The sequence below is a fragment of the Lycium ferocissimum genome, chromosome 7, assembly GCF_029784015.1.
Source record: "Lycium ferocissimum isolate CSIRO_LF1 chromosome 7, AGI_CSIRO_Lferr_CH_V1, whole genome shotgun sequence".
In the NCBI taxonomy this organism is placed as follows: domain Eukaryota; kingdom Viridiplantae; phylum Streptophyta; class Magnoliopsida; order Solanales; family Solanaceae; genus Lycium; species Lycium ferocissimum.
Window position 1 is genome coordinate 21,755,122 of NC_081348.1, and position 144,179 is coordinate 21,899,300.

The 144,179-nt window shown below is 36.3% G+C and overlaps 9 protein-coding genes, 1 long non-coding RNA gene and 3 pseudogenes across 11 annotated transcripts; 10 read left to right on the plus strand and 3 right to left on the minus strand.

The window, feature by feature from the left end:
• Nucleotides 1-203: 203 nt before the first annotated feature.
• Nucleotides 204-5,523, minus strand: LOC132063780 (uncharacterized). The gene is made up of 4 exons (XM_059456493.1): nt 5,110-5,523; nt 4,111-4,425; nt 1,891-2,467; nt 204-527 (listed from the first exon to the last, which is right to left on the minus strand). The coding sequence occupies exons 1-4, from the start codon at nt 5,457-5,459 to the stop codon at nt 381-383; spliced, it is 1,389 nt and encodes a 462-aa protein (XP_059312476.1). The 5' UTR covers nt 5,460-5,523; the 3' UTR covers nt 204-380.
• Nucleotides 5,524-23,026: 17,503 nt separating this feature from the next.
• LOC132062022 (non-specific lipid-transfer protein A-like) lies at nt 23,027-23,392 on the plus strand. The gene has a single exon (XM_059454679.1). It carries the CDS (start codon nt 23,027-23,029, stop codon nt 23,390-23,392), a length of 366 nt encoding a protein of 121 aa, XP_059310662.1.
• Nucleotides 23,393-26,499: 3,107 nt separating this feature from the next.
• On the plus strand, nt 26,500-26,853 carry LOC132062023 (non-specific lipid-transfer protein-like). The gene has a single exon (XM_059454680.1). The coding sequence runs from the start codon at nt 26,500-26,502 to the stop codon at nt 26,851-26,853; it is 354 nt and encodes a 117-aa protein (XP_059310663.1).
• Nucleotides 26,854-28,826: 1,973 nt separating this feature from the next.
• On the plus strand, nt 28,827-29,551 carry LOC132063782 (non-specific lipid-transfer protein-like). The gene is made up of 2 exons (XM_059456495.1): nt 28,827-29,226; nt 29,325-29,551. The coding sequence occupies exons 1-2, from the start codon at nt 28,859-28,861 to the stop codon at nt 29,338-29,340; spliced, it is 384 nt and encodes a 127-aa protein (XP_059312478.1). The 5' UTR covers nt 28,827-28,858; the 3' UTR covers nt 29,341-29,551.
• A 2,382-nt stretch (nt 29,552-31,933) lies between these two features.
• Nucleotides 31,934-36,460, plus strand: LOC132063781 (cyclic nucleotide-gated ion channel 1-like; annotated as a pseudogene).
• Nucleotides 36,461-55,182: 18,722 nt separating this feature from the next.
• LOC132063783 (cyclic nucleotide-gated ion channel 1-like) lies at nt 55,183-114,029 on the plus strand (annotated as a pseudogene).
• Nucleotides 55,583-77,044, plus strand: LOC132063785 (cyclic nucleotide-gated ion channel 1-like; annotated as a pseudogene).
• LOC132063786 (uncharacterized) lies at nt 56,667-72,938 on the minus strand. Its single transcript, XR_009416446.1, has 3 exons — nt 72,093-72,938; nt 71,886-72,009; nt 56,667-56,870 (listed from the first exon to the last, which is right to left on the minus strand). It is a non-coding gene; the product is annotated as an uncharacterized LOC132063786 (long non-coding RNA).
• On the plus strand, nt 93,248-97,677 carry LOC132063784 (cyclic nucleotide-gated ion channel 1-like). The gene is made up of 8 exons (XM_059456496.1): nt 93,248-93,765; nt 93,855-94,067; nt 94,360-94,652; nt 94,747-94,858; nt 95,161-95,397; nt 95,475-95,869; nt 95,949-97,189; nt 97,522-97,677. Exons 1-7 carry the CDS (start codon nt 93,286-93,288, stop codon nt 96,241-96,243), a joined length of 2,025 nt encoding a protein of 674 aa, XP_059312479.1. The 5' UTR covers nt 93,248-93,285; the 3' UTR covers nt 96,244-97,189; nt 97,522-97,677.
• Nucleotides 96,849-97,531, plus strand: LOC132062024 (non-specific lipid-transfer protein-like). Its single transcript, XM_059454681.1, has 2 exons — nt 96,849-97,189; nt 97,522-97,531. Exons 1-2 carry the CDS (start codon nt 96,849-96,851, stop codon nt 97,529-97,531), a joined length of 351 nt encoding a protein of 116 aa, XP_059310664.1.
• A 254-nt stretch (nt 114,030-114,283) lies between the features above and the next one.
• Nucleotides 114,284-118,034, plus strand: LOC132062025 (non-specific lipid-transfer protein AP10-like). The gene is made up of 3 exons (XM_059454682.1): nt 114,284-114,624; nt 117,311-117,389; nt 117,993-118,034. Exons 1-3 carry the CDS (start codon nt 114,284-114,286, stop codon nt 118,032-118,034), a joined length of 462 nt encoding a protein of 153 aa, XP_059310665.1.
• Nucleotides 118,035-125,072: 7,038 nt separating this feature from the next.
• On the plus strand, nt 125,073-134,702 carry LOC132063787 (long chain acyl-CoA synthetase 4-like). Its single transcript, XM_059456497.1, has 19 exons — nt 125,073-125,329; nt 127,711-127,774; nt 128,159-128,248; nt 128,565-128,621; nt 128,953-129,001; nt 129,659-129,735; nt 129,892-129,931; nt 130,017-130,111; nt 130,763-130,930; nt 131,157-131,267; nt 131,345-131,432; nt 131,685-131,751; nt 132,442-132,517; nt 132,644-132,761; nt 133,252-133,497; nt 133,586-133,725; nt 133,882-134,064; nt 134,195-134,314; nt 134,472-134,702. The coding sequence occupies exons 1-19, from the start codon at nt 125,175-125,177 to the stop codon at nt 134,505-134,507; spliced, it is 1,980 nt and encodes a 659-aa protein (XP_059312480.1). The 5' UTR covers nt 125,073-125,174; the 3' UTR covers nt 134,508-134,702.
• LOC132063788 (cyclic nucleotide-gated ion channel 1-like) lies at nt 134,672-138,164 on the minus strand. 2 transcript variants are annotated; one of them, XM_059456498.1, is made up of 7 exons: nt 137,210-137,405; nt 136,773-137,065; nt 136,566-136,677; nt 136,016-136,252; nt 135,541-135,935; nt 135,149-135,455; nt 134,672-134,783 (listed from the first exon to the last, which is right to left on the minus strand). In XM_059456498.1, the coding sequence occupies exons 1-6, from the start codon at nt 137,393-137,395 to the stop codon at nt 135,158-135,160; spliced, it is 1,521 nt and encodes a 506-aa protein (XP_059312481.1). In that variant the 5' UTR covers nt 137,396-137,405; the 3' UTR covers nt 134,672-134,783; nt 135,149-135,157. The 2 variants fall into 2 exon arrangements, with proteins under 2 accessions (XP_059312481.1, XP_059312482.1); XM_059456499.1 differs by lacking the exon at nt 134,672-134,783 and adding an exon at nt 137,512-138,164 and having other exon boundaries at nt 134,949-135,455; nt 137,210-137,422.
• Between the last annotated feature and the right edge of the window lie 6,015 nt (nt 138,165-144,179).

A 144,179-nucleotide genomic window follows, 5' to 3' on the forward strand; every position in this document is an offset into this window, starting at 1 on the left:
TTTGTATACTAAATGGAAAAGAAACTCTTCTAAAAATGGGCAAACTGAATATAACTAAAGGATGTCAACAGGAAACTGTAAGCTCTCAATATTCTTGATATGGTTTTTAGTTTTAATTCGTTTCAAAACCATTACTGGGTAGATTCTGGTTTAGGAAAAACGAAGCATGCATTGACATCGACTTCACAAATATCGAAACCAAATCAACATTAGTCACCTTTCATTACTCTGAAAAGTGAATTACTGTTGTTCGTCCTTGGAAATTGTTGGAACCCAGGGAAATACATGCATATCTACACGGTAAGTCAATAGAGAATAAACTGACACTGAAACATCTGGGGATACAATTACAAGCAGCTACAAAACAAACGAGCACAAAATTACTTCTTAGCAAGCAACTTCTTTGGAAGCATCTCTAAAGGCGTGGTTTTGAGTAAGAAAAGCCTGGCTGCACGTTCTTGCAGAGTGCCTCCACACTTCAACCCACGCGCTTGAAGTTCTGACTTTAACCTCTCCATACCGAGGACCTATAAAAAATCAAATCAAAGTATATTTAGTTAGGAAGTACTGGCTACAAACACTATTCCATTTACCAATGAACAGTAACACAAGCTTAGTGGTGAAGAGGAAACCGTAGAGACCAGACAATAATACCAAGTTACCATGACAAAATTACAGTATATCGCCCCAATTTAAAATAGCAACTAAGTATATACCAAATGCATTCATGTCAAACTTCCATACTGTTATCTGAGACAAAGAGTAAAGACTTAGAGCAGACGAACCAAGCAATGTACTAAAAGCCAGAGTTACCAATAGAAGGGAAGACCAATAAACAAAAGACCCACAACCTTATTCCCCTTAAAACACAAACTTACTTGCAGTAAACATTCGACTGTGTGGAAAAGAAAAGCAAAGTACCAGAAAGTTAATTGTAGCACTTTGTTGATGCATTTAGTTAAAACTAAAGTTGTTAGAAAAGGGCTTAAAAACTTTCACCCAAGAAAGATTTCCTCCAAAGTCAGGCAAATCCAAGGGAAAAAGAGCAAGCTCTGCCTCTCATTTAAACTCCCATTTCCTTTCAAATAAAGGATACTAGAGAATGACTTCCTTCTCTTTATTTTTATTTTACTGCAGTTTTCTGAAAAATCATTTTCCAGCAACTTTTTTAACATCCGGTTGAAGCCATAAGGAATTTTATACTAGTCACAGAAGCGATATCAATGATTCAACATTAAAGACAAAAATTAAAGAGAAGCAGAGCCGATGGCTTATCGGCTCTGCAAAGTAACAGCAGAAAATCATAAATCACACTCAGATGCCAGTTAAAAGTTGATAACAAAAAGTATGGACCATCTATATAGGTGTTAGACCCTCCCAAGGATTTCATTCTCAACGGTTTCAGTTTGCCTGCAGTGCAGCCTGCAGGATATAGAAAGGTTGGGACTTAAAACTACTTATTACGTCACTAACCCAAACTTGAGCCAAAATAATAAAATTTACTAACTGCTATTGATCTCATAGGGGAGGCCAGTGGAAACAAGTAACAATCACCCACATTGCGCGGACATTAGCGACTTTTGAGCTATCCAAAACAGAAACGGGGATAAAAAGAGTTGGTCATCCCATAGGAAATCCGCCAAAAAGAAAATACTCAGCCAAACAGAAAAGTTGAAGTACTGTAATGTTCAATTTGATTAACAACCAGCAAGTTTGAGAACAAATTGTTGCAGCAAGAAGAAAAAGCTTTAAAGGCTAGCTGGAAACCAGTATGTTATGACAGATGAACAACACGGATGTACTAAGCAATGGAATCAAATCATGTACAGAGCAATGGAGTCAAATCAACTATACTATTTCAGAACAATATCAGAGAATATGCATACATACCTCCAGTTCCGACGCTGAACTAAATTCCTCAAAATTAAAAGGCTTTTCCAAGTCTGAATCCTCTGAGACTGCATCTTCCTGAGGAACTGGTGTAGGGCTTAAATTATCACTGGGTTCTGCAACATTGCTTTCTTTCACACCAGAGCTAGATTCCACAACAATTGGCTCGGTACCAGAGGCTTCCTTTTCTGTTTGAATACTTTCGGTCGCAGATGCAATATCAGTGGCAAAAGTAGAGGCAACACCACTCTGCCCAATTATTTCTTGACTGTCTGGAGTGAGGGAGGACAGACTTTCACCTTCTTGCTGAACTGCATTTACATTGACATCTTTAGCAGACTCAAGATTCTTAAGAAGAGTATCCTTTTCTTCCTCAGAACCGCTCTCGGATGCACCACCATCGACTTTTCTGCCAGTCACAGAATCCAAACTTCCCTCTGCTTCTCCATTGGAGTCTGAATTGTCCCCGTTATCTATGACAATGGATTTGTCATTCTCTTCCTCTTCTTCATCACTGTCATCATCATCTAGGTCCTCGCTATCGCTATCACTCTCGCCCATTATCCTCTTACCCTTCCTACCAAAAATCACAAGCCTTTTTTCAAATTGGATACATGGGAAAATTATGCATATAGAATATGTAAAAATGTGTACAAACAGTGGAGACCCGTCAAAGAAAAACATGATTTTCTACACCTTGCATTCAATCATCTAATGTTTCCCGTTAAAATTTACAAGATTCTCTATCAGGCAGGTAACATGTACAATTATGAGGAGTTTTTATAGAGAAGGTATTATGAGTGTTATATATATATATATATATATATATATATATATATATAACAAATGTATATAATATTAATGACGGCGGTATACAGGCAAGCTTGCATGCACCTCGACTATTCCACCAGGTACCCGCTACCTTCCACCAGTGCCCACCTATGTTGCTCGGTGTCGAGTGTCGGATACGGGTACGGATCTAGAGGTCGGATTCGGCATAATCTAAATTTTAAGATTCGGGGGTACGGATCCAGGTGCGGATACGGGTGCGGGGATTTGGCTAAAATAATTCAAAATTATAAGAAAAATAACTAAATCTATGCCTAGAAATAAAAAACAAAAATAATTTTTTATAGTTATGTTTCATTTATAATTAAATTTTAATTTTTAATTAACTTGAAACTCTTCTAGATACAATAAGTGTCCACTCTTCAAGAGCTCTCCGTTTCTTTCAATTTAGCCTCAAATTTTTTCTCAGATTGGTCCATGGATTTGGTCAAAGTATCCAATGTCGTTTGACCAGATCCGACATGAATCCGGTGTCGGTGTCGGTGTCGGTGTCATGTCGGACACGGGTACGGCAGCAAAAGTGAAGGGTCCGAGCAACATAGGTGCCCACCAAGGCTTAGGCAGATTTGAATCTGAGACCTCATGGCTCTCCTACCACTTCATTGATCATTAGGTCTCACCTTTGAATTGTTTAATATATGATTAGACAGAACAGTGGTTACTCACCACTTTGCACTTTTTTAAAACAAATTGAAATAGTCACATATTAGGTCGAGGGGAAATTAGAGATAGAAAATTCAAAAACCCATTCTAGCTAATGATTCCTATGATCCAACTACAGGAGAACCAGTATCCTTTATCCAAATAAATATATAAATAATACTCCTATAAAAGAGAGAAACAGGAAAACCAGAAAGGGAGGGATTTCCCTCCTTTCACCTGACTACTTGGTCTTAAAAAATTGGATAATGGATTATTGCCCCCTGATTGCCCAACATCAGAGCAAACATCTTATATGTTCCACTTGCTAGCGAGATTCTATGGTTGCCCAAGGTGTTCTTGAGGCAATACAACTTTGTAAAAAGGAGAGAAACTTACTAGACAAAAGAGTAATGCCTATCCAAACTACTTGATCTAGGAAAATTCAAAGCACGGGCTCATGCACTCACATTCAAATTAAACTGCAATCTATTTCACCCGCTGACAAAAATATGGATGATATTCAAATGTTCAACCCAGGATAATGGCTTTCCAAAGCAAAACTCAATTCAACAGCTAACCTAAACCCCAAACTAGTTGGGTCGCCCACGAATCCTCAATAACCATTCCTCATTTCAAAACTAATTATCGAGTCTTTTAAGACAAATTAGTTTGTTCTTAAACAAACTGGGGGAAAAAAAATGCGAAAAGTAAAAATGTTACAGGCCTTACCATATCTTGAGCTTTTTGGAATCTGATTCATTGAGCTCAACACCCTTCCTTTTAGATGACACAAATCCCTTAAGTGATTCCCTAACTGACCTCTCCACTTCCTCCATACACTTAGCTGAATCCTCCCTATACTTCTGCACATACTTATCCGTATTATCTCCTTTAACACCCTTACCCTTTTTCGCGGCTTCCTTAGCATTCTTCTTAAGAAACTCCTCCGCCATCTTCTCCAATTTCCTCTCTTCTGCTTCAGCTCTCCACTCTTCCAGCTTCTTCTCTGCATTCACATGCCTTAGCCTTCTACCACTCATATCCCTGTACGTAGAGGAGTCAAATGAGCGGGTTGGGTTAAAATTAGGCATGTCAAAATGAGTTGAGTTAATAAATAAGCAGGTCATTGACCCGGCCAAAAATTACTTGGGCTGAAACGGGTTTAAAACAGGGTCATAACCCAACACACTCAATTCTAATTATGTTTTAAACTCTTAGTTTTTTTTTCTTATAATTTGTTTGAGTACCTAATTAAAAAAAATTCCTTATATTACGACTATATAACATACTCCCTATGTCCCTATTTATGTGGTACAATTGTAATTTCGAGATTGAAACTTCTAAACTTTGACCGTGAATTTGGATATAGAAGCTTTAAGTTTTCCGAAAATAAAATTAATATATTTGGAAACTACTTAAAAAGTAGTATAAATCACAATAATTAACAGCTTAAAATATTTAAAAGGCATATAAAGAAATTCCGGTCAAAGAAAAACTTGAAAATTCCAACTATGCCACATAAATTGGGACCGAGGGCGTATCAAATAAAAGAATGTTTTTTGAAAAATATATAGACAAAGTTTCTCATCGATCAATCTGGGCTGCATAACAGCCCAATTTTCAAATGACCTAAATTAAGCGGGTCAAAATGAGCTGAGTTAATAAGATAAGCGGGTCGCCCAAACCTAAACGGGTCATGATCTATTGAGCTGATTTTGCCACCCTTACCTGCACGCGTCGAAATTATTCGTCTTTTTCTGGCCCGCTTTCGTCGCCGCTCCTCTCAGCAATGACCCGAAACCTCCTTTACCACCTCTCAACCGGAGCAACAAATGCACCACCACCGGAAAATTACCCGACCCGTTTGAGAGATTTAGGGTTTGGTTGTCATGAAGAGGGTAGAATGAATTGGAAGGGAGTAGAAGCTGAAGGTGAGATGGAATTGAAGTTAGGGTTTGGATTTTGTGCTTTAGGGTTTGGGTTGAGATGGATTGGGTAGTGAAATTTAGGGCTTTGTGGTTACCGTTAAGGAGTTTAATGAGGACTTGATGAATTACTGATCCTTCTTTCATCTCCATTGCTGGTTGATTGATTTGTTAGTTTCGATGGTGTGTTTTCAACCGATCGGAGATTGGGATTTGGCAGAAATTTGGGTTTGTGGTTGAGGTTTGATGCCACATAATATTTATTTTATTAAAATATTAATGCCAATGTAGGATTGGGGTCAACTTTAACTCAGTAGAGGATATATTCTGGAAATCCTAAATATAACGACAGTGATATATTTGAACCCCAAGATAACGAAGCGCATATTCGACCCTTTTCGATAGTTCAGTGGGTATATTTGGCCCTTTTCCGTAAAGGAAAAACAATGGATAACTTTGCCGGCTCAAGCTCGTTTTTAGGCGATTTTTTTTTTGTTTTGGTTGTTTAATTCATGAAAAAGAAAATTTCCATTTTTACGTGGTTTAAATTAAAGTTCCCTATTGTAGTGGAGGAATCCAATTAACTATGAAAAATAAAATTTCCATTTTTACGTCGGTTTTTTAACAAATGATAAAGAATCCAATTACAATAGGCACTCAAAATTATGTCGTATTCCAATTAAGTACTTTCTAACTGAAATTTATTGACAAATTTAAAGGGCTGCCTATGTATTAAGCCAAATTAACGTTTGAAGTTACAAACTTCATGGTCCGGTTTGACTCAGTTTTTGGTTAAAACAAATCCAAACCAATTAAGTCGGTTTTTTTAAATATTGAAACCAAACCAAACCATTATAGCATAAATTCTATCGGTTTCGATTTCGTTGATTTTATCTGCTTTTTATGATTATGGTTTTAAGGACGTATTTTATAATGCAATGAAATTGATACAAGTAAGGTACACAAGGATAAAGCAAGTGAGCTAATCACACAAAAGCAAGAAGAAGAAGAAGTAGTCATTCACTACCCGAGGCCTGTGTAGAAATCGAATGAATTTTGTAACAAGATCAAGATTTACTAACTTGTTCTTTAATAACATGAGAACTGCTGCTTCTTGTAAATCAAAATTTGCATCTTATTTAGTGCTATGCAAAATCAGCAGAAAAGAAAAGAAACCGGAGCGCATCAGCCGAACAAGAGCACCACTAGAAAACAAACGGTCTAATTAATGAATTCAAAATCAAAAGTAAATCTTGCAAAGCTCACACAAATTGACCAAAATTTACTTTCTCATTATTTGAATTAGTATCGATTTCTCAACATATATGTCGACACCCAATTTTGTCCCTCCTTTTTTTTCAATTTATTTCCTTGGCTTTTAAATTTATTAACAAGCTAAATACTTTGTTTTACTACTATTTTTATTACTATTAACTCGTTACTTTCATTACTTTATCACAAATTTTAAATAGTTCGTCATCATTTCATTTTCTACATATTAATTACTAATCCCATGATGCATATTACACAAGTTATATATCACCTAGGAGCCAACTAATTATACAATATGCCAAATAAATGGCCCAGCCCGCGTTTTCTTTTTAATGTCATCAGACCAGCCCAACAACTCAAACCATCTGCCCATAATCCCACTACCCGACCCGATTAACCCATTTGAACAAATCAGCATTACCCCTAAACCTAATTCATTTTCTCTTTCACGCCTCCCTCTTTCTCTTCTCTCATCTCTCTCGTCTCCCTCTCTCATCCCGTTTTCAGAAAAACGACAGACCTTCATCAGCCTTGGCAGACCTCACCCATGCCATTTTCGTGCAACGCTGCTCTCTTCTTCTGATTTAAGTGAAAAACCAAACCTTTTCTCTCCAATTCAGATCGTGCCTTTCCATTTCCATGAAATCTTTTGCTTTTCAGAAAGTCACGGAAAAGGATCACAAACAAACAATTTTGTCCAAACTCAAACGGCTATTCACTCGAAATCGTTGACTCAACTTTGAATCGATTTCAAATTCCCGCCTAACAAAACCCTAGCCATTTTTCTACCCCTATAAATACATCTCTAAGTGCTCAGCCGAAGGGGAATTTTCGCGAAAAACGGATAGTCTCACTTTAAAAAAAAACATCCAACATATTACTCTATTTTCGCTTCTCGATTTGAAACTTTAGTTACTTTAATCGGGTTCGGGTTCGTTCGTATTCGAGCATAGATCCAAGACTCCCATAATTCGAACCACCGCACCCACAAGAGGTAATACTCGACCTCGTTCTTTCTTCTTTCGCCGACATCGCATTATGTAATGGGAAAATCATGTATTTAGATCTTGATGTGTTTGCATATCGTGCGTCGAATTCCGAGGGTATATCAATTCGCCTTTGTTTCGTTAAGTTTGTTTATAAGATTATCTATACGGTATAGGAATATCTAAGTCAGAAGAATTATGCTTATAAAATGCTCACATATAAATAGTCTATTCCATCTCTCGGCCGATAATATTCACCGTCGCTTAGAAACAATGTGTTAGATCAAAACCGATTTTTCTTCTCCTCGCTATAGAATATGTACTTAGTGAGTTAGAAAATGATGCGTTAAATTAATCAAATCTTATCCGCTCAAATTTGCTGGAAATTCACCTGTTTAGGAACTATGTATGTGATATGCCCCAAACATGATTTAGAAGTTAGAGACCACATCCGAAGTGTTCGAGCAGTTTCTTATGCAATTAGCGTATGAATACATTATTTTGGTGTTTAAGTACCGATAAAAAATCATGATCTCAAGTTGCATAAACCTTGCTTTAAATCCCCGACGTTATTTTACCCTCCTCGGTTTTAGTTTGCATTTTATGAATGATAAAGCATTGCTCGCAGTTGACGTTGAGTATGTAACGAGAGAATACAACCGGCCCTTTTCTTACTCCTAATTAAATCCTCGCCTATATGTTAAGGCTAAATGGTTCGTACATATACGAATATCACTTACGTTGTTTATTCAAATCAATATTGATAACAAGTTATATTAGGAGCCATGACATAGGATCGCGCGTGTTTGACTTTAAATTCACGTTTTAGTTTAGCTAGGTTAGTCTCAATTAACTCGTTTTTTTGAGGTGATTAATGCATTGTTAGCTTATCAATCATGTGGAGATTCGTATACGCATTTCGTTTGATACTGGAAGATCGCGTATGCTTAAATATTTCTTTAGAAAGCTTCGAGTATGAATGTTAAAGTGGAAATTTCGACCGTCCGGGCAACCCTCTATTGTTGACATTGGTCAGATAGGATTGTCACTTGCATAGCCTTTTGCCTTTTGTTTCTACCGTTGTAATCGCTTAATCAAGATTCTTGTCGCATTTTAATTACCATTTCAGCATAATAACGTGCATATTTTTGAAAGGTCTAGTCGGTCTACTGCGAACTCGTGGCTCCTTGTTGTTTGCTATGAAATATTGCTACTTTGATAAAACAAATGCTACACTTCGAGGGGGAATCAAACCGCTCGTTGGTTTTGTTCTATAAAAAGAATAGATACTACGTTCACCTATCTTGGATCATATTCTTGATTGGAGTCTAATGTGTTAAAGGATCACACTGGAAGTTTCTTCCTCTAATCACTAAAAGCTGAATGTTAATTCACGGGCAGTATGTTTAGTCCTTTTCCATGTGTTAAATTATATTGGTAGGAGATTTTCACTGTTAAAATTATGTATTAGATTATGTGTTAAATGCAATATCTATACTTTTCGTGTATATATCCAGTATATACATAGTACGTATATGAATTATTAATCTGTCCTTCTTTTGAGTTTACTTTATGTATGTTTAGTTTTATTCTTTGATCATATACTAATCCTTTTCCTTCGTTTTTGTGCATGACCATCTCGCACACGAGTCTGAGGGATTCGTCATTTTCCGCATTCGGTGTTGGGCCAAAGCCCATCGAAATCTTTCTCTCGAGTTAGTCCGCCCCGTACCAAAAATAAACAAAAATCCGGGGCTAAGCCCAATAAGGCAGCAAAAAGAACACGTATAAATTGATACCGGGCCGAAGCCCCCGCCCGTAAACGGATCACAACTGGGTCCTAAAACGGGCCAAGCCCATTTACATTATATCTACCCCCCCCCCCCCCCCCCACTTTTATTTTCGTGTGTATTAATATTGTATGACTAACATTTTGTTTGCTAATTTAGGTAAACCTCGTTGACATTAAGGGTTTTTTAGTTTAGCTATGGGTAGTTAATTCCACTAATTATACTATTTCTATTTATATTCTAAACTATTTATAATATCTATAACATTTATTTGAGTAATTGATTTTCAAATAGTATGCCTACATATTTGGGCTAAAAGAATCATGATCCACTCTTACTATCTTAGAAGTTTAGAAATGTCACTAATACGCAAGTATTGAAAATAAGTCTAGACTTTTTCTACATCGCAATAATCATACAATACAATTTTTATCTAAAGTTCGCGTTTGTTAAATCTCCTCTACAAGTATTATTTTAAACAACACTATTATACTTTCATCTAAAGCCCTAACGTCATTTATGAGTCATATTTTTAATAGCATTGGAAGTACTCTTTTATACAAATTATTATTTTCTACAAGTCCTATTTTAAACAAAGATTCTTACATATCTATTTACAACTTTAATCATACTTACAAAGCTACGTTCTTTTACAATACTATATTTACACTTAGCCTAATCCTAAGTCTGGTCGGATTAACCATTATTAATGGAATTTAGAGGATGCCTAATACCTTCCCTCTAGGTTAGTTGAACCCTTACTCAGATCTTTTAGTTTCGTAGATTTTAAATCAACTTTAGATAATTACTTTAATTAACCTTAGGTGCCCTAATTCACCATAAATAATTAGGTGGCGACTCCTTAACTTTAAATAACCCCGGAATTACCGGGATGTTGTAAACTATTTTGACCTTGTTAAAATAGGTATGATACTAAGCGACTACTGGGATCTACTTAGGTTCTAACCATAACAGACTTAGTTTTAGTTAGGCTTTGTGTGCTTATTTTAATTTTTATTATTATTGACTGTTTTTGTTTTACGTGCTATTAACTGTTTGTTTGATATAAACTGTTTAAATGTTACTGTTTTTATAAACTGTCATTCCGTATCATTTTCCTCCACTGCTGGAAAATTCACACACTTAAAACGGTTTCGCGGTTCGCGGCCGTGCACTACTAGAACACCTTTTAGTCGGAATGATCTTGTGGATTTAGTCGATCGGCGTGCGATCGATGTACACGCGATTTTTCACCCCAAGTTGTCCACTGGGGTACCTTGTGTCATAGGAAGCCAACTCTTAGTCGGCCCTAAGATAAGCCAAACCAACACCCGTTATTAGGGGCATACATTTCATGACCTAGGAGGTTTAATACTTGGTGTATTAAACACATTAGATGACTTTACCCGAACGTCCAAGTGGGTCCACGACCCCAAGTGACACCAAATCATACTTTATGTGCACGTTTTAAGGGTAACTGTGCCTAAATATTGACCGTTTACTTTAATTAATTAAATTTTAGGAGGGAGGGAACAACTAACATTTCTATGGCAGGTATGGACTTGCATTGGAGTACAACAAATGACGAAGGACACCACAAACTGGAGCTAGAAATTAGACATAGGAAATTGTGTTTACTTTATTTAGAATAGGGAACATTTTATGTACTCGTTCGATATGTAATAATATTACATTACTTTTGTACTTTATTTTGGGAAATAGAATTGGTTTAATTAATCAAAAGCAATGGGATGACATATTATGGCACACTTTACCCTTCAAACAACGTTAGGCCTACCTCTGGCACAAAGAGGTCACATGCATATTAGGACGCGTCATTGTCCGTTATACTTGCTTGACAACTTGTTTGATTTTATTTGATGAATTATTTGCTACGCTGACTTACTTCGACATTACGTGATCATGACTTTACCTAGATAGTTAATGAGACTAACATCATTTGCACTTTATATCTTTTTATGTTTATTCCCTAAAGAGAGTTGATTCGTGTTAACACTCGAGCCGGCCGACCATCCTTACCGCACAAGGTCAAAAAAAACGTACCGCACCTCGACGTACTCCGGGGTCACGCAAGGAAAGAAATTATCATGACCGATCCGGTACCCGCATCCGTGTCAACTAGTTTGGAAAACGTTGTGATCTCTAACGATCCCCCCGAGACTTCGAACATGTAAATACTTGGCGCAACACGACGAACATATCGCCCGTTCGACTCAAGAGATCGAGGACCTACGTAGCGAACTAAATCTCCAAGTTGGGTGGACCCGATCAATCATCCGTCACACTCCAAAGTCCCCCTCCCGAACCTAGAACCTGCCGCACCAACCACCCCGTTTCTCCATCACTTGAATCTCTGGGCCCCCGAACACTTTCCTCCCTAAAAATAATGCATCCACCAACAACAACTTTCCTCCACCAAATCCATCATTTGTCTATACCCTTCTACAAAGTCAACCAACCACCCACATTACCTGTACTCCTCCACAAAATCAACCACCTACCTACAATACCTACGCTACTCCTAATCCACCACCCGTCAACCCACCAAATCAATCACAAGTTCACACTCCTTATATTCCGTTACCTACCAACACTAATCCACCACCTACAACTACTCCTCAAAACCTACCAAATCAACTACCTACAAACACCGCTACAAAACACCACCACCACCAAAACACTCCTACCGTCCAAACTTATCCAACCCAAAGATATACAAGGAGAGCATCTTTGTCACTCCTAACGCACAATACGTTCCCTGTGATATGCAATGAAAACACAAGCATATACTAACTCAAAGCCCGGTCGGGTTCCGGCCACCAAGTAGATCAATACGAGGAAACGGAGAAAGAGGCGAAAGCGAGGGCGGACGATATATGGTAAAAAAAGAGATCCGCATGCCTCAAAGAAATAACGAGAAACCTTCAAGTTGCGTGGGGAACTAAGAGTGTAGTATCACGAGGATCCGTGTGTTCACCGACGTCGATTTGCCCGTAGGCTACAAACCGTTCGAAATTCGATACTTTCAATTGAACCCGCGACCCTCATACACACTTAAGGGCTTATTGTGACAAATTGGTTGGAGTAGGTAGAGACTAGAACGTAAGGATGAACTATTCATCAGAGCTTATCCGGCGAGGCCCTTAATTGGTATACACAACAGACGTCCGTAAATGGCGTGGTTGAGTGACATGGCCCAAGACTTTACGGACCGATTCGTTCAACATCGATATCACGCCGGATAGTCTACATGACCAAGCTAACCAAGAAGTCAACTGAGTCGTTCCGCGAGTATGCACTGCGTTGGAGGTCAGAAGCAGCCAGGGTTCAACCTCCGATGAACGACTGCCACCTTCATTGAATGCCAGACCGACATATTTTATAAGAAAATGATAGGTATGATGGGACAAAAATTCACGAAGTTGTTCGAATGGGTGAAGCCCTGGAAGAAGATGAATCAACCGGGAAAAATTCAGATCTTACGCTTTTGCAAGTTCGTAAACAAAGCTATTCGTGCCGTTCTATCAAATACGAAAAAAGAAAAAAGATCGCTCGGGCGATAATCACGAATGTACAAGGACATAAGCCAAGCCAAACCACTACATACTTTAACCATCCACAACCGCCTTTCTACCCTTACCATTACGTTGAACCTTACCAAACTCTACTATCTCCTTACCCTGTCTACAATACCCAAACAAATTACTACCAACCCCGAGCACCTCCACATCAAAACCCACGTCCATATCAACCTGTTTAAGCTCCCACTTACCAAAATCGACCATATACCGCACCCAAAGTCCGTCCAAACACCGACATCAAAATACTCCGTAATTACGCTGCAGGCTTCGTCGAACCCGTGGCTCAATTGTTGAAAGATGAAAGCAGCAGGTGATACAACCGATTGAAGGGAAAATTCTCGATCCCATTCCAAGATGGTTTGATGGTTCTAAACGTTACGCATATCATTCCGGCGTTGTCGGGACATGACACCGAAGATTGCTACGGCTCAAAATAAAATCGAAGCCTTGATTAAAGAAGGAGCAATCCTACTTACCGGAGCTCTCGCCCAACGTGGAAAACAACCCTCTATCGGCTCACGAAAATGCCAACGTGAACATGATCAGCATTTCGAGAAAGACGGAGACGTGAAAGCCATCATGCCATCAACCTTTATCGCTCCCGGGAACAATCCAAAGACAAGCACCAACGAAGATTGCTACGCGCTACTCACAACACCGAGACACCGACCATTAAGGGTGTCGAAAGTGAGAGACTTTCAAGAATTGGACTTGTACTCCGTCCCCCGGTTCGCCGTGAGTCTTGGTATCGAACGGCAGTGAACTTTTCGAGATAGCACAATTTTAAAATTGAGGCTTAAATTGTGCCCTAAAACTTTTGTTGTTTCGCCTCATCTTTTGGAAGCTAAAATTGCACAATCTATGAACGCATTTCGATTTTCTCTAACTCGTCTATTTATTACTTTCTACTTTATTTATCAAATCTCGCCAATCGATTTATCGATTGGACGTAAAACGAACGAATGAACCAAGTACACCTCGAGGAAATACGAAGAAATTAGAAGACAAGATTTCATTTGGAAGAAAGTAAATAGCCAATAGGTGATGACATAAGCCTGAAAGCTAGCAATTCAAGAAGAAATCAAAATACGACATTAGGTTAGACAACCTGGTTTGCAACCTTTCCTTTAACACAGTACGAACTACGTTCCGACCTCGATTCTTGCGGGATACGTAGCACCCCCACATAGGGTTCAAGCCGCATTATAACAGAAAAATCCAAAAATCCTTATACAAGGACGCTAGCTCGATTCCCTCACGGGATTCGTAGACTATCAACATATGTGTCAAACATATTTAGGTAGAAAGCCAACAAACCTTTAGCCGTTTATATAACAAAACTACGCCGACCGATTCCCTCGCGGGATACGTAGGCAATCCACATCGGTTCGGTCCTTTATTAGAAAATTTCAAACCATTCCCACGAACTACGTTTTGACCTGATTCCTTTGGCGGGATACGTAGGCAACCTATATAAGGTTCGGTCACACCACAACATAAGTTTAGTACATCCTTCTGAGCCAAAACTGGGGCATATTTTGAAAGATTAGACAAGAACAGAGTTAGACATCGACAAGATTAAGACTACCTGACAGGAATTATTATAGATAAATGACCTTTCAATTATTTCAGAAGTGTCACAATCTGAAGTCATGTAAATATTTTACAACTTACATACATATATTTACATATATATCTTTCCTTACATACGTCCATTTGCATGTATATATTTTACAACTTATATACATATAGTTACATTTCTTTATACATATACTTACATACCTACCTTTCAAATGAAATATTTTCTTTCAATTGTTGCACTACTGTTCGTCTACCGAGGTTTGAACGGAGATCACAAGATCCAAACAAACAAGACGAATGGAGCGCCAACAACGTCAAGCTTTCGAGTCAACACGAATCAACTTCCCCCTCCCAAACTAAGAATTTTTATTTGAGTGCAGGAATCAAAAATCGCGGGACCAACAGTCAAGTCTATCGATCACGGCTAAAAGCATCGCTTGGCCATTACGGCCTCACCTTAAAGCCAAACGGCTTTATTTCCAACTTTATCTTTAATTTTATTTTATCACAATAACTATATGATTTTATTGACAAGTATACCTGTCTTTGTAGGTTGTCGAGACTGAAGGCGAATTAAATCAGGATTACATCGAAGATCATCAACATCAGTAGCCGAACAACGACACTATTATTTTCCCCTCTCTACTTTATCATTTACCAATTTTAATAACTTTATCCTGATCTTTACAGGAGTCTACATTCCTATCGTCTACTTTACCAACTTTATGACTCTATCCTGAACTTTACAGGAATCCATATTCTTATCATCTACTTTACCAACTTTACGACTTTACCCCGAACTTTACGGTGAATCTATATTCTTTACCTACTTTAACCACTTTACCCGACTTTCATTTAGAATTTTCATCAAATCTCCGAAAACAACCGGAACGCATTCACTTTACTTAACAACTTTACCTACTTTATTTTGTGACTTTACTTTTTAGAATTTACATTCACATCATTTACTTTACCTACTTTACCCCGGACTTTACGGGAATTTACATTCACATCATTTACTTTACCTACTTTACCTACTTTACCCCGGACTTTACAGGAATCAATATTCACATCATTTACTTTACCTGCTTTAACCCGAACTTTACGGGAATTTTCAATGAGTCTCCGAAGACAACTGGAGATGTCGCATGGCTATACAGCCTCATCTGCATAAGCCAAATGGCTACATTTTTACTTTACTCTCTACTTTATTACTTTACTTTATCATCCACTTTACCTACTTTGACAACTTTGCCTTAAAAAATTCCACAGATATTCAAGTCTCGGAAGGCAGCCGGAGACCTTATTACTATCATTCTCCGAATACAACCGGAGATATCCTCGGCATACACATCACACAAATCCCTGAAGACAACCAGAGACAACATTTGGCCACACTGCCTCATTATAAGCCATATGACTTCATCCTTGTTCTCACACTCATATTCATTATCATTTTACATTTTCAACTTTATCCCGTACTTTATTACTAATTTTAACATGAATTTCGTTTTGACGAAAAGTACAATCTACAGAGACACAAGACAACGTGAAACTTTATCTTACGCGTTGAACTGGGCAAATTTGTCAAGAGGAATATCAAACTCACAAGCAAGGGTCACGGATCTACTCTCGAACTCTACTCCGCCTGCGTCCACAAACACGTGACACGTAGGTTAGCCGGTGACATTATGCCAACGTTTGATCCACAGCTCCTATATAAATTTTGAAAAATCGATTTTGTATCATAGTTTTTAAAAATATATTTCATGCTTTTTTAAAGAACATGTTCCATAAGTTTTAAAAATTATAAAAAAAAAACCCAATTTCGTGGTGGGCATAAGGGTGGTAGTATTAGAGGGGGAGGTGTGGTGGAAGAAGATAGAGAGGGAAGGGGTAAAATTGGGTTTGTAAGTGAGGTGGCATGCCACATAATATTTATTTTATTAAAATATTAATGCCACGTAGGATTGGGGTCAACTTTAACTGTGGAGGGATATATTTGTACCCGAAATATAATGATAGGGATATATTTGAACCCCAAGTATAACGAAGGGTATATTTGACCCTTTTTCGATAGTTCAGGGGTATATTTGGCCCTTTTCCGTAAAGGAAAAACAATGGATAACTTTAAGCCGGGTCGGTTCTCGTTTTTAGGCGATTTTTTTTTTGTTTTGGTTGTTTAACTATGAAAAAGAAAATTTCCATTTTTACGTGGTTTAAATTAAAGTTCCCTATTGTAGTGGAGGAATCCAATTAACTATGAAAAAGAAAATTTCCATTTTTACGTCGGTTTTTGAACAAATGATAAAGAATCCAATTACAATAGGCACTCAAAATTATGTCGTATTCCAATTAAGTACTTTCTAACCGAAATTTACTTGACAAATTTAAAGGGTCGCCTATGTATTAAGCCAAATTAGCGTTTTCTCTTACATCTCTTCATGGTCCTCTTGACTCGGTTTTTGGTTAAAACAAATCCAAACCAATTAAGTCGGTTTTTTTAAATATTGAAACCAAACCAAACCATTATAGCATAAATTCTATCGGTTTCGATTTCGTTGATTTTATCGGTTTTTATGAATTTTGTGGGTTTTAAGGACGTATTTTATAATGCAATGAAATTGATACAAGTAAGGTACATAAGGATAAAGCAAGTGAAGCTAATTCGACACAAAAAGAAGAAGAAGAAGAAGTAGTCATTCACTATCTGGAGGCTCAGGTAGAAACTGAATGAATTTTGTAACAAGATCAAGATTTACTAACTTGTTCTTTAATAACATCTCGTCGGCTTTGCTCAGAATCAAAATTTGCATCTTATTTAGTGCTATGCAAAATCGTCTCACTTTAAAAGAAAAGAAACCGGAGCGCATCAGCCGAACAAGAGCACCACTAGAAAACAAATGGTCTAATTAATGAATCTCAAAATCAAAAGTAAATCTTGCAGTTCACACAAATTGACCAAAATTTACTTTCTCATTATTTGAATTAGTATTGGATTTCTCAACATATATGTTGACACCCAATTTTGTCCCTCCTTTTTTTCAATTTATTTCCTTGGACTTTTAAATTTATTAACAAGCTAAATACTTTGTTTTCACTACTATTTTTATTACTATTAACCTCGTTACTTTCATTACTTTATCACAAATTTTAAATAGTTCGTCATCATTTCATTTTCTACATATTAATTACTAATCCCATGATGCATATTACACAAGTTATGTATCACCTAGAGCCAACTAATTACACAATATGCCAAATAAATGGCCTGGCCTCGCGTTTTTTTTTTTTAATGTCATCGAAAGCTCAACAACTCAAACCGTTTAGGAACCCCATAATCCCACTACCCGACCCGACCAGCCCATTTGAACAAATCAGCATTACCCCTAAACCTAATTCATTTTCTCTTTCACGCCTCCCTCTTTCTCTTCTCTCATCTCTCTCATCTCCCTCTCTCATCCCTTTTAAAACGACGGACCTTGTTATTTACCCTCGCGACCCTCACCCATGCCATTTTCGTGCAACACTGCTCTCTTCTTCTGATTTAAGTGAAAAACCAAACCTTTTCTCTCCAATTCAGATCGTGCCTTTCCATTTCCATGAAATCTTTTGCTTTTCGGAAAGTCACGGAAAAGGGTCACAAACAAACAATTTTGTCCAAACTCAAACGGCTGTTCACTCGAAATCGTTGACTCAACTTTGAATCGATTTCAAATTCCCTTATCAACAAAACCCTAGCCATTTTTCTACCCCTATAAAGACATCTCTAAGTGCTCGGTAAAGGGGATTTTCGCGAAAAAAACGTATAGTCTCACTTTAAAAAAAAACATCCAACATATTACTCTATTTTCGCTTCTCGATTTGAAACTTTAGTTACTTTAATCGGGTTCGGGTTCGTTCGTGTTCGAGCATAGATCCAAGACTCCCACACCAGTTCACTGCACCCACAAGAGGTAATACTCGACCTCGTTCTTTCTTCTTTTCAGTCGACATCGCATTATGTAATGGGAAAATCATGTATTTAGATCTTGATGTGTTTGCATATTGTGCGTTGGAATTCTGAGGGTATACTTAATTCAGTTTTGTTTCTGTTAAGTTTGTTTATAAGATTATCTATATGGTATAGGAATATCTAAGTTGTAAGAATTATGCTTATAAAATGCTCACATATAAATAGTCTATTCCATCTCTCGGGCTGATAATATTCACTGTCGCTTAGAAACAATGTGTTAGATCAAAACTGATTTTCTTCTCTGCTATAGAATATGTACTTAGTGAGTTAGAAAATGATGCGTTAAATTAATCAAATCTCATCCGCTCAAATTTGCTGGAAATTCACCTGTTTACGAACTATGTGTGTGATATGCCCCAAACATGATTTAGAAGTTAGAGACCACATCCGAAGTGTTTGAGCAGTTTCTTATGCAATTAGCGCATGAATACATTATTTTGGTGTTTAAGTACTGATAAAAAATCATGATCTCAAGTTGCATAAACCTTGCTTTAAATCCCTGATTTTATTTTACCCCTCCCTGGTTTTAGTTTGCATTTTATGAATGATAAAGAATGCTGTCGTTTGACGTTTGAGTATGTAACGAAAGAATACAGCCGGCCCTTTCTTTACTCCGGAATTAAATCCTGCCTATATGTTAAGGCTAAATGGTTCAGACATATACGAATATCACGACAGTTGTTTATTCAAATCTGAATATTGATAACAAGTTATATTAGGAGCCATGACTTAGGATTGTGCGTGTTTGACTTTAAATTCATGTTTTAGTTTAGGCTAGGTTAGTCTCACTCAACTGTTTTTTTGAGGTATGATTAATGCATTGTTAGCTTATCAATCATAGGAGATTCGTATGCATGCCGGTTTGACAGTTTGAAGATCGCGTATGCTTAAATATTTCTTTAGAAAGCTTGAGTGTGAATGTTAAAGGGAAATTTCGGCCTGGTCTGGGCAACTCCTCTATTGTTGACATTCGGTTGGGATAGGATTGTCACTTGCATAGCTTTTGCCTTGTTTCTACTGTTGTAATCTGCTTAATCTGAAGATTCTTGCTGCATTTTAATTACCATTTCAGCATAATAACTTGTGCATTTTTGAAAGGTCTAGCTGGTCTACTATGAACTGTGGCTCCTTGTTGTTTGCTATGAAATATTGCTACTTTGATAAAACAAATGCTACACTTTGAGGGGGAATCAGCTGCCTGTTGGTTTTGTTCTATAAAAAGAATAGATACTACATTCACCTATCTTGGATCATATTCTTGATTGGAGTCTAATGTGTTAAAGGATCACACTGGAAGTTTCTTCCTCTAATCACTAAAAGCTGAATGTTAATTCACCAAAGTATGTTTAGTCCTTTTCCATGTGTTAAATTATATTGGTAGAGATTTTCATCGTTAAAATTATGTATTAGATTATGTGTTAAATGCAATATCTATACTTTTCGTGTATATATCCTTATATACATAGTACGTATATGAATTATTAATCCGTCCTTCTTTTGAGTTTACTTTATGTATGTTTAGTTTTATTCTTTGATCATATACTAATCCTTTTCTTTCGTTTTTTGTGCATGACCATCTCGCACACTAGTCCGAGGGATTCGTCATTTTCCATATATTGGGTGTTGGGCCAAAGCCCAACGAAATCTTTCTCTCGAGTTAGTAAATGATGGAGAAACCAAAAATAGAAAACAAAAATCGGGCTAAGCCCAATAGGCAACAAGAAAGAACACGTATAAATTGATCGGGCCGAAGCCCGCCCGCAAACGGATCTATTTGATCCCAAATGGGCCAAGCCCATTTATATTATATCTACCCCCCCCCCCCCCAACTTTTATTTTCGTGTGTATTAATACATATTGTATGACTAACATTTTGTTTGCTAATTTAGGTAAACCTCAGTGGCATTAAGGGTTTTAGTTTAGCTATGGGTAGTTAATTCCACTAATTACAGTCATTTCTATTTATATTCTAAACTATTTATAATATCTATAACATTTATTTGAGTAATTGATTTTCAAATAGTATGCCTACATATTTTGGGCTAAAAGAATCATGATCCACTCTTACTATGTTAGAAGTTTAGAAATGTCACTAATACGCAAGTATTGAAAATAAGTCTAGACTTTTTCTACATCGCAATGATCATACAATACAATTTTTATTTAAAGTTCGCGTTTGTTGAATCTCCTCTACAAGTATTATTTTAAACAGCACTATTATACTTTCATCTAAAGCCCTAACGTCATTTATGAGTCATATTTTTAATAGCATTGGAAGTACTCTTTTATACAAATTATTATTTTCTACAAGTCCTATTTTAAACAGCATTCTTACATATCTATTTACAACTTTAATCATACTTACAAAGCTACGTTCTTTTTACAATACTATATTTACACTTAGCCTAACTAATCCTAAGTCTGGTCGGATTAACCATTATTAATGGAACTTAGAGGATGCCTAATACCTTCCCTCTAGGTTAGTTGAACTCTTACTCAGATCTTTTTGATTTCGTAGATTTTAAATCAACTTTAGATAATTACTTTAATTAACCTTAGGTGCCCTAATTCACCATAAATAATTAGGTGGCGACTCCTTAACTTTAAATAACCCCGGAATTACCGGGATGTTGTAAACTATTTTGACCCTGGTTAAAATAGGGTATGACAATATACATATTTTAAATACGTATATGTTTATCGGTTTGGTTCGGTTTTTTTTTGTTTAACACTAAACCAAACCAAATGTTATCGATTATTGAAAATTTAAAACCAAATCAAACTAAACCGAGCCGGTTTTCGATTTATTAAGTCAGTTTGACTCGATTTACCAGTTCGGATCGGTTTTTCAATCTCATTTGAACACCACTATAGGTGTGAAGTTCGGCTTGGCAGCCCCACGCGTGTAAAACTTTTCTCGACATAAAACTTCAGACTTGTATTACAAGCCAACATTACACAATTAAGAAAGACTTTATGGTTAATACTTAACCATTAAAAATTAGTTATTTTTAACAAGGAATGCTCTAACAATATTTTTTATGTGTCATGGCCTAACATCTTCCCAGTTTCTTAAATTTTATTTCCTTCGTCGTGACGTTATATGATTTTTCAAGTATTTGCGACTTTCCATCTTGGTAATAAACTTAAAGGTGGAGAAAAGAAAGTGGACTAAGGCTCCGTTTGTATTTGTTAAGAATAATAATAAGATGTTAGAATCTGAATACTAAAATGCTATTTTAAGATCTGAATATAACTAATGCGTGGTTCTTCGTGAGTTCCAATCAACTTAAGTTGCCTGTAGAGAATTAAAGGAAATATCGTATGGAACTCCAATTGGACAACAATCTGGGAAATCTCTTAAATTTATGAGAATTGAATGTTGTAACAGCCAAAAGGGGTTGAAAGAAAGGACTTTCTGGACAAAGTATAAATGTTACTCATCTACAAATGAATTGATATACGCAAGTACTAATACACTATATAGTTCATTCATAAACATTACTAGAATTAGGGGTGTACATGAACCGGGTTAGTTCGGATTTTTTAAACACCAAACCAAACCAAACCAAACCAATTGTGTCGGGTTTTAAAATTTATTGATCAAACCAAACCAATAAAATTAGGTTTTTCAATCTCGGTTTTCTCAAGTTATTCGGTTTTCGGTTTTTTGATTTTTTCCGGAATAGTCTTGATACAAAACATATAACTTTTACTTCAAATATTTTTTTAGTCCTAGTAAGATACATCTATATAATTAAGGTGTTTCTTAATAAAATAACACAAAATGTGAGAAGAGTGATGACTTTGTATTAAAATATTCAACAAAAGCTAATAAAATCAATTAAAATAAATATTTGCTAATTAACAAGCCATAACGAAAATGACCATAATCTAAAAATACTAAGTCATGCTAAATAAGTACGGCTAATAAGTATTAATTACATGACAAAGAAAAGAAACTTAAGTTATGTATTTTCACTCTCTAAATCAATTATGCAAAACTAAAGAATAGATATCCAACATTATTGTCATTCCTAGTGGTCAATTGAATTTCTTTTGTTAGCATTAGTGTTGAATTGGTTTTGGTTTGGACTTTATTTGAGTTACTAACATCCATAGGATATAAAACTTATTGACATTCAAAATTCTAAGTTCGTTTCGAAAAATATGATAATAGATAAAAAAATTACGAAAAAATTTAAGAAATATTTATAAATTACATTACAAATAAATATTTTTATCGATAAAATATTTTAAAAATAGAATACATGTAATGTCGGGTTGGTTTGGTTTGGTTCGGTTGACTTTTTTTAGTTAAAACTAAACCAAACCAATTATGGTCGGGTTTTTTTTTCCAACACCAACCCAAGATAAACCAAACCACTTGTCGGGTTTTTTCAGTTTGGCTTATCGTTTATTGGGTTGGTGCGATTTATTTAAGCATTTTGACACCCATAACTCGCATTTAGCTATGCCCCGCTTGCTTGTTCTGTTTCTTGGTTTAGCCCTGCTAATAACTCTCTCATCAGGATCTTCCTCATCAGCTGTTCCGTCCTGTACGACTGTTTACTCACAGTTAGCGCCTTGCATACTATATGTCGATCATGGTCATGATGATCTGAAAGCTGATAATCCATCTAAAGCTTGCTGTAAAGGTGTTAAGGACATACACAAGCTTGCAACCAAACAAGATCACATTGCAGTCTGCAACTGTATAAAAGCAACAGTCATTGAAGTTGTATATATCATTCCCTCTCGCATAGCTGAAGTCCCAAAGAAATGTGGCCTTCCTTATAATGTGCCTCCCATACATAAGAACTTCGACTGTAACACGTAACTACATTCTAGTTTTCTAGCCAATTTTTTGTAATTTGCAGAATGCGCCTCAGTGCTTGATCTGCTTAGCCCAACTTTCTTGTTGTTTAAATGCAGGATTCCTTGAATTGAAGGGACAGTGATCATCGAATTAAGAAGCTTGAAGCACGATAGAATTATGAAAAAACAAAACACGTTGATGTCATATGTATGAAACGATATTTTAAATGTATTAGTACGTATCTACAAACAAGATCCACTGCAAAATATCATTTATTTACAGATTGATGAATTAATGTTGATGATTATTGATTAATGTTTCGGCTTTTAATAGTTTAACTCCAGATGTCAGTGATAGGAGATTCAAGACCAAATTATAAGATGTTAAGGATCATCATATGGGTCCGGTTTAAAAATACAACATAAATCTAAGTCGAGGACAAATAAAAACTGTCATGGTAAAAGGTGTTGTTAAGGGCACTGTTCAAGGAATTAATGTTAACTTTGGTTCCTTAATTACAAACAAAATTACAAGTATGCTCTGCCAGAGCCAGGTTCCCAACTTTTCTTATGCAGAAGTACAAAATTGTCCACATTCTTAGCCTGATTGATAGACCCAAAAGTCCAAATGGAAAAGTTGAAAACTGACTCCAGATTAAGGTCAATTAGTTTTTCTTTTGATTTCCTATAATACACTAAATCAAGCACAATTTTGAAATGTGGAGAACTATCAGCATTCAATGATACATTTGTGCTAACCGACCAAGAAATTTAAGCAATAAACTCCTGTCTCACATAATATAAATTGGAGTACTATATATGTCGTTTCTCTTTGCACAAGCAGCAAATTCAGAAACCACACTCATCACCATCAATAGAGGAAAAGAATCAATGGCAAATTTATTCTATACTGTGATCATTCTCTTGCTTATTTTAGCAACACCAGCAATGGCCGAGCCTGCTTGTAAAATTGTTTCGAAAAGGCTTGTACCTTGTTGTTCGTAGATTAAAGGAAAATATCATTCGATCAAACCATCAAATAGGTGCTGCAGAGGACTGAATGATATAGCTGATATGTTGACAAGTCGCAAGGAGGGTCCTATAGCTGCTTGCATATGTATAAAGGGAGCACTTTCACATATTAGTTATGATCCCACTCGTATCACTCTTGTTTCACAACTATGTCTAACGTCTTTATCTCTGCCTGCTGTTGGTCGTAACTCTGTTTGTTCAAGGTATGTTTTGATAGGGCTGATGCAGTATGATGGCAGTAGAGAAACTAAACTATATGGATTTAAAGTTTTATATACTGACAGTGTAAAGATTGTTTTTATAACACAATAGTTTATCCTATTATAATTGGTCAGTTACCCTTTCTACCAACTTTCTAATTAATGCCTATCGCTGTAAAAAGTAAATCAAATATTTCAGCATATTTTTTGCACAATGCTTATTTGATCTGTTAAGCCTAACTTCTCGTTGTCTATATGCAGGATTTCTTTGAATTAAAGGGATAGTGATCAAAGAAGCTGCCTGAACCAATATAGGATTTTGAACAAACCATACATATCATATATATGAAATGATATTTTAAACGTATAATGTATCTGTACGCAAGGTCCATTGCAAAATTCAATTATTTGATTAATGCCTTGGCTTTTGATGGTCAGCTCCAGATATAACTGATAGTAGATTTAGCATCAAAGTATACATGTTTTTGAGGTCACATGGGGTTTAAAGATGTAACATAAATCAAAGTCGAGGAAAAAAATTGTCACGGTAAATTAGAAGTGACAATTCTAAAGTATTTGTAAGCTGGCAGTTCTTGAATGTAGTCTAAGAAACTAAGTACTTCAATTTGTTCAATGCTCGTTGAATGCTTTTCTATATCTAAACATGAAATGCAAGTTTCAATATCTTAAGCAGCTGACAGTCTCCTTTATAGTCGAATTCTACCTGAATAAGTGCTAGTATTTGACTGTAAAATATTTAGATAACGAAATCATGAAAGGAAGAAGCTTAAGATCCATGTTAACCAACTCATATGTTCTCACGAACAGATTAAATATATTCGTACTAATAAAGAAAGGAAGAGAGTAAATGGTGCTAACCACGGCTATACTACTGATCTTATTAGTCCTTTGTTGGTTGTGAGAAATGTAAGAGTAGAGATCAAAGAGGAAAAACCGGGAAGTAATTTCAGAACAGATAGCATTAATAAACCAGCTGCCCCGTTGTTTTAGCTGCAATTGTATTTCTTTTTTCTTGTTTATTCACTCTAGACTTACGGATTTACACACACGTTAATATGACAGGGACTTTTAGTTCTCAAGACACAGAAAGATTCTTCAAGAAGATTTAGAATAGTCCCGACTCCAAATAAATACACAAGATATTTGGTAAATCCCATGACTACTTTTAATCAAAATAAACGACACTACATTGATTTTGATACGATTTAAGTTCAATCCATATGTTTCTTTTATTCCAAAGGATACTAATTAAATTTTGGTTATTAGTATCTATAATACTCTTTTTCCCTAAGTTGCTCGGACTCTCCAAAATTGTTGCCACACCTGCGTCGGATCCTTCAAAAATGCACTACATTTGAAGGATCCGACACGCATCCGTTGACATTTTTGAAGAGTCCGAGAAACATAACTTTTTCCACATTAAATGACACTGGTAAAAGTAGGTAGTTTGTTGGCTATATACTGGAGTCTTAAATGCTTCTTCATCAAGAAGACCCCAGTATTAGTTTGTTGGATAAGGTTTTCTCTATTTCAATCTTTATGGACTCTTGAAGAAATAGAAAATAATAAAGTTTAGTCTTAATGATTACTAAACTTGAGTATTTTTCTACTTTTTTTTTTGAAATATAATATTGCACTTATCTTATACAAGAAATACAAAGTATAGCATATTTTAGACTAACTGAATGCACTCCCAACAAGAAGGGTATAACTGAATCACAATCTTGAAGTGTGTAGGACTTCAGCATTCATAATACTTGTGTGCTAACCGCCCAAGAAATTCAGGCAACAAGCACTTGCCTCACATAATATATAAATAATACTCTCTACTTTCTCCGTTGCACCAAATACAAAAACTATAGTAGAAAAAGAAACAATGGTGAAGCTATTCTATACTGTGATCGTTCTTTTGCTTGCTTTAGCAACAACAGCATTGGCCGAGCCTTCTTGTGACATTGTTCCGAAAAGGCTAGCACCTTGTTATTCGTACATTCAAGGGAAATATCATGCGATCAAGCCATCGGGCAGGTGCTGCAGAGGACTGACTGATATAGCTCAAATGGAGAAAAATGGCAGGAAGGACAGTATAGCTGTTTGCAAGTGTATAAAAAGAGCACTTTTGCATATTAATTATGATCCCAATCGTATCAAAGTTGCTTCACAACAATGTAATACCGAATTTGCTCTGCCTGCTGTTGGCCATAACACTACTTGTGAACTTATACTTTGACAGAGGTTGAGTAGTATGAAAGCAGCAGTGGGTAGATATATATATATATATATGTAGTATAAGGTATTTAAAAAAAAAAAAAAAATGTGAATCCTTATACTAAATGACAACCACAAATTAAAAAATAGTAGTGGTTGTAATAGAATAATTCGCTTCACAACAAGAATGATCATTTATCCAAGACAGTTTAAGGAAAATGGGAAAATCCTAGTAGATGTTTTATTTTCATACTTTTTATTGTCATGTTGAATACTTCTACACGAGTTACCTGTCAAAAAGTGCAACTACATGACTGAAGACACACATAGGAAGCATGATTGGATGTCAGGGATTCCTCTAGTTCCCAACATCATCAAACTTCCTCACACATCCAATTTCAATGAAGAAAAAGTGAATAACGCAACTGCTAGAACTCGTCCAATCTTTCTCGAAGTCAAATCACAAATTTATCATCTTAGACGACTACTTGTAGTCTCGTCTTGTACGAGTAATTAATCTGCATGAATTTGTAAACTCAGAAGTCCTAATATTTTTGCATGACTTGCCAAATCTCTTAACTTTTGCACATTTCTCTTCATCACCATATCATTTCATTAATTCTAAGTGCTACAATTAACAATAGAATGAAAGAGAATGAGTAGGCTATATGGAGTTTGGCCATTCTGTTACTAGTTACTACTTTAAATCAACCATGTCCTACAATATGTGATGAGATTATAACCATGTCCTACAATATGTGATGAGATTATACATGAATTGACACCTCGCCTTAGAATTTATAAAAGTGAAGGAAAAAAATCCAAGCCCAGATTGGTGATTGGTGTTATGGAAATGGTAAAATTACTCTAGACAAAAGGCATATGCTGCCTGCAAATGTGCAAAATAAATGTTACTTACCTCGTAGTAATAAGTATGATCATAAGCGAGTCGCTCTTAATCACAAGAAATTTTGAGTAGACATTTAGCTGCGACCTATTGACAAAACTACCAATTGCTCCAAATAAATGTCCTTCTCCTTCTTAATCACGCTAGAGTCGGACACACTTATTTCCTCTATGTATCTGGAGTTAAGTTTGTTCATATAAAAAATTAAGTTATTTCACAGCTAGTCTGCAATTTAGTACTGCTAATTAATTTCTTATTATTTCGTTCAGTTGAAAATGTCCAATTCCTGTTAGGTTTATACAAAATTTTCAAATTAATTGGAGAAATGTAAATGACTTTCCTCTTGACTGCATAACTTGTAACCTTAGTACTGATAGCACGTCAAAGAAGATCTTTTCTTCAGGGGATTCCAAAAGAAAGCAACACCGACCACAAAAATGATAAAGATACACAAAAGAGAGGTGCCAGTCTTCGTAGAAAAATAGGAGGTCATTATATTTGTAAGGTTAAGATCCACGGGCTGCCTTGTTAAAATCCAACTTCATACTCTAATATATGTCCAATCTAGACAGCATTTAATTTTCACTTTTGGTTAATTTCATACACGGCCAAGGTAATTTTGCTTAGTTCCTCCAATAGGTACATTTTTTTCAAGCCTTAATACGTGTTGGGCTAATTGACTGACTCAAATATTGTCCATTTGGACTAAATTCACACTGTTTTCTCAAAAGATATCACATCATTGAGAATATTATAACGCCTTGTAAGTATCTCTTTTCTTTTCTTATTTACTTTCAATGTGGTATTTTATTCACACACCCAATAAATACGTACCTTGTTGATGGGGAGTTTCAATCAACTTACATTTCCAGTGGGAATTAAGAGGAAATATCGTGTGAAATTCGAATTGATCAACAATAACCTATACATCTCCAGTGGGAATTAAGAGGAAATATCGTGTGAAATTCGAATTGACCAACAATAACCTAAACAATCTATAGTAGTTCATGAGAATTGCATGTTATAACAGCTAATTAATTAGGGGCTGAAAAATAGGTACTCCTATACATATATATACGTCACTCATTTCCCCAAGAATTGGACACACACACAAATAACTATGGCTCGGTTTCTTGTGTATCTTTCTTTAGCCCTACTAATAAGTACTCTCTTAAACCAATATAATGCCTTGAGTGCTCCTTCTTGCCAAACAGTTACTTCTCAGCTATCTCCATGCCTCTCATACATTCGAAAAGATGGTGCAAAAAAGGTAGGTGATGGTCCATCAGTACCTTGCTGTACAGGTGTAAATAACATCTACCAACTTGCAAAAACCAAACCAGATCGAGTTGGTATTTGCAACTGCTTAAAAACTGTACTCATTAATCTTGGAAATAATGTCATTCCCTCTCGCATTTCTGGACTCCCCCAGAAGTGTGGCGTTTCTTTTAATATGCCTCCTCTAGATAAAAACTACGACTGTAACAAGTAAGTAATTTATACATTTCAAATTTTCCAGCAGCCAATTTGGTCAATGTCAGCTTAATTAATTATTATCTAACTTGTTATTTTTATTACATGTGCAGGGTTCCTATGTATTGATGAAGGGGTAGTGATCTAGGAAGCTGCTGGAACACCGATAAAATTATAAATAAAGCTTAGAAGTTGATACCATATGTACGAAATCAGATTTTAATTAAACGTATAACGATCTTAGAGCAAGATCCATTGTAAACGTAACTTCAAATGTTAGCGCACGGTTGAATATTGATTGACGAATATTTATATGATCAATACTCTATAAATTTGATTAGTGTCTCGGCTTTTAGTAGTTTGGACCAGAGTTCATTGATACTTGATTGGAATTTAAATCAGCCGAATTATACTACTGCCAACAAATGAATTTGAGGTGGCAGGCAAGAAAAAGGTCATATTGTCAATTTTTTCTTAATCATAAATAAAATATATTAAACTAAATGCAAAGTTACAAAGTCGTAGGTGGACTAGGCAGATGCCCCTGCAAATCAAATTCGGAGAAGGGGGCATTCAGTTTGTACTCACGCATCAGGCATTCACATCAAACGAATAGATGCATGATATATATTTTCACTACATTAAATCATTTACTTATAATTAATTAATGCATATTTTCACTATATTAAATCATTTAACTATGATAAAGTTAAATTAATTTGAAATATCATGTGCGGTTAAATATTTATCATATTGTCAATTGTTAGTTCATTAGAGCGGAAAGGGAATGGGCAGTGAGAATCCAATATAATCTACCTATTGCGTGAACCCACTGATATCATTAGACTGTGAGACTTGGTGGTGCCGTAATTAGTGGAGGAGGTACCTATTAATTTGGCAGGGGGTTAAAATTGAATTTCCTTTATTAAAAAATTATATTCGCAAATAAGGTAAAAAAAAAAAAAAAAAAAAAGTTAATATCTATACATACCTACCTTGACAAGTGGTAAATGTTGCATTCTCGCACTATTGAGTTTACTTATAATTAAAACTTTAATTAATTCCACCACTAATAACGGCGATATTTAATTCTCTTATAGATTTATCGAATAAGCTAATTAGGGCTTAATGATAATTCAGAGAACGTTGTCTTTCCTTCTTTGATCTCTTTTTTCTTCCTTTTTCAACTTTTGTTTTCTATGCTTGAAAATATTTTTCGTTATTAGTTGGTGAATTAACTAAAAGTATTTGCTATTCTAGAGCGTTTTGCTGAAATGTTTTACTGCTTCTCCCGTGTTCGGCCAGCCTGGTGGGTAAGTGTTCAATTTTTTTTTTTTTTCAAGTTTTGTCTTATTGTGGTGCTGTCTTCTACTAATTCGTTTATTTAAAGAAGGGGCCCTTTAAAGAAAGAACTTTTGTAGCCCATATCTTTTCACAGGAATAATATCTTTCAAAATTCCACTCAATAAAAATAAAATATTCATCGTCCTTCTTAATCAATTTTTTAGTTAAGGTATCATCCAAAAACAAGCATAAGATGTCAACTTGAAACGGCGAATTAGGTGGAGACTAAACTTTTTATACCATCCGATTACCATCTCATTACTATCTTCTGATTAGCATACTCTTTCCGTTCCATAATAAGTAATATTTTTAGTTTTTCATTTTGTTTCAAAGTAAGTGATGTTTTACAAAATCAAAAAAATATTAATTTTGTTCTTCCAATTTTATCCTTATTTAAATAAATGTAGTTTCACATGATCAAGAAATATTAAAGATCTATTTCTTCTAGGTATTTAATTAAGAGTAAATTAGAAAAAGCACTTTTCATTTTCTAGGAGTGAGTGTTTTTTTAAGGGGTGTGCCCAAGCTAAAAACACTACTTATTAGGAAAAGGAGGGAGTATTAATATTTCCATTTACGCACGTGCAAGAGTTGTGTGAAATAATTTTTGCTTAAAGTATTACCACGTAAAGCATAGAGTATGTTGTACAAAAACAATACTCCTGTGGAATTTGGCTGTCAACATCGAATCTTTTGACCAGGTCTTCTAAAAATTAATTAATTAATCCATTTTCTTTGGAATGCATGCTGCTCCAATCATTTTTTAATTTCTTATTTTACTGTTTTTTCACTAAGCTAATGGTGTAATTAATTAGATCAGTTGAACTTGGCTACTGTGTCAACACGGAAGCTCCTTTATTCTGGAAATATAATTAGAAATTGTTTTTTCTTTTCTTTTTGACACTTCTGGTTTGTTTACTTTCTGTTTCTTCAGAAACTTCCAAGTAATGAAGGACTAATTATTAAAAGCCAAAAGGTCCTTCTAAAGGTGAATTAGAACCTCCCCCTTTAACTATTAAATGTGTAGTTAATTCAATGACTATCTTATTAGTCAAGCGCATTAACTGCAATTAGCTTTATGATTAAAGCTAGGTAAAGACGCTTGCCACAACCATGCTAGTTTTTCAAAAGAAATGTACCTAAGTCTTATTGATATCCCGTTTTGTAGATCTATAAACATTTTCCTTCTAGAAATTTGGAAAAGATTTACTCACTCTTCTTTTCCAAAAGATAATACTCCCTCCGTTTTAGTTTATGTGAACACATTTGACTGGGCACGGAGTTTAAATAAGTAGAGAAGACTTTTAAACTTGTGGTGTTAAATGAGTCAAATATATTTTGTGTGGCTATAAATCATCGCATAAAGCTAAATTGTTTCCAAATATAGAATGAGGTCATTCTTTTTGGCATGGACTAATAAGAAAATAGGTTCACATAAATTGAAACAGAGGGAGTATTTAGATAATGGAAAAAGTTGGTCTAAGGTTACCCATGAGGTATATTATATGTGGAAATTCCAGCATAAGGAAAACGTTTTCCTTTTTAGCAGCTCTTCACTGACTTGCGACTATAGTCCCACCAATTAGTCTTGTGAGTTTCTGCTGTTCCCTGCATGTAATGATCCAATGGTACTTTATTTATAGCAGCAATCTCCAGGAACCTTCTCTCGTGTCACTTCTTATATTCCCCTGAGTACACCAGCAAAGTACATTATTAGTTTTTCTTCACTCCACTTTTTCAAGGTTTGTACTTTACCTTCGTTTTACATATAGTCTTTATTGAAATTAGTATAGTACTACTAGTATATGTTTTTTGAGTTCATATGTTCATGTTGCATGATATAGCATTGTGAGGTGTTATTCTTGGATTTTGTTGAAATAAATAGCTGCATTAGCTTAAAGAATCATCTTAGAGCTAGATAATTAGTGTTATACAAATTGTTTCTTTCCTGGATAACCTGTCTTCAAAAATTTAATGGATTGTATTTATTAATTCCAAACTTAATTTCACTGTTGACCTTCAGTTCAAGTCTTCATAGCAATTTAATTTTTCTAAGTGCTTGCATTTTCTTTCAGTTGGAAGAGTGGGCTTCATGCTAGGAGAGTAGCATAGTGGAAGGAGGGAATTGATCTTGTTTGACCATTTTCCTTCTGGAATAAAGAAGCTGAGCATATCGTAGAGCAGAAGCTGAAAATGACGATTCTCAATGAAGAAAAATACGTAAGGTTAGTACGATAATCAGCATCCTCTATCCTGTATTTTGCAACCTTTAACATTGTGAACTAACACAACATGAATTGTGTTATCAGAAGTAAAACTGCATGATTTTCAAGATACCTCAGGCTGAACTACTGTCCTGAATATAACTACTGTAGAATATCTAATTACTTCTGATATTGCTGGTATTTCCTTTGGTTTGCCAACTCTAAGTTACTTTGCACAGTACCTTTTGCTATATAAGTACTATTATATGATATTAGACAGAAATATCTATGTTTCCATTTGGCAGTATTCTTAAATTTTCTGTCTAATATGACCTGTTCTACTCAGGTTTGAGGATTGCAAGTCAGAAGATAATAGGTTATTTTCAGTCAGAAAATCATCAATCAACTCATGGATGAGTACTACTAGAAGAGGAATTGAGAAGGGTTCTGATAGAATAAGTGGCTTAATCACTGCGCATCTCTTCTCTAAGTCACAGTCCAGGAAAAGTATCTGAAGGGTCATTAAGAAATAAAATTCTTGATCCTCAGGAACCATTTCTTCAGTTCTGGAACAAAACATTTGTCTTGGCTTGTGTAATTTCAGTGGCCATTGATCCATTATTTTTCTACATTCCTGTTGTTGATAACAAGAGGAAGTGCCTTGATTTGGACCGCTCACTAAAGATCCCAATTTCTCTTCTGCGATCACTCACTGATCTCTTCTATATCTATCATATTATCTTGCAATTTCGAACTGGATTTATTGCTCCTTCTTCTCGAGTATTTGGTAGGGGTGAGTTGATTGAGGACTCTTCCCTTATAGCCAAGCGATACTTGCTACCTTATTTCTTCATTGACATTCTATCTGTTCTTCCACTCCCACAGGTTTGTGTCTAACTCCACTGACATTCAGTTAAATTCAGTTTTATTTATATTAACATGTTACCCTTCCAGATGGTGCTATTTATCACTGCTCCTGCCATGAATCGCCCCATATCTCTAGAGACGAAAAAACAGTTGGTGATTGTTATTCTTGTACAATATATTCCAAGAATCTTTAGGATACACCCATTGTACAAAGAAGTAACAAGGACAACAGGCTTTTTTACAGAAACGGCATGGGCTGGAGCTGCTCTCAATTTATTCCTGTTCATGATCGCCAGTAATGTATGTTCCTTTAGATCACTCATCGTATATTAATTGTGCTATAATTTCTGAACAGAATATTTAGTCCTTTCTTACCTGTCTTCTGCAAAAATCAATCATCCTTGTGAGACAAATTATTTACTGTAGTACTTAATATCTGAATTACTTATTGATAATTATACTTGCATGTTAGATTCCAGTAAGACACTGATTCCTAGTTAAACAGGACATCAAAGTTGTTGTGTGTACATATATATATGTGTGTCTGTGTGTTATTTTTTTCTCTTCACATGTATAATGATATCCATAAGTGTCTGATCTCAGGTAATGGGAGCCTTATGGTATTTGATCACAGTGGAAAGGCTGCATAGCTGTTGGAAGGAAGCATGTAAGGATATTAAAAACTGTGTGTTAGACCACTTATGTTGTGGGAAACAAGGGAAAGGAGACTTTCAATTTCTAAGTTCTTCTTGTCCTCTCCGGAAACCAGAAGATATACAAGAGGGTGACTTTGATTTCGGGATATTTTTCGATGCTCTTCAGTCTCGAGTTGTAGGAAAAAGATGTTTCTGGTCAAAACTCAGCTATTGCTTCTGGTGGGGACTGCGAAGTTTAAGGTCTGTGGTCCTGTTTTTCGTTTTTCATCATCCTTATAAATCATTCGATAACATTGTCTCAGCCAAGCAGATCCTTCTGTCTTTTGTATCTCAGTTCTCTTGGCCAAGACCTTAAAACAAGCAACTATGTCTGGGAGATCCTCTTTGCCATCCTCATCTGCATTGTTGGGCTGATCCTGTTTTCCTTGCTTATTGGCAACATGCAGGTACACATTGATGGACCGCCTATTCTTAGTTCTTACCTTTAGAGTCTTGAATTAAGTCAATCTGTTTTAAAGTGAACATTCTTCACATTCATGGCATCGATATGCATTGAGTTTTAATGTATTCCTCTTTTAGTTTCTAGTCTATCAAGAAAGTTATGAATAAATCATTAATTTGACAATGCATTCTCATTCCCACTATGCTTCAACCCCTTCTATTTTCAAGATCGAGTTGAGTGATTTTTTTTTAATTTTTTTTTACATTGGAGAGAATTGACGTCAACTAATGTTTCATTAATTGCTGGCTACAGGAGTATTTGCAGTCTATCACAGTTAGAGTAGAAGGGATGAGGTTAAGAAGGCGCGATGCAGAACAGTGGATGTCTCACCGCATGCTTCCAGACAACCTGAGAGAGCGCATTCGAAGATATGAGCAGTACAAATGGCAAGAAACCAGAGGTGTTGATGAAGATTATCTAATTTCTAACCTTCCCAAAGATTTGAAAAGAGATGTAAAGCGCCATCTATGTTGGTCTTTGCTCAAAAGAGTGAGTGCCTATTTTCGTTCTCATGATCTTTGTTTCATTCTTGAAACTGTTGATCTTATTTAATCTTCTATATGCAGGTTCCCATGTTTGAGAAAATGGACGAACAGTTACTGGATGCATTGTGTGATAGACTGAAACCAGCTCTCTTCACAGAGAAAAGCTTCATAATCCGAGAAGGAGATCCAGTGAATGAGATGCTTTTTCTCATGAGAGGTACTTTGTTGACTATGACCACCAATGGTGGAAGAACTGGTTTCTTCAACTCTGCATCTCTCAAGGCTGGTGATTTCTGTGGAGAGGAGCTTCTTACATGGGCTTTAGACCCCCATGCTTCCTCGAGTCTTCCCACTTCAACTAGAACAGTACAAGCTGTCACAGATGTTGAAGCTTTTGCTCTCACAGCTGATGATCTCAAGTTTGTCGCCGCCCAATTCAGACGCCTTCATAGCAAGCAGCTTAGGCACACTTTCAGGTATGTTGACCAAACCTTGTTCAACTTCAAAACACAAGTCTTATACTGATATCAGTTTTGGAGAATTCCCTTAACAATTTCAATGTACTATGGCTGTTTCAGGTTCTATTCACAGCACTGGAGGACATGGGCAGCGTGCTTTATACAAGCTGCATGGCGAAGACACTGCAGAAACAAGCTTGAGAAATCTTTGAGAGAGGAAGAAGATAGACTGCAGGCTGCATTGGCAAATGAGACAGCAAATTTACCAAGTCTTGGAGCTACCATTTATGCATCAAGATTTGCTGCCAACGCATTGCGTGCCTTGCGGTGCAACCATCCAAGGGGTTCCAAATCATCTACCAGATTAAGTCCTTTATTGCTTCAGAAGCCAGCTGAACCTGATTTTAGCTCCTAAAGCTAGAAATGTTGGAAAGAGACTCATCTATGACCTGGCTGCTGCAGTTTGGTTTTAGTGTTAGTGTTTACAGCTAGTCAGCTAGAAGAGTCTGCTGTATGAGTATAAAACAGGAATTTTGCTCCTGCCTTGTAACTTGTAGTAATCTACTAAACTATGGCTTTCACTGGCTATTTTACATGTTGTTGTTTATCCCGAATTTAGGTAATCAATTGAATTTGTAAGTGAGGTATAGGATATGTGGATAAACTTTAATCTATTTTTGGTTTGTGTGGAATATATAAATGAACTCGTGTGCAATGGTATATATATATGAATATATGCGTTAATAACTTGAATAGATACGTTCCTATGGATGATTAAGTTAATGGTATTAGAAGAGTAAGCTAAAGACAACAATATTCCACTGATTCGGGCCAAAGAGAGAAATGATATTTTGATTTTGCTATTACAATGCTCTAGATCTCAAAAAGCTAACCCTTAAAAGTAGGGAAATGCCCTCTATTTATAGTTTTTGCCCTATGGGCCTTGCATACAACATAAAGCCTTTTTTGAATAAAGAAAAACCCTAAAAGGATAAGGTTGGGCCGTACGGTCTAACGCCCGTACGGTTGTTAGTACAATGTGGCAGAACGGTCTCGACGCGTGGCAATTTTGTAACTGATTAATCCGGACTAACGGCCACGATCAACTCGGTCATGGAGAAACCGGACTAACGGCCATGATCAATTCGGTCATGGAGAAACCGGACTAACAGCCATGCAGAGTTTGGTCCGGTGATGCCAGACCAAACAGATTTACTCCACTTTACTCGGATCATCAACCTCGTCCGTGCAATCCTCCCGGTCTGAAGGAAACACTTCATACTCGTGTTCGTTTCTTCATACCCTTGGTTCCCGGCCTTACCGGTGTCGCATACATCCGGTTTTCACCATATACAGATAGTCCCCATACTTCCCGGATAGTTGTTTTACCGGAGTAACGGGAAGTGTACAAGTCACAAAATCGGCGGATCCATAAGCCCGTTCTTATCTTTTCATTTTGGCGGGAACAGTTATGTCACGTCCCTCTGCCATCAGCCACGTGTCTCATCCCGAGTGGCCGGATTCGATAACCGCCGTAACGCACGTCTCTTCAAATCACGTCTCATTAATTGTGGGACACGTGGCATCCCTCGGTTGGCTGGGCTCTGTAACCGTTTCAGTCCCCATGCCTATATAAGGCTTTTAACCCCCTCATTTTACCATTTTCACTTCTCCTTCTTCACTTACTGATCGTTTTTCTCTCCACTTTTCTTATTTGCTTTGATCGTGATCATCCCCCTTCCTATTTGTTTTGATCATAAAAAGGCCGATTTTGTCAACTTCCCTACTGCTGTTCTTTGATTGAAAGTGCTACTTTGTTTCTTCTCTTCCTTTGCCATTTTGAAATTTTCTCTCAACTGCTTCTTCACTCTCTTATTTTTTTGTAACTTGTTCCTTCTCCCTCATCGAATTCACCGAGTCTTCTTTTTCATTATCTAATTCAAATGTCTGCCAACACCGAAACCACCTCCCAGGATGTTCCCTCGGTTTCTTCTCAAGGAGCCGAGCCAACTTCACAACCCAAGGGTAAAACCGCCGTTGAGCCCACTGCTTTGGATATAGTACCGAACAAACCCAACTACAACAAAGAATTTGAAGTTGAGAAGCCTTCTCCGGTTGCTGACAGAGGGTTCGATGTAAGGCGATATCCTTCGTCCATCACCGAGGATAAACTTGACCAGGTCCGGGCTGATTGCGGATGGGATAATCGTCCGGTGCAGGTGTTCTCCCCCGGGCCTGACGAATCTATTGTCGATCATAGGTATGGTTTCCTGTATGTTTACACCTATCCCTTTTCACTCAAGCTCGACCCCCCGATCGACCTGGTTATTTTGGATATGTGCCGGACATATAACATAACCTTGGCCCAAATTGGTCCGATAATTTGGAGGGCCGTGGCTTGCCTCTGGCTGTTAGCCAACACTATAAAGAGGGAATTTACGATGACGCATTTCATCCTTTTATATTCCCCGAGGCTATTCCGAGGGGGCGTGGTAAAGCTCGCCAAGCGAGGTCGGAACCAGTGGCGGAGCCAGGATTTTCAGTAAGGGGGTTCAAAAATATGAAGAGGTAAACATACGAAGAAGCCAAGGGGGTTCAACACCTGCCATATATACATAAAAAATTAATTTTCGGAACCGAGGGGGTTTTTCGAAGATGGATAAAAGACCCGATCTTTTCGAAGATGGATAAAGACAGAGACCGAGGTTGGTTAGAGCGCTTTATCGGGGTGAGGACCGCGGACATTATTCCGGCTGATTATATGCCCTTCCCGGAGAGGTGGAACGATAACTGTAAGTTTCTCAGTTCTCCCTTCAATAATTAATATTTCCCTTCAATAGTTAAAACTTGAATGCCTTGTCAAACACTTGTATTCACACTACTTCTCCCCCCCCTTTTTTTATCAGCCGTGGCATGGATACCTCCTGTAGTCCGGAACATGAATGAATGAGTCGGAGCACTCCTCAGTCAACATACCCATGAAGAACGGACATGGGGGCACCTGTCGCGTGGCCGATGGGTTGTCCAAAATCACGGTAATATTCCGCTTGATTTGGAACACATTATATCTTCTATCTTTTCTCTTCCTTTTTATAACATCTTCGGTATTCAGGTTTACCCAAGGGCTCGGTGGAGCCAAGATCGGAGGTGACGACCCTAGGCCCGGTGTGTCGATACCGAATTTGACTCGGCGGGGATATCCGTATTGTGTCACGCCCGATAAAAGGCGGAGAAAGCCCTCGGACAAAGGGCAGAAAAATAAAGAAAAGGGCGATGAGAGTCGTTCGGTCCTTGAGGGATGAACCAGATCCCGATATCCTCGTTCGAGCGGTTAACAAGAGCTCCTTCGCCGCCTCCATTCCGGAGGAAGAAACTACCGTTCCGGTCTCGTCCATGGCCGAGGAAGGAGATGCCGCCCCTATCTCGCGCACAGGTGGGGAAGAATAAGTTCTTTTTCCGGCTCCGTTGCGATCTGTTGAATTTATCGATATTTCAGGTGAGGCTTCGCCTGAAGCGGCACCCTTGGTGAGGAGGCCTAGAAGATCCGGGCCATCTTTGGGTATTGATGCCGAGCAAAGAGCAGAGTCGGACGCAGGTACCGAAGCTCTAGTTTTCACCAGTCTATTGCCCGGTGTCGAACAAGCTACTACATCTGAGGCACCTACTCCTACCGAGGCTGCCGGAGCTGTTCCGGCTTCTCTTACTCCTGCTCTGAGGTCGGACAACCTCGATAATATGTTCTTGGATACCCCACCTGCAACCGGAAAAGCTGCTGATTTCGGACATCTCCCTATCCCTCGAGTCACGAGGGCAGCCAGCCGGGCCACCGAAACTGGTTTGAGAGATAGCCTGGTGCGTATCTTTTCGGCCCCGAGTGTGGAACCTAGAAGGACCAGATCGGTCATGGTCACCGTCCCTGAGGATTGCAGCTTTTTGTCTCGTCCGGTGGGAGTAGCAAGCTATATGAGGCCCCTCGTCTCGGACTCGAATAAGCGGAAGATGACTGGAGTCCCCTGGCAGAGGCTCATTAATGAGGTCATGCACGCAGGCAATCGAGTAAGCTTATCAGCCTATCCTTCCATAATTCAATGTGAATTTTAGCCTCTCGTTTATCCAAGTTTAACTTTTCGTTTCTTTTACGAGTGTGGTGCTCGTCAATGAGTCCTTCATCCGTGCTCGCAAGAAGTTGACGACCTTAAGGGCCAGTGGATGCCCGGGATCGAAACGGAGAAGTTCCAGCACCTTTTGCAAGTGAAAGAGGATGAATTGAACCGAGCAGCTGCCCTTTCCAACCTTCAACCCGAGCTTGATGCAAAAAAGGCCGAAAATCTTCGGTTGAAGGATGAGTTGGCTGGCATGGTCGAAAAGAACCGGCTTCTGGAAGCGGATAAGGTCGGCCTTAGCCGAGACAATGCTCGTTTTTCTTCGAGGCTTGGTGAACTCGAGCCCTATCTCTCGGCTTCGGAGGAACTTGACTCGGTCGGGGGACGTCCGTGAACATGGCGAGAGGCATAGTTTAGCAGATGCGAGAATGCTGAGTATAAGAACAAGTTGAGGATATTTGAGCAGAAAGCCGAGGATAGGGCCCGGATATGCGACGAGCTCAAAACCAAACTCGAGGAAATGGCCAAGGCCAATGACATTCTCAAGGTGGAGCTCGAGTCGGCTACTCAAGTCCAAGGAATCCTCGATGAAGAGAGGGCGGAATTAGTGGCCAAACTAGCCCAGGCTGAGGCCGATTTGGAAAAAACCCTTAAGAATGTGGAAGCTGCTGAGGCTCATATCACGATTGCGGTGGAGTATGAACGGTGGAAGTCCCGGAGGGCCACCCTTGAGCAAGCCCAACAAGGTTTTGGGGACCTCCCGGCCCTGATACTTGAAGCCAGAAAGATCGAGGAGGAAGCCAAGAAAGCCCTCGATACCGATTTCTAGGATTCCGAGCGGACAGTGTCCGAGCATTCCGATTCCAGCTGCACCGGGTAGACCAGGGCCTGTACTTAGCCTTTATTTTGCCCTTTTGGCTTTTTTTTTTTTTTTAAAAAAAAAAAAACTTCGTAGGAATTTCGGGTGTAAAAGACCTTCATATATGAAATGTGCATTTTTCGTTCCGATCTCTTTATTCCTTTGTTTGAATGTTTGTTATGACTTTTGCCCGAATCGTCAGTCCGTTTTAAGGACAAGCAGAGGCTCGGAGTCATTTTTTCGGATTGTGCCTGAATATTGGTTTTCTCTTCTTCTGGTACGTTTTGTCCATAATTTGATCAAGTGGTTTGCCCGTGGGACTTATTTATGCTTTGTGAATTTAGACATCTCCGAATCACGTTGGCGTTTTTAAAGGCGAGCATTTTCGGCTGTTCACTTATCATAGATTAGGTTTGGACACCTGAATCCCTGCCTTACCAATTTTTAATACAGCAGTCCCCATTCGGGGTGTTTACAAGATTTTGGCTTGGCTCAATGTGACCTTGTTGCCTTTGTCGAATTTCGACTATAATCCATTATTGGAGTGTTTAGTTAAAATGATGTCGAATTTCGGTGGTAATCACTAGGGTAGGCTGTTTTAGCAAGAAGACATCCGCAATGAATTTTTAATGATCTTAATATTGTAAGTATTTGCATGTACATGGTATGAAGGCTTCGTCCGTTTCCTTCTGTTTTTGCCGTAGCAAGTACTAAGTGGACACGATTCGTTTTGATCGTTTGGTCCTTACATCGAAACCTAATATAGAAGGTCCGGCTTTAGGTGAAGATGGGAAATACAAAAATCTTGAGGATTCCTCCGGGGTAGCATCTAATAGCGTTCACTTGCTTTGTTGGGCTCCTCCGTTTTCGACTATCCGAGGTAACCCTTGACGTGGGTATAGTAGTCCCCTAGTGCTTATCTGAGCTGCAAAGATCGGGTAAGTACTATCAAGTCCTCATTCATAGGGTGTGGCCCCGAGTTTCCGGGCACTTGTCCCATTTTTTATCAAGTAACACGTTGTACTCGTTGCCTCATTAAAAACCTTATCGAAAAACCCATTTTGGGACAAAACCGTACTAAGGAAAAGAGTACAACACGTGTTTTCAGACCTAGCACCTAACTTCATCCGGTACTCGACTTCCTGCAAAAAAGAAAAGGTTAAAAAATAAATACTAGTGTTCATACCTTAGCAGTAGTATCTCTTCAAATGAGCCACATTCCAGTTATTACGCAACCGTTGCCCGTCCATGGATCCACTCGATACGACCCTTTGCCGTTACCTCGGTTATCTTGTACTTCCTTCCCGATTCGGACCAGCTTTTCTATCGTGGGATTCTTGGTGTTCAAGGTAACTTTCCGAAGCACCAAGTCCCCAACTTGGAAATGTCAAAATTCGCTCCTCCCACAGTGACCTTTCCATTCCCGCGTTCGGGCCGCAATACGGACCAACGCGTTGTCATTACACCCTATTTTAACCTAAGTCAAAATAGTTTACAACATCCGGGTAACCCGGGTTAATTAAAGTTAATGAGTCGCCACCTAATTATTTACGGTGAATTAGGGCACCTAAAGTCATCTAAAGTATTTATCTAAAGTCGATATATTTTAAAGTTTACGAAACCAAAAAGATTCAGGTGGTTCAACTAACCAGAGGAAGGTATTAGGCATCCTCTAAGTTCCATTAATAATGGTTAATCCGATCAACTTATATTTAATTAGGCTAAGTATAACATTTTTAATGTTCTTTGGAAAATATCTTATAAACAATGCTAAAGTTTTAAAATGTGATAAAGTAATAATGTTAGTAAAGATAAGATTTGTAGAAAATATAATGGTTTGTATAAAAGGAGAACTTTAACGAAAATATGAGAGTTTGAAGAAAGAATATAATGATGCTGATTAGATAATATTTATAAATATTGTTAAGGCCTTAACACAATGCCATTCCAACTAAAATCTGCAAAATATAATGATTTGTATCCAAATAAAAACCTTTAAATAAAAGGCTTAACAAATTTAAATTTAGAATAAAATTATATTATATAAATATAGTGATGTAAAAATTTAGACTTTTTCCTCCAAATAAAGGATATATGAATAGGTATGCAGTTTTCTTTTCTTTGTTATTAACTATATTTGATTAAATATTCATATGTTGTTTATGTTTAAGTTTCCAAGATAGTAATAAAATATAATTCCTTTGATTCAAAGCATACTCTTTAAAGATCAATTATTTTGAAAATACTTATTAAGGCATTATAAATAGCTCTAATATGTAAAAAGAAGAAAATAAAGCTTATTGAATTAATTGTTAATTCTTCCTACCCATTTACTAAACTAAACCCCTTAAATGTCTAGAATTTATCTAAGTTACTAAAAAAGGTAAAATGTTAGTCATACAAAGCAAATAGAAATACACAACAATAAAAATAAGGCAGAGAGTAAAGAAAAGAACGGGTTTGGCCCACGTATTGGGGCCCAACCGCCGGAACTTGCTCAGGCTTCACCCAACGATTCTCTCTTTTTTTTATGTCGTACGCCGGCGGCCGGTTTCGCCATTGGCTTTCGTCTCGCATTTTGTTTTCTTATTTCGTCGCGATTGGCCGACACAGAGGAGTTATGTTACGTGTTGGGCTTTTAGCCCAACGCCGAATGCGAGGAGACGACAAGTCGCAATTCGTATATGATGTTCATGCATAAGAAAAATGAAAGGAAAAGGATTAGTATGTGATTAACAAACAAAGCTAAAGTATATAACGCAAGCCCAACACCGACCAATGAATTGTATATATTCAATGTATATCTCATGTATACACATTCATACGGATGTATAAGCGCCACGACGGCCAAGGGAATTATAAAGAACAGATTTAGGAATTCAAGCAAACAACTTAAAGCTACCTAAAAAGTCAAAACAAGTGTAAAGCGCCTCAAACAAAGACTTAGGCACAAACCGTGTTCATAAATCCCCAAGAAAGGATCAGATAAGTGCATAAGTAAGGGCTAATCATTTGTACTTTTAGGCAGTTTTATGTTTAGTCTTATTCAACAACATAGTGGAGGCTTGAAGCATTGGAAACATAAGATCAATGAGAGAAGAAGATCCTGCTTTGCATACGTTACACTTATTAGGTGAAACTAACTCCTGAACTTCTAAAAAGAGAACTCAGTCATACTAAACTATTAATAGACTACCAACAAGCAAATCCGAATTACAGTCCAGACAAAGTATGGAAAAGTGAGGAAAACAAGCTTAGGTGAACCTCTTCTTATTTTAATGGAATGTTTTGGGGCTGTTTTCATAGCATATTTGCAAAAATTCAAATTATGAAAATTCATATTTGGTTAACAGTTACGATTGGTCAGGGTTACTCAACAATTATCTTATGGCATCAGTCATATCTAGATGAGAAAAACGATAAGGACAAAAGAGATTAATGGCATATCATGAAGCTTATGCTCAGCACTGGCCACATTTAAACTTAAGGAGATAACTATATCAGTGTGTGTGCTATCAAAAATTGCAGGGCTCTGGTTCAACATTAATCATGTTCAACTCATGACAATTGATTATGACAATATGTACTAGTGTTCACCTCAAGCCACCCTTTTAACATTGATCGGATTCCACTTTAATAAAAAAACATTACACAACGTAAACTGTATGAACTAGTTTATAACCTGGCATTATTTAGAACAAATAGCGCAAAGAAGGACAAATATTTATCCGTTTTAATCTAATACACGATATCTAAGATATACACACCACGACGTGTATATCGATGTATACCGAATGTATACCCATAATAATTCCGTGTATATTAGACTCTAAATCTTTCCGAGTCCCGAAATTCGCCTAAGCCCCAAAACTACAAAAGATATGTCTTTCAAATTCGTCTATTAGCAATTGTTATTCTATCCTAACAGCTCCCAAACATCAAACAAATAATGTGGCAACAAAGAAACTACATGACTAGAAAAATAGCAAAATCAGCTAAAAATTTAACTAGAGCAGAAACTAAAGGCTGGAAACAATAAATGTATCGAGGTTTACCTATTTTGTGTGCAATGAACTGGGGTCGTCAAGGTCTCGAATCTGTACTCGAACACGACGAACCCGAAACCGATTAAAATAACTAAAGTTTCAAACTAAAAAAATGAAAGTAAAGTAATATATTGGCTGTATTTTTTTAGATTGAGGCTATGGCTGTCGAAAAGAACTCTGTTTTTCTCAAAACAATTTTCAAAAAAAAAAAAACCAATCCCCCAAATTCTTCCGGAATTAATTGAGCGGTATTTATGGTCAACCCATCGGTTTTCTCATTCCGACCCCTTTGCTCGGGGCGGGATTCAATTTGAACTCTCTTCGAATCCGACCGTTCGTGAATCGATCGAAACAAAAGAAAGGAAGAGACAAACTCCATTAAAACTTATCAAAAAGCCACGCACCGTCCGTGGTGTTGTATCATGTTTTCTCGTGATTTTCCTTTCCGTCACGATAGGAGAGAGAGAAGCACTTACGGCGGTTTGCACTAAAAGCGGTGTCACTGGTCGCCATCGTCATGCACTAATCCTTGGTTCAAAAATAGGAAAGAGACGAGCAGGCGTACGGTTAAGTGATCCGAAATGCGGTGGCAAACTGCGAGGGTGAAAGAGGTCGAGGGTTTTCGCTAAAAACGGCGGCGAGGACGTACAGCGGCCAGTGAGTAAGAGAGCGAGGGCGAGAAAGAGAGAAAGAGAGAGAGATCGCAGTGAGGCGTCTGATTCTTTTAGGTTTAGAAATGGAAAATAGAGATTGGGCCGGGTCGGGTGAAAATGTGTAGTGGGCTCTGGCGAAAGTGAAATGGGTAATGTCCGTGCTTGTTCTAAATGGGTCGTTTGTTTTGGTCGGAAAACGCGGTTCTTTTTTCGCTTCAATTTTAATTATTCTCTGTGCTTCTAATTTAACGACTAGTACAATATATATTATGTGAAATTATCATGTAAAATAAAGACTTGATAAAGTTTTAATTAGTTTAACGAGCAAAAAATCCGAAAATAAAATGACAACGAGCCGTTTTGAAATTTGTGATAAAGATAATGCTAGTAACGTCGATAGTGGAAGTAGTTGAAAATTAATAATAATGAAAAATAAAGCGTTTAGCTCGTCGAACAAACTTGAAGTCCCGAGGGAAATAAATCGAATAAAAGCAGTAACAAAATCGGGTGTCAACACGCGTTGAAGTTCATCCGTGAGATCGAGTTTTACTACCATGGCCTCCTCGTTTGACTCTGTGACTCTAATCGGAGACTCTACCACCAACTTCTTACGGGGACGAGGGCTTCTGGCCTAGACCAACGAGAAAGGTGTTTCTCCCGCGTTGATTTGCACGGACTCGTAAGCCCACAATACCTCCGTAGTACTTCCTCTCAAAGCCGATGCCTTGATGTTTCAAGTCTTTCCTCATATTTTGAATTATTGTTTTATTCGTGGATTCCGCCCGTCCGTTCGCACTGGTGATGGAGTCGACACGATTTTTCGATCTAACCCTTTCGAGGAAATCATTGACTACGCTGCCAATGAACCGAGGACCATTATCACAAGTTATCTCGGTCGGGATGCCGAAACGACAAATAACGTGGCCCCATACGAAGTCAATAACCTCCCTTCTCTAATCTTTCGGTCGCGCTTCAACCCATTTGGAGAAATAGTCGGTCATAAACAAAATAAAAACGAGGCCTTACCGGCGGCCATGGCAACGGACCAACAATGTTCATTCCCCACTTCATGAAGGCCAAGGTGATATCACCGGGTGTAGCAAGTCCCCGGCCGACGAATCATCGGGGGTGCCTTTGACACCCGTCGCATTTCCGACAAAATTCTTTCAAATCTTCCTCCATCCGGCTCCTGCAATAATCGACTCGATAATTTTTTGACTAAGGGCAAAGATCGAGTGATTGCCGCAGTCCCCTCGTGGACTTCTCTCATCACATAATCGGTTTCTGGGACCCAAACACTCGCCGTGGGTCCGAAGAAAGACTATCGATACACCGTCGTCTATTACCTGCGTAACCACGCCGCTTTTGTCCTTAGTGACCGTGATTCTTTTGGGTCACTCGCTGGAGCTTTCCATCTTGCAAATAGTCGATGTATTTGTTGCGCCAATCCCAAGTCAAACCCATCGTGTTTATCTCAAAGATGTCCGTTTTTTATCGCTCGAATTCATCAAGTGCACCATAGTCCTGGGTTCGATTTCTCCCCCTTCGACCGAAGATCCCAAATTGCCAATGCATTTTTCGCCGTTCGCTCCCGGGTACATGCTGCATGGTTCATTCTTTAAACCGGTGCAATATTACTTGGATTTTTTCCAGATACTTTTGCATCCGCTCATCTTTGACCTCGAAGACGCCATTTACTTGGTTAACGACCAAGAGAGAATCGCATTTTGCTTCGATTATTTCGGCCCCCATACTCCGAGCTAATTCCAAACCTGAAATCATAGCCTCATACTCGGCTTCATTGTTAGTCAATTTAATAGTTCTAATCGATCGTCCTAACGGCATCCCCGGGAGTTCTAAGGACGATTCCTAGCCCGAACCTTTAAGTTTCGAGGCCCCGTCCGTGTGCAAAGACCAGTACCTTTTAAAGCCTTTCCCGAGGAAGTTCTTTCTCAATCTCGGGGACCATAGCCGGGGCAAAATCTGCCACAAAATCGGCCAAGATTTGGGACTTAATGGCCGTCCGGGGTTTATATTGGATATCATATCCGCTAATCTCTGTGGTCCATTTGGTTAGTTTACCGACAGTTCCGGTTTATGCATAATGTTCTTTAGAGGATAAGTAGTCACTACACATATAGGATGGCATTGAAAGTAAGGTTCGAGCTTTCTAGAAGCACTTACCAATGCCAATGCCAACTTTTCTAGGCTGGGGATAACTGCCTCCGCATCCCCTAAAGTTCTACTCACATAATATATAGGGAATTGCGTACCGATTCTTCTTGGACCAAAACACCACTTACCGCTACCTTGGATACGGCAAGGTAGAGAAAGCCTCGCCCGTCTTTCGGTGTGTGCAATAGAGGCGGACTTGACAAGTATCTTTTCAATTCTTGCAAAGTTCTTTTGGCACTCCGTGTCCCAAACGAAGTCATTCTTCTTCCTTAGTAAGGAAAAAAAACGGTGACTCTTATCCAAAGACCTCGATATGAAACGACTCAGCGCCGCTATCCTTCCGGTGAGCCTCTGCACTCCTTTGACGTTATTCACCACCTCAATATCCTCGATGGCTTTGATCTTATCCGGGTTGATTTCAATCCCCCGGTTTGACACCATGAAACCCAAAAATTTGCCAGATCGGACACCGAAGGCGCATTTTTTCGGGTTAAGCTTCATGTTATACTTGCGGAGTACGTCGAAAGTTTCCTGCAAATGCTTTAAATGGTCCTCTATTTCCAGGGACTTGACCACCATGTCGTCAATATAAACTTCTATTGTTTTCCCTATTTGTTGTTCGAACATTCCATTAACTAGGCGTTGATAAGTTGTCCGCATTTTTAACCGGAAGGGCATGACATTGTAAATGGAGTAAGTCCCATACCGGGTAATGAAGGATGTTTTCTCTTGATCCTCCAGGTGCATTCGGATTTGGTTATACCCGGAGTAAGCATCGAGAAAACTTAACATCTCATGCCCGACCGTCACATCGATGTGAGGCATAGGAAATGAATCCTTCGGGCATGCTTTGTTTAGATCCTTATAATCAACGCACATTCGAAATTTATTACTTTTTTTCGACACCACTACTACGTTAGCTAGCCAGTCCGGGTACTTTACCTCCCGGATTGAGCCTATTTTCAAAAGCTTTGTTACCTCGTCCTTTACGAAGGCGTGTTTTGCCTCTGCCATGGGCCTTCTCTTCTGCTTCACCGGGGGAAACCTCCCGTCAAGGCTGAGCTTGTGAGTCGTCACTCCCGGTGGTACACCTGTCATATCTATATGGGACCATGCGAAATAATCGGCATTAGCTTGAAGAAATTTAATTAACTTATTCCTGAGCTCCGAGGTTAATCCCGTGCCCAGGTATACCTTTCTATCCGGTAGATATTCGAACAAGATGACTTACTCCAACTCCTCTACTGTAGACTTGATTGCATCCGAGTCATCCGGCAAGGCGAACGACCTGGGCACACTGAAATCATCCTCTTCATGCCCCGGGTCCGACCCATTCTGCTCCGTTATCGAACCCGTGTACTTTAGTTGCTATTTAGAGTCCTTGCCACCGACTGATTCATCTTTTTTTTTTATCCAATTTTTTGGGAAGGGGTGATGCATCCTCGACAGCGAACATATCACTTGCAGCGGGCTGTTCTCCTCGGATGGTTTTTATCCCCTTCGGGGTGGGGAATTTCAGCAGCTGATGTAATGTCGATGGCACGGCCCTCATGCTATGTATCTACGGTCTAGGAGCAATGCATTATACTTCATATCCCCTCTCGATTACATAGAACACCGTTTGCCGAATGGTGCCGTTCAATGTTGATCGGCAAAGAAATCTCTCCCTTCGTGGTTTCACTTGCCATATTGAACCCACCGAGCACTGGGCTACCGGTACGATCTGGTCGAGTAGCCTTTCGTTCAACCACTCTCCAACGGATGATGTTGGCCGAGCTACCCGGGTCAATCAAAATATGTTTAACTTGCGATTTAAAAATAAGAATAGAGATTACCAATGCATCATTGTGCGGTTGAATGATGCCTTTTGCATCTTCGTTGTTAAAAGAGATGGAACCTCGGCACGTAATCCGGCCGCGCTTCTCACGCACAATGGAAACCTTTGTCCGTTTCATCACCGCCCTCGAGGGGCATCGTACCTCCGATTATCATGTTGATTATATGTCGGGGTTCCTTTTGGTTCGACCCGTTTATGAGATTCCCTTTCCTTGTAGTGGCCTTTAGCTCGTTCACTTAGCAATTCTCGAAGGTGGCTATTCTTTAGTAACCGAGCCACCTCCTCTCTTAGTTAGCGACAGTCCTCAGTTCTGTGCCCATGGGTTCCATGACATTCACACATCACGCTGGGGTCCCGTTGGCCCGGATCTGACCTTAGTGGTCTCGGCCATCTTGCTTCTGCGATACGGCCAATAGCCGAGACGAGGTCCGAAGTGTTGACATTGAAGTTGTACTCCGATATCCTTGGCAAGTCTTTGTTGCTGGCCGAGCTTCCGGCATCACTCCTAAATGAGAGACCTCGACTGTTCGACGGGCGCCGGGGTCCGTTTATCAACCCGACCGGAGAATTGGGTTGGGCCTACCCTAGATTTTTCCGACTTGAAGTTTGGCTTTTCCGAATGAGAGTATGGCCGATACCTTTCCCTCGATAGTCTTGACTTCGGGCCGTAGTTTTTCCTCAATCTCTCAGAGCTTTTGTTCATATTTACGGGCCCCGGGGGAAGTTCGATTTGGTCATCCTCAACCCGAATCTTTGATTCGTACCCGTTATGGACATCCGCCTGTGTTAACCTCGTATTCCAGTAAGTTTTCTTTCAGTTTGAACGAGGCAATCGAGCTCCGAGGATTAAGCCCTTTGGTGAAAGCTTGTACAGCCCATTCTTCCGGAACCGGAGGGAGCTCCATCCGTTCCCTTTGGAACCGGTTGACAAACTCTCATAGTAATTCATCGTCCCTTTGGGTAATGCGGAAAATATCCGCCTTACAGGCCTGCACCTTTTTGGCACCGACATGAGCTTTTATGAACGCATCCGCGAGCATTTCGAAAGAAGTGATTGAATGCTCGGGCAGGTGATCATACCAAGTCAATGCTCCCTTCGACAGAGTTTCCCCGAACTTTTTCAACAACACGGATTCAATTTCATCCTCTTCGACGTCATTGCCTTTTATGACACAGGTGTATGAAGTCACGTGTTCCTGCGGGTCCGTTGTGCCGTCATATTTCTAGATATCCGGCATTTTGAACCTCTTCGAGATCAATTTCGGAGCCGCACTCGGAGGAAAAGGCCTTTGGATGTACCTCTTCGAATCCGGTCCTTTCAGAATAGGCGGAGCCCCCGGGATCTGGTCCACCCGAGAGTTATATGTTTCCACCCTCTTCTCAGTTGAGTCTACACGCTTCGCCAATGTTTCGAGCATTCTCAGAACTTCGGTGGATGAACCAGCTCCGGACCCATTACTCTCGACCATCCGTATTTCATCCCTTTTGGGTTCGGCAACACCTTTCGTCCTCTCTGGGGCCGTTTCATCATTTTTGCTTTACAACTGGGCTATTGCGACTCCTTGTTCGGTAATAGCAGCTCTCTGTTCCTGCAACATTTCAAAAATTAAACGTAAGTTAATCTCATCCGGGGTTTTCGGTACTTTCCGGCCTTGCGCCCGGGACAAAGTAATTGAATTATGAGTATTTAAGGGATCCGTGGCCGGCTGGGCGGCATTCTCATGGTTCACGGTGTTCTGCCGGTTGAGACCCTCCCTTGAATCAACGGAATTGGGGTCGATGGGATCTGCTGGTAAGCCCCGTAGCCCACTGTTCTCGTTTTCGGCCACAATCTCGTTGTTGTTGACGTGACCAGATTGTCCACTACATGCCATTTGGTCCGTTTTCACAGAGATGAACAAAAGATTTTTTTAATTTTAACGGGTAAGAGATAGAAGCCAAGATTAAGAGACCACTATTATCCTAGCCCCACGGTGGGCACCAAACTGTTTACCCCGAATTTAGGTAATCAATTGAATTTGTAAGTGAGGTATAAGATATGTGGATAAACTTTAATCTATTTTTGGTTTGTGTGGAATATATAAATGAACTCGTGTGCAATGGTGTATATATATATATATATATATATATATGAATATATGCGTTAATAACTTGAATAGATACGTTCCTATGGATGATTAAGTTAATGGTATTAGAAGAGTAAGCTAAAGACAACAAGATTCCACTGATTCGGGCCAAAGAGAGAAATGATATTTTGATTTTGTTATTACAATGCTCTAGATCTCAAAAAGCTAACCCTTAAAAGTAAGGAAATGTCCTCTATTTATAGTTTTTGCCCTACGGGCCTTGCATACAACATAAAGCTTTTTTTTTTTTTTTTGAATAAAGAAAAACCCTAAAAGGATAAGGTTGGGCCGCACGGTCTGACTCCCGTACGGTTGTTAGTACAATGTGGCAGAACGGTCTCGACGCGTGACAATTTTGTAACTGATTAATCCGGACTAACGGCCACAATCAACTCGGTCATGGAGAAACCGGACTAACGGCCACGATCAATTCGGTCATGGAGAAACCGGACTAACAGCCATGTAGAGTTTGGTCCGGAGATGCCGGACCAAACAGATTTACTCCACTTTACTCGGATCATCAACCTCGTCCGTGCAATCCTCCCGGTCTGAAGGAAACACTTCATACTCGTGTTCGTTTCTTCATACCCTCGGTTCCCGGCCTTACTGGTGTCGCATACATCCGGTTTTCACCGTCTACAGTTGTCACAGTCTAGTCAAATTTGAACTCTGAAGTCCAATAGATTGTGCAAGATTTTGTATAGCATGGATGATTATTTTTTTATAAGAAGGAAAAGGCATCGCATATGCATAGCCTGGTTTAATACCTTTCTCCCAACAAAAATGTCAACAATTAAATCCAGTTGATAATCAATTAGTTTTCCTCTTTTGGTTTTTCTTTACAGAATTGAATCAATTACAATCTTGAAATGTGGAGGATTATCAGCAATCATCATACTTGTGTAACCGCCCATGAAATTCAGGCAACAACCACTTGGCTCACATAATATAAATATAAATAGTACTACTAAGAGCCCGTTTGGATTGGCTTATAAGTTGGTCAAAAAATTTTTATAAGTCATTTTCAACTTATTTGGGTGTTTGGTAAAATAGAAAAAATTTTTAAATTAAATCAAAAGGTGCTTAAATAAGCCAAAACCAAGAAGTTGCTCAACCCCAACTTATATTTTTTGGCTTAAAAGCCATTTTGGTTTGACCAACAACTTTATCCTTTTATCCCTTATATTTTTTATTAATTCCAATACTACCCTTACTTCTAAAAACCTTTTAAGCACTTTTATCCAAACACGTAACTGCTTATTTATAAAAACAACTTTCAGCACTTAAAAAGTACTTTAAGCACTTATGCTTAAAAACCATTTTTTTCGGCTAATCCAAACGGGCTCTAAGTTCCCTCTTGCACAAGCACCAAATGCACAAGCTATACAGTCACTATCAGTAGAAAAAGAAACAATGGCTAGGCTACTCTATATTGTGATCATTCTCTTGCTTGTTTTAGCAACATCAGCACAGCCTTCTTGAAAATTTACCCCGAAAAAAGAGCCTACTTGTAAAATTATTTCAAAAGGAATGGTGCCCTGTTTGTCTTACATTAGAGGCGAACATCAAAAATCGGACAAGCCATCAAACGCGTGCTGCAAAGGACTGAAGGATATAGCCAATGTGGTCAACACTGGCGAGGACCGCATAGCTGTTTGCAATTGTATGGAGAGCCACTTTCACGTATTCATTGTGATCCCATTCATATTGGACTTACTTCAATAATATGTCATATTATGCGTTTATCTCTACCTTCCGTTAGCCCTAACACTAATCGTCCAAGGTACTTTTTTCATTCGATGGATGTATACTAACTTCTCGTAAAATAGTGTTGGGCTAAGTCAACTCAAACATACTCTTAATTAACATAGTGATCTTGACGTATAGCAGTGGTTGAACGATTCTAATTCTTTTTTACATGTGGTGCAGGCGGATTGGAATGTTGCAAATGGATGCGGGTTAGTTATATGTTCGCACAATTGGCAATGTTGGCGATTGATGTTAATAAATAGGACAAATAATGATGTATGATTATGAAGCTGCATTCTCATGAAGAAATTAATAATATAGAGATCTTTCTTCTCCATGAATATTTACGTACTTAAATCTCTGAATGTGTGCTATTTTTTTCTTCTTCTGCTGGTTTAATTAGTTGAAACTTCTTTTAGTTATATATGTCATGAAAGGGAACTAAGTAGCCTGATAGGGAAAACAAGAGAAGGAGAACTACAGTCCATTTTGTGGAAATTGAAGTTATCGTTTACAAGAACTAAGATGTGTTTTATTACATTGAATTTTTGCCATATAGAATTACTCCTAAGAGTTACCTGTTGAAAAGTGCAAGTATACATGACTAGTAGCAAACTGAGCACAGACACATAGCGAGATTGCATGAACTTGTCTCGTGGCTAGCACATCAGTGTTCTTGTAGAAACTTACCCGCACCCAGTGTGTACATTAAATCATATCAACTAACTATTGTTAAGTGATTTGATGATATATTGATATGATTAGAATACATATATGCAAACACATGTAATTAATCTATTGATTTAGTATAAAGATGCGGATAAGTTTTTACAATTCATCAAAGTTGTCCAAAACCTAAATAGTTAAAAAGAAAAAAACTAGGTTCAGGATGTCTTGCACAATTCAACTAAGATTCTTAAACGGTTAACCATTTCAACTTTCAGGTTTGGTGGAGAAGATCTCGTTTGCTAGTTTCCTTAAACATAAACTATTCAACTTTGATTATAACTAGTATTAAGTGCCCATTCGATTTTGTTTGCAAGGGAAAAACAGAAGTCATTGAAACGTACTTCCTTCTTTTCTTCTGTACTATTTTCCTTATTGTGGAACAATCAGCATGATACTTACATGAATATTTTATATTTTCCTTTTAGAAATTTCGAAAGGTTTACTCACTTTTCCTTTGAAAACGTTAATTCCCCCTCGAGCAATTGTCCTTCTCCCGGTAGACGGATGGATAAGAGGAATTGACCTTTTATGCCCATTTATAATTTAAATAGAAAAAAGTTCTTATAAACATATTTTTTTATGTTATTTTTAATTTTTTCACTGATCTCTTGTATCAGCTTAGACCTTGTATATGTATTACTCCCTCCGTCTCAAAAGGATTGACAATTTTTGTTTTTTGAGAGTCAAACTTTTTAATTTTGACCGTGTGCTTAAACATAGAATCTTTAATATTTTTGAAATAAAATTTACATATTTAGAAACTACGTACAAGTATGATAAGTCACCATAATTAATAATTTAAAATATTTAATAGACATATGAAAAAATTACGGTCAAAGAACAACTCATTTTACTCTAAAAAAAAAATTACTACTACGAAATAAATATAAATACTGTAATTAATTTCGAACTCACTAAATCCAATGAACTGTGATAAAATCTAGAATTGGAATCCATGAAGTCCAAATTTTATATCTGCCTGTGTAGGTAGGACCCATCCCTGTAGCATGGATAGAAATTTCAGAATAAGAAAACATTTTCCATTTTAGCAGTCTTCATTGACTTGAGAGTTTCTGCAATAAAGTGCAATGATCCAACGCTGCTTTAGTTAGTATATACCAACCTCCAGGAACCTTCTCAAATTAATTAATAAAAAGCACATTCTTTATCTACTCCTACTTAATTGTCCTGTTTCTAAGAGTGCTACCGGCCACCTATTTGTCTTCTCCCATATACACTTGTTATTTATACTTCCCAGGCACACCAGCAAATTAGTATATTGTTTCTCCATATGTTAGTTTCTCTTGATGACCTTTATTTGTTCTAGTATTCATTCTTGAATTTATTACTGTATAGTACTATATACTGTACTCTATGTGTTAATTTGAGTTCATATGTTGGAAGAGTATCTGGGCTGCAAAGTATATTTTTTCTTGAAGACCTTCAGTTGGAAGAGTACCTGGCAAACAATTTCTTGCTAGTAGAGTAGTATAGTGGAAAGAGGGAAGTTATTCTTGTTTGACATTCTCTTTCTGCAACAGAGAATTAATTAGCTGAAGTTCTGAGCAGAAGCTGAAAATGACGGCTCTCGATCAAGAAAAATACTTAAGGTTAGTTCCATGAAATTGTGACTACCGTACGTCTTGAATTTAACTAGCGATTGTAGGATATCCTACTTCTGATATTGCTCTGCTATCTGCTCTATATTGGCAGCTCTCAAGTTATTTTGTGTAGTACCATATCTTGCAGACTTGCAGTGTTCTTTAATTTTTCCATCTACTAATATTATTGATGTATGACCTGTCTCAGGTTTGAGGAATGCAAGTCAGAAGATAATGGACTGTGTTTAGTCAGAAAATCATCAATCAGCTCATGGATGAGTACTATTATTGGACGATTTGAGAAGGTTCCCGACAGAATAAGTATCATGTTAAACTGGAAAAAGGAGATGAACATTCAAAGGGTTTGTTTGGCGAGAACGATGAGAACAAGGAAGAAAATGAGGGGGAATGTTCTAGGCTTATTCAAATCAGATCAATAAGAAAATTTCGGCTCAACTAATTGGGCCATGAGAAGAGAGTGGCTCATTAGCACGCATGATGTTAAAGGAAACGAGGCCCGTATGTTTAACATAAGCACAAAATGGCCCCATGACTCATCCACCTTGAAGAAATTCACCTCAACCATTCATTATTTACTAGAGTACACTTGTAAATATATCAAAGATTATAAAAGTTAGCTATACATGAAAACAAATGTATCATAGTGGACACATGTACAAAATATTTCTTGATCAACACTTCTAGTTTGTGTATAAATAGATGAAACAAAAATGGAAGGCAATGAGACATCGTAAAATTTTCCAATCTTGTGTCAATTTAATTTCCGCAATTTTATTTTTCTGTCTGATTTATTTTTACTGTCTTTTATGGTATCAGAGCTGAACGAAACTCCTAATTTAATGGGAACCGAAATATATCGCCATCGTTGAAATACCGGATCTTCTTCCATGGATTCCGTAATTTCTTTATCTTCACCCTCTCGATTCTCCCGGAAGTTCTCTTGTGAATTTCATTTTTGAGGGAAGAGGGTATGCAGCTCGGAAAAGGTCCGTGTTGATTGATCCTTTCAGCCAAATTGTGTAAAAATAAGAGTAAGCTTCATTGATGGCACTACTAAACAACCAGATTCTGCATCTCCAGACTATAAACTCTGGAATAGATGCAATGACATGGTCACATCTTGGTTGATTAATTCTCTTTCTAAGGAAATTACTGAGTCTGTTATTTATTCAAAAACTGCTGAAGCTCTATGGAATGATCTTGAAGACAGGTTTGGTCAGCTAAATGGAGCTAAATTGTACCACCTGCAAAAAGAGCTAAGTGATTTAGTGCTAGGATCTAATGACATAGCAACATACCATACTAAAATCAAGAGTCTATGGGATGAACTTGATATTTTGAATGCTAAAGCCTGTTGCTCTTGCACTTGTGACTATGGTGGTAAAGGAAAATCTAGTAAATCACTTCAAGATGAAAGGTTAATTCAATTTCTAATGGGGCTTAATGACACTTATTCCTCAGCCAGGAGCAATATATAATGATCAATCCCTTACCTACTGTTAGCCTTGCATATTCTCTAATAATGCAAGATGAAAAACAAAGGGAAGTAGATTCGTCAATTCTCGCTTCCGGAGAAACTCAGATCTTTTATGGTGACTAACCATAACAATAGCACTCAAAATGATTTCAAAGGCATCAATGAGGTTTTCCTTCAAACGGGAGGAGTTCTGGCCATTCAATCCAAGCAAATACGGGGCTCAAGAATAGCAAAGGCTTTCCTCATTGTAATTAGCTTATAATAGTCAAGTAGTAATTGTAACAATTACTTTTGTATTAGGGTTTTTAAATTTCTAAACATTGTATATTTTGGGGCTTTCAATTAATAGCATATTGGGATGACATATAAATTGCACATTTTATCCTTCAAATCCGCGTTAGGCCTACCTCTGGCACAAAGGAGGTCCCGTGCATAATAGGTCGCGTTGTGTTTGCTATATCTCCCTTTTACTATTTGATTTGTTGCCGTGCAATATGTGTTTGTTTGCTATATGTGTTTTGTTTTCTATGCAATATGTGTTGTTTGCTATGCAATATGTGTTTCTTTCATCGTTATTGGCTCAATATTCGCATTACTTTCAGCAGCAATCATTCGCACTATACTAACGCAATTTTCTTCACTTTTTTAAAGGCTTTCTTTCATTTTGAATATTCCCCAAAGGTTGATTCGTGTTGACTGCAAGCTGGCGACCACCCGTACTTTACAAGATCAAAGAAACGAGCATTCGGGGATATGAATGATTCGGGGCATCCGAACAGATGGCTTGGGACTTGTCACCCTTCCGAGAGACGAACCCGAAGCTTTCGGGAGGAGGGGAACGACGAACTCATCGCCCAACTCGGTGCAGCAAATAGCCAATATGCAACCGAGATCGAGCGACCGCGAAACCTTACCAATGGCTATCCATCACCCTCAATACCCCTCACCACGAACAAAGAACAAATGCGACGCTTCCACCATCGTTTTCACTCCGTTGACTCGCCCGCTCCTCGCCCTCTCCCTACAAACCCTCCGCTTTACACATGCCATCCAAATACTACCGATTCACAACAAACTAGCCAGCAACAAACCATCTCACAACAATCAAACCCACAACAAGCCATTCCACCACCAATCCGCCCGCAACAAACCATCCCGTCACAAACCGCCCCGCAACAAACCAACATACAACAAACCATCCCACAACCAAATAACCCGCAACAAGCCAACTCCCAGCAAACTAACTTCCAACAAACCAATCCGCCACCCTTCACCACTCCTTACATTCCTCAACCCACAGTTACCCAAAATTACCAAGCAGCTCAACACATACCCTTGGCACACGCCGCTAGCCATAATACGCAGTATGTGCCACCGGTATATGTGGCAGAGGCTCAACCATTTACTACTCAGTTGCAGGCTGTGCAGCATCCAGAGCTTGACCCTCATGAGGAGATGGAAAGGGAAGCTAGGGCAAGAGCGGATGAGAATGGCAAAGAATCCGTAGTCCGAAGGAAGCATTCCGAAGCATCCAAACCCACAAGAGATGCGAAGGACTTGAGTACGAGGATTTATGTATCCATCCTGACATCGAGTTACCCGCTGGATATAAGGTGCCGAAATTTGATATGTTCGACGGAAAGGGAAATCCTCGGGCCCATTTGAGATCGTATTGTGATAAGCTTGTTGGAGTGGGGAAAGATCAAGCTATCAGGATGAAGCTGTTCATAAGGAGTCTGACAGGAGAAGCACTTGATTGGTATACATGCCAAGATCCGCAGAAATGGCGTAGTTGGGGAGAAATGGCACAGGAATTCATGGATAGGTTCAGATTTAACACTGAGACTGTCCCTGATAGATTCTATTTGATGAAGTTGGAAAGGAAGTCCACAGAAACTTTCAGAGAGTATGCTATGCGATGGAGGGCAGAAGCCGCAAAGGTCCAGCCCCCGATGGCTGAAAGTGAGATGACGACGCTTTTCGTACAGTCTTTAAAAGATGCAACATATTATGAAAGGCTGATAAGCGTCATCGGACAAAAGTTTTCTGAAGTTATCAGGATGGGAGATTTTATAGAAGAAGGTATCAAGACAGGGAGAATCACAAATTTGGCAACTTTGCAAGCAACAAGCAAGGCAATTCAATCAGATGCAATTAAGAAGAAGAAGGACGGAGTGTCCGCGGTCATGACCATCCAGGAACGTAGACCAAACCGATGCTAACCTACCAATACCCTTCATCGCAACCGCATATGGCGCCCAATACACCCAAACCCTCTACCTCTACTACCACCCTCCACCCGCTCCCTATCCCGTTTACCACACACCTGCCCAACATATTGTCCACCTCGAGCACCCACCTATCAAAACCCATCACGATACCAACCAACCTACTCGCCTCAACCCCAATACCAACCACAAAATCGTCCACACAATGCACCCAGACCTCGCCCAAACTTCGAAAGAAAACCCGCCAAAACTTATACGCCATTAGCCGAGCCTTTAGCCCAATTATATGAAAGGTTGAGAACCGCCGGGATACTCCAACCAATTCAAGGGAGAGTTCCTAACCCCCTTCCTGGATGGTATGATGGGACTAAGCATTGTGCGTATCACTCAGGGGTTGCTGGACACGATACAGAAAATTGCCTTACTCTTAAAGATAAAGTTGAAGCGTTGATCAAAGAAGGAGTCATCCAGCTCAAAGGGCTCCTCTAAATATAAATGACAATCTGCCCAATCATGGTGATGCAAATGTGAACATGATCACCATTGATGAAGATGTAACCCGGAAGGACTATTATACCGGTCAAAAAAGAGGAAAAGGTTGAATCATCGGCCTTTATCGCCCCGTAATCCTTTGTTCAAGTGAGAGCACCAATGAAGTGGAAGTACTCACTCCCCGTCCTAAGATTGGCCTTAGTTGCTCGTGCGCCTTCTTTCAACACCAAAGCCGTTCCTTGGAATTACTCTACGATGAAAGGAATAAGGAAAGGCAAAGGCGGTGGTAGAAACTATCACTTGCCGGGATGACAAGATCCGGGCGGTGTTATGCCCCCCGAAGAGGTAGCACAAGGAGCATCAAGCAAAGAAAATGGCCAAAAGAAAGCTGTGACTGAGGCTGAGGTTTAAGAGTTTTGGAGGAAGATGCTAACTAAGAATATTCGGTGGTGGAACAGTTGAAGAAAACTCCAGCCCAAATTTCTTTATTGTCGCTGTTGATGAGTTTCGAAACCCATAGGAACGCTTTGGTGAAAGTACTAACTGAAGCTTATGTCCCAGCTGAGACCTCTAGCGAGAAATTCTCAGCTATGGTTGGAGAAATTCTCGAAGCTCACAAAGTCTCTTTTCATGAGGATGAGTTGCCACCCGAAGGTTTGGGGCACAACAAGGCGTTGAACATCACAGTCAAATGCAGAGACAAGTTCATTTCTAAAGTGTTGATTGATGGGGGTTCAGCTGTGAACATATGTCCTGTCACCACTCTCCGAGCTTTGGGGATTGGTGTCGGGAAGCTTCGCGACAGTCAGGTAAGAGTCAAAGGTTTCGATGGAGCCCAGAGAGGTGTCGTGGGAGAGATTGACTTAGCCTTGGAAATCGGACTGTGGAATTCATGGTGGAGTTCCAAGTAATGGACATATCCGTTAGCCACAATTTGCCGATAGGAAGGCCGTGGATTCACGTATGGAATGGGTGCAGTTCCCTCTACCTTGCATCAAAGTTTGAAGTTTGTTTGGAACCAGCAAGAAGTTGTGATCCATGGAGAGGGGAACAATTCGATCTATCCCGAGAATGCAATTCCTGTTATTGAAAGTGTAGAAAGGCTAGATGGATCTGTGTTCCATATTAAAGAAACCATGTGTACCACTCGAGCTGAAAAGGTGAAGTTGCCACGGGTGCTTATGATGGTGGCTTGGGAAATGTTAAAAAATGGTTTTAAGCCTGGTTGGGGTCTTGGAGTGAACTTGCATGGAATAGTAGAACCAGTTCAGAAGGATACTTTTGATCTTGGATACGAGCCCACTCCTGAAGAAGTTTCACTGGCTAGTCTCAGAAGGAAAGGTGATATTCCCTTGTCCAAGCCTGTTCCCCTCTTGAATCAGTCATTTCTCGAAGCATCCGCCACCCGAGCATCAGAAGAAGAACCTGAAGACAGCCTCGTGGAAAGTTTTAAGAATTTATTCATTACCGAGAAGGAAGTTGAATGCAACGTGGTCTCGGATGAATGCTCTGAAACTCCAACTATCTGGGATGCTGAGCCTAGAGATGTTTTAAACAATTGGACTTGTACCCCGCCCCCGGTTCTCCGGGAGTCTTGGTAGGAAAATTTATTTTGATGAAACAACGCGATTCAAAATCGAGGCCTGAATCGTGTTTATGCTTTTGTTACTTTTGCCTCCAAAACTTTGAAAGCTCAAATGCCAAAATCAAACTATTGTTTTATCTATTATTCTATCTTTACCTAATTAATCTTTATCTTTCAGCAATCAAACTAGTAAATCTGCTAATACTGTGAATGTGACACGTAATGAAACAAGCAAGCCCTTAGCAAATGCCGAACGAGACTCCGAAGAATCCGAAGAGGACATGCAGCCTGAAGAATTAACTAAAGAAGTTGAACATTCCGAGAACGAGTCGAAACCGAATTTGGATGAAGTTAAACCGAATTTGGGAGATTCGAAATGCGAGAGAAAAGAAGATTAGCGTCCATTTGATTGTCACAAGGGAGGAATTGATCAACCTTTTGAAACAATATATAGACGTGTTCGCATGGCATTACGATGATACGCCAGGTCTGAGCACAGAGCAGAATGGCTAGAGCTTTTAACAAGAAGAAGCGGATGGCAAATTGTAGCTGAAAATTATCGATGCAGATGCCATCCAGAGATATCATATTTAGGAGCTATCTTTTGCTTTATATGTAATATTCTGCAATGTCTTTTTATGTAATGAAATTACGTTCCCTCGGCGGGACACGTAAGAGACTTATATCGGGTTTGATCTTTTAAGTCAGGAATTTCTAGAAGATTTTTCATTTTGCTTGTAATATGAACTACGCCTGACCTGATTCCCACGGTGGGATACGTAGGCGGCCTACACGGGCCTCGGTCACATTATTAAACTTCCTCAATTTTGTTTTGCTTGTAATATGAACTACGCCTGACCTGATTCCCATGGGGGATACGTAGGCTGCCTACATAGGCCTCGGTCACATTATTAGAAAATTTTAATTTTATTTTCTTTTTATGTCTTCGATTCCCACGGTGGGATACGTAGGCGGCCTATGGTTTTGGTCACATTATTAAAAGTTTTAATTTTATTTTCCTTGTATGTAATGAACTACGTGCCCGATTCCCGTGGAGGATACGTAGGGCCTATAAGGCTCGGTCTCGTCATTTGTAAAAGCTCAACATCCTCCTATGCCATAAACTGGGGCAAATTTTAAGGGGCAGCATCGCAGAACAACATCCTCCTATGCCAGAAACTGGGACAATTTTTAAGGGCGTCATCGCAAAACGACATCAAGAGACGTGGAAAGTATATGGTCAACAGAGCCATCAGACAAAGGAAATACTTTGGAGGAAAGACGTTCGCTTTGTTTCACAACGTGTCACGGTTCAAAGTTCGGCAGAAATTATTATATATATATTTATCATAAATCTGTGCATATTTCCTTTTACAATAGTATGATTTTCTCTATTAAATGGTTTTATTAATTGGCCAAGACTTAGAAATAGGCGGGGGATACAAGTCCATACAAAGTTGGAAGCACGAAGCATCAAGAGCTGGATCTTCAAAGTCAACACGAGTCAACCTCCCCCCCCCCCCCCCCAAACTTACAAATTTTCTTTGAGTGCAGGTCTCAAAATTGGAAGTTGAGAAATCTATAATGTTTACAACCTTGCAAAGACTAGGCATCGAACGGTTTGAGTTTTCTTATAACATTTAGGAATAATTATGCCCCTCAATTGTTAGCAATTCTCGAATTTTATGATAAAATAATGCTTAAGTTTTACAAAGATTTTCAAATGAATCGATGCACGAATATTTTTTATTGCTTTCAAATGCTTCGCACAAAATGCTTTCAAACGCACAGCATATGCACCACTTCTTTCGAAGGCTCTGCAGAAATAATTTCAAACGCACTGCACATGAATCACACTATTATTTAAACGCATTATCGCTTTCAAATGCTCTACGCAAATGCTTTCAAATACACTCGCATTGCTTTTATGCACCGCACCAATGCTTTTAATTTGCTCCGCACAAATGCTTTAAATACACTGCACACGCACTGCACAAATGCTTCCATTTGCTCCGCATAAACGCTTTTAAATGCACTGCACATGCATACGCACTGCACCAATGCTTTCATCTGCTCCGCATAAATGCTTTAAATGCACTGCACATGCACATTGCACCCGCACCGCACAAATGCTTTCATTTGCTCCGCACAAATGCTTTTAAATGCCCTGCACATGCACATTGCACCCGCACTGCACAAATGCTTTCATCCGCTCCGCATAAACGCTTTCAAATGCACTGCACACGCACAACATAAATGCTTTTAAATCGCTTCGCGTAAATGCTTTCAAACGCGACGCACCGCACAAATGCTTTAAAATCGCCGCATAAATGCTTTGCACCATGAGTCATACCGGTTTAAAAACCTCATTTTCATCGGCTCATTGGGTTTTAAAGGAAAACCTCATTATGCGGGCTTAGCAAGCCTCATTTTCATAAATCATTTGGCTTAAATAGCCTCATCTCCATATCTGGTCTAGGGCCTCATTTTCATTAATCATCGCCAAAAGGCATCATTCTCATGAATCATCGGCCTAGAACCTCATCTGCATCAGCCTCAGCAAGGCTATCATTTTAATCACTGCAGCTCTGTCTGCGGATTTATTTTACATCGCTTTATTTCGATATTTATTTTTACTGACTGTTTTATCTAGTTTAAAGTTTCGCAGGAGCTGTAGCGCAACGTGGAACTATTTCTTTCAGCCGGTCCCGGGGCAATTTGTTGGGAGGAAATCGAGACTTCCCGACAAGGGTCGACGATCTACCTCGAACACGCGTCTCCAACTATTCGCGCCGTTTTCCAAAGATATCCTTGGGCTTTCGAATTTTCAAGTCTCTACCATAATACCCAAAGTGTCTCCATAATTCGACACGGGACAATATTTTGCGAAGATTCGCACCAATCGGGATTCGTCTTTCATAGGTGTCGTAGTTATCCCAGAACTACACGCGGCCTGATTCTCGTGCAGCCCGAGATATGTAGGCAACTCGGAGACCGGAGTTCGGCCATAATCTTCGTAATCCTTTCACATTCCTTACCCTTAGTCCCCCAAAATCCTCTAGCCGGGACAAAATAGGCTACTGAGTCAACGTCTTTGCCCGAAAATTCTTTCATCATCACCGGGCAAAGAGGGACAAGTTGTTGACACCCGATTTTGTCCCGTCTTCCCCGAAATACTTATTTATATTTTCAGCAATTTAAGAAATAATTATTTATATTTTTACTATAATTATTAGCTTCTATTAATGCCGGCGTTTATTATTTTGTTGTCGTCCCTAGTTGTTATTATTTTATTACTGGCATTATCATAATTTTTATTATGATCATTTCAGCATTTTACCGCATTATGCATACGCATCGCATTTGTTCTCGCAAAATTAAATAATAGCATTTATTTACTGTTGACTTTCAAAATATATTATCGCACGACTATTACGTTGACGTCATTTTATTTTATCTCGAGTACTAATATATACACACTTTTATATGAGATAATATTTTAACGCATGTTAGCATATAATTAGTTAAAATGGGTCTTTTACTTAAATTTAGAAGCCTACATTTTAATTCATCATCCCACCATTCGAATCAACCCAGCCCAATCAATTATTTTCGGACCAGCCCATATAAAATTAACCTGCCCAGCCCACCACCCTCGCCCGACCCGGTTCGTTTTAAAGAAGAGGGAAATGAAACCCTACCGGTTTCACTTCCCATTCACCAGCAGCCGCACCATCCTTTTCTTTACCCATTTCTCACTTTGAGCAAAACTTCAGCCCTTCTTTTCCATATCCACAAACCTGTTCCTCCATTCTCATGTTTAAGCAAAGTCCCAGCTCACCCCTTTCCTCTTTGACACAAAATTTCACCTTTCTCAGCCATGAACAGAGGTTGGTTCCCCCATTTTCGTGCAACATTTGACTTATTTCAACATTGATAAGCTCTTTTCTATCTGACAACGTCCATATTTCAAATATTGTAACAGAGATCTCTTCAGCTTTTTCTGCCATGGTTTGGACTGATCTTCAAAGGACTTTTGAAATGCAAATCAGAGATTCGGAAGTCCCGCCCAAAACTTTAAAACCCTAGCACCCCCCTTATAAATAATTGAAGGTTGAGCGGCGTAAAGGCGGGAGAAAAGTCTGGTTTTGGGAGCCGCCTTGAATTCCCAATCGTAGTTCTTTTTTTAGCCGTAGGAATCCCTCCAGAAATCAAGTTGGAAACCCCCCTGAAATTAGAGTTCTCTAGCTGCTCAAATCCCCTTTGAAAGTGTAGTTGATAATTTTCTGAATATCGCCCTAAAATACTATATCTTGTTTCGTTTTTGCATCGGGTATTCGTTTGAATCCGAGTACACGCAAGCTCGAGTTTGGTAGTGTTCGAGGTATATCGAAAGCTCGCGCCTCACTTCGCTGCACCCGAAGAAGGTAATTCTCTACCCTTTATTTCTTTCTCGCATTCTATGTTTACTTTGTTTATTTTAGTCTGTCATTCTGTGATTAAAATGTGTTATTGTAGTTAAGTTAAGTTAGTTTGATAATATGAGTCTGTTTGCATGTTTTGTTAGTCTGTTGGTGTGGTTAAATATGTTTATGCGTGAGAATTCAGTTTAGTTAGTTTCAGTACGCGAACAGCTCTTTTGGTTTAGTTGATGTCAGTTTTAGATGTGTTCTTGTGTTTATAGATGCTCATATGCTTAACTTTAACATGGAGGACTGGTTCGATTCAGTCTGTTTAGTATGGGTCTGTTCCAAAATTGCGTATGCGCGAATATGAATACTGTTTACTTCTGTTTGGAACCATAAGTGGTTGTTTGTTCTTGGGTCATGGTGTCTCTTTGGCTTTAAGTTGAAGGCAGCTGGTTGTTTATGGTATAAGTTGTTTGTTGGTATTGTCGCTTAGGTGAAAATTCACTTCTAGTTTGTCCGTAATTCCCTTTTCTCGTTTACCGCTTTAGCAATTTTTCTTTGATTCTCTGTCTGTGTGAGTTAACTTTCTATGTCGACATGTGTTTTTTTTTTGGGGTTTGGTATCAGTTAGTGAGTAAGTGTTGTCATGTGTTTTGTTTGGTAGTAATTAGATCAGTTCAATCATAGTTAATAGGTGTTAATATCTGATTATATCCGCTTAGCCTTACGTAACAACAAGTATGTGTTCTATGTATGCTTTAGATTAGTCTAATTATAATGAACCTGTGTTAGCATGTGTTTGCTCAGCTTAATATTGATAGGAATACCATGATGCCTTTTGCGATGCATTAGTTGATTATGCATTCTGAGATTTAAAACAACAGTGAAATGTTGTTGATTGTAATTTTCTTTCCTCCTTGATTTTATTTTTATTTCTGTTTGATTATTTAAATTCCGCTCAGATTAGTTTAGTTCAAATCAATTTGCTAAGTTATTGATTTATAGTGAAACTGTTCCTTCCCTGTTTTCATTTAGTCCTGTCACTTTTTCTCTTTGTTTTGTGTTTCACTTTCTGTTTAAATCCATTCAAGGCTTAAGTTAGCTAAGTTTTTTTTCCTAATCCGTGTTAGTTACTTCAAATACTTAGTCCCTGTTTTGTTTATAATTGGTTTAAATCTTCTCTAGTTAATTATAGGATTAGTTTATAGTGATGAGCTTATGGCTATTAGCATTGTTAGCGAGTCATTGTTGTGCCTTTAGCTTGCTGCTATTTTTAGCTTCGATGCCTTCTTAACATTGACTAGCTAGCTATTACTATTGATCAGCTGACCACAATTGACCAGGAATACAGCACGAAGGGGAAGTTCTTGATTAAACTAATTAGTCATGTTACTATGGTAAACTACTACTGTTTGGATAGCTGTCAATAGGGAAAATCTATTTGGATGGATACTCCTTAGCATTGTCTCAAGTTTGAAGACCAAATATACTTTCTTTGAACAAATGAGCATTTAATTGGTTTTCTTTTAAAGGGTGTTCCACTTTTGCTTAGTCCAGGATCTAGTTTGACTTGTTGTTTTAACTCAAATTTGTAGGAATGAATGCTTGTTATTAGTTTAATCCTTCATCTTGTTCTGTTTCAATCAATAAGTCCCCTTTCTCTGAGTCTGTTTGAGTATTGATTCCAACTTAAAAATGTCGTTTTCAATAACCTTGTTGCTTTCCTTTGGATTTTGGGCTGAGACAAAGTTTACTGATAACTGATAATATGAATCAAGCTTGAGTCTTTAAGGAACTTTTTTTTTCTAAAAGAAACCAGGTGTGTAAAAATCTGATTTGAGAATTGCGTTATTCCTATGTTGTTGAGTTTCTAAATTGTTTGCATATGGCCTTAATCCCTTTCTTTTAAGATGAACTTGGACGAAGTGTTTTAATTTTTTGTTGAGGCAGTGAGGTTGTATACCTATGTATCTTTGAAGTATGTTCATAAAATACATCCTTATGGGTGTGTATACTTAAGGTGTACTTAAATATACACATTCTGCTGATCTGTTTGAGAGTTTACATTTCATATATTTAGCATTATTCATTGATCGTATACTAATCCTTTCTTTCGTTTTTTTTTTTGCATGACTATCGCATGAGTCCCTCGGACTCCTCTTCTTCCGCATTCAACGATGGGCTAAAGCCCAGCGAAACTCTCTTATCGAGTCAGTCCCCCATCAGCTACATAAATGATTTTGGGCCGAAGCCCAGACGGCACCAACAGGCCAAACCCCAACAGCAACGGATTGCAGCCGTCCAAAGAATGGGCTGAACCCATTCAATTTTATTCATTCCTCTATTTTATTCTTTTAAGCATTTAATTTGTATTGCATGACTAACATTTTGTTTTGTTAATTTAGCTAAACCTTAGTGAAATTAGTAGGTTTAGTTTTAGCAATGGGTAGTTAGTTTAAGGAAGACTAAAATTAATTTCATAAATTTTTACGCTCTTCTTTTCAGGTTGAAAATGTCTAATGTTTATTTTTAGCATAATTGATTTGCAATACGGCATGACTTTATATTTTCAGTAAAAGGGAATCGTATTTTTGCTATCATAGACATTTCAAACGTCATATATATTTTATAAACAACTTTTCAAATTTAGAGTCAATTACGTCATATATCTTTTATAAACAGCTTTTCAAATTTAGAGTCAATCATGCAGCATCTTATTTGAGCATAGTTAATAAAAACAAAAAGATAAACTATCATTAGCTATTTTTTTTTTTTTCTGTATTTTGCTCATACTCCTAAAAATCAATTAATATCCCGCCATTTGAGCGACTTCAAGTATTTATAAAAACGCTGCACAAACTTGCATTTTCTTTACTTATTGTATTTTAAATAGTATTGTTGTATTTTTTCAGCCAAAGTTTTAACAACATTTATAAGTTTATTTTTAAAAAGGGCATTTAAAGTTTTATCTTTTATGCAAATTACTATATTCTTCTGCAAGTTAGTTTAAGTAGCATATTTATATTTTCCTTTAAAAACTTAGTAATATGTACAAGCTATTTTCTTAAAATTTAAGTGCTATATTTAATTTTAATTAATTAACCTAAGTTTAATGCAGAAACCGTAGTTAACGGATTCTAAAGGATGCCTAACCCCTTCCCTTTAGAATAATCTAGAACCCTTACCTAGAATCGTAGCTTAAGTAGACCATTAACGGAGGTTTAGTTAGGCTTTACCTTAGTTAATAAAATAGGTGTCCTAATTCACCGTTAAATTAATTAGGTGGCGACTCCTTAAAATAAAACAAAATAGGAATCTCCAATATGTTGTACCTAGTTTAACCCGTTTAAATGGGGTATAACAACATATGCTTATTGCTGAAAATAATGGAAACAACATGAATGAGATGGGGAACAACACAACAACTAATTAGCTCAGTCAGGATCAGTTCACTCAGCTAGTACAACTGCTTAATCAGGTCAAAGTAAGCCAATCTGAGGCTTCAACTTCAGATGTTACAGCAAATTCAGCTGGTAAAAACTCTTCATATTCTTACTCTTGTCTAGTATCAATCAAATCCACTCACTGGATCTTAGATTCGGGGAGCACCGAGCACCTTTCTTTTGATCCAAGATTATTTATTCATCGCACCATTTTAGCTAAGCCTATAGATGTAACTCTGCATAATTCTAGCAAGGTAAAAGCTACTTATAAAGGAAGTGTATCATTATTTCCTAACATAATCATTCATAATGTTCTTTATGTACCTTCATTCAGAATAAATTTACTATCAGTTCACAAGATATGCAAACAATTAAGCTGTCTCATCATTTTTTCTGAAACTGCTTTCAGGTGTTACAGGGCTCTTCAATGAAGAACCAACTGGTACTTGGTGAAGTAAAATATGGACTGTATCAGTTTCAATCTCCAAAGTTTCATTCCAAATAAAGTCTGAAGACTACTGTTTTGCCTACTTCTTTTAATCATCCTAATATTTCTACTTGTAATTCTGTTACTAGATCAATAGCCATCAAAAGTCAATCTGATGTAAGACTTTGGCACAATAGACTAGGGCATTTGCCTATATCATCAATGAAAAACATCAAGTATTTTAATTTCAAATCTCTTGATTGTCCTTGTGATGTATGTCCTTTAGCCGGAAAGTCCAGATTACCATTTCCCAAAAGTGAAATCAGAACCAAAACAATCTTTGAGTTAATACACATAGATACCTGGGGCCCTTATAAACATCCTACACACAATGGTTTTAAGTATTTTTTTTTTAACTATAGTGGATGATTTTAGTAGGGAAACTTCGACCTACTTATTAAAGACTAAGAGCAATGTTTTTCCTATGTTGCAATATTTCATAGCTATGACAAAAAGGCAATTCAATAAGCAAGTAAAAATAATAAGATCTGACAATGCCTTTGAACTAGGAAAAAGCAATCGTTGCAATGAGTTTCTACAATTCTAAAGGTATCATTCATCAGACTTGTTGTGTTGAAACCCCACAACAAAATGGGGTAGTCGAAAGGAAACATAGACATCTATTAGAAACCTTAAGATCTCTTTTGTTTCAATCAGGTTTGCCTATTAAATTTTGGGGAGAATGTTTATTAACTGCCACATTTCTTATTAATAGGTATCCTTCTAAGGTTCTAAAGGGAAAAACTCCTTATCACCTAGTTTTTGGACACAGTCCTAGTTATCATTCTCTAAAAAGTTTTGGATGCCTATGCTATGCTTCCACTCTGTCATCTCACAGATCAAAATTTGAACCAAGGGCTGTTGCTTGTGTTTTTGTAGGGTACCCATATGGACAAAAGGGTTTTAAGCTTTTAAACTTAACCAACATGAAATTTTTTGTCTCAAGGGATGTCACTTTTCATGAATTTGTTTTTCCTTTCCTTGTACCAAAAATCAGCTCCCTTAACCCTCCTATTTTTTCTGATCCTGTTGTCACAAAGCATTCTACACCTAATGGAGATGATACTGATACAGGAACTGCAGATTTTACTTCATCAGGTATATCACCAACTCTTCCTCTTTCAGATTCTTTGCCTATTGTTTCTAATTCACCTTTGTCTTCTCCTCTTCCTGATGTTCATAGTCCTACAGTATCTAATGATATTTCAGGTTCAGAGGACAACGTTTCAACATATCCCATCATTTTAGATTTACCTACTAATGTTCCCACCAGAACTTCTAGCAGAGTAAGTAGGAAACCTGAATACTTGTCTGATTATATCTGTAATTCTGTTTTTCTCACCAAACCTGGTATCTCTTATTTTAATGGTCCTGTTAATCCTATATTCTTGCCTTTTTCTGCTCTATCTATCCCTAATCAACATGCTCATAATTCCCTTTCCACTATAACTGAGCCAACTAGTTACTCTCAAGCTGCCCTACACCCTGGTTGGATACAAGCTATAGCATCTGAATTTGAAGCCTTAGAGGCAAACAAGACTTGGGATGTGGTTGTGCTACCTAAAGGAATGAGGGCTATACCATGCAAATGGGTATACAAAGTGAAACAAAAGTCTGCTGGAAGCCTAGAAAGACTAAAGGCCAGACTAGTGGTCAGGGGAGATATCCAGAGAGAAGGTATAGATTTCAATGAAACCTTCTCCCCAGTTGTAAAATTGACCACCATAAGGTGTATCTTAGCCATTGCAGTCAAAAAGGGATGGGGAATTTCACAATTGGATGTGAACAATGCATTTTTACATGGTGATCTTTTTGAAGATGTTTATATGAGGTTTCCTCCTGGTATGATACCCCCTAGTTTCAATCATGTTTGCAAATTGAACAAATCCCTATATGGCCTTAAACAGGCTTCTAGACAATGGTATTCTAAGCTTACTTGTGCATTAAACTACAAGGGTTCCATTTCATCTCTGAATGATTATTCATTATTTTTTAAAAGGAATGGGGATTTTATTTCTATTATTGGTGTTTATGATGATGACATTATTCTAACTGGTAATGACCCTGAGGAACTCACACAGTTGAAATTGTTTTTGAATAAAGAGTTCAAAATCAAAGATTTGGGCAACTTACATTACTTCTTAGGATTGGAAGTTCTCAGGGAACCTCATGGGGTAATTGTCACTCAACACAAGTATGCCCTGGATCTTCTTACTGAATTTGACTGGTCTCATCTACCTCTTGTCTCATCTCCAATGGATCCTGCAAACAAATTGAGTGTTCATTCAGGAGATTTACTAAAAGATGCCACATGCTATAGAAGGTTAATAGGTAAATTGAATTACCTCACTCACAGTCGACCTGATATTTCATTTGCTGTGCAGCACCTTTCTCAGTATATGCAAAGCCCTAGACTTCCTCATTATTATGCAGCAATCAGAGTTCTTCAGTATATTAGATCTAACCCCGGGCAAGGTTTATTTTTTTGCACTGATATTCCCTTGGAGCTGGTTGCTTTCTGTGACGCTGATTGGGGTTCGTGTATTTATTCATGTCGATCTATTAGCGGATTTTATGTCACTCTTGGTGGTTCACCGATTTCAAGGAAATCGAAGAAGCAAACCTCTGTTTCTTTATCATCAGCGGAGGCTGAATATCGCTCTATGAGGCGTGTCGTTGCCGAGATCACTTGGTTGCATCGTCTTTTGACAGACTTAGGTTGTCCACCGGATCTTCCAATTCCGATTCACTCAGATAGTCAATCCGCGATTCATATAGCGAAGAATCCAGTGTTCCACGACCGTACTAAGCACGTGGAATTGGATTGTCATTTTGTCCGACAACAATTTGTTGCCGGACTCATTTCACTCTCGTATGTTCCAGCAGCTTCGCAGTTAGCTGATTTATTTACCAAAGCTTTGAATGGCCCTTCTCATCACAGAATACTCTCCAAGTTGGGGATTTCTACGAGCCCCTCCAACTTGCGGGGGGGTGTTAAACTGGAAAAAGGAGATGAACATTCAAACGGTTTGTTTGGTGAGAACGATGAGAACAAGGAAGAAAATGAGGGGGAATGTTCTAGGCTTATTCAAATCAGATCAATAAAAGGTTTGGGCTCAACTAAATTGGGCCAACACGCACTGGGCTCATTAGCACGCACAGATGCAAAGGAAACGAGGCCCATTATGTTTAATGCTGCACACAAGCCCATAGTGACTCATCCACCTTGAAGAAATTCATCTCAACCATTCATTATTTGGTAGAGTACACTTGTAAAAGTTAGTTACATGAAAACAAATAGAATAGGGACACATGTACAAAATATTTCTTGATCAACAATTCTAGTTTGTGTATAAATAGATGAACAATGAAGGCAATAAGACATCATAAAATTTTCCAATCTTGTGTCAATTTAATTTCCGCAATTTTATTTTTCTGTCTGATTTATTTTTACTGTCTTTTATATCATAATAAGAAAATCACTGCACATCCCTTCTCTAAGTGACAGGCCAAAAGAAGTATCAGAAGGATCATCAAGAAATATAATTCTTGATCCTCAGGAACCATTTCTTCAGTTCTGGAACAAAATATTTGTCTTGGCTTGTATAATTTCAGTGGCCATTGATCCATTATTCTTTTACATTCCTGTAGTTGATAACAACAGGAAGTGCCTTGATTTGGACCACTCATTAAGGATCCCTATTTCTCTTCTGCGATCACTCACCGATCTTTTCTATATCTATCATATTCTCTTGCAATTTCGTACTGGCTTTATTGCTCCTTCTTCTAGAGTATTTGGTAGGGGTGAGTTGATTGAGGACTATTCCCTTGTAGCCAACTGATAGTAATTCTCTTATTTCCTCATTGACATTTTAGCTATTCTTCCACTCCCACAAGTTTGTGTCTAATTCCACTGACATTCAGTTAAATTCAATTATATTTATATGTTTATATTAACATGTTACCCTTCTGTTGGTACAGATGGTACTGTTTATCACTGCTCCTAACATGAATCGCCCCATATCTCTGGAGACAAAAACACAGTTGATGATTGTTATTTTCATACAATATGTTCCAAGAATCTTTAGGATATACCCATTATACAAGGAAGTAACAAGAACAACAGGCTCTTTTACTGAGTTAGCATGGACCGGAGCTGCTCTCAATTTATTCCTGTTCATGATCGCCAGTAATGTATGTTCCCGGAGATCGCTTATCATGGGTGTGTTCGGTAAGGAGAAAATGTGTTCTTGCAAAATAAGTGAATTTCTACTTATTTTCTCATGTTCATTTGGGTAGTGGAAAATAAGTGAATTTCTTATTTATTTTCTTACGTTTCGTTTACGGTGTAAAAACATTTTCTCGGAAAATATTTCCACCTGCCTCCACCAACTCCACCCCTTTTTTGAATTTTTAATTTTTTTCTGGATTTTCTACCCCACCACTCCCCCCCCCCCCCGCATGGACCCATACCATACCGGCCACACCACTCCCAACCCCCACCCCAAAAAAAAATTCTTAAAAAAAGTTTTATAAGTTACTTTTTTTGGATTTTTACACCACCCACCCCCACGCCCCCCCCTCCAAATTTTTTTAATTTTTAACCACTTTCAATTTTTATAATTTTTTTTTATAAAGGTAAATTAAATGTGAAGTAGAAAATTTGGGAGGGGGTAGGGGGTGCGTGCGGGGGTGGGTGTAGAGAATGAAAAAAGAAAACTTTTCAAATATTTTTTTTAAAAAAATAATTTTTTGGAGGGCGGTGGGGTCTCGGGGGGGGGGGGGGTCGTGGGGTGAAAAAAAAAAAAAAGAAACTTTTAAAACTTTTTTAAGATAAAAGAAAAAAAAATTGGGAGTGGGAGGGGTGTGGACGAGGGGGTGGGGGGGAGGGACGTGGTGGTGTAGAAAACCCGTAAGAATTTTTTTTTTTAAAAAAAATTATTAGGGAGGGAGTAGGTGCATGGGTTGCGGGAGTGGGGTTTGGTGGTTGGGGGTGGGTGGTGCATGGGTTGCGGGAGTGGTTGGGTTGGGTGGGGGGTGCGTGGTGCATGGGTTGCGGGGGTGGTTGGGGTTAGGTTACGACGTGGTGCGAGTGGTTGGGGTTTGGTATTTGGGGGTTGGGTGGTTGGTGAAATGCCACTTGTGGACTTATTTCCCTACTTTGATTAGGGAAGTCATTTTTTCCATTTTTAAGGAACTTGTTTTCCTAAATAAAATATTTTCCAAATTTTTTGACCAAACGAATATGAGGAAATTGAAAATGTTTTCCTCCATACCGAACGCACCATAAATATGTAGACTTTTCTTACCTGTCTTTTGCAGACAAATTATTTACTATAGTACTTAATATCTTTATTAATTATTGATAATTATCCTTGCACGTTAGATTCCAGTAAGACACTGATTCCTAATTAAAGATGAGATCAATTTTGTTGTTTATATACATATACTCTATGTTTTATTTTTTTATCGTCACATGTATAATGATGTGAACAAGCGTCTGACCGCAGGTAGTTGGGGCGTTGTGGTATTTGATCACAGTGGAAAGACTAAATAACTGCTGGAGGGAAGCATGTAATGATATTAAAAACTGTGTGTTAGGCCACTTATGTTGTGGGAAACAAGGGAAAGGAAACGCTCACTTTCTAAATTCTTCTTGTCCTCTCCTGAAACCGGACAATATAAAAGAGGGTGACTTTGATTTTGGGATATTTCTTGATGCTCTTCAGTCTCGAGTTGTAGGAAAAAGAAATTTCTGGTCCAAACTCAGCTATTGCTTCTGGTGGGGGCTGCGAAATTTAAGGTCTATGGTCCTGGTTTTTGTTTTTCATCATCCTTGTAAATCATTCAATAACTTTCTCTCAGCTAAGCAGATCCTTCTGTCTTATGTATCTCAGTTCTCCTGGCCAAGACCTTAAAACAAGCAACTATGTATGGGAGATCCTCTTTGCCATCCTCACCTGCATTGTTGGGCTGATCCTGTTTTCCTTGCTTATTGGCAACATGCAGGTACACTTTGCAGCCTATCACAGTTAGAGTAGAAGGGATGAGGTTGAGAAGACGGGATGCAGAACATTGGATGTCTCACCGCATGCTTCCTGACAACCTGAGAGAGCGCATTCGAAGATATGATCAGTACAAATGGCAACAAACTAGAGGTGTTGATGAAGATTATCTAATTTCTAACCTTCCCAAGGACTTGAGGAGAGACGTAAAGCGTCATCTCTGTTGGTCTTTGATCAAAAGAGTGAGTGCCTAGCTAACTCTTTCTCATCCATTCCATGCATTATTGAAACTGCTGATCTTATTTAAACTTCTAAATCCAGGTTCCTATGTTTGAGAAGATGGATGAACAGTTACTGGATGCAATGTGTGATCGGCTGAAACCAGCTCTTTTCACAGAGAATAGCTTTATAATCCGAGAAGGAGATCCGGTGAGTGAAATGCTTTTTCTCATGAGAGGTACTTTATTGACTATGACCACCAATGGTGGAAGAACTGGTTTCTTCAACTCTGCATGTCTCAAGGCTGGTGATTTCTGTGGAGAGGAGCTTCTTACATGGGCTTTAGAACCCCATGCTACCTCAAGTCTTCCCGCCTCAACTAGAACAGTACAAGCTGTCACAGATGTTGAAGCTTTTGCTCTCACAGCTGATGATCTCAAGTTTGTCGCCGCGCAATTTAGACACCTTCATAGCAAGCAGCTTAGGCATACTTTCAGGTATGTTGACCAAACCTTGTTCAACTTCAAAACACGTCTTATACTGACATCAGTTTTGGAGAATTCCCTTAACAATTTCAATGTACTATGGCTGTTTCAGGTTCTATTCACAACATTGGAGGACATGGGCAGCCTGCTTTATACAAGCAGCATGGCAAAGACACTGCAGGAACAAGCTTGAGAAATCCTTGAGAGAGGAAGAAGATAGACTGCAGGCTGCATTGGCAAATGAGACAGCAAATTTACCTAGTCTTGGAGCTACCATTTATGCATCAAGATTTGCGGCCAACGCGTTGCACGCGTTGCGTGCCTTGCGGCGCAACCATCCAAGGGGTTCCAAATCATCTACCAGATTAAGTCCCTTATTGCTTCAGAAGCCAGCTGAACCTGATTTTAGCTCCGAAAGCTAGAAATATTGGAAAGAGGCTCATCTATGACCTGGCTGTTGCAGTTTGGTTTTAGTTTTAGTGTTTACGATCAATCAGATAGAAGAGTCTGTTGTATCTTTGTAAGATTAGAAAACATGAATATAAAACAGTCATTTTGCTCGTACCTTGTAAATTGTAGTAGTATTCTACTAAAGTATGGCTTTCAATAGATTTTGGCTATTTTACATGTTGTCACAGCCTAGTCAAATTTGAACTCTGAACTCCAATAGATTGTGCAAGATTTTGTATAGCATGGATTTTTATTTATTTTCTAAGAAGCTAAATGTGTTGCAAATTCTTAGCCTTGTTGAACTCTTTCTCCCAGCAGAAATGTCAACAATTGCATCCAGTTGATAATCAATATTTTTCTCTTTTTCTTTTGTTTTTAGAAAATTGCATCAATTACAATTTTGAAATGTGGAGGATTATCTGCATTCATGATACTTGTGTGCTAACCGCCCAAGAAATTCAGGCAACAACCACTTGCCTCACATAATATAAATAATTGTACTAAGTTTTCCCCTTTTCACACCAAACACCAAATACAAAGCAATACAGTCACTATCAGTAGGAAAAAACAAAAAAAAACAATGGCAAGGCTATTCTGTACAATGATCATTCTCTTGCCTGTTTTGGCAACATCAGCAAAACCTTCTTGTAAAATTGTTTCAAAAGGGATAGTGCCCTGTTTTTCTTACATTAGAGGGAAACATCATCGATCGGACAAGCAATCAAACGAGTGCTGCAAAGGACTGAACAATATAAACAGAGAGGCAAAAAATGACAAGGATCTATTTGCTGCTTGCAAGTGTATGGAGAACTCTCTTTCACGTATCCAGCCTCACTCGCATCGGACTAGCTTCACTACTATGTCATACGCGTTCATCTCTGGCTTCCTCTGGCCCTAAGATCCGTGTTTGTGCAAGGTATGTTTTTCATTCAATGGATGTATACTAATATCTCGTAAAATAGTGTAAGGCTAATTAAGTCAGTCCAAAGATACTCTTAACATAGTGTGGTGTTGACGTATAGCACTAGTTGAATGATTCTAATTCTTTATTCACATGTGGTGCAGGGGAACCTGAATGTTGCAAATAGATGTTGGCTAATAAGAACGCGCATTTGATAATGTTGGCGATTGATGTAATAATTAAAACATAAGTAAATGGCAAATAATGACGTATGAGTATGAAGCTGCATTACCATGAAGAAGTTAATACTGTAGAGATCCTTTCTTCTATGTGAATATTTATATGCTATAATCTCTGTTATATACATGCGTCGTTTGTTCTTCTTCTGTTGGTTTTAGTTTGAAACATCTATTAGTTATATTTATGTCATGAAGGGAAAGAAGCCTAATACGGATAACGAGAAAACGCGAACAGTAAGTTGGGAAATTTTCAAGTTTTTGTTCATTATCCAAAAATTACTATTCTTTTCTTTATTACATAAAAATCATCCAACTTTCCTCTAGCTATCACATACGTAATTTTGATTGGATTTGATAAAAAACTACCAGAAATGTGAGAAATTAACAAAAAAGGTCTCTTATATTTAAGGGTAGATTCAAATGATCCCTTAAATATACTTTTGACCAGTTTTGATCATTTAAATTTGTGAAAAGTGAGCACAATTGGTTTACATCAAATACTTAACAATTAGATTTTACAAAAAACAGTGAAAAAAGGGAATTTAATATGCACTCACATTTAGAGGTGTTTTCTTGCAATATTGGTAGGAAGTAGATGAAGAAAGTCCTTAAAGATTATGGCCCACCACATTCAGGATTGACCATCACACCATCACATCACCGTCATCAACGCCCTTCACTCAATGTACTCCTGCTGAGAAATGACATGAAGCGTCTCTTTAGGGGGCTTGGAGAGGACAGGCAACGGATGAAAATGCACATCCGCGAGATTGCACATTTTCTACGTGTAATCCTCGGAAGGCTTGGGGGAGAGCCTAATGATCTTATAACCCTCCTCCTACGCCTAATAGACTAGTTTGTTTTTGGAAAAAAATATTTTTATTTAATTTTTGCAAAGCTTCCATTTATGAAAGCAATGAAAGCTTTATGGTTTTGTATATATGAATGAAGTTTTGTTGCTATCAGTTGTCTTTACTTTCTGTCAAAACACCATGCAAATACAAATGACTCTATAAAATATACACGCAAATGATTTAACGCCAAGAAAATAATGAATAAAGGCTTATATAGAAGTTGATATCATGTGTTAAATCTGCGAGCAATATAATTGGATCCGTTGTAAACTTCAAATGTGTATCCAGACGGTTGAATATATGTTGAATATGATAGGAGACTTATAAGATCTAAATATAGTACTTTTTTTATTTTAATTGGTACCCGTGGAGATATATAATTTTACTTTAATTAAAGTCGAGGACAAAAATAATTATATTGTTTTTTTTTTTTTTTTTGAGAATGAGAATATTGAAATAAAACAAAACAATAATAATAATAATAATAATAATAATAATAATAATAATAATATTGTTTTTAGATAATAACGTGACGATTAGGTTCCTGGTATTTGTAAGTAGGGGCGGCAGATACAACTTTGGGTCACTGGATTTATCAGAACTCAATACTTCGAACTATTAAAATGGCAATAAATAGTACAAATATGAACCCATAACATTAAAAATATAATTGATTTAACGATAAACCTTAACGTTGAACCCATAGAGATTAAATCCTGGATTCGCCTCTGTTTGTGAGTTGTTCCTTAATCCCATTCTTCTCCGTCGATAAAAGTGAATGGTACGTAATGCAATTGGACAGAGCCAGAACTAATACTAAGAAGCATATTGCATACATGTTACGATTTCTTCAATCTAAATGAATTCGAAAGGCGAGACGCTCATAACGCGAAACTCAATCAATGCCCTTCCTTCATTTAGTCCCTTTTCTCCTATATAACTTGATTATCTTATTTGACCACACGATCCATCACTAAAAAAAAAAAAAAAAAAAAAAAAAAAAAAAGGTACATTTTGTAGAGATTTTTTTTTTTTAAAAAAATCTACTTAATTTAAAATGATTTTAAATTACAATTTAGAAAAAAAATTCATTACTTTAAAACTCAAAAATCTATACACATGATAGAGAGTAAGAGAGAAATTAAGTAGAACTTACACAGAGAGAGAGATGCTATACTTAATGAACGTAATAATTAAAAGTAACAATAATGAAAAAATAACAGTAAATATGTAACAAATCCATAAAAGACTATTCTATTTACTCCAATGTTACTGAATACAAATTAAAATCTATAATGTGATATAAGATTATTTAAATCATAGGACGTAAAACTCCTAAGTAAAAGAAATAAACTCATTAAAAAAAAAAAAAAAAAAGGGAAGGTATCAATACATAGATGGGGATAGAAAATGTCAGGCAAAATACACATTGGGTAGCAGAGGTGAAGGAGAATGTCTCTTGTACAAAATTGGATGAGGATTTTGATTTTTAAAGGAAAGTCGGGGTAAATAATTTTTCTAATTAAGTTTTTTTGTCTTGATTATTATTGAGAATTAAAGGATTAAACAACAAATTAGTTAATTAGCTGGCAGTGGCAATTCTGTAAATAAGTGGACAGAGTTAGTTAGGCAGTTAGATGTCAAAGTTAGTTGAGGAGATTAGATATTTAAATGACAGCTGTTAGATTAGTATAAGTAGACTCACTTCATATGATTGTAACACAATTTTCATATATGAAATTCAGTTCTTCATCCACATCTCTCTCTCTACTTATAGTTGCTTCCTTTAGAGCTTAATCACCATTAATAGAGGTTGGCTATAGCAATCTTATCATGGTATCGAAGATAAGAGAGTTCGTAGGCCACCGACGAGATGTTGATTCACCATAGATTGCATTTTACTGATACAGATTTCTAGAATTCCAATTTTCGATTTCTAGGGTTTCATATTTCATTTTTAGAGTTCTTCAAATTGCTCCCATGGCGAATGGAGAAGAGAGCAGTGATGCTCAGGTCACAAATGGAACTAGCTCAAGCACAACAATTGATCTTCATCATCCATTATACCTGGAATCATACGACACACCAGGTAGCACCTTAATTTCGTTTCAATTGACTGGAATTGAGAACTATGCATTATGGAGTAGGTCGATGAGAATTGCTTTAGTAGGAAAGAGTAAAATGGGATTTGTTGATGGTAGACATACTAAGGACAAATTTGACTCATCTTTGCATGAACTCTGGGAAAAGGTAAATGCTATAATCCTTCCATGGATTATGGTTTCAGTTTCAAAGGATTTGATGAGTTGTGTTGCATATGCCTCGGATGCTAGCAAAGTGTGGTCAGACCTAAAAGAGAGGTTTGATAAGGAGAATTGTTCTAGAGTGTTTCACCTTCATAGGTAAATTGCAACTTTGACACAAGGAACAAATTCAGTGTCTACTTACTTCACTAGATTGAAAGAAATGTGGGTAGAATTTGACTCACTCATGCCTTGTCCAAGTTGTCCTTGTCCTGAGTCTAAGAGTTATGCAGAACACTTTGAGAAGCAGAGATTGTTTCAGTTCTTAACAGGACTAAATGAAACTTATTCAAATCAGAGAAGTCAGATCATGTTAATGGTGTCAGTTCCTAACCTGAACAAGGCTTATTCTATGATAATCTCTGAAGAAAGCCAAAGAGGTTTGAATAGAACTGTCCAGTTGAGTACAGATGGAGTTGCGGAGTTGCCCTATATAGCAATAATAGAGAAGGACCAAATGGGAAGAACAACTACAATTCTGAGAGAAACAATTACAACTCTGAGAGAAACTATTACAAAAGGAAAGAGATCATATCCGTATCGTGATTTCGCCCTTCGGAGAGGTCATACTAGAGATGTTTGTCGCAAACTCTTGGCAATGCAGGCTACAAAGAAGAAGACATCTTATCATCAAGCTGGTACACACATGGCTCAGGATAATTTCCAACACAAGAAGGTGGAGAATGAGGTGGCACAAGTAATGGAGAAACCAGTCACACAACAACATCATGGTCCAGTGAAAGTAGCAGGAATGATGTTTACTCCAGAACAATATGATCAAATTCTCAAAATGATATACAAGGAAGTTTCACAGGATTATGACAAAAATGGAACAGGTATGACTCAAATCTTTTTAGCTACTAAAAGTGAAGCATTTAAACAGTGGATAATAGATTCTGGAGCAACAAATCATATGGTATGTAGTGAAGAGTTACTGGATGGAATTAAACAGATTACCAAGGGTAATATCGGAAGAGTTTACCTACCTGATGGACATGCCTTAGAGATTGCTTGTGTTGGAAGATGCAAATTGAACAATAGTAACACTATAGACAATGTCCTTTGTGTCCCAGGATTCAAACATAACTTGCTATCTGTCTCCAAACTGACCAGAGTTTTAAAATGTGTTGTTACTTTCTTCCCTGATCTATGTGTTTTACAGGGCCTTTACAATGGTTTGGTGAAGGGGATTGGTAGACAAAGTCAAGGTCTATATCACATCCAATTACATATAAATACCATCAAAATGAATAAAGATGCAAGCTGATGTATGTACTACCAGCGATTTCATGTAATGTTGGCAGTTGGAGGATCTGCAAGGATGGCACAAGAGGTTAGGGCATGCTCCTAATAAAGTACTACGCTCAATCTCAACCATGAAGTTTAGAAGAGAACATGATGCATTACAAGGTTGTACCATTTTCCCCCTGGCCAGGCAGACAAGAACTCCTTTCCCTATTAGCACATCTAGATGTCAGTTTCCTTTTGAAATGTTACATCTTTGATGTATAAATATATAGCGTACGAGTCATGATAGGTGTAGATTCTTTCTTACTTTGGTAGATGACTACAGTAGAATGACTTGGGTATACCTACTTAGACTAAAAAGTGATGTGATTGTAGCATTGAGACAATTCGAACCTTAATAAAAACTCGCCTTGCGCCATTTAAGGTTTTTTCGTGACAATGGCACATAATTTTTTAATTCTTCCTGTAATGATTTGTTTCATACATATAGTATATTACATCAAAGTTCTTGTGTCCCACACACCCCAACAAAATGGGTGGAGTAGAAAGCACAGAACGCATTTGAGATAGCAAGAGCACTTAGATCACTGTGGTCATTTACTACTTAGATTTTGAGAATGCATTCATTCAGTGCAATATATCATAAATGTTGGCTTTATCAGTACTAGCCGGGAAGTCACCTTTCGAGAAGGTTTCTGATGTGGTACCTTCTATACAACACATGAGAACTATAAGCCGTTTTATGTTTTGCTACTTGCTTGCATGATGGAGATAAAATGTCACCAAGGGCAGTTGCAGCTATATTGATGGGGTATTCCTCTTCACAAAAGGGATACAGATTATTTTGTTTACTCACCAACAAGTTTTTTGTTAGCAGAGATGTGCATTTCAAGGAAACCATATTTCCCATCCAACTCATTAGCGAGAGGATAGGATCCTTGTTTCCTAAATAGGTCCTCACACACTCCATTAATGATGCTTCATGTCTGGCAACATCTTTACTGTTACTCCACCTCCTGCCACCAATACTCCAAATACACCTATTTCTCAACCTACTGATACTCAGACTCATGACAGTAGTCCTTCTCATGCTGAGAATGAACACCATGTCGACTCTCTCGCACCTTCGAGTTCTTCATCCAACCTTCACCACCTCCATACATATTCCACAACACCCTGATCCTCAACCTAATGTTACTTCCACCCCCTAAAGGAGGTCTGATAGATCCAGGTCCACTCCTAGCTGGATGCAGGATTACATCTGCCATACTCCTTCTATTCCCCATTCTAGTAATACTTAACTAGACTTTCCTATGCAATCTTACTTGAGCCTTGATAATGTCACTACATATCAGTTTTTTTTTGGCAAATTTGACCTCCATCACAAGAACCTCAATCCTATGCTTTGAAGCCGTCAAGGATCCCTTGTGGATAGAGGCTATGAACCAAAAGCTGCAGGCTCTTAAGGATAATCAGACCTAGTCCCTTGTGCCTTTACCACCTAGTAAGGTGCCAATTAGTTGTAAATGGGTGTTTAAGGTCAAACTCAAGGCTAATGGAGAAGTGGAGAGGTATAAGGCTAGGTTAGTAGCTAAAGGCTATAACCAAAAAGCAGGGGTTAAACTATCAAAGAAACTTTTTCCCGTAGTTAAAATGGTAAGCGCGAGGGTTGTTCTAGCTATGGGCTAGCCTTTGCTAATGATTAGTGCTTACATCAAATAGATGTTTTCAAATGCTTTTACATGGTGATCTATTTGAGTGAGGTATACATGATTCCTCGACAGGCTTTGGCGATGGGGAGAATTCAGGCGCAGCACGCACAAATCCCTTTATGGCCTCAAACAAGCCTCAAGGCAATGGAACTTAAAGCTTGTTGATGCCCTTATCAAATCAGGCTTTACTCAAAGTCATTTTGACTATTCCCTCTTCACCAGGAAAGTAGGGGACAGGATAGTGATTGTCCTAGTATATGTGGATGATTTGTTGATCACAGGAAATGAACAAAGTTTGATTCTTGAAGCCAAAACAGCACTGCAAGACATGTTCAAGATGAAGGATTTGGGTGAGCTGAAGTACTTTCTAGGAATTGAGATTGCAAGGTCAAAGAAAGGCATCTTGATGAATCAAAGGAAGTTTGTTCTAGAATTGATTGCAGAATTGGGGTTGTCAAGGTCAAGACCTGTTAGTACACCTTTAGAGTATAATTTGAAGCTCACATCTGTGAAGTATGATGAATATGTAGATGTTAAAGACAAGAAGGATGGTGACAAGAGCAAGAAGGATACTATACTTACTGATCCTAGCTCATACCAAAGACTAGTGGGAAAACTATTGTACCTTACCATGACGGACCGATATCATATGCGGTAAAAGGCATGTTCTTAATCGCTTTTATGCGAAACCAAAAGAGTCACATCTAGATGCAACAATCAGAGTAGTGAAGTATGTGAAGAATGAACCTGGTCTAGGAATTTTATTGAGTTTAGAGTCAGTATCACATTTGATTGCATATTGTGATGCAGATTGAAGTTCTTAGCGCCAAACACGTTAAGGTCAATTTGGGTTATGCAAGTTGGAAACTCATTAATGGTCAGTGGAAAACACAAGAAGCAAAACACGGTGTCAAAAGGGCTACGAGTACATACGGATATGTATTCTGTTGTTTGAAATTTTATGGTTATCGTTTGTAAAGAATTGAACTTGAATCAAGACACCGATTAGCGCCCCGTGCAAGGATAAGAATTAGCCATCCAAATTGCGCCTAACCTGAAGAGTGTTTCATGAACGAACAAAGCACATAGAGATTGACTTGCACTTTATCAGAGAAAGAATACAAGATGGAACCATCAAGACCACTTATGTGATGTTCAAAGATCAAAAAGCAGATCTGTTTACAAAAGCTCTAGGAAAGGCACAACACAACTATCTTCAACAAGCTAGTGAGTGTTGAACATATTTGCACTACCTAGCTTGAGGGGGAGTATTGAGTATTAAAGGATTAAACAGCAAATTAGTTAATTAGCTGGCAGTGGCAATTCTGTAAATAAGTGGACAGAGTTAGTTAGGCAGTTAGATGTCAAAGTTAGTTGAGGAGATTAGATATTTAAACGACAAAATTGTTAGATTAGTATAAGTAGACTCACTTCATATGGTTGTAACACAATTTTCATATATGAAATTCAGTTCTTCATCCACATCTCTCTCTCTCTACTTACAGTTGCTTCCTTTAGAGCTTAATCACCATTAATGGAGGTTGGCTATAGCAATTTTATCATGAACTGTCTTTTTCTAATTCTATTTGTCAAAAAAAAAAAAAACAAAAAAAAAACTTTCGAAGCGCATATATATCTTTCCATATACTTCATCATGTACAGGTTAAGTGATTTTTAAAGGTTTGACATACTCATTAAAAAATTAGTTAATAACATTAATCAAGTGAATCATTTTACTAAAAGACCATTTATCTTTCCTCAAAGACTTACAAGAAATTTGTTCAATCATTTATTAAGGATAATTTTGGAGAAAAAATTATTAGTACCTTCTTGGTTTTTTGAGAAATTACTTATTGTGAACCAAATTTAAAAGCTAGATAATCATTTAAAAGGGACCAGAGGTAGTAGTACTTAACATCTTCAAAAATTCCATGGATAACAATATTCATCGTCCTTTTATTTTAATCAATTCTTAATTAAGGTATCATCCAGAACAAGCTAAGATTAGGTTGGAGGATAAGGTTAATTAATACCATCTGATTGGCATTTCTACAAGGGGATAAACTTTCTTCTGGTTAGCTATATTAATTAATACGCGCGTGCCTGAATTATGAAATAACTTTTGTTTAAACTAGTATTACAAAAACAATATCTATATGGAATTTGGCTGTCAACGTCGAATCTTTTGACCAAGTCTTCCTAAAATTATTATTTTAAGGCATTTCCTTTGGTATAACGACTGCAACTCAACCATTCTTCAATTTTTTACTGTATTTGAATTAAACAAATGGTGTAGCAATTAATTAGATCGGGCGAACTTAGACTACTGTATCAACACGAAAGCTTCCTCACTAAGGAAACATAAATAATTGTTTCCTTATTTTCACACTTCTTCAAAAACTTTTGAGACGCGTAGCACTAAAAGGGTGTAATTGTGTTGCCAATGCAGGGTATTCTTAGAAATCTTATCTTCTTCAAAGCTAGAGGCGGAGCTAGGTAGGGCCAAAGGGGTTCTTCCAAAACTCCCTTCAGCGGAAAATAATACTGTTCATACATGGTTAAAATTATTTTTATGTATATATTGTATATGTTGAACTCCTTTTGACTTCTTCGTGTGTTTACTTTTTCATATTTTGAACCCCGTTAGTGAAAATCCAGGCTCTGCGACTGTTCAAGGCATAGACACATAATGAACAAGTGCATATTACAAAGTCGGATTACATTTTTTTCACAAAATGTTGTGTCGTTTTAACAAGAGGTACATTAAATTTCCAAACGCTCAAAATAAAAACAAATGTACATAATTTGGCCATGTAACATACCTCTAAACCTGTCAACTAGGTAACCCGGGATTACCGCAGGTTCGCCCAAAGGCTAATCGGATTCTTAGGTTAAAAATCCGCCATGGCAATAGGTTCTTGTTAACCACTGTGGCCGATTATCCGGTTGAAAATACTCGAACCGTAACTGGCCGGTTATATATATATATATATATTATTAAATTATAATTATAATATATATAAGTTTCATATATACCTATGCTTATAAATGTAGTATATGTAATATAGATTGTATACTTTTTATTTTCAAGTATATTTATATATGTTATGTATATATTCTATGTGTGTGTGTGTGTGTATATATATATATGTTTAAGTTATATGTATTACTTAAGTTTATATATTTACTAACAACTTATGAGTATTATAAAATTCAAGATTGTTTTTTTTTCTAAGTATATAACTTTCTATTTTATAACTTAAGTATATGTATATTCTAAGTATATTGTAGATATATATGTTTAAGTTATCTGTATTATAACTTAAATTTTATATTTACTAATAACTCATGAGTATTATAAAATTCAAGATTGTATATTTATAAATATATATAGTTATAACTTTCTATTTTATAATTTAAGTAGATGTATATTATAAGTATATTCTAAGTATATTGTAGGTATATTCCTAACTTAATATAAGTAATATTAACTTGAATACTTGTAAGAATATGAACACAAGTAAATAGAAAAAAGCTCAATGAGCCATATATTTTATTCATTAATGGATAACATTTATTTGCAAGTTGTAATTTTTTTAACTTGCAAATAATACATGAGTTGCAACTAAGTAGTACAAGAATAAAATCACATTGTTTCAACCATTTGGGTAATGTCCGCCATATCATATTCATCCATTGTGATATCTTTCATGTCTTCAATTTGGTCTTCTTCACTTGCTATTAAAACTTCAATCTCTTGCTCTTCGCCTTCCACCGCAGCTAGACTTTGGTTGCGCCGCTCCGATCTAATCCAATCGCGAATGCAAACTAGTACTTGCAAGCTAAATCCGGATAAGGAGTGTCTATGGTCTCCAATTTGTTGTTTTCCTTGGCTAAATGCACTTTTCAAGGCCACGGTTGATATTTGAACATTAAGGATATCCCGAGCCATTCTTGCAAGTCTTAGGATAATTCACTTTGTATTTCTTCCACCATGCTAAGGCATCCACTTCGTCGTTCATTTCCACCACCGGCTGCGTCAAATAAAATTGAAGTTCATCAAAGTTTGCACTACTACTAGAAGGAGTAGTAGAAATGTTTCTCCAAATTCCTAAACTAGACATGCCACGTTTTTTAGTTTGAGAAGTAGAAGTAGTAGGGCGTGGAGCAACGGGTGTAGCATTTTCTTCCAACTTAGAATAATGTGTAAAAAATATTTTAAACTCAACATCTATCGCTTTCTCGGCCTCAAATTTAGATGGTTCCTCGGTAGTAATATCTAAATAACGATAAATTTGTCTAACCAACAACTGTATAACAAGTTTTAAGACAAGGATTTAGAATAGAAACCAATATAAATAAAGTTGGGATGGGAAAATAATACTTCTTAAATTTTTCCCTCATACTATGAATAGCCGCTTGATAACCCGGTTTTTCTCTATACTCATATAATACTCTAGTTATTTCAGCTAAGTATGCTAAAATTCCGGTAACCGCAGGATTGAATTGTCTAGAAAAAGAAAGAGTAGCGTTATAAAAAAATTCTAAAAGTGTAGTACATTCCACAACATCTTCCCAATCGGAATTACTTAACCACTCACTAATCTCCTCATTGTGATTGTTGTGAGTATTTTGTATGGGAACCTTATATTCATATGTTTGTTGCAACATAATGTAAGTGTAGTTCCACCTAGTATCAACTTCAACTTGAATTTTCTTAGGTATAAGACCAACACTCACACATTGACTCTTAAAATCTCTAATTTTAGCCCTATTGGCATTACAAAAAAGAAAAGTAATCGCATTTCTAACCTTGTGAATAGAATCATCAAATTACTTAAGACCATCTTTAACAATCAAGTTTAAAATGTGACAACTACATCTCACATGGAAAATATTTTCTAGTGGAGGGTTTAATTCATTTTTTATAAGGCCAACCGCCTTTGTGTTGTTAGAAGTATTATCTAAAGCAATATAGAGTGTTTTTTTGTAAATGTTAAAAAAGTTCATATTAGTTGTTATTCCATTCGCTAAAAATTTACCGACGTGACGATCCTTCCCTTCATTATATATAAAAGCTATAATTCTTTTTTGCATCACCCAATTATCATATATCCAATGACATGTAATAGCAAAAAAATCTAACTTATTAACACTACGACCAAGAGGCGTAAGGAAAACATTACAATTTAAAGAATTAAGTACATGGCGCAAATAAAATCTATACTTTTTTATATAAATCAATAATATCTGCTCTACAAGTACTTCTAGGAATACCCTCAAATATCGGATTATAACTACATTGAATATAAGTAACAAAGCCCGGCCCCGAAGGAAAGGAAAATGATAAAGCATCATAAGCTACCATTTTAGCTATCTCTACGCGGTCTTTCTTCTTGTTGTAACTAAATGTTTTTCCGGTATGTGGGTCTATTGTTTTTTGAATACCCCCGGAACCCGTTTGTGATCCCCAAACATCCCTATGTTTTGCCGCTAAATGACTCGATAGTGAACCCGTTCCCCCGTCCTTATTGTTCCTACACCTGAACTCAAATGTTTTATTACATATATTACATGTGGCTATTTCTTTCTCCCTATCTTTAGTCATATAATTCCAAACTTTAGAGGTTGGCTTACGAGCGGGTTTTGACTGTGTTTGTGATTGTTGTGCTTGTGTATCTCCTATCGGATGTTCCGGTGATTGTGTTTCATCATCATCAACTTGATGAAAGGTTGGGCCAAATCGGTGTTCCATTACTTCGCTATCTAAAATTGGATTATTTTCATTAATGTCATAACCTATATTAGGTGTTTCACCCACAAATGTTTCATCCATATTTCCCCTCCCCCTACCACTACTACTACTACCACCATCCAAGAAGCCCCCGTCTCTTCATAATTAAATAGAAAGAAATTAAATCGCAAGAAAATAAATTGCAAGAAATGAAATTGCAAAAATTAAATTGCAAGAAATAAATTGCGAAAATTAAATTGAGGACATTAAAGATAGAGTTGGAACGAAGGTACCAAATTGCCGGAATAAATTCTGACAATACAAGCGTTGAATTGAAGGCGGCTAGAATCGCAACTCCACCAACACTTTGTTTGTATAATTGCAAAATATAAAATTAAAACTTGAAGGAAACTTTATACTTTATAGTGTATAATTGAGAGAAATTGTAATTTTAAAGAGGCTAGTTATTGCAAAATAGGTAATAATTGAGAGAAATTGAGAAGAGAAAATTGGTGTGGATGAAAATAAAATGGAGAGGGATTTATATAGGAGTGGGGGAGGGGTTAAAGTGTTAAAAATAAAAGTTTGAGGGGTTGGGGGGTGGTGGGGGGCCAAATACCTCAATTTTGGCCGTTGCCAATGGCCAAAAATGCAAATTGGAACGTTGGGCAACGGCCCTTCAACGGCTATTTAGAAAAAAAAAAAAATTCTTTCACCGGTTAACCGGTCTACATTTTTAGAAACCGTCAACTGGGAACCGGTGACCGGTGATCGGGGTTCGGGTCCGGGTCCGGTTGAGCCGGTTCCGATCACTGGTTACAACCGGTTCAGCCGGCCCGGTTGACAGGTTTACATACCTCTGATTCCGTTGCGTTAGGTTTCAAGCAAAAGGTGATATTTTCACCCAAGTATTGAGCAAAATTTCTCAAGTTAAGCATCCTATTCATTGCACGAAGACACTTAAATTCAATCTCAACTTCCCTTAGCCTTGATCCAACCGATGGACACGGGAACTTTCATTATATCTAGGGATTCCCTTATATCTATTACTCCCTCCATTCCATAATAAGTGACTTTTTAGGCTTTTCATTTTGTTTCAAAATAAGTGGTGCTTTAGGATTTTAAGAAAAAATTGATCTTATTCTTTTAAAATTACCCTTATTTACATAATCAAGAAGCATTACGTAGCTTTTCTTTTTTCTAGACATTTAATTAGGGGTAAGTTAGTAAAAGCATCTCCTAATTTTCTAGACGTGAGCAATTATTTAAGGGGTGTACATAAGCTAAAAAAATCACTTATTATGGAATGGAGGGAGTAGCTTGAAAGAAGGTAAATTGGGAGTTACAATGATAACATCTTGGCAACATTTTTTGTTTACTTCCTGTTTAATTTCAATGGACTTTATATCCTGTGTCGGTGATGGTATGATACCCTCGGTAAATGATGAGGTCTCACATGTTGACGGTTGAAAGCTTTAAGCTAAATGATGGTTTGGATTGTATATTATTGTAAGTATCCCTTGATATAAATGTATCTTTCCTATATCAATCTCTTTGTATATTTCGTGAAAATTTTAAATCTGCAAACTGTTTATGATACATACTAGGCATGTGGAGCATAGGCTATTCGGCCATTCCATTTTTTGTTTCAGGGACTGATACTGAGCAACACGAGCCCTGCGGATATAGGACAACTCTACATTCTCCGGTTTATATTTTTTGTGAGACTCCACATTTTTAATCGTAGACAAACATTATTCTATTCTTTTGAGTCATCGGGGCCTATCTTGATTGACTATTTCATTATGTGTCATAGAGGTTCCATAAACAGTAGTTATTCTTTTGGGTTGTAATTTATGATTACTCATATGACACGCAAGAATCAAACGTTGTTATCTTTATGTATTTTCATTTGTTGAAAAGTGTTGATCACAAAGTTCTAAATTCGAATTCTTGTTTCGCGGACAAATAAATATGAGTCAAACTTTCCTTTTAAGTAGAGATATACATTTGGTGGCTTGGAAAACCAATACTCGATTTCAAGTGACGACTTCAATAACTACTATTCCCTCCGTCTCAAATTATTTGTCGTTTTTTTGTTGTACATGCCCCTTAAGAAATATTAATTACGAGGGCTATTTGACCTAGTTTATCCTTATTTATGTCTGAGTTATAATCTCTCTCCATTAAATGTTCTTATATTTATGTATTAGCTCAATTAATGACAAAATTCTACTAAGGGTAAAATGGAGAAAAAATAATTGATTTTACCTTGAACTTCTAAAACACAAATAATTTGAAACAACAATTTTTAGTAACCATGACAGATAATTTGAGACGAAGGGAGTAAATCACTTTAATAATTGTTACTTTAATTAGAAACCACTTAATTCTTTTAAAACAAAATACAAATGTTTTGGGGTCAAAAAAGGGGTGTGACTCCATGCAACCCTTGTGTTCTTAAAATAAATACTATATGCGTTTTGTAGATCTATATTTTATGTTTTCCGTTTAGAAGTTTCAAAAGATTTACACAATTTTCATGTGAAACGTTAACTCCTCTTCATGAGACTTACATCCCATAGCTTCATGGGACTTACGCCCCGCCGTAAAACGTTTTGCCTCGCGTCCACCGCCTCTTAAAACATTGGTTGGTAGGACGCACCAGAAATTCCAGAAATGGAAAACAATTTCTTTTCTAGCAGCTCTTCATTGACTTGAGACTGTACTCCCACCTAGTCTTGATAATCTCTGCAAAATCCAAGGAGAAAGAGACCAGCTCTGCTTTGTTTATAGCAACCTCGAGGAACATTCTGAAATTAATTATGAAAGCACACTCATTTTTCTACTCCTACTTATTTGTCCTGTTTCCCACTACGTACCCTCTAGTGCTACCGTCCACCTATTTTGTCTTCTCCCATATACACTTGTTATTTATACCCCCCAGGCGCACCAGCAAACTACATCCTTAATTTCTCCATATGCAAGTTTTTCAGTTGGAAGAGTATCTGTGCTTCAATTTCATGTTAGTAGAGTAGTATAGTGACATTCTCCTTTTGGAAAAGAGGATTAATTAATTAGCTGAAATTTTGATCATACCATACGTACAGCAGAAGCTGAAAATGACGGCTCCTCATCAAGAAAAATACTTAAGGTTAGTTCCATGAAATTGTCACTACTGAACGTTTTGAATTTAACTAGCAATTGTAGATATCTTACTGTGCTTCCCAACTCTCAAGTTATTTCCGCATAGTACTATTTTTGTGTTTCCTGTCTTGCAGTATTCTTTAATTTTCCACCTACTAATATATACATATGACCTGTTCTACTCAGGTTTGAGGACTGCAAATCAGATGATGGACTGATTTTAGTCAGAAAATCATCATGGATGAGTACTATTAGAAGAGGAATTAAGAGGGTTCCCGACAGAATAAGTAGCTTAATAAGAAAATCGTTGCGCATCCTTTCTCTAAGTGACAGGCCAAAAGAAGTATCTGAAGGATCATCAAGAAATATAATTCTTGATCCTCAGGAATCATTTCTTCAGTTCTGGAACAAAATATTTGTCTTGGCTTGTATAGTTTCAGTGGCCATTGATCCATTATTCTTCTACATTCCGGTAGTTGATAACACGAGGAAGTGCCTCGATTTGGACCATTCATTAAGGATCCCTATTTCTCTTCTGCGATTATTCACCGATCTTTTCTATATCTATCATATTTTCTTGCAATTTCGTACTGGCTTTGTTGCTCCTTCTTCTCGAGTATTTGGTAGGGGTGAGTTGATTGAGAACTCCTCCCTTATAGTCAAGCGATACTTGCTACCTTATTTCTTCATTGACATTCTAGCTGTTCTTCCACTCCCACAGGTTTGTGTCTAATTCCACTGAGATTCAGTTAAAATCAGTTATATATACATATCTATATATGTTGACATGTTACACATCTGTTGGTACAGATGGTGCTATTTATCACTGCTCCTAACATGAATCGCCCCATATCTATGGAGACGAAAACACAGTTGATGATTGTTATTTTCATACAATATGTTCCAAGAATCTTTAGGATATACCCATTATACAAGGAAGTAACAAGAACAACAGGCTTTTTTACTGAAACCGCATGGGCTGGAGCTGCTCTCAATTTATTCCTGTTCATGATCGCCAGTAATGTATGTTTCCTTAGATCACTCATCGTATATTAATTGTGCAATAATTTATGATCAGACTATCTGGACCTTTCTTACCTGTCTTTTGCAAAATCAATCATCCTTGTGAGACAAATTATTTTGTACTTAATATCTAAATTACTTATTGATATTTATACTTGCATGTTAGATTCCAGTAAGACACTGATTCCTTATCAAACAGGAGAAAGCTGTTGTTGTGTGTATATGTGTGTGGGTGTGCTTGTGATATTTTATCTTCACTAGTATAATGATATGCGCAAGTGTCTGACCGCAGGTAGTTGGAGCCTTGTGGTATATGATCACAGTGGAAAGACTAGATAACTGCTGGAGGAAAGCATGTAATCATATTAAAAACTGTGTGTTAGACCACTTATGTTGTGGGAAACAAGGGAAAGGAAACGCTCACTTTCTAAATTCGTCTTGTCCTCTCCTTAAACCGGACGATATAACAGAAGGTGACTTTGATTTTGGGATATTTCTTGATGCTCTTCAGTCTCAAGTTGTAGGAAAAAGATGTTTCTGGTCAAAACTCAGCTATTGCTTCTGGTGGGGGCTGCGAAGTTTAAGGTTTGTGGTCCCCTTTTTTGTTTTTCATCATCCTTATAAATCATTCAATTACTTTGTCTCATCTAAGCGGATCCTTCTGTCTTATGTATCTCAGTTCTCTTGGCCAAGACCTTAAAACAAGCAACTATGTATGGGAGATCCTTTTTGCCATCCTCATATGCATTGTTGGGCTGATCCTGTTCTCCTTGCTTATTGGCAACATGCAGGTACAGGTTCATGCAGCACTTGTTATTAGTTCTTACCTTAAGAGTCTTGAATTAAATCAATCTGCTTTACAGTGAAACATTCTCACATTCATGGCATTGATATGCGTTAAGTTTTAATCTCTTCCTCTTAGTTACTACTCTATCAAGAAAGTTATGAATAAAACATTAATTTGACAATGCATTCTCATTCCCACCATGCATCAACCCCTTCTATTTTCAAGATCAAGTTGTGAGTAAATTTGTTTTTACGTTGGAGAGAATTGGGGTCGACTAATGCTTCATTAATTGCTGGCTGGCTACAGGAATTTTTGCAGTCTATCACAGTAAGAGTAGAAGGAATGAGGTTAAGAAGGCGAGATGCAGAACAGTGGATGTCTCACCGCATGCTTCCTGACAACTTGAGAGAGCGCATTCGAAGATATGAGCAGTACAAGTGGCAACAAACTAGAGGTGTTGATGAAGATCATCTAATTTCTAACCTTCCCAAAGACTTGAGGAGAGACGTAAAGCGTCATCTCTGTTGGTCTTTGCTCAAAAGAGTGAGTGCCTGTTTTCGTTCTCGTGACCTTTCTTTCATTCTTGAAACTGTTGATCTTATTTAATCTTCTATATGCAGGTTCCCATGTTTGAGAAAATGGATGAACAGTTACTCGATGCAATGTGTGATTGGCTGAAACCAGCTCTTTTCGCAGAGAATAGCTTCATAATCCGAGAAGGAGATCCAGTGAGTGAAATGCTTTTTCTCATGAGAGGTACTTTGTTGACAATGACCACCAATGGTGGAAGAACTGGTTTCTTCAACTCTGCATCCCTCAAGGCTGGTGATTTCTGTGGAGAAGAGCTTCTTACATGGGCTTTGGACCCCAATGGTTCCTCGACTCTTCCCGCCTCTACTAGAACAGTACAAGCTGTCACAGATGTTGAAGCTTTTTCTCTTGCAGCTGATGATCTCAAGTTTGTTGCTGCCCAATTTAGACGCCTTCATAGCAAGAAGCTTCGGCATACTTTCAGGTATATATGTTGTTTGTCTTACTGCCATCAGTTTTTGATAAAGGCCCTTAAAATTTACAGTGTACTTTGCTTGTTTCAGGTTTTATTCACAACACTGGAGGACATGGGCAGCGTGCTTTATACAAGCAGCATGGCGAAGACACTGGAGGAACAAGCTTGAGAAATCTTTGAGAGAGGAAGAAGATAGACTGCAGGCTGCATTGGCAAATGAGACAGCAAATTTACCAAGTCTTGGAGCTACCATTTATGCATCAAGATTTGCTGCCAACGCGTTACGTGCCTTGCGGCGCAACCATCCAAGGGGTTCCAAATCATCTACCAGATTAAGTCGCTTATTGCTTCAGAAGCCAGCTGAACCTGATTTTAGCTCCTAAAGCTAAAGCCTAGAAATATTGGAAAGAGGCTCATCTATGACCTGGCTGTTGCAGTTTGGTTTTAGTCCTAGTTTTTACGATCAGTCAGATAGAAGAGTCTGTTGTATCTTAGTAAGATTAGAAAAAGGAATATAAAACAGGCATTTGCTCCTGCCTTGTAAATTATGGTATTCTACTGAACTCAGGCTTTCAATAGATTTTGGCTATTTTACATGTTGTCACAGTCAAGTAAAATTTGAACTCTGAATTCCAATAGATTGTGCAAGATTTTGTATAGCATAGATCTTTTATTTTATAAGAAGAAAAAAGTATTGCATATTCTAGCCTGGTTTAATACCTTTCTTCCAACAAAAATGTCAACAATCAAATCCAGTTGATAACAATTAGTTTTCCTCTTTTTGTTTTTCTTTACAGAATTGGATCAATCACAATATTGAAATGTGGAGGATTATCAGCATTCATGGTACTTGTGTGCTAACCGCCCAAGAAATTCAGGCAACAACCACTTGCCTCACATTATATAAATAATAGTACAAATTTTCTTCCTTTTCACACCAAACACCAAATACAAAACTATACAGTCACTATCAGTAGAAAAAGAAACAATGGCAAGGCTATTCTGTGCTATGATCATTCTCTTGCTTGTTTTAGCAACATCAGCAGAACCTTCTTGTAAAATTGTTTTAAAAGGGATAATTACCTCTTTGTATTACATTAGAGGGAAACATCATCGATTGGACAAGCCATCAAACGCGTGCTGCAAAGGACTGAACGGTATAAACAGAGAGGCAAAAAATGACAAGGATATATTTGCTGTTTGCAAGTGTATGGAGAACGCTCTTTCACATATCCATTTTGATCTCACTCGCATCGGACTAGCTTCACTACTATGTCATACACATTCATCTCTGGCTTCCACTGGCCCTAAGATCCGTATTTGTGCAAGGTATGTATTTCATTCAATGGATGTATACTAACATCTCGTAAAATAGTGTAAGGCTAATTAAGTCAGTTCAAAGATATTCTTAACATAGTGTGATGTTGACATAAAGCATTGGCAGGGACAGAGCCTGTATATAACTGGCGGGTTCGGCTAAACCCAGAAACTTTGATCCAAACCCTATATTTATCTTAAAAAATTTATTGAACATGTATTAATTATTAGTTTAGAACTCAGTAACTTTAAAGAACTAGAATCTCGAACCCATAAGCTTCAAATTCTGGCTCCGCCTCTGAGCACTGGTTGAATGATTCTAATTTTTTCTACATGTGGTGCAGGGGAATCTGAATGTTGCAAATGGATGCTTGGCTAATTATATGTACGCACATTTGATAATGTTGGCGATTGATGTAAAAATAAAACATAAGTAAATGATTATGTATAAAGCTGCATTCTCATGGAGAAATTACTAATACTGAGATCCCTTTCTTCTATGTGAATATTTGTATTACTGTATATATGTGACATTTTTTTCTTCTCTCGATTTTAGTTTGAAACTTCTCTTAGTTATATATATGTCATGAAGGGGAACTAAGAAGCCTGATAGGGGAAAACAAGAGAAGGAGAACTGTCCATTTAGTGGAAATTAAAGTTAACGTTTACAAGAATGACCATTAAATTCATCCTAGCTAAGATGTCTTTTATTACATTGAATTATTGACATATTGAATTACTCCTACGAGTTATTACTTGTTGAAAAGTGCAAGTATACTTGACTTGCAGCAAACTGAACACACACATATAGCATGATAGCATGAACTTGTGTTGTGGCTAGCAGATCAGTGTTCTGGTAGAAACTTACCCGCATCCGTTGTTTACATCAAATCATATCTACTAACCATTGTTAAATAATGATGTGCGGATACATATTAGAATTGATAAGGGTTAAGCAAAACTCCTTCCGGTCCATAAAAAGTGACCTTTTGGCCTTTTTTATTTTGGTACAAAATAAGTGTCTTTTTTTTTTTACATAATCAAGAAATATTTAACTTTATTTTTCCAAATTTTGCCCTTAATTAATCGCGTATTCTTACGAATTCTTTTAGATTACTCCAATTTTCTATGACCAGATCTCAATGTGTCAAAGTTAATCATAAGCAAATTATAATCAAAAGTAATTTATTCAAAATACCTATTTTTCTCTAGGAACTAACATTTTCTTAAAGGACGTCCCAGAGACTAAAAAGTCCTTATTGTGGACCGGAGGGAGTGCTCCTTCCTGTCAAACAGTCACTTCGCAGCTATCAGCTCCATGCCTGTCGTACATTAGAAAAGATGGTGTTAAAAAGGGGGGTGATAAATAATGATCCATCAGTACCTTGCTGTACAGGTGTAAATAACATCTACCAACTTGCAAAAATCAAAGAAGATCGAGTTGCTATCTGCAACTGCTTAAAACGGTACTTATTAATCTTGGAAATAATGTCATTCCCACTCGCATTGCTGAACTCCCCAAGAAGTGTGGCGTTTCTCTTAAAATGCCTCCTCTAGACAAAAACTACGAGTGTAGCACGTAAGTAATTTATACATTCAAATCTTCCAGCAGCCAAATTTGGTGCAAAATGCATGTTTGTTTCATCAACCTATAGCATGTTTGATCAAGTTTGGAAAATCTGTTTATTTTAAAATGTGCTTTTGTCAAAAGTACTTTCCGAGTGTAGTAGTTTGTATTTGGCTTCACAATTTGACTAATTTTTGGAGCTAAATTGAATTAGATTAATTCAATATATGAAAACATAAATTTAAATATTCAAAATCTACTCGAAAATATTACAAGTTGCAATTCTTTTGATATTGATATTATGAAAAAATACATCTTAGAATAGTGGTCAAAGTTCATAGAGTTTGACTCTCCAGAAGCGAAACGTGACAAGTAAAAGTGAACGGAGAGAATAATATCTGATTATTGTTATCCTATAATCAAAAGTATAAACTGTAAACCAGAAAATGTTAAGAACAAAAGTGTATTTTCGAGCCCATGGAAAACTGCGTTTCCTTAAGGAATTTAATCCCCTCACAATTGCTCAAGGTTTGGATTAATTCCTCCCAGGATAGAACGGAACTCTATTCTGCAATACTGGCAATCGAAATTGCAGAACTTCAGTGAACTCAACCAACGGATGTAATCACACGACACTTATTGTTTTTCTGTCTTTGAAAACGATGCAAGAGGATAGGATGAAAAGACTGTTTCTTAGAGAGTAAAAATTTGCCGAGAGAAAATTTTCATTATTGCAGTGTGTGTTCTGAGGCGAAGCCTTTGGAAATTTTATAGCCATTGAAAAGGTGCAAAGACACCTGTTCGGGAAGAAGGCGACCGTTTGATCATCAGTTAAGACCGTTAGGAATATAACATTAATTTATTTCGCAAATTAATTAAATAATGCACGAATTAATATTAGGAAAATTAAATAATGAAAATGAAAAATAAATTTGGTCCAAAAATATTACCAATCAAATCATTTGACCAAATCCAAATGAAGTCGACGAGAGAGAAGTCCTTTTCTCAGCTCTTTATGAGCTAGAGGACCTGCTTCTAAATATAAGCATACATATATCACTTTCCACCACCAATGTGGGAGAATGCTCACTTGGAAAAGTTACTTTTCCAAAATTTCACTTCCCTCCAATTTTATTTCCCTCCATTTTCCAATTCACACTTCATCTTTAAAGCTTACTACTTGGTGATTGGTGACTTTAAATCCCAACAATTATAACATGGTGTTGCGAAACTCGAATCGAGATTCAATGCCCTTCCTTCGTTCAGTCCCTTCTCTCCTAATTAAATTCATCTTATTTGACGACAAAATCCATTACTAGAGCATATATAGCCTATAGGAACTGAATTTACACCAAACTATAACAACATCGCCAACAAATGAATTTGAGGTGGCAAGAAAAAGGTCATACTGACAATTCTTTTCTCACATTATAAATGAGTTTTAGTCGGACAAGAATTCTATACCACCGGACCATATTGAGGAGAGTGTTAGAAATTCTCTCTTTAGTGGACTCACATATTTAATATAATTGTACATAGATATCTTTATCAATTAAAGACACCCATTTTTCCAATCTAATAAAGTGTTGTTTTATGGGCTATATATAAATCTTATGTTATAAGTATGAATTTTATAATCGTAGAAACCTAATTAACTTTTCAGTTATAATTGATGGGTTCATAACTGAAGAGTTCCACCTCTTCTGAAAGGATACATTTGAAGAGTTATGTCTCTTTTGAAGAGACGTCTTACTATTATATATTGGTTAGGGTTCCTACGCCTGTTACTGATTCTTTTCCTCTCTGCCCTATTAAGAGAATTATCATAAAAAACGTAACAAGACTTAGAAGAGCATGACTTCCTTCTTTTGATTTACAATGGATCAAGGTAAGTGCCCTTACTAATCTTCTAGATTTATATCTCTGTCTAATGATTTACTTGCGATCTTGTATGAACTGTATAAAGTTTTCTACCAAGTGGTGTCAGAGCACGGTCTTGTAAGATCATTAGACGTGATATTTAAAAAAAAATTAGGAAAAAAGGGGGAGAAAGTGATATGTAATTAATGCCAACTGGATGTGTATATATAAAGATGGTATGAAACTTAATCCCAATCTTTACTCTTGTCCTTTCTTAAAAAAAAAAAAAAATTGCTTGTATATGATGTGTTACTATACAGAAATGTCAAATCTAACAGGAGTTATTTTTTTTTTCTTTTCTGAAAAGAGTACTTTTATTTCTGTATACAGGAGTAACTTTTTTTTTCCCATCAAAAGAGTGTTTCTAGTAGATTAACAGAATACAGAATATATAAAGGTTAAAGTTCCTTAAGCTTGTTGATTTTTCTGTATTCGAAAATATATTCTAGAAACAAAAACTAAGTTCAGAAATGGAGAAGAAGCGGAAATAACGATGAAGAAATTCAAGCTCACTGAATTCACACTGTGTCCTTAAGGAATTTAATTCTCCAAGTATCCGAGGTTATGGATGTACTTTTTCTTTTTTGAAATTAACGTCTTGACTAACTTTATTTGGCTAATCACTAAGATGCAATTTGGTCCTCATTTAAGCATATCCAGTTCTGCATATTTGTTTTAAATTTATGCAATTTTAAAGTGTTATTTTTGGTTAACTTATTAATCTTTATTTGACGGTTTCTTTGAGATTAATATTTTAAAGGGCAAACCAAAATATATTAAGGTAAATTTAGTGTCAATTTTTCCAGATTTAATGAGGTTTCCGGATTAGCCAAAGCACTCTAAGACCATAAAATACTAAGTTTGGAAGATTTCATATGGAATATGACATTAAAACTTGATGTGTCAATGTCAAAAAAAAAAACATTAAATCTAAGGTTTAGGTATTTCCCAACGGATTCCAAAACCATAAGGTATTAGATTGTGATGAATTTCATTTAGAATGACATTGAACTAAAGGAGTAAAGTTTTGAAATTTTCTTAGGATGGCTAACGCATCCTAAAATTATAAGGTATTAGATTTAGAAAATTTAATATAGACTATGAGATTACACAATATCTACAAATTTGAGAGTGGCCAAAGTAAATTTGATAGTCAAGATGTGCCAACCTTATAAAGGTATCGTATTAATATTGCAATCAATTCAGTAGAAACTTAGCAGGTCGCCCAAAGGTACGGTTAATATGGAGAATTGATTGGTGTAGAATGAGACATTTAAATATTAAGAACGTACTTTTCCCGTTGTCCAAAGGTACAGTAAAGTTCGAAGGGTTTTTGTAGTTAAATAGTTTTAGTTCTATAGTTAGTCAGTTGCATTCGCTTTGCAAACTTCTACCCAAAGGTGATGTTGGAATTTACTAGTGTCAAGTTTAATTGTCTTTGGCACAAAAGTAACTTTGAATTATTTGGCAACATTATTCTGCATAACTTTATGTAGATTTTTAATGTACTTTTCAAATTTTCTAAAGAAGTCTTGCATAAAGCGAATATCGATCTGCATTTTCCCAGTTGCATCTTGGGGATGTCTTGTTTTGCTATTTTTCCGATGTGCATAAAAGAAATAGTTATTTGTACTGGGAATGGAGTTATACCATTTGTGCTTCTTGTTTCAAATGGAATAGGTTAGTCTAATATGTTGCCAAAGTAACCTCTATTAGATAAAATTTATTTATTTTGAACATTAAGCATGCTTTGTCTATGCGAAATAATTATCCCAAAGGAAAATTATTTTGGCCAGATTAAGGATAGTCATGAATATGTGATACATTTAGTAATACTAGTTTCTCGTCACGTGTGTTGCACGTGTATGCCAATCATGTAGTACATGATTTTGTAAAATAATATCGATAGTACTAAAATAGAAGATTTGAATAAAATAATTACACATAAAGAATATAGCACAAATGTGTGTGAATAATCAATGCGAAGCTCAATGCGACAAAGTAATAATGCTCGAATGACAACAGTTCAAATATATTAAATATTGAGCTTGATTGTTTACTCTATTTTACAATATGTACATTTTAAATATGAAGATGAATAACATCAATTATGGTTGCAAATGTTCACTTCTCAAAGTTTCTGCCTTGTTTTTAAGAAACTGAAGTTTCCCAAATCAGAACCTGATATCTTAGTGGACAAACACATTAAGGTGATATATTAAAAAAGAAAAAACTTCCTGCATAAATACATTGTGTTAACTTTGACAAATGAAATAACGTGATAGTGAAATATTTTTCAAAAATCACATTTACAAACGGAAACATCAATTACATCCTTGAGTCTGTCTTAGAAGGAGTGTGAAGTTAATGAAGAGAAATAATTTAGAAACTCACTTGTAACATAACATTATTCAAAGATGTTTACTCTGTAGCTTTTTAAGAATATTTCTTATCTTACCTCTGAGATGTGTTTAACATATTCGTCTTATTTGAGACTTAATGTTACTGTGCTAACTCTCAAATCTCATTTAGACCAACTTAATGTTACTGTGCTAACTCTCAAATCTCATTTAGACCATAGAAAATGAAAAAAGAAAGCAACTCTAACCTCATAGAAGTAATTATGCTGAAATGATCCCAAAATGCATGTTACACATGGTAACTCTTCGACTAAAAACAATTTCACTCTTAAAGTATGCACTAAATAGTCTTGCATATAAGTTATCATAAAAAATTATGACAAATATTAAGTCAACAATCTTGCATACAAGTTATCATAAATAATCATGACAAATATTCTATCAACTTGACTCCAAAAAATCAGGATTACAACTAACAGTCTTACATCGATGTCCCCACGTCTCAACAGTATGACATGGAAAATGCAGTGAAGAAAGAGCCTTGCAAATGGAACGGACTGTTGCGGCAAGCTTTTGAGATAATCTCCACATCCCCGCCGGTGTCGTCCGAACAACCAAACGTTGGTTGAGATCAGTTGTTTCGCACCCTAAATTATCAGCCAAGGGTTTAGAAATGAAGTTTTGGCTTGTTCTACACCAAAATAGTTAGTGGTCGCATTGCCACATCATACCCATCAACGTTGTAAAGATGGCAGTCTGAGAGTTCTACATCTTCAATTGGAAACTCCTCCGCCTTCAAAAAATCATAAAAAGTAAGTATCAAGCCAAGATTTCATGAAGAAAAAAATATGGAAAGGAAGAGTAAAAATACCTCAGCTTCAGCCTCCATAAAGTCCATGGTTGCCTGCATCTTTGTGATTTTCAATTCTGGTGGAATGATCCCTAAATGCATGTGACACATAGATTTCTTCGACTTAGAAATTATCAATCTTACTGCATGCACTGAAGAGTCTTACATATAAGTTATCATGAAAAATCATGACACATATTCTATCAATAGTCTTGCATGCAGATTATCATAAAAAAATCATGACAACTATCCTATGAACTTGACTCCAAAAAATCAAGATTAAAACTAACAATCTTACGCCCACACCAGTGTTTTTAACCACTTAGATGCATGAAAAGAAATAAATACTACATGGTCTATGTATGGCAATGAAAACTGAAGAATTTATTATTTAACTACATTATTATCATTTTATCAACATGAAAAATGATTTGAATAAAATACATATATACTTATTACATTGAGACACAAAAATAAGCAAAAAATCAAATATTAACATAGGTATTAAGAATTGGAAGAAAACACCCGTTCGAACGGAAGCGTGGTTGGTTGTTGTTCTGCTGTATTTTTAAAAATAAAATAAAAATAATAAGTAAATAAGTTTTAAAAAGGGCATTTAAGTAATTTATCTTTTAAGTTAGGGGTTTCATACTTTTAATATAGTATAGATCATCTTTGGTAATGTGTCGGTCCAAAGAAAGACATATTACTAGGGTAGTTATTTATGAACTATTTATAAGAGTACCACTTACAAATTATCATTTATGTCCAAAGAATAAATAATAATGTTGTGTTAGGTATCTAGAGACGAGCCCTTTTAGGATATATATGTGTTTGAAATATGTATATCCGAAGTTCGTCGAAACTAAAACATATACGCATTAAATTTCTAATTGTGTGAAGGAAAAAGTTCAGAGTCTTCTTGTGTCAATATAGCATATTAGTACAGACTCCATTATTGTGGATCCGCTCATGAAAGGTTGCAACAATAAGTTTTTTTCTATGAACCCGTAGATTATATGGATGTCATTGGACTCTATGATGAGCCACTTCAGTGGGAGTTTGTTGTTTTTATTTATGCTTTTAACGTGTTTAATTATATTTTCTGTACAGATTAAAATTTTAAGAATTTTATGTTCATACGTTTATTGATAATTCTGAAAAAAAGTTATGGACTTTCTACTACGATTTTGCATAGTGTCAGAAAGTGATTTTAGGCTATTTAAAGTCATAAAATAGGACGCTTGGAAATAGACATGACTGAGATCAAATTTACATGTAATTTCCATGCTACACATCCGTACTTGATCTATGTCATTGATTTTGCTAATATTGTGACCATTGATGGGTTTAGTGACGAATATATGTTACGAAAACCGCTTTGATCCCATATTAGTACGATTAATGGACTAGATTGCTTAGAGATAGCAAATTGTGCACACTATAAAGTTTTCGTTATGTATAATTTTTCAGAAATATATGTGGTTCAAGTGGGAGATTGTTAGAAATTCTCTATTTAGTGGACTCACATATTTAATATAATTGCACATAGATATACTATCAATTAAAGACGCCCATTTTTCTGATCTAATAAAGTGTTATTTTATGAGCTATATATAAATCTTATGTTATAAGATATGGATTTTATAATCGTAGAAACATAATTACCTTTTTAGTTATAATTGATGGGTTCATAATGTAAGAAATACACCACTTCGAAAGGTTACGATCTCTTGAAAAGTGCTCACCATTACTATATATATATTGGTTGTGGTCCCTAAGTCTGTTACTGATTCTTTTCCTCTCTGCCCTGTTAAGAGAATTATCATAAAGAACGTAACAAGGCTTAAAAGAGCACGACTTCCTTCTTTTGATTTACAATGGATTAAGGTAAGTGCCCTAACTAATCTTCTAGATTTATATCTCCGTTTAATAATTTACTTGCAATTCTATATGAATTGTATAAAGTTTTCCAACAGAGAGATGTTACCATATCTAAGATTTATAACTCCATGGATTTATTAAGTTGCTAGCTAAGACAGAGAGACAGAATATTGGAAGAAATCATTCTTATCGAGTAATTTTCGGGATAGATTATTCATCTTATATTGTTTTTCCCTATGTTGCTCGGACTCTTCAGAAATGTCGACGGGTGTGTGTGGGTTCTCCAAAAGTATGGCATTTTTGGAGAATCCGACGCGGGTGCGGTAACATTTTTGGAGAGTCCGAGCAACATAGGCTTTTCCCATGTTCGGCCACCCGATATGCTAAGCAGGCGTTTTACCATGGAAACCAGATATTTTTCACTTTATTAGGAATTTTTGAAGTTGGAGTTGAAGATGAGTTGTACTTAGTTATTCTTTTTGCAAATAATATTTGGTTGTTTGAATGTACTTTTTCTATAAAAAAAAACATGAAATAAGATTTATCAATTTCTAAAAACTAGAAAAACCACCTAATTTGATTAATTTACCTGAAACATATGACTAAATCTGCACTAGAGGGCAATATATCATAATGAATAATCACAATAATGTCGTAAATTGGATTCCCTATATTTTTCTAAAATACATAAAAAATCGCTTCACTAATTCAAATGTCATGATTAATATATTTTTACTCTTTTTTTTAATCTATCCGATAAATAAAAACTCAATTAAAAAGATCTGATCCAACCTGACCCGAAATCCAAACCGGTGACACACTTTTTTTTTGCTATTTTTTTTTAATTTATAAATAAACGATTATATGTATTACCAAAGTGAACGCTCGAGTCCTGGACAACTGCTCGGGTACTTCAATCACAACTATCCCACTAAATCTCTATAGCTAACATACAATGGCAGACTCAGAGTTTTACATAAGTGACTTCAATAAAAAATGGCATTAACCGACATAAGAGTGATACCAGCAAGTGAGATTCAACAAATGAACTTTTCTTTTAAGGGTGGCCGGGGGGGGGGGGGGGGGGGTGAAGGGGGGGCATACAGGGGTCATAATGCTACCACAAAATGAGCAATCTAAAAAAGTAGAGGTGAACATTCCTTTTTACTTTGTTTTCTCAAAAAATAGGGGGAATTTTTTTTAAAACGCTTAACAAACTAACAAAGACCAATTTTTTAAACTAAAAATATTCACAGTTTATCTATTTAATTTAACAACGCTATTTCAACGAAGTTTACAATTTGGAGGTGGCATAATGTTACCACAAAATGAACAATCTAAAAAAGTTGAGGTCTATATTTCTTGTTCTTTTGTTTTTTCAAAATTCAGGTGGATAATTTAAATGGAAAATGACCTAATAATACTACTTAAGACTTTATATTACAAAATATAAGGATACTTTTTCTTATTTACAAAATATACCAATTTAATTACACAACATATCGGATTTAAAAAAAAAAAATGGCCACCCTTCCCTTCCCTTTTCTATCACAATCTATCTAGATCTGGAGAAAAAAAAAAATCAACCGACCCTTGCCTTCTCCTTCTCTATCACAATCTGTCCAGATCTGGAAGAAAAAATCGCTTGTCGATGCTCTGTTTCATCCATGCTTTCCGACACTGCCCCAACTTTTCAACGAGGCGATTCTCAATCTCTTTCTCTTCTTCATCAACAAAGCATACTTGTCGACAAGTTTTTTATCTCCTGCTGTTTGCTGCGATCTTAACCATAAGCCGGTATGGTTAGAGTTGTGGTACTGCAAGTAGTTCAGACCAAAGCGACACCCTCAGTGATTTCATGGACCCTTGATCTAGCGTAATGTTCATTAGGCTTTTGATTTAGCTCTTGTATAACAACTAGGAAGCATAGAACTTAAGCTTTTTATCTCTTGTTGCTGGAAATTTTGAATATTTTGAATTTTATATTCAATAAATTTTGTATTAAATATTGTATGAAAATTGTATACAAATTGTTGTAGTTGTTTTATATTTCATCCGAATTTCGAAGCGAGATTCAAAATTATATTAAATTTGTATCCGAATTATATATAATGGTGTTGTAGTTGTATTAAATTTCCAAAAAACTAACATGAACTTTATACAAAATTTATACGGTTATATGCATATTTCATACCGTTTTTATACAGTTTTAATACACGAAAAATGTGAGCATTCTAAGCCTTGAGCGAGATATACATATTTCATGCAGTTTTCATACACAAAAATTTGAGCGAAATTTTTAAGCCTTGAGCGAGATATACATATTTCATACACAAAATTCTGAGCGAAAATTTTAAGCTCTGACCGAGATATACACATTTCATACACAAAAAATTTCATATATGTGTTGTAAGAAATCTGTTGGTATATTTTGTAAACTGAAAAGTATCGTCATATTTTGTAAATATACCCTATTCTTATGTATATATAGGTTATTCTCCCTAATTTAAAACGTTTAAGAAAAACCAATTTTTTAAACTAAAAATGTTAGACATTTATCTATTTAATTTAACAAATTATTTCAACGAAGTCTACAAATTGTTAAACATTAACCAAAAAATATATTAACCGAAATTTATCAGACTCTAAGAAATTAACTAAATCTAAAATCTCATTTTTATTGATAAACTAAATAATGAAGTTGTCAATGTACCAACAAAAGACAACAAACTATAAAGAGTTATAACTTAAACTAAACTAATTATATAAACTATCAGGAAGAAAGCTTGTAAAGTAAATTAATAATTTTAATGTAACAAATAAACAATTTAGCATAAACTAATTTAAGATGAACTGATAAATTATAGTAAATAAGTTCAATGATTGCACTAGCTCATCATAATTTTCTTTTTAAGGAAGAAGAAGAAGAAGAATAAACTACTTTTCCCTCATACTCAAAAAGAATGACACATTTTCTTATTTGGAAACTTTACCTTTTATGCTTAACGAGATGATCTATAATCACACAAATATCTTTAACTTGTTTTAAATCACAAGATTCAAAAGTCTTTCTTTATTTCTAAAACTCCGTACCCATTCAAACTACATCATATAAATTGGGACGGAGAGAGTGCTGTTGATTAGGACTTAGCACATGAACTTGTGCAGTACATACGGTGACAGAACAAAAAAGAATGCAAAAGACATTGAGAGGAGCTACGCAACCTTGTTTCGAACTCAGTGATTTTCTCTGTAAATTGAACCCACTAGATCATATTCCCCGCAGGATCATCTTGTTTCAAAGTGGATTCAATTAACTTCTATAGCTACGTAACAAAATTTAACCTATATAAAATACTAAGAACTTTCGACGAAGTGGGTTCATTTGAATCCTTTGGACCCTTGGTGGGTACGCCACGTATCTATGTGGAATTTAGCTGTTGACGTCGAGTGTTATGATGAACAAGTCTTCCTTAATTTCTCTTTTGACTGTATTGTACCAAATAAAAGGGGTTGCAATCAATTAGATCGCTCGAATAGACTACTGCATCAACATGGAAGCTCCCTCATTAAGAAAACATATTTACACCCTCTTTTTCAATTCATTTGTCTTACTTTTTTAGTCCATTTTAAAAAGAATTTTTTTGACAACTCTTCAATTTAAACTTTTCACGTGACATATTTAAAATCACAAAATTGAAGGGTATTTTGGTACATTTTATGTATCTTTAATTTAACAGCATAAGATTCAAAAGTCTTATTTACTTTTTTTTTTTTAAAAAAAAAAAAATTTCAAGTTAAGTCAAAACCAGATAAATAAATTGATCTGTCTTTTTCACACCTCTTTTTTGATACTTTTTGTTTAATTTCCCGAGAAACTTCTAAGACGTGGACTAGAAGTCACTTTTCAAGAAAACCATGACCCACCACTTTTTTGCGGCTTTCTGTTTTTGTTCTTGATGAAGTTCAGTTATTTAAGTCTTAATACTTTCAGTTGGAAGTGTATCTGGGCAACAATTTCTTGCTAGTAGAGGGGTATAGTGGAAAGGGAAGTTGTTCTTGTTTGACATTCTCTTTCTGCAACAGAGAATTAATTAGCTGAAAATGACGGCTCTCTATCAAGAAAATTACTTAAGGTAATTAGTTCCATGAAATTGTGACCACCGTACGTCTTGAATTTAACTAGCAATTGTAGAATGTAGATATCTTACTTACTTCTGATATTGCTTTGCTATCTGCTTTATTTTGCCAAACTCTCAAATAATTTTGCATAGTACCCTTTTTGTATTTCTGTCTTGCAGTATTCTTTAATTTTTCCATAATGGTTCGACCGATCGAGTAACTTTGGTTTAAACTCTTTATTTGTTTTAACAAATTCATTTAATATGTACAAACAACAACATACAAATTATTCATTTAACCAACTTAGATGTTAGGTAGGGAGGTTGTTTAAGAATTCTCAAGAACCCATAACATGTGTTAATCATTTACATAAATATATTTAAAACCCACTAATTTAAAAGGACTAAAATTCTGAACCATAAACTACAAATTCTGGTGCCGCCTCTGCTAATATATATGTATGACCTTCTCTAAGTGACAGGCCAAAAGAAGTATCAACAAGAAAGAAAATTCTTGATCCTCAGGAATCATTTCTGCAGTTCTGGAACAAAATATTTGTCTTGGCTTGTATAATTTCAGTGGCCATTGATCCATTGTTTTTCTACATTCCTGTCGTTGATAACAAGAGGAAGTGCCTTGATTTGGACAGCTCATTAAAGATCCCTATTTCTGTTCTACGATCAGTCACCGATCTTTGCTATATATATCATATCATCTTGCAATTTCGCACTGGTTTTATTGCTCCTTCTTCTCGAGTATTTAGTGGGGATGAGTTGATTGAGGATGCTTTCCGTATAGCCAAGCGATACTTGCTCCCTTATTTCCTCATTGACATTCTAGCTGTTCTTCCACTCCCACAGGTTTGTGTTTAATTCCACAGACATTCAGTTGAATTCAGTTATATATTTATATTAACATGTTAGCCATCTGTTGGTACAGATGGTGCTATTTATCACTGCTCCGAACATGAATCGCCCCATATCTCTGGAGATGAAAAAACAGTTGGTGATTGTTATTTTCGTACAATATATTCCGAGAATCATTAGGATATACCCATTATATAAGGAAGTAACAAGAACAACAGGCTTTTTTACTGAAACGGCATGGGCTGGAGCTGCTCTCAATTTATTCCTGTTCATGATCGCCAGTAATGTATAGATCACTCATCGTATATTAATTGTGCTATAATTTATTATCAATCAATCCCTAGATCACTCATCTTTCGTATGACACCATCTCTATTTTATCCTTGTTGGGTCCCACTTGCTTTAAAAGATGTACTTAATGTGAAGAAAAGTCAACAAAAGTAGGCACTAAAGTAAGGACAATTTGTAAACCTTTCTTACCTGCCATAATTGGGACGGAGGGAGTAATATGTAAACCTTTATTACCTGTCTTCTGCAAAAATCAATCATCCTTGTGAGATAATTTTTTTATAATAGTAATTAATAGATAAATTATTTACTATAGTACTTAATATCTGAATGCAAGGTAAGGCTGCGTTATGTGGTGCCCTTCCCCGGACCACGCGCATAGCGGGAGCTTAGTGCACCGGGCTGCCCTTTTTTTTTTATTTTTTTTTAGTAATTAATAGCTGAATTACTTCTTGATAATTATACTTGCACGTTAGATTCCAGTAAGACACTGATTCCTAATTAAACAGGAGATGACTGTTGTTTTGTCTATGCATAGATGTGTTATTTTTTATCTTCACATGTATAATGATATGGACAAGTGTCTGACAGCAGGTAGTTGGAGCCTTATGGTATTTGATCACAGTGTTTCGACTAGATAACTGCTGGAGGGAAGCATGTAAGGATATTAAAAACTGTGTGTTAGACCACTTATGTTGTGTGAAACAAGGGAATGGAAACGCTCAATTTCTAAATTCTTCTTGTCCTCTCCTGAAACCGGAAGATATACAAGAGGGTGACTTTGATTTTGGGATATTTCTTGATGCTCTTCAGTCTCGAGTTGTAGGAAAAAGAAGTTTCTGGTCCAAACTCAGCTATTGCTTCTGGTGGGGGATGCGAAATTTAAGGTCTGTGGTCCTGTTTTTTGTTTTTCATCATTTGGTAACTCTCTCTTAGCTAAAAAGATCCTCCTGTCTTATGTTTTTCAGTTCTCTTGGCCAAGACCTTAAAACAAGCAATTATGTATGGGAGACCCTCTTTGCCATCTTCATTTGCATTGTTGGGCTGATCCTTTTTGCCTTTCTTATAGGCAACATGCAGGTACGGATTGATGGAGCATTTATTATTAGTTCTTACCTTAAAGTCTTGAATTAACGCAATATGTTTTGAAGTGAAAAAAATTCACATTAATGGCATTGATATGCATTGGGTTTTAATCTCTTCCTCTTAGTTTCTAATCCATCAAGGAAGTTATGAATAAATATCATTAATTTGACAATGCATTCTGATTCCCACCATGCTTCAACCCCTTCTACTTTCAAGATCAAGTTGTGAGTTTCTATTTGCCAAACTAGAGAAAAGATAAAACCTTTTTACATTGGAGAGAATTGACGTCAACTAATGTTTCATTAATTGCTTGCTACAGGAGTATTTGCAGTCTATCACAGTTAGACTTAGACTAGAGGGGATGATGTCGAAAAGGCAGGATGTAGAACAGTGGATGTCTCACCGAATGCTTCCTCACGACCTGAGAGAACGCATTCGAAGATATGAGCAGTACAAATGGGAACAAACTAGAGGTGTTGATGAAGATCATCTAATTTCTAACCTTCCCAACGACTTGAGAAGAGACGTAAAGCACCATATCTGTTTCTCTTTGCTCACTAAAGTGAGTGCCTGTTTTTGTTCTCCTCATGCCCTTTCTTGCATTCTTCAAACTGTTGATCCTATTTAATCTTTCTATATGCAGGTTCCCATGTTTGAGAAAATGAATGACCAGTTACAGGATGCATTGTGTGATCGACTGAAACCAGCTCTTTTCACCGAGAATAGCTACATAATCCGAGAAGGAGATCCAGTGAGTGAAATGCTTTTTCTCACGAAAGGTACTTTATTGACTATGACCACCAATGGTGGAAGAACTGGTTTCTTCAACTCTGCCTCTCTCAACGCTGGTGATTTCTGTGGAGAAGAGCTTCTTATATGGGCTTTGGACCCTCGTGCTTCCTTGACTCTTCCCGCCTCAACTAGAACAGTAACAGCTGTTACAGATGTTGAAGCTTTTGCTCTTGCAGCTGATGATCTCAAGTTTGTTGCCCCCCAATTTAGACGACTTCATAGCAAGCAACTTCGGCATGCTTTCAGGTATATTGACCAACCCTTGTTCAATTCCAAAACACAAGTCTTATACTAACATCAGTTTTGGAGAAGGCGCTTAAAATTTACAACATACGTTGGCTGTTTTAGGTTCTATTCACAGCGCTGGAGGACATGGGCAGCCTGCTTTATACAAGCAGCGTGGCGAAGACACTGCAGGAACAAGCTTGAGAAATCTTTGAGAGAGGAAGAAGATAGACTGCAAGCTGCATTGGCAAATGAGACAGCAAATTTACCTAGTCTTGGAGCTACCATTTATGCATCAAGATTTGCTGCCAACGCGTTGCGTGCCTTGCGGCGCAACCACCCAAGGGGTTCCAAATCATCTACCAGATTAAGTCCCTTATTGCTTCAGAAGCCAGCTGAACCTGATTTTAGCTCCTAAAGCTAGAAATATTGGAAATAGGCTCTTCTATGACTGGCTGTTGCAGTTTGGTTTTGGTGTTAGTTTTTACGATCAGTCAGACAGAAGAGTCTGTTGTATATTTTTAAGATTAGATACCAAAATTCATTACCATGTACCAGTCCCTCTTCAGTATAGGCAGGTCTTTCTTTAGAACAGATTCATTCCAGAACAGAAAACCGAATTTCGAACCAGAATCGCGCATGGAGCCTATTGCTAGAACGAAAAACATAGCAGCGACCAACATGAATATAAAACGGGCATTCTGCTCCTGCCTTGTAAATTGTAGTATTCTACTAAACTATGGCTTTCAATAGATTTTGGCTATTTTACATGTGGTCACAGTCTAGTCAAATTTGAACTCTGAAGTCCAATAGATTGTGCAATATTTTGTATAGCATGGATTTTTATTTATTTCCTAAGAAGCAAAATGTTTTGCAAATTCTTAGCCTTGTTGAAATCCTTTCTCCCAACAGAAATGTCAACAATTGCATCCAGTTGAAAATCCATTTTTTTTTTTGACAGAATTGAATCAATCAGTCTTGAAATGTGGAGGATCATAAGCATTCCATGATACTTGTGTGCTAACCGCCCAAGAAATTCAGGCAACAACCACTTGCCTCACATGATATAAATAGTACTACTAAGTTTTCCCCTTTTCACACCAAATACAAAAACTATACAGTCCACTATCAGTAGAAAAAGAAACAATGGCAAGGCTATTCTGTGCTATGATCATTCTCTTGCTTGTTTTAGCAACATCAGCAGCACCTTCTTGTAAAATTGTTTCAAAAGGGATAGTGCCCTGTTTGTATTACATTAGAGGGAAACATCATCCAATATCGGAGAAGCCATCAACAGCGTGCTGCAAAGGACTGAACAATATACAGAGTGGGGTAAACAATGACGAGGATCGACTAGCTGTTTGCAAGTGTATGGAGAGTGCTCTTTCGCGTATCCATTATGATCCCACTCGTATCGGACTAGCTAAACTACTGTGCACGCATTCATCTCTGGCTTCCGTTGGCCCTAAGATCCGCATTTGTCCAAGGTATGTTTTTCATTTAATGGATGTATGCTAACATCTTGTAAAATAGTGTAGGGCTAATTAAGTCGGTCCAAAGATACTCTTAATATAGTGTGATATTGACATATTGCCGTGGTTGAATGATTCTAATTCTTTATTCACATGTGGTGCAGGGGAATCTGAATGTTGCAAACAGATATTGGCTAATAAGAACATGCATTTGATAATGTAGGCGGTTGATGTAAACAAATACAACAAAAGTAAATGGCAAATAATGAGTATGAGTATGAAGCTGCATCATCATGAAGAAATTAATAATGTAGAGATACTTTCTTCTATGTGAATATTTATATACTTGAATCTCTGTTATATATATGCGTCGTTTCTTCTTCTTCCGTCGGTTGCATAATATATCGTCATGAAGGGAAAGAAGCCTAATAGGGATAACAAGAAAAGGAGAACGAGTACTTACTGATAAAACTACCTTCTATGAGAATCTTATCATTAGTAGCTATCATTTTCCAAATTACAATTCATAGCTTACTTTTAAGCAAAAGCTATGTATTTCGTGTGTATTTGGGCGAGACTCTCCCCTTGCCCGCCCAGCACACTCAGGCCAAATACATATGACGAAATACACTCAGGCCAAATACATGTAGATACAAATATGAGCCAAATACATATGGTGAAATACACTCAAATGTGACGAAATGCCAAATACATATAGAATATGAGCCAAATACATATGGCGAAATACACTCAAATACAAGGAGAAGAAGCAAGGAAAATATGTAAGAAAAGAGATGTTGTTGGCCGGATTCGAACTGGGCGGGGCAGGGTGAAATTTTATAACTTTATGTATTTTGTGTTCGAATGGTAATTTACAAAATCACTGTAGCTACTAAATATAAATAAATTAAAAGGTAGTTATTATCAATAATTACCTCTTAGAAGAAGCTACACTAAGTAAAAATGCCTAAATTTTATTGGGGGTCATTCAGCTGTGTTTATTACTAAAAAGTCACTATTCTTTTTTTTTTATTACATAAAAACTATTTAATTTTCCTTCAGTTATGACAAAAGTAATTTTGATCAGATTTGATAAAAATCCTACCTGAAATGTGAGAGAAATTAACAAAAAGGTCTTTATATTTGAGGGTAGGTTCAAATGATCCCTTAAATATACTTTTGAGTAGTTTTGGACCTTTAAGTTTGTAAAATGTGAGCACATTTGGTCTACATCAAATACTTTAACAAACTCTAATTGTTACATTTTACAAAAACTATGATAAAGGAGGATTTACAATGCACTCACACTTAGAGGTGTTTTCTTGCAATGGTAAGCAGTAGAGGAGTAACGTCCTTAAAGATAATGACCCACCACATTTAGGCTAGACTACCACACCATTACCATTATCGTCATCAAAGCCCTTCCCCCGAAGTCCTCCTCTTGAAACATGACATGGAGCATCTCTTAGGGGGCTTGGAGAGGACAGGTAGCGGATGAAAATGCACATCCGCGGGATTGCACATTTTCTACGTGTAATCCTTGAAAGGCTGGGGGAGAGCCTGATGATCTTATCACCCTTCCTCCTACCCCCTAAAAAAAATTGTGTAATTTCTTGCAAAGCTTTCATTTATGAAAGCATTGGAAACTTTTGGACTTTCATAGATGAAAGCTTTTTTATGTTTTGCTATGTGTGAATGAAGAAGTTATGTTGCTATTATTTTTAATTGTCTTTACTTTCTGTCAAAAACACCATGCAAATACAAATGACTCTGTAAAAAATATAAACTCAAATAATCTAAAATAAAACAAAAGTCTAATAATCTATAATAAATCAAAGCAAATAAAGCCGACTGGTCGATAACAGAAGCCCGATGAACTATTTAAAACCTCAAACCCCAAACCTCAAACTTTTTTCACAAGCCTAATGGACTATGAATAAGTATATCATAAATCGCCCGTGTCAATTATCAATAGATTATGGTTTCTGCTCAAATAAACTATTTGTCAATAATCGATCACTTGGTATATATAGGCTAGGGTATCTTGGCTAAATAAGCAATAAATTAATTATTAAATTAAAATAAAGGACTTAACACTATTTGAACATGATAATAGTACTTTATCATATCCTATGAGAGTCTTCATCAATTAGTGACATGATTCAATGAGTTTGAGAACAAGTATTGATTGTATAAAGCACTAAATATATTTGACCCGTATAATTTTAGCCGGTCGGGACAAGTGGAGCAGGTCAATAAATGGTTACAATGGTAGTTTTTATTTTTTAAAAGTCTGGCTTAAAATAAAAAATAAAAAATGTCAGCAAAATCTAATGGAAAAATCACGTAAGTTGGTTGAGTGATTTTATAAGTGAAATATTAAGAGTTGAGTGATTTTTCAGTTATAAAAGAAAAAGAGAGAGAGAAGTAGAGAACTATGCATGTCAAATGTCAATAGTTGGCATTTTGACTATGTTTACATGTTGTCACAATCTAGTCAAATTTGAACTCTGAAGTCCCATAAATTTTGCAAGATTTTGTATATCATGGATTTTTATGTAGTTTCTAGGAAGCAAAACGTTTTGCATATTCTTAGCCTGGTTGAATGCCTTTCTGCCAATAAAAAAAATTCAACAATTGCATCCGGTTGATAATCAATTAGTTTTTCTATTATTTTTCTTTTTGTTTTTTGTTTTTACAGAATTGAATCCATTACCTTGAAATGTGGAGGATTATTAGCATTCCATGATACTTGTGTGCTAACCGCCCAAGAAATTCAGGCAACAACCACTTGGATCACATAATATAAATAATATAGTAAGGTTTCCCCTTTTCACACCAAATAAATTAAAACTACACAACCACTATCAGTGACAATGGCAAGGCTAGCTACTATATATTGTGATCATTCTCTTGCTTGTTTTAGCAACATCAGCAGATCCTCCTTCTTGTAAATGTGAGCCTTCATGATTGTTTCAAAAGGAATAGTGCCCTGTTTGTCTTACATTAGAGGCAAACATCATCAATCGGACAAGCCATCAAACGCGTGCTGCGAAGGACTGAACAACATAGTGAATGTGATCAAATATAGCAAGAATCGCCCAGCTGTTTGCAAGTGTATACAGAGCGCACTTTCACGTATTCATTATGATCCCACTGCACTTGCTTCACAACTATGTCATATTAAGCGTTCATCTCTGCCGTATGTTGGCCCTAACACTAATTGTACAAGGTATTTTCTTCATTCAATGGTTGTATACTAACTTCTCGTAAAGTAGTTCTGGCTAAGTCAGCCCAAAGATATACTTAATATGGTGTGATATTGACATATAATAGTCGTTGAATCATGAATGATTCTAATTCCTTTTTTATATGTGGTGCAGGGGAATATGAATGTAGCGCTTGATGCAAGAAATAAAGCATAAATAAATGGCAAATAATGATGCACGGAGCTGCATTCTCATAAAAAAATTAAGAATAGAGATCCCTTTCTTCTATGTGGATATTTTATGTACTTGACTCTTAGTTTATATATGTGCCAATTTTTTTCTTTTTCTGTCGGTTTTAGTTTGAAATTTATCTTAGGTATACCGCTGTTGCTCCCAAACGCACACGCAAGTATACGTGGTCGTACAATTAATATAGAACTTTTAAGTCCAGATATTGATCCCACAGAGACTTAGATTCTACTGTTAAACTAATTCAAATTCGAATAAAACTATTCAAGAAAGTGAAAATCAAGGTGTTTGTTGTGACTAGACTAAAACTGAAAAGTAAACAATTTATGATGGGTGTTTTTGTGACTGAGAATAATTCGACAAAGATTGTAAGGTTTATCAGATAATGGAGAGTTCCAGGGTCATGGCTTTCAACAATCCAGTTGATCTTCTGACAATTCTACCTATCGTATTTCCTGGGTTACTAGTTCTTTGGGTTAATCATAACTTTATGATATTCTCTCGAACTACTCACAAGCCTGTAGATGTTACTATAACGCATGTATCTCAATGGTCATCAGAGGTAACAAGAACGCATTTGATTCTCCGTATTCAACTAAGTAAGACTAAAGGGTATATCTCTATCCTCATTAACGAAACGATAATATCGAACAAACTCTATTAATTCTTATTACGTACGTGAATTCCCTTTCTCAGGTCCAATTCACGCACCACAGATGGTGTTCAACTATTGGCCAGATAATCAAACAACTAAGCACAAGAATAAATAAGCAACCCACAATAGGGAAATTTAATTGATAGAAATTGTCGTCAAACCAACTATCATGTCTTTCGCCACAACCCCAGAATTAAGAAGTTTAGCTACTCATGATTCTAGATAAAGAACAAGAATTCATGAAGAAACTAGGGTTGAAAAGAAGAAAATAAAATAGTTCTAGAGAGAGAAAGTAGGATGACGGCTTACAAGTCTTAGAATAATCCCAGCATGTCATTAATAACAAGTAAAACATCTATTTATAGTTTAGGGTTATTAATATAACCAAATAGAAGGGTCCTAATCCTAGTTAAAATCGGACAAAACTGGGCCTTCCCGCGTTGGCCACACGTCGCGGGTCCAACGTGAGGTCTTCAGTGACTTCAATTGGGCAATTCGCAGAATTGCCCTTCTTTTGGGGTGGTCTTTAAATTTTGCCCCTCATATTTGAAATCTTTAAATTTTGCCCTTTGGCTAAAACCCATAGGTTCCAGGTTCGAACCCACACACAGTCAAAATTTTAAAAAAAAATTCGCAAGGCAGAGTTTAAAATTCGCTATGCCCCCACCAAGATACACTTGTGAAGGAATTACCAAAGTTATCTGGGACCGAGCATACTTATGCCTTATGGGCGGACTTGGCATAAGTATGCTTAGGGTCCGTGATAACTTTGATAATTCCTTCAAGTTTATCGGAGTCAACGGTATAAAAGTTTGCCCATTAAAAAGTATGCCCCCGCGTGGACTTTTATTTAAACATAACTAAAAGTACGCCGGAGGGCGATTTTGCCTTAGTATATATATATATATATATATATATATATATATATATATATATATATATATATATATATATATATATATATATATTTTAACTTTTCAAGGTAAACTTTTAGTAATGCCTTAACTAAAAGTGTGTCCCATAAAACATAACTAAAAAAGTATGCCCCATAAGGCGTAAGTTTTCCTTAAGGCATAACTAAGAGTTTGCCTTATAAGGCAAAGTTTAAATTTTGCTATGCCCCCTCCGGCGGACTTTTAGTTATGTTTAACTAAAAGTACACTTATAACTAAAAGTCTGCCGGAGGGGGCATACTTTGCCTTATATATATAAATAGATTTTTTTTTTTTACTTTTCAAGGTAAACTTTTAGTTATGCCTTAACTAAAAAGTATGCCCCAAAGACATAACTAAAAGTATGCCCATAAGGCGGAACTTTTCCTTAAGGCATAACTTAAACTTTGCCTTATAAGGCAAAGTCTATGCCTTAAGGAAAAGTTCTTGCCTTATGGGGCATAATTTTGTTATGCCTTAACTAAAATTCAAATAAGGCATAACTAAACTATGTCTTAGGAAAAATTTTGCCTTATGGGGCAGCCTTTTAGTTATGCGGATCCGGCATACACTCCGGGTGTATCGGATCCTTGCGATTTTTTTTTTTTTTTTAATGCGGCGGGGTTCGAACCCGAACATCATGTATTCGCCCACCTTTCAAGCGAAGGCACAACTTAAAGACCACAAATATGAGGAGCAAAATTTAAAGACCACAAATTTGAGGGGCAAAATTTAAAGACCACCCCAAAAGAAGGGCAATCCGCGCAAAAAAATGTCTTCAATTCATCAATTGTCTTTGAGCCCGCGACGCGGCCTCAAGACAAATTTGTCAATATTCTGCAGCCGTGTTTTTTTATCACGGGGCTAACACCTGAATGGCACCCCGCGTTGGACCCGCGACGCGGGGCTGACACATTCTTGCTTCCTGTGTCTTCATCAGCTCCAAACTTCAGGTATCTTATCTCGTTACCTCGTGTAAGCTTCATTTGTCCCAAAGTCGGCCAAAATTGCCCGATTTTCCATCGTTTGTCCTCGTTATACCTGATTACACACAATACACCAACATAAGCGCAGATACAACGATTTCAACATATAATTGGCGATTAAAGGCTTAAGAACGAGAGATAAAGTGACACTTAAACATAAATATTTGTGCCAAATATCAACCGCCTATATGTCATGAAGAGAAACTAAGAAGCCTGATAGATAAAAACAAACGAGAAGGAGAACTGTCCATGCATTTTGTGGGTATAACGTTGACAAGATGATCATTAAATTCATCCCACTATGTGTTTTATTACATTGAATTATTGTCGTATCGAATTACTCCTACGAGGTATTACTTGTTGAAAAGTGCAAGTATGCCTGACTTGTAGCAAACTGAACACGCACATATAGCAGACTGTACGTAACTTGTCTTGTGGCTAGAAGATTAGTATTAGGTAAAAATTTACCTACTACTCAATGTGGGCATCAAGCCATAACCATGATTAAGTGATTTAATAATGTGAGGAACATATTAATTGACCATGGTTAAGTAATATAAGTTTATATGCAAGCACATATAATGAATATATTAATTTGGTGTAAATATCATGTGCGATAAGTTTTTTTTACCATTCTTCAAAGTTGTCCAAAACTTAAATTAGTTTAAAGAAGAAAAAAAACTAGGTTCATGATGTCTTTGTCGGGTCTTATTAAGCACATGGCACCAAGTAACTTGGAGTCCGGCATCAAAATGGCACGTTTTTGGAGCTTGAAGACAAAAATGGTATGTCTTCTTTTTTTTTATACCAAAATGGGCTTTCGTTGGTTATCCAACGAAATGTTAAACCCATTTAACATTTCCGTCAAATGTAAAAAAAAAAAAAAAAAAAAAAAAAAAAAATGCATTTCGTTACATACCTGGCGAAATACAATTTTTTTTGGTTTTTTTTTTGTATTTTGCTAGGTTACTAGCGAAATGTAATTCATTTTTTTTCCTTTTTTTTTTAAAAAAAAATCCACTTTTTCGTGTGTGTTTTTTTTTAAGTTTCCTAAAATAAAATTATGAAAATATAAATTTTTTAGGACACAAAAAAATCAATTTTCCTGATTTATTGTTTCAGATATTTTAATTAATTAAAAAAATCCAATTTTTCATTTCTTTTCAAAAAGCGGATTTAAAAAATGAGATTCATTTTTCCTAATTCTAAAAAAACCATTTTCCATATTTTTTTTAAAACAAAAAAAAAATTGCCAGTAATAAAATGCCATAATTTACATTTTTTTAAAAAATTAGTGTTGACCGTTAGTCAAAGGGCATAAATGAGCCAAAAAGTTGAATTGAGGGGTGTTTGTAGCAAAATAGATGAATGAAGGGTATTTTTAGACCTTTTCTAATAGTTCAGGAGCATTTTTGCCATTTTCTGTTAAATTTTTAACAAAATATTTGGGAGTTGACTAAAAGCACACCACTTATGCAAACATAATGCTCCATGTAAGAGCGCGTATAATGTAATATACTATTTTGATCCTTTTCTCGAAAACTAAACTGTAACGGCGCGGTTAAGTCCAATAACACAGTAAAATACTACGTTAAAGTTTTTTTTTTTTTTTTTTTTTGTATAAAGCAGTATTTTACTGCAGTAGTTTTGGAACTTTAGGTTTAAGTGTTATATTTTTGTAAGGTTATTTTAGTCAACTTTATATGTCGAGAAAATTAGTCAGCTTTATTTTTGAAAATTGAAACCGCAGAAGTGAAATTGACATTCACAGCTACATTACCCCGGAATTTTTATCTTGAAATCTATTGTGTATCATCATCTTATAAGTAAATAAAACTGAAAATTTCAGGCCAATTTGAGGGAAAATTGAAATCGAATGGGATAAATGGTGTTTTTATAAAAACCGGCTCGGCCAAACCGCCTTGTGGCAGGTTTGTCCGCATAGATCTCGAAAAAATACGCAAGTTCAAAAAAAAAAAAACGCATAAAACAGACGTCCGAGCGCAAAGTTATGACCATCTAAAGTTTGACCACTTTACAACTAGTTTTTCTCCCTATATTTTTTAGAATTATATTTTTATTCAAAATAAAGTTATGTCTTGATTAAAAAATAACACGTTTAAATCAAAACCTTAAAAAATAAAACACTTAAACCTTAAACAAAACTTACTTCGGGTACCTTTTCAACCCCTAAAACGACGATCCGAACGTTTACGTATCCTTGATGTATTGAGCCTACATTATTGTACGCAGAAAAAAATATCAACGTTTCGGAGTCTTGACACACGACTAATCGTTGGTCAAAGTATAGAAAAAACACTAAGCGCTGCAAAGAAAAGATTTATTAAAATAAGATGTTGCGATCTTTTTATGGAAAAAACACTAAGTTCCTTAAGTGTGTTATTTTTTAATGCGTAACTTTCTTTCGAATATGTAGCGATCTTTTAAAAATAAGATTTATTATACACAAAAAAATATACTTAATATTTACTAAATCATGCACCCGCATAGGTTTGATCCACGGTGGTTGGGATAAAAAAGAACGGCTAAACCGCCAAGCCAAGTTTGTGAAAGTGACAATGTGGACATTTTTTATTATTTATAAAGTTCACTAATGCCATCTAACTTGTTTTCATAAATTGAATTTCGAGCCTTGAAATTGACATTCAAAACATCAGTACCACGGGATTACCATCTTGAGATATATTTTTTATCACTAGATTTTTACTAAAGATGAATGAAAATTGTGCAACAATTTAGGGAAAAATTCAAATTGGATGGGAAAAAGAGGTTTTAATATTGATCAAATATCCTAATTCACGACTCGAGAAAAGGATCAAAATAGTATATTACCTTTAGGTTTGGATCTAAAACTATATATGTTCTTTTACATGGAGCATTATGTTTGCATAAGTGGTGCGCTTTTAGTCAACTCCCAAATAGTTTGTTAAAAATTTAACAGAAAATGGCAAAAATGCTCCTGAACTATTAGAAAAGGTCTAAAAATACCCTTCATTCATCTATTTTGCTACAAATACCCCTCAATTCAACTTTTTGGCTCATTTATGCCCTTTGACTAACGGTCAACACTAATTTTTTTTTTTAAAATGTAAATTATGTCATTTTATTACTGGAAAATTATTTTTTTTTGTTTTAAAAAAAATCTGGAAAATGGTTTTTTTAGAATCAGGAAAAATGAATCTCATTTTTTAAATCCGCTTTTTGAAAAGAAATGAAAAAAATGGATTTTTTAATTAATTAAAATATCTGAAACAATAAATCAGGAAAATTGATTTTTTGGTGTCCTAAAAAATTTATATTTTCATAATTTTATTTTAGGAAACTTAAAAAAAAAAAAAAAAAGTGGATTTAAAAAAAAAAGGAAAAAAGATGAATTACATTTCGCTAGTAACCTAGCGAAATACAAAAAAAAAAAAATTGTATTTCGCCAGGTATGTAACGAAATACAATTTTTTATTTTTTTACTACATTTGACGGAAACGTTAAATGGGGTTAACATTTCGTTGGATAACCAACGAAAAACCCATTTTGGTATTAAAAAAAGAAGACATACCATTTTTGTCTTCAAGGTCCAAAAACGTGCCATTTTGGCGCCGGACTCAACTTGTATATCTTTACTAATTAATTTATAAATAAAAAATAATACTAAATGACGTTCATGGAACGGGTGATGATAAATGAAATTCCTTCATTTGAAAACAAGACAAATTAAAGGAGAAAATTTAGCGTTGACTAATTTTACAAATTTTTTATTAAAATTATGATGCTTATAAGCTTAGAAAAAAAGATTATAAAGAGCAAGGTTGGTGTGACCGTGACGACCAATTGAAATTTATTGGCAGAAACGTTCATCAGATTGAAACCTAACATAATTAGATCAATAATATGCTATATATCCAATAAAACATCTTCTTTAGCTTCACGTAATCAACTTATTCAATAACCATGCATAAATACATATCGTCGCAAATTCAATTAGAAGAATATTAACAGGACATTCTTTGTTTCTTTTTTCTTCTTTTTCCCATCTTGTGTAATTAACATTCCCTCCGGTTCAAAATAAGTGTCCACTTATATTTTTTTATTTTGGTTCAAACTAAATATCCACTTACATAATCAAGAAGGAATTAACATCATATTTCCAAATTTGCACCTATTTACTCAAGATAATAAATAGGCAAGAGAGTCTTATTAATTAAGGATAGCTTAGTCAAAATACTTATTTTTTTTTTAGAAGTTATTGTTTTCTTAAGGAGTGTGAAAAGGCTAAGTAGACACTTACTTATTATGAATAGGATGGAGTTATTACTTAAACTAAAAGTCAAAAAGCTTGTTGAGGGTTTGTTGAATTCGAGTAAATAAAGTCATAGACATCCCATTTGGCCACCAAAAAATGGAAGCTTGCGTGAGTTTCTTTCAGATTGTCTGCCATAACAAATATATATCCTTTATATAAATATCATCGGAAGTAGAGTTTTATTGATCAGAAGCTTGTTGAATTTAAAAAAAAAAAATGGAGGATCAAAAGAAGTACGTAGTTGAAGTTGAGAAAGCTAAAGAAGGCAGAGAGGGAAGGCCATCAACAGGACCTGTTTATCGTAATGTATTAGCCAAAGATGGTTTCAGGCCTTTATCTCATGGACTTGAAAGTTGCTGGGATATTTTTTGGTTAGTCCATCGCACTCCAAAACTTTATACTCTTCGAAATTAAGTTATACATATTGATAACGAGAAGCTTTTACATTGTTAATACTCCATTTGTTTCAATTTATGTGATATTTGTCGTTTTTCGAGAGTCAATTTGAATAAACTTTGAAGCTAAATTGAATTAGATTAACTCAATATTTTAAGATTAAAAATGATATATTTGAAAACTACATGAAATGTATTATAAGTTGCAACTTTTCTCATATCAATTTGATGAAAAAATACGTTTTAAAATGTTGGTCAAAAGTTTATATTGTTTGAATCTCGAGAAGCGAAAAGTATCATATAAATTGGAACAGAAGGAGTACAATTTAACCCGTGATAGTATTAGTAGGTCATATATAAAATTTATCATTGAAATCTATGTGTAATTATCTATAAGTCATTGCCTGATTATAAATATATTTTTTATTCTGCCAGTGTATAAAATTTATTTTTAACTCTATTTGTTTCCTTTTAGTCGATAGATTTGATGAATATGAATGAACATTCTTCCAAAACCAATAGTTTCTGATGTGATTGGTAACTTTTTATGATACTTAGACAAAATTCTTCCAAAACCAATAGTTTGGTGACTTTCATAATACTTAACTAAAGTTAAGTAATTTTTTTTCGGTGTAATAAAATGAAAGTGGAGTGATCATCCAAATTAATGGAAAATTGAGTCCCTTTTTACTAAAATAGGAGCACAATAACATTATCCCCTTGGTCTCAAATTATTAGTCGATTTTTTTTTTACACGCCTCTTAAGAAATATTAATTAGAAGGAGTATTTGACTAACTTTACTCTTATTTATGTCAAAGTCATAATCTCTCCTCATTAAATGTTTATAATATCTATGTGTCATCTCAGTTAATGATAAAATTCTATTAAGGGTAAAATGGAAAAAAATAATTAATTGTACCTTGAATTCCTAAACGATAAATAATTTGAGACAACTATTTTTAATAACCACGACAAATAATTTAGAACGGAGGGAGTACCACATATAAAATTTATCTTTTTTTCTTATACTATTTTAGAATAAAGGATGAAATGTAGTGAATCAAAATCTGAAAATTGGAATAAATAGGATTTGTTTGAGAATTCCTAGAAGGGTCATTTGCACGATTCCCCTTCAAAGGCACCGGTCTTTAATTTTGGGAAAATTTCAGAAATATACAAGTTGGTCACTTACATTGCAAAAAAATAGCCCAAAACTTATATTACAAAAAATAGCCCAAAATATATAAACATATACAAACACTTATTCCAACATATACCAACATATACAAACATATATAAAGGCAAAGAGAGAGAGAAAGAGAGAAAAGCTTGGATCATTTTTTGTAAGAATTAAAAACATGGGTCAATTTTGGTAGCATTATTTCCCCAATTAACATACAGTGTAATTTTCTCTTTAATTTTTTTCCCCTCAAATTATTGGTCTTTAATTTTTTTCCTTCGTCTAATACCCCGAGGTTCTGGGTTTGAACCTCGGCTCAGTAAAAAAAAAAAAAGAATATCGTAAGGCAGAGGTTTGTAGCAAAATTACGCCTATTCGGACAAAATTAGGTCTATTCAGGCAGAGGTTTGCCTTAAGGCAAATATTTACCCAAAATTAGGTCTTAAGGCAAATCTCTGCCTTAAGACCTAACTTTTTCAGGCAAAGTTAGGCCTATTCAGGTAGAGGTTTGCCTTAATCCGCCTGAACAGGCCTAATTTTGCCCGAATAGGCCTAATGTTACTACAAACTTTTGCCTTACGAATTTTTTATTAATATTTAACTGAGCGGGAATTTAAACTCGGAACCCATGAATTTGTAGACGAAGGATAAAAATTAAAAATTTCAAATTTGAGAGGCAAAAAATAAAGACCAGTGCCTTCGATTCCGCACAAAAAAATGTTCCTAGAATGCATTTGGGCTGGATATATCCAAGTGATATTAGGCCCACTAGCCTACTACTATCATTTTTAACTACCCTCAATTCCCGCGCGAAAAAGAAAAAAAAAAAAAAAAGAAGTCGTAACGGCATAATTTTAATTTTCCCCACCAATTCTCTGTTTCTTCAATTTTCCTAAAGTTGCCTCCTTTGTTTCCTCTTATTCGTTGTATAGCCAACAGAATCTTCCTTTCGCCATTATTCTCTGCAGTCACGTGCTAGTATCGAAATATTTTTATTAGATGGATTAATCACAACAACAACATACGCAGTGTAATCCCACAAGTGGGTTTTGGATTAATCTAGAACCTTTGTTTAGTTTAATTTAATTGTTTAAACCGTTTCATCTAAAAGCTTCACTTTTTTATTAGTTAACGAGCTGCTGTTGATGTAAATGTTACTTTTTATTTTTGGTGCAGTGAGTCTGTGAGAAAATTTCCAGATAACCGAATGTTAGGTGAGCGGGAAATGTACGACGGTCAGGTATATCTATTGATCATTTTACTAATTTCAACCCACATTTTCATTTTAATTTATATAGAGGCTACATATCCACACATGTGTTTCTGGTTCTGCAACATCAAGAAAATTAGCAACGTGTCTTTTAATAAACTAATATTTATATTCATGAATGACTTCTATGAATTTCATGTTTGAAGTAAGATAATGAACATTATGACTTGGTGTTAATAAGCTTTTAGAATTTCCTCTGAATACACATTCTTTAATGGAATGTTTTCAATGGCTTTGACCAAAAAAAAAAAAAAAAAAGTGCAGATTTCCGTTTGGTTTTTTTAAGTACATTCCTTTTTTATTGTTGTTGCTCATTTTCATCAATTGTCCATGGCTTTTTTTGTGTCTTTGTAGGCAGGTAAATACATTTGGTTAACTTACAGAGAAGTGTATGATCTAGTGTTAAAAGTTGGAGCTTCTATTCGTGTCTGCGGTGTTAAGCAAGTAAGCCTTTCATACTTTAAAGTTAAAGAGTGACACAGAGAACTTCATTCAATATAGAGATGGTGTGTGATTTTGAATTAATATTTAATAAAAAATTCTTGCAACTAGGAAAAAATAAAAACCGTGGTGAACACACGCTTTGTCAGTTAATTTTTTATTCAACTTCAGTTATTAAGATTATCAAGCCAAGCTAGCGAAAAATCCTAGTGCACAATCCTTTTGTCTTGGTTCTTTAGAAAATCCAATTTACATATGATATCTCTTAACAAACTTAGCATACATTCTAATGACTTTTTATCTGATCACTTATATGCAGGGTGGAAAATGTGGTATATACGGCGCCAATTGCTCAAACTGGGTCATAAGCATGCAGGTATATATTTCAGATATACTTGAGTTTGTCCCAATACCTTGACTTATTCACTTCCAGTTTGTGTACGAGTGGTACCTCCTGCAATTCTGTCCAGGGGGATATTTCAAGAATAACTTGCCAATGACTGGAAAGGAAAACAGAAACAACATTGTTAATTTCATTACATATTAAATCTTTTGCAAATTCGAATTGGATAATTGTGTAGTCTCAAAAACCCTCAGAAACGTTCTGTGTGATCATATGAAGTTCTCTTTTTTTCATATAGTGATCAGCTTAGTACATGGTGTCCAATAAGCAAAGTAAGCAAAATGGTCTCTTTCTCTTATTGCAGGCCTGCAATGCTCATGGTCTTTATTGCGTCCCCTTATATGATACTCTAGGTAAGTGTGTCACCTCTCCAGACCTTCTCCGCTTTCCTTCCACGAGGAAAACACAAAGTTAAAGTAAAATGCTGAATTACTAAGAAAATCCTGAAAGAGGACCATATATTTTAGCATGAGTTAGCATGTTGGGAGTAATGTTTTTGGTGCGTCTCGCAAATTGCATATATCTGGACATAGCATCACAGCTACAAGAAAGTATGTTACGGTTTTGAAACTATCTTAATATTGATGACTTAATGGAGAAACCGTGATGGGAAATCTAAATAGTCAATTGATGCATAATGGTAAGGACTTGTTTGAGCAAGCCTGAATGCGTTATTTTCTGTGAGTCCTCACATATCAGCTCGCTTTCTGTCTAAAACTTTGGAATAGGTACACGCAAGATATAGTAGAAGAGAAGACACATTAGACATAGTTTGGTCTCTTTAAAGGACTTGGTGATTGTTTTAATTAGTTCAATAGGAGTCAGCATGCTCTGCGTCATTTTGGTCATATTTGGTTTATTCAGATCAGTCTAAACTAAACGTAAAGAAGTAGTGAAAGAAATGCAAGAAGGGAATAATCATAGCTTGGGATGGGATAATTAATATTTTCATTTGCCATTCCAATATATAAATGTCCCTACTCATTATGGGAGCATTATTATGGCTTCAGGTGCTGGTGCAGTTGAGTATATCATTTGCCATGCAGAAGTTTCCATTGCTTTCGCAGAGGAAACTAAAATTTCTGAGGTAATAATGCTCTCACTATATCATGAAACTTTAAAATTTGATCAACTTCATTAGTCTACTTTTCTCCTTGCTTTTTTCTTCATATTCTTGTTACTTCTTTCTCTGCCTGAAGTTCACTCCATCCAGGAACTTACTGTTTACTTTTACTCACTTTAGGTGCTAAAAGCTTTTCCTAATGCTGGAAAGTTCCTGAAAAGTAAGTAACTACTGTTTTAACTTCTTATGATTAATTAGAGCAAAGATCAACCTAAAGGTGCTAAGTTTGTCACTCCTTTATGTAGCTCTTGTAAGCTTCAGTAAGGTCACACAGGAACAGAAAGACATGGCTGGAACTTTTGACTTGAAACTGTATTCTTGGGATGAGTTCCTGTTGCTGGTAGGTTACTTGGAGCTATCATTACTGTCATGTCTTCCTCTTTTTTGTTATCTATTGTAGAGAAACATTCTTCACTTGATGGAAGTCTTCTTGGATTTCTCACTGCCTAGCCCTTATGATTCCTCATTACTTTTGGTGATTTAGTAGCATATAAGTCACACAAGGAAGGCCTACTTTTCTCATACAAAATTTTTACTGACCTACTGTCCTTTTTGATCTAATTCAAATTTGAACTTTGAGTTATTTTTGTGCGAGCAACATGTTCCAATGGGGTCTGTCTTTTGTCTGAAATATCAGCAGTGTCGTGCCTGTACTTAGGAAAATGCTAGGGAATCAACCCTAGATCAGTTTCAACGGTAGTCCTGAATCCAATTCCGTTTTCTGGAACGTACTAGTCTACTATTATAACTGGGAATAAATTCTATCCAAGGCAATTTTGCAGTCCATATTCTTATCTAACGGCATGTCTTTATATATCATCAACTTCTATTCCTCTTATGGTTATTGAGCTTCTGCATATATATCAGTTGTCAGCTGATAGAACGTTCCTAATACCTATTATTTGAACTAACCTTTGAAATACTAATTTATGCAGCTTATTTCCACTTCTATTTTCTGTAGTTTATATTAATATGCGGTACTAATCTGCAGGGAATGCAAGAGAAGTTTGAGCTTCCAGCAAAAAAGAAGACAGATATCTGTACAATCATGTACACAAGTGGAACAACTGGTGACCCAAAGGGAGTCATAATTTCTAATGAGAGCATTCTATCCCTTATATCTGGAGTGAACCACCATATGGAGACTGTGGGTGAAGAGGTAAAATTAATCGCCTTGTTCTGGTTTCAAAGACAGTAAAAAGTTATGAAGGCCTTCTAGTAATGTCTTCAGTGGGTCGGTCACAATTTATGCATGTAGAAGTTTCATATACATATGTAAACTGTACATACTATTACGTTTCAGCTGTTCTTTTTTCTTCTTTCTATTCAACTTTTTCATGTTTCATTTAGGCGTGTTCATTTACTAATCCCTCTGTGATATGCAGTTCACTGATAAGGATGTATATTTATCGTACCTTCCTTTAGCGCACATATTTGATCGAGTCATTGAAGAATTATTCATTTCCAAAGGTGCCTCAGTAGGTTTTTGGCATAAGGTAAGTAAAGAACACGGTGGATTAATTTTGCTTCCAAATGCTTGAAAATAATGATGCTTTATGAACGGAATCCTCAGGATGCTAAACAACTGATTGATGACATCAAAGAGTTGAAGCCAACTGTATTTTGTTCAGTTCCACGTGTGCTGGACAGGATTTACTCAGGTGAAAGCTGCAAGCTAACAGAACTACAAGAAGTTTTACTTTAGAAAAATAGCCATGACTACATGCTTTTTAACAGAAACTTTTTCTTCAACTACCATAGAAGATTGGCAATTTAATTGGTACACAAAGTCTCCTTTTTGCCTACTGCGAAGATGCTATCAGCTTAAAATCGATATTCATAGTGACAGATTCTTGCATTGTTTTTGCACAATTCAACTAAGATTCTTAAATGGTTAACCTTTCAACTTTCAGGTTTGGTGCAGAAGATTTCGTCTGCTGGTTTCCTTAAACATAAACTGTTTAACTTTGCATATAACTAGTAAGTGCCCATTTGATTTTGTTTGCAAGGGAAAAAGAGATGCCATCTTTGAAGCCCTCTTCCTTCTTTTCTCCTGTACTATTTTCCTTATTGCGGAACAACCAGAATGATACTTAAATGGTAGAAGTCTTTTATGTTGATGACTTTTTCAGTTTGCTGTTATTACTTGAGTCCATGTCTCTGGTTATTAAGCCATCTGATACTCATGGAGGCCTTTGAGCTGTTAGGTCATCATCATGCTTATGATCTTCGCCACGTTAAATAAGTTTTTCGATTGCTGCATATATATATCTTTATTGCATATGTAAACACACAGAAATTTTCTTGTAAGAGTTAAAGTTAAATACATGTAGAGACTCCTTGCTGTGTAAAATTTTCAATGAGCATAAATACACCTCTCAGATAAGTTATGGCATATGCAACTCAAATACAATTTTTCAATGGATGTGTCGCGCTATATTAGAAATATTAATAAGAGTTATTTCATTTGTATAATGATAACGCACAAGAGCAGCGGATGTAGTTAAGGACTTTTGGCGCAAACCGTGTGTGATAAAAAGATCCACTAAATAATTACAAGCTTTAGAGTTTGAACCCAATAAATCAAATAGGTTGTGGTTGAATTCTGTACCTGATCTCATAATGTTCAAATCTTAGATCCGCATCTAATGTACAATACATTTTTTGCAGCAAATTGGGTAACATGAGTAAAGGGTATAAGCATGCAGAGGCAGCTCCTATTTTTGACAAAATAATTTTCAACAAGGTAGGAAGCAGTTGCAACTTTCTCAGCAGCTTCTTTCTTCATCCTTGTGTCCCCATCTTTTGGAGTCACAAAAGACAGTGTACTGAAGGGATTTGCTAATGCCTTACGAAATGATTCCTAATTTAGGTGAAGGAGGGTTTAGGAGGAAACTTGCGTCTCATTCTATCGGGAGCAGCACCTCTCTCTTCCGCTGTTGAAACCTATTTACGAGTTGTAACATGTGCTAATGTTCTTCAAGGATATGGTACTCATTATTGTTTATCAGCATTTTCTACTTACCAACGATATTCCTAATTTATTTAAGTAATCATTCTCTAGGTACTAGTAATTAAGTTATTATTTAGACAAAATAAGTATGAATAAGATACTAAGTTTTCTTTGCAATTCGTTGAGTATCACTTTTTTTCTTTGTTCTCAAACTTGTCATCAGACAACAAAACTTTTTTCTGATTTTTATGGATATCAGCCTGCCAGAAGCGATAATTATTCCCTTTTGACCTTTCAGCAACCTGTATTTACATCAACAGCTTCTTTCAGGCCTAAGTCATAAAAGAGCTCATATTTTCACTTACATACTACTCTTTCCCTCTCTTAATCTTTTGCTGATTAGTCAGAATAGAGACATGAACACATTCTTGAGCTTGGTAAATATATTTTTCACATAGCTGCTGATGAAGTTCTAAGTTGAAGACTAAGAAATGTTTTGACCTCTAATTTCTCCGTATGTGCTGTAGGTTTAACGGAGACCTGTGCAGGGTCATTTGTTGCAAGACCAGATGAACTGGCAATGGTTGGTACTGTTGGTCCTCCTTTGCCAATTATAGATGTGTGTCTAGAGTCTGTTCCTGAAATGGGGTACGATGCCCTTGGAGATACCCCTCGTGGAGAGATATGCATAAGAGGGAAGTGCTTATTCTCAGGATACTATAAGCGCGAAGACCTCACCAAGGAGGTGTTGCTTGATGGATGGTTCCACACAGGTGTGACTGGGCACATATCTGTGTTGTCAACCCAATTTCTTGGTTTTTGGATAGCTTTCCATTTTGCTTACTGTATAACTTGCAACAGGTGATGTTGGTGAATGGCAGCTGGATGGGAGCATGAAAATTATTGACCGCAAGAAAAACATTTTCAAGCTCTCCCAAGGAGAATATGTTGCAGTTGAGAATCTGGAGGGCATTTATTCTCTTGCCTCTAGTGTGGATGCGGTATGTTTCTCTTATTTTACAGAGTCTTGAATATAACACTCATCCCCCTTAAGTTGTGTTCCTTCTGTCCTTCAATATTAAATGATCAAGTCCACTCTAGATATAGTTGTGTCGTCACATTTTATCTTGAGGATTTATTTTTGCCTATTGTAACAGATATGGATCTACGGTAGTAGTTACGAGTCATTTCTTGTTGCCGTTGTGAATCCCAATATGGGTGCTCTTCAATCCTGGGCCGAGGAGAATGGAATGACTGGGGATTTTGATACTATATGTGAGAATCCAAAGGCAAAAGCATATATTCTATCAGAACTAACCAATATTGCGAAGGAAAAGAAGGTCATCCTTTATTCTGTATCTACATATATACAGTGAAGTTATTGTTTTATCCATATGTAGAAACTTTAACTCTATACTGAATGTCTATGATTTATCATTTTTGGTTGATTGATATGTGATTCTGCTACAGCTGAAAGGCTTTGAATTTATAAAAGCTGTGCACCTTGACCCTACACCATTTGATATGGAGCGTGAACTTCTAACGCCAACTCACAAGAAAAAGAGGGTCCAGTTTCTCAAATATTACCAGGTTTCCTAATCTGCTTCTCCCATTTTAGATTTAGGGCTTGCCCATATAGCGAAAAGTTGATTTCTTTTTACAATTGAGTCTGTTACCAAGAGTTTTGTTCTAAGTTGGAAGCATGTATCCTGTTTGCTGCTGACACAGAATTAACATGAAATTGCAGGACATTATTGATACATTGTACAAAGGCACAAAATAAACAACCAGACACCTTGATTTCATGTTCGAGCTGGAGATACGTAACTATATATATGATGACAAACGCTACATGCAGTTTTATCTCAGCTCGTATTTATTAGTTGTAATTCATTCTTGATTGTACCTCATAAAAGTCCAATTATGTACTGCTAGTTATGTTACTTGCATTTGAATGTCTCAGAGGTCCTTTTATTTATTGGACACGGTCCATTTTTTCTTTTTCTGCCAAAGCTCAACTCACCAATTTGAGATTTGAGGAGTTGCCACATAATCTAACCTACAACATTACAAATAAAGATTTCTTAATTCTGAAACTTTAACCCGGGCATATAGTAGTCTCAGCTGTTCCTATTTTTTCGTATTGTGGTATATTAAGTGACCAATTTAAAAGCGTGTCCAGGAATGGACTTCAGAATTCAAATTTGACTAGACTGTGACACCATGTAAAATAGCCAAAAGTTATTGAAAACCATAGTTCAGCAGAGTACAATTTTACAAGGCAGGTGCAGAATGCCTGTTATATTCAAGGCTTTTATTGTAAAAAGATACAGCAGACTCTTTTATCAGACTCGTTTAGAAACCAAACTGCAGCAACTAAGGTCATAATAAGCCTCTTCCAATATTTCTGGTAAGACTGCCTACTTTTTGGCTTTAAGAGCTAAAATCAGGTTCAGCTGGCTTCTGAAGCAGTAAGGGACATAAGCTAGGAGATAATTTGGGACCCCTTGGTTGGTTGCGTTGTCGCAAGGCACGCAATGCGTTGGCAGCAAATCGTGATGCATAAATGGTAGCCCCAAGACTTGGTAAATTCACATTCTCTTTTGCCAATACAACCTGAAGTCTATCTTCTTCCTCTCTTAAAGATTTCTCAAGCTCATGCTTACAATGTCTGCGCCATGCTGCTTGTATAAAGCAGGCTGCCCATGTCCTCCAGTGCTCTGAATGGAACCTGAAACAAAGTAGACTGAAATTGTTAAGGGCCTTCTCCAAAACTGATGGCTATAGAACTTGTGTTTTGAAATTGAACAACATACTTGAAAATATGCCGAAGCTGCTTGCTATGAAGGCGTCTAAATTGAGTGGCAACAAACATGAGATCATCAGCTGTGAGAGCAAAAGCTTCCGCATCTGTAACAGCTTGTACTGTTCTAGTAGAGGCGGGAAGACTTGAGGAAGTATGGGGGTCCAAAGCCCACGTAAGAAGCTCCTCTCCACAGAAATCACCAGCCTTGAGAGATGCAGAGTTGAAGAAGCCACTTCTTCCACCATTGGTGGTTATAGTCAACACAGTACCTCTCATGAGAAAAAGCATTTCATTCACTGGATCTCCTTCTTGGATTATGAAGCTTTTCTCTGTGAAAAGAGCTGGTTTCAGTCGATCACACATTGCATCCAGTAACTGTTCATCCATCTTATCAAACATGGGAACCTGCATATAGAAGATTAAATAAGATCAACAGTTTCAATAATGCAAGAAAGGCGATGATCAGGACAAAATTAGGCACTCACTCTTTTGACCAAAGACCAACAGAGGTGACGCTTTATGTCTCTCCTCAAGTCTTTTGGAAGGTTAACAATTAGATAATCTTCATCAACACCTCTAGTTTCTTGCCATCTGTACTGCTCATACCTTCGAACACGCTCTCTGAGGTTGTCAGGAAGTTTGCGGTGAGACATCCAATGTTCTGCATCCTGCCTTTTCAATCTCATCTCTTCTACTCGAACTGTCATAGACTTCAAATATTCCTGTAGCCAGCAACTAATGTAACATTAGTTGACCTTAGTTCTCCCATGTAAGAAGTTATCATCGTTTCTCTACTTTGGCAAAATGAAAACTCATAGCAAGATCTTGGGAATACAAGGTGTTGAAGCATAGTAGGCAAGAGAGGCATAACAAAATCAACGATTTCTATTTGGCTTCTTCGTAGCTTAGAAGCTAAGAGGAAAAGATTAGAGTCAAATGCATATCAATATCAAATATCATGCATGTGAAAATTTCACTTTAAAACAGATTTGACTTTTTCAAGACTCTAAGGTAGAATGGGTGCTCCATGTGCACCTGCATGTTGCCAATTAGCAAGGAAAACAGAATCATCCCAACAATGCAGATGAAGATGGCAAAGAGAATTTCCCCTACGAAGTTGCTTGGGTTAAGGTCTTGGCCAAGAGAGCTGAAAAACAAAAAGACGGAGGGATCTGCTTAGCTGAGACAAAGTTATCGAATGATTTCTAACAAAATCAAAACCAAAATAACAGGACAGAGGACCTTAAATTTCGCAGCCCCCACCAGAAGCAATAGAAGAGTTTGGACCAGAAGTTTCGTTTTCCTACGATTTGGGACTGAAGAGCATCAAGAAATATCCCAAAATCAAACTCATTCTCTTTTATATCTTCCGGTTTCAGGAGAAGACAAGAAGAATTTAGAAATTGAGCATTTCCTTTTCCTCCTTGGTTACAATATAAGTCGAATAAAACACATTTTGCAGTACGCTGACATGCTTCTCGCCAGCAGTCATGTTGTCTTTCCACTGTGAACACGTACCAAAATGCTCCTACCACCTGAGGTCAAACGTTTGAAAACAAAAGGGACATATAAACTACAATCTCCTGCTTGATTGAGGGAACAGTGTCTTAGTGGAATAGAACACGCAAGTCTAATTATCACAAATAAGTATCTCTGATGAGTGATCCAAGAAAACATACATTACTGCCGAGCATGAATAAAAATAGGTTGAAAGCAGCTCCAGCCCATGCCGTTTCAGTAAAAAAGCCTGTTGTCCTTGTTACTTCCTTGTATAACAGATATATCCTAAGGATTCTTGGAACATATTGTGTGAATATAACAATCTTCAATTGTTCTCCCGTCACCAGAGAAATGGGGAGATTCATGTTAGGAGCGATGATAAAGAGCACCATCTGTACCAACACAAGTGTAAATATATACATATAGCCCATATGATTTCGTCTTAATTTAACTGAATATGTCAGTGGAATTAGACACAAACCTGTGGGAGTGGAAGAACAGCTAGAATGTCAATGAGGAAATAAGAGAATATGTATCGGTTGGCTATAAGGGCAGAGTCCTCAATCAACTCACCCCTACCAAATACTCGAGAAGAAGGAGAAATAAAGCCAGTACGAAATTGCAAGATGATATGATAGATATAGCAAAGATCAGTGACTGATCGCAGAATAGAAATAGGGATCTTTAATGTGTGATCCAAATCAAGGCACTTCCTCTCGTTATCTATGACAGGAATATATAAGAACAATGGATCCAGGGCCACTGAAATTACACAAGCCAAGACAAATATTTTGTTCCAGAACTGAAGAAATGACCCTTGAGGATCAAGAATTTTCTTTCTTGATGATTCCAATACTTCTTTTGGGAGTGGAAGAACAGTTAGAGAAGGAATGCGCAGTGATTTTCTTAAGCTACTTACTCTTTCTGAACCCCTGTCGAATCCTCTTATAATAAAACTCATCCATGAGCTGATTGATGGTTTTCTGAATGAAAAAAACACGTTATTTGACTGATTAAAAGATGATCTTTCTGACTTGCAGTCCTCAAATCTGAGTAGAACATGTCATATTGGATAGAATAAGATTACTGCGAAACACGGATATTTCTATTTGATACTACCTCCAGGCTCCGGTCCTAAATATAAGTCTGAATTTGTTTCAAAATATTTGACATTTAAAAAAGCACAAGGAGCATCTATTACTTTTTTTCCAAACTCACCCTTATTGCTTCAATTAGTGGAATCACTACAAGAAAAATTATATTTGGCAACAAATTTTTTTTTGTTGCCATAGATTGATTATTGTTGCAAAAAGTACTTTTGGCAACAAAAAAAAATATTTTGTTGCATGAACTTTTTCCAACGGCTATTATTGCAACAGCGTGCAACGACTTTTTTTTTTAATTGCCAAAAGTACTTTTTACAACAATAATCAATACTATGGCAACAAAATTAAATTCTTTGGCAACAAAAAAATCATTTGCCAACAATAAAATTAAGTTGTTGCCAAATATAAATTTTTTTGTTGCGATTTCTATACTTTCTTGTAGTGAATGTTAATTAAGTGAAACGTTTAAGAGAGATAAAGGATAATTTAAATGATTACTCTTGTGACTAAGACAATTGAACATCGTTCTATAGGTGTGTGCACAAACCATAGAAGACAGATAATATGAAGAGGAGATAGTATCATACACGCAGTAGCAAAAAGTACTATGCAAAATAACTTAGATCAAACAAAAGCAACAAAAACCAGAATCAATATCAGAAGCAATTAGATATTCTAGAATAGTTAAACTCAAGAAGGTAGTTTATCAGGACTTAAATTCATACAGTTTTACTCCTGATAACTGAAATTAATCGTTTTGTCAGTTCACGGGCTAGTCAACTTGCGCACATGGCCCAAAAAAAGTTTGCAAAGTACTTGGCAGCGGATGATCATTGAACTAACCTTACATATTTCTCTTGCTTGAGAGTCGTCTTTTTCAACCTTTGCTCTACAGTATACTGCTCTCTTAGCATGAATACCAATCTTCCAACTGAAAGATAATGCTAATTAGCTTAAGACAAATTAAATACTATGAATACTTGAACGTTTGGAGGTTATACAATTTATTAATATTGGGGACACTGGTTATCCAGGAGTGAGAAAATTTGTGTAACACTGGTTATACTTACAAGATGACTCTTTAAGCTAACTCAGCCATTACTTTCAACAAAATCCAAGAGAACTTCAAAATGATATCAATGCGGCATGAACCTATGAGCTCAAAACATAATTAATAAATTTAAAAAATGACTTAAAAACAAAGGTCAAGTACCAACCTTTAGATAGTGGTGGAGTTGGGAGAAACTTTTATGGAGAAATAAAGTACAATTTGCTGGTTCGTCTATGGAGAAAAACTTGCAGCATCCGGTATTTTATAGGGTAATTTCACAAACAGTCACTCAATTTTACTTTATTGCACCAAATTCACTAAATCATCATATATGTATATCTAATATTATTTTAAAAGCATGAATATAAATGTTGATTGAGCAAAATATCCTTTAAATATTGAACGATTTTTATATCCTTTAAAAGCTATAACACTTTTTAGTAAAACTATTTTATATTGGATAAAGTAGTAATATGTAAGATTTTCCCACATATCTAGAACTTTAAGATGGCGTGCTAATTTTTTGTGTTTAACATTGTTGTTTGGTGTTTTTAGTTCTTCGTTTGGTTTGATTTTTTTTCCAAATCCCGTTATCGCGACTTGGGAGAAGATTAAGATGAAGCAAATTTTGTTGTTAAATATTTAGTCTAACTTATTTTCTCTTTTAGGCATTCTTTCATGTTCCAAGCATAGATGGGATCTATAGTTGAGCAATAGCTAAATAAACTTTATGATGGAGATAAAAAAGGATGATGTTTGCTGGTTTTTTGAGAAATAATGGGAGGATTCTTTTGAAGTAGTTATTTGAGGTTAACTTTCACCTTTCACTTAGCTTTATTGTTTTTGTAATATACTTGATGACATAAAGCACGAGATAGTATGTAATATTGATCGCAACGTATAGCCTTCAATAAGTAAATAGCTCTTTGAAATATTAAATTAAAAGATTTAATATTTTACCTAAATTTAGGAGTTTAAAATAAACTAAAGATTTTGCATATATGATTTAATCTCACGTTGGATAAAATTTGTGTTTGATCATGTATAATAAAAAAAAAAAATTGTTCTTCAATTTCATAGATTGTCATTCTTCTTTATTATAGATTTTTTCAAAGAGGTGAGGGTAATAAACTTAATGGAGACAACTGTCAGGGCTAAGTTATTTGGATGTTACATCTACTATATTATTATTGTTACGTGAAAAGTCTTCATTCTTAATTATATGTCTTGGGTTTGAGTTCTGGGTGTGGAGTCGACTCAGTTAGGATACTCCCAATATGGCAATTCCCTGTGGATTTAGTTGGACATCAATGTCGGTATCGGTCACCAGGTGAAAACAAAAAAAATATAATTGACTATATATCAATGTTCAGTTATTAACGTGCAAAGCACGTTCGTAGAGACTAATTATACTAAAAGTGAGAAGCTCCTATATCAAAAGTTGAATTACGAAAAAGCCCATCAAAATTTATTTGACAATTTTGCCCTTCAATTTAAGTCCCCCAATTATAGTCAATTAATTCAATTAAAAAAAGAAGACGACAAAACGGCTAAATGATGAATTTGAACCATTGAAGACAGATGTATTAGGAACCATTATGTTTGTGATCGTTAAAATTCTTAGTTAACACGTTTATTCATTAAAACATTACCCTTGATCCTTGAACCAATAAATAAATAATACTCCTTCCGTTTACTTTTACTCGTCAATTTTTAATTTTGCACGTTTTTTAAGAATTAATAAATAAAGTATGTATTTTATTATAATACTCATATTAACTAGTGTATGTCTCATTGAATTTGAAGAATGATTTACAAATGAGTAATTAATATTAAGCGTAAAATAAAAAATACAGCTTATTTTTTTTTCTATATACTAAAATAGACAAGTAAAAGTGAAAATTTATTTTTAATATAATAAATAAATTAAAGTAAAGGAGGGAGTAAATGGGCAGTGACAATTGAGTACTTAAGTCTACAATAAATCAAGTAAATGAGAAGTGAAAGGGGTGAAAGATACAATGAACCGAGTAAATTACTAAGGTGTACCGTTGCAGCCTTTCAACTCCATTTATTGTAATACTACGTGCGGCCTCTTTAATAGGAATTCATTAGCAAATTTACTTTCAATCAATAGCCTTTTGGATAGTTCCAATGTTTAGGAATCAATATGTTTACATTGTATTTTTGTTAATTAAAGTAACAGTAGCCATTATTTAGATTTAATAGGATTCCAAGTTAATAGCCAACTTAATTAAGGCAATTAAAATATTATTTAGCAAGAGTAAGAAACAGTAGAATTTGAAGAGTTATTAGCTAAAATTAGATGTAGGTAATTCAATTAATAAATTTTTGAAAGGGAAGTTCAAAGAACTTTAATCAAGAAACAACTATATAATGGCAACAAATGATTTCCATTTTCCTTGAGGATTCTTTTTGGTTCACAGATCTTTTTTAATCTTTCATTTTTGTTATCATTCTTTTCTCATTTCCTTTTTATCCTTAATTTATTTATTTTTTGTTACACAAAATGAAAGAAATTGAGAGATGGAGAAATATTTACTTAGAGTTAATGGATGGTGGAAGCGGGAATCAGAATAATCGGAAGATTCAACTCCCATCACCTTCAAACTTCAGGGATGATGAAGACAACCAACTCCATATGTGGCGCTAGCGAAGATTCGTGAGCTATGGAAGAGTGCAAATTGATTTCTCTGAAAGACCAATTTTAGGATTGTCACTAATTAATTTGTTCTTTATAGTATTATGATTGCAATTTTCTTAAATGAAAAGACGACATATTTATGGTCAAAAGTGGTGTTATTTAATTTGTCTTTTTGCATGTTATAAAATTAGGCTTAAACTCAAATACTTTAGAATATGTTCACATTTTATGCAATAAAACATTATTTTTCTACATGTTAAGTAACGATGAATGCTAAGTATAAATGTGGGAAGCACGTTTCCAGAACTAGTAACTCTTATAACATAAAAGTCACTCAAATCTTTCTACGTATCAGAAAGGTCATTAAACAATATTTTGTTACCCTCGATTTTGCCTAAATATCATTTAAAAGGTCTCAATTCTTTCTTCCTAATGAAATTTTGTGATACTAGGCACAGTTAGATGAGTTTTTATTATATAACAAAAAAAATTTAGTGATTTTAGTGATAAATAAAACTGAGTGACTTTTTCATTTGGGGTATTTAAATGAAAGTTGAATGACCATCCATAGTTTACACTTTACCATCCATAGTTTACACTAACATATGAATGTGTAGTAGGTAATGCATGGTGAAGGCTCTCGTCTGAATCAATAACAGAGTAAATTAAGAAAGGGTGTGTTTTCATATATTTAGTAGATTCCTAGAGATTGCTATAAATAAAGCAGAGATAGACCCAGGCCCGGCTAGACCCTAAAGCAAGTCAAGCACACTTGCTTTAGGCCCCAAGATTTTGTCCCCAAAATAATTACGTTTCTCTATATATAGTAGTACATAAGTTATTATTGATAAATTTATTTCCTTATTTCCATATTACTGTTTAATGATTTGATTTTTTCTCTCACTAAATAGCACTCCCCCGTCTTAATTTACATCTTGTAGTTTGACCAAGCATAGAGTTAGAAATATATGAAAACTTTTGAATGTTATAATCTTAAATTAAAAATGCATGTAGTTCTTTAAATCTTGTGATCGTAAACTTGTAACGTAAGATGTAGGAATTGAAAAACTTACTAAATATAAAAAGAAAAACTCCTTTTGCGATAGACTAAAAAGAAAAATAAGACAATTAAATTGGGGAGCGCTTTCCCCTGAATAGGGCCTTATGCGGCGCGAATCCAGATATAGTCGGGTTCCAATGCATATACAGGACACCGGATGGAAAACAAAAAAAACAAAAAAAAAAAAACAATTAAATTGAGACGGGGGAGTACTAATTAATCTTTTGCCAATTTCGTTTTACTTTTTAGCTATATTCTTTTTCACTATTCACTAATTACTCACTTAACTCTATCTAATAATCCAAATTATCATTTATTTTTCTCACATAAATTGAAAGTTTCCTGGGTTCTCTCTTTTCAGTTGTGATGCAATCAAGCATGCACTGTCACAACAAACAAAGTTTGCAATGTTTAACTCATTCAATTACGTTGGAATATATAAAACCAAGTTCTTATTTATTTATTTTTAATTCTCATATTAACTTGCCTAATTCAATCAACGATTCATTATATAATAAGGCCTCTTATAAAGATTTGGCTTGCGCCTCCATTGCTATTGAGCCACCCCCGGATAGACCATTGGTCGAGAAGATTGTCCTTTTCCCAGAATCGCATAAACTTTGAAGACTTACCAACAAGGGTTGTGGTAGACCCGTAAGTCTTCCACCTTTAAGTTAATATCAGAGACTTCGGGTTCGAGCCATGGATATGAAGTCCCTTTGTTAAGAAGCTTTGCCCCGATATAGAACATTCCCTTGCGAATCCAGAACAAATAGGATCAACTATGAACTGGTGTGGATACGTGGTGGCAAACAAAACAATAAAAACAAAACTTTCAAGACTTAGAGCCCGTTTGGATTGGCTTATAAGTTGCTTATAAGTGCATCGCTTAAAGTTTAAAGCCATGTTGTGCTTAAAATAAAGCCCAAAAGTATTAATTAATAGTTTGAACCTATCTAAAGCTGACACATAATTTCGAAAACGGCTTTTTTAAGCTCATCCAAACAGGCTCTTAGCATGGTGGGAGTTTATATATAGTAGCAAGTCAATGAAGAGCTGCTAAAATGAAAAGATGTTTTCCTATTGTGAAATTTCTATCCATGCTGCCGCCTGCTGCCGTCCTGGTCCAACATACATGCATCATGCATGAGTAAACTTAGACCAAATTTTTATAGACCAACTTTTTCCATTTTTTAGATAAAAAAATTTATTGGTCGCAAACATAAATTGTACCAAAAAATGTGCACCTTTCTGTATCTATATTTTG

Coding starts and splice junctions, on each gene's coding strand:
- LOC132063780 (XM_059456493.1), bottom strand. CDS start 5,459: ATGGAGATGAAAGAAGGATCAGTAATTCATCAAGTCCTCATTAAACTC. Junction 4,426..5,109: donor AATAATTTCGACGCGTGCAG/GTAAGGGTGGCA, acceptor CTCTACGTACAG/GGATATGAGTGGTAGAAGGC. Junction 2,468..4,110: donor TCCAAAAAGCTCAAGATATG/GTAAGGCCTGTA, acceptor GATTTTTGGTAG/GAAGGGTAAGAGGATAATGG.
- LOC132062022 (XM_059454679.1), top strand. CDS start 23,027: ATGCCCCGCTTGCTTGTTCTGTTTCTTGGTTTAGCCCTGCTAATAACT.
- LOC132062023 (XM_059454680.1), top strand. CDS start 26,500: ATGGTGAAGCTATTCTATACTGTGATCGTTCTTTTGCTTGCTTTAGCA.
- LOC132063782 (XM_059456495.1), top strand. CDS start 28,859: ATGGCTCGGTTTCTTGTGTATCTTTCTTTAGCCCTACTAATAAGTACT.
- LOC132063784 (XM_059456496.1), top strand. CDS start 93,286: ATGAGTACTATTAGAAGAGGAATTAAGAGGGTTCCCGACAGAATAAGT. Junction 93,766..93,854: donor CTGTTCTTCCACTCCCACAG/GTTTGTGTCTAA, acceptor CTGTTGGTACAG/ATGGTGCTATTTATCACTGC. Junction 94,068..94,359: donor TGTTCATGATCGCCAGTAAT/GTATGTTTCCTT, acceptor GTCTGACCGCAG/GTAGTTGGAGCCTTGTGGTA.
- LOC132062024 (XM_059454681.1), top strand. CDS start 96,849: ATGGCAAGGCTATTCTGTGCTATGATCATTCTCTTGCTTGTTTTAGCA.
- LOC132062025 (XM_059454682.1), top strand. CDS start 114,284: ATGGCAAGGCTATTCTGTGCTATGATCATTCTCTTGCTTGTTTTAGCA. Junction 114,625..117,310: donor AAGATCCGCATTTGTCCAAG/GTATGTTTTTCA, acceptor TTGTTTTTACAG/AATTGAATCCATTACCTTGA. Junction 117,390..117,992: donor TAACCGCCCAAGAAATTCAG/GCAACAACCACT, acceptor TATGTGGTGCAG/GGGAATATGAATGTAGCGCT.
- LOC132063787 (XM_059456497.1), top strand. CDS start 125,175: ATGGAGGATCAAAAGAAGTACGTAGTTGAAGTTGAGAAAGCTAAAGAA. Junction 127,775..128,158: donor GGGAAATGTACGACGGTCAG/GTATATCTATTG, acceptor GTGTCTTTGTAG/GCAGGTAAATACATTTGGTT. Junction 132,518..132,643: donor ACAAAATAATTTTCAACAAG/GTAGGAAGCAGT, acceptor TTCCTAATTTAG/GTGAAGGAGGGTTTAGGAGG.
- LOC132063788 (XM_059456499.1), bottom strand. CDS start 137,991: ATGAGTTTTATTATAAGAGGATTCGACAGGGGTTCAGAAAGAGTAAGT. Junction 136,678..136,772: donor TGGGGGCTGCGAAATTTAAG/GTCCTCTGTCCT, acceptor TTTGTTTTTCAG/CTCTCTTGGCCAAGACCTTA. Junction 135,456..135,540: donor CAGCTTCGGCATATTTTCAA/GTATGTTGTTCA, acceptor ACTTTGTTTCAG/GTTCCATTCAGAGCACTGGA.